General features: G+C 43.7%; 1 protein-coding gene across 2 annotated transcripts; it reads right to left on the reverse strand.

Annotated features, from left to right (window-relative positions):
• Positions 1-33,627: 33,627 nt before the first annotated feature.
• Positions 33,628-102,167, reverse strand: JAG2 (jagged canonical Notch ligand 2). Of its 2 annotated transcripts, XM_050974815.1 has the most exons (26): positions 101,823-102,167; positions 101,195-101,518; positions 76,226-76,280; positions 69,407-69,661; positions 68,389-68,449; positions 57,677-57,807; positions 57,171-57,290; positions 55,135-55,248; positions 54,183-54,296; positions 53,514-53,627; positions 52,940-52,986; positions 52,497-52,670; positions 49,998-50,148; positions 49,553-49,717; positions 48,868-48,981; positions 47,737-47,850; positions 47,246-47,359; positions 46,189-46,305; positions 45,503-45,530; positions 44,558-44,643; positions 42,270-42,383; positions 41,958-42,073; positions 40,504-40,749; positions 39,933-40,064; positions 38,753-38,909; positions 33,628-35,938 (listed from the first exon to the last, which is right to left on the reverse strand). In XM_050974815.1, exons 1-26 carry the CDS (start codon positions 102,165-102,167, stop codon positions 35,466-35,468), a joined length of 3,981 nt encoding a protein of 1,326 aa, XP_050830772.1. In that variant the 3' UTR covers positions 33,628-35,465. The 2 variants fall into 2 exon arrangements, with proteins under 2 accessions (XP_050830772.1, XP_050830773.1); XM_050974816.1 differs by lacking the exon at positions 53,514-53,627 and having other exon boundaries at positions 101,823-101,898.
• Positions 102,168-143,395: the final 41,228 nt, after the last annotated feature.

The raw sequence follows: 143,395 nt of genomic DNA on the forward strand, positions 1-143,395 counted from the left end.
GCATCCAGAAGGATCTGTCTCATGCTGAAATAGGTGCCCAAAATAATTACAGCCATCCTTTAGTCTGTGTTACATGGTTGTGGAGGGATCCCTGATGAGATAGCAGTGGTGTGAACATCTGAAATGCTGTGAGGTGGATCCTACTCTCCTGTCACAATCACAAACACTCTCATGTTCTCTGGTAATTAAAACTGCTTAAAAAGAACATAAGGAATTATGGAAAATCCCCAGCTGCATTAAGAAAAGTCATCAAAGGACCTTTTTTCTCATTGCTCTGATTGAAGAGTTCCTATTTCCTCCTAATTCCAAACATCCTCTTGAACCTCCCAGTTCCACTGGCAGCCCCAAGAAATTTATGGAGTGTCTGTGTCCGTTTTCTGGAGGTATGCACACAGATTGTTATCTTATCTGTAATGAAGTGTCCCTTTCTCTAGCAGAACTGCAGTTTTGAATGCCTGAAACAGCAGCTGTTGAGGTCTGTAGCCATGAATTCAGGGCAGGCTGATGAGCTGTACCTGTGCTTTGCACACCATGTCCACACCAGGACAAACACAAGCAAAAAGGGCATCAAAGAATCTCAGAATGCTTTGGGTTGAAAGGAACCCTAAAGTTCATCCAGCTCCAACCCCCTGCCATGGGCAGGGACACCTTCCACCAGACCTGAGTGCTCAAAACCCCATCCAGCCTGGCCTTGAGCACTTCCATGGAGGAGGCAGCCACAGCTGCTCTGGGCAGCCTGTGCCAGGGCCTCAGCACCCTCACAGGGAGGAATTTCTTTCCAATATCTAATCTGAACCTGCCCTCTGTCAGCTTAAGGCCATTTTCCCTCATCCCCTTTTCCTACCACTCCATATCCAAGTTTATCCTGAAAGCCTCCAGGTGGGGAGGAGACAAAACTTCACTTTGGTCGTGAATCCTGCATTTTCAGTCTTAGTGTCTATAAAACCTTGTAGAGTCTTTAACTTAGTGGGACTTTGGCACTGTTAAAAGTCAGCTACCTAGTGAACCTCCCTCCTGAATGAGACACTAAACACAGGGCCCTTTGAATGGAGCATTAGTGTTTATTTTAGGTCTTCAGGTTATGCTCTTGCTGCATGGCTGTCCAATGGACTGGAGACTGTGAGTCTGCAGATGCACATGTGCACAGACACACAACTGGACCCCAAACTACCAATTACAGCACTAAAAAAGAAAGTTCAATATCTGCTAAGAAATCCAGCTGAAGAAGAAAAAAAAATAAAAGAAAAGAAAAGGAAAAAAAATGAGAAAAGAAAAAAAAAGGAAATAAAAGTAAGTAGAGAAGTGGCCAGAGAACTGTCCAGAAGTAATAAGTGATGTTTTTAAGCTAAGTTTGAAGACTAGCTGCAACTTGCCACACAGGAAAAAACAGAAGACAAAAGCACCATTATGCTTTCTTAAAAATGTAAGAGTACAGCACACACATTCCCTGACAAGGTCATTAAACATGGGTTCAGAGACCCACAGCAGCATATGCTGGGTACAATGGGTATTTACTCTCTGACTGAGCGAGGTGCTGGTATGCATAGGGGTTACTGTCACCCGAAGAATATAGTTTCTGGCCCCATGTAGATCATAACTGCTGGGTTTGGTTAGTGCACAGAAATGCAGCTAAACCCTCCCCTTCAGATATCTAATTTGTTTGGAATGACAGGCATGTCCTGACTAAAAATTAATTCTGCCAGGTGATATAACTTGTTTGAATTCGCAGGAATTTGCCATTTGGAAAAAGGAAAAAGGAAAGACATTTAATTAGGGATGGAGCTAAAGCAGCTAATTTGATCTTTCTATGGAGAAAAAAAAAAACCCAACTAAATTACAGGTTAAATATGAAGACTGTGTGCTCTGGGTGAAGCATGCTCCCTGCTTGAAGGTATGCTTTGATGAGGCTTCTCTAGCTAAGAAACGCAGCACATGTTTCTGTGAAGCAATAACTTTATCTTGCTGTTTGTTGTCTTCCTGCCTCTGACTCTTAGCAGATGCCCAGCCATGCCAGGTGTTTATCCAGGGGGCTTCACTCTGGCACTGGGTTCTTTGTGGCATGTGGCACAGCACCCAAATGGAGGGGAAAGGCAAAGCTGGCTGCCGTGGCAGGAGGAGCCCAGAGCTGCCTCTCCAGAGCTTCCCACCCCATGCACTGCCTCAGCTCAGCCTGTCCCCTCGCCTTCCCAGGGGAAGGAGACTCCCTGCTCCCCTTTCTTTTCCCTGGAGCTGGGCAATCCCTTTTACCCAGAGTGTTTTATCACCCCAAAACCCTGTGGCACAGCTCCTGAGACAGAAATGGTGCAGTAGGGAGTTGGAGGCAGGTGGGCACAGTGCCGCCATGGTCAGGGCTGGCCCAAGCTTGGCCATGAGACCACTGCCCACAGCTTTGCTGCTCCCTGGAGAGCCCCAGAACAGCCTTGAAGGAGCATCTGTGTTTGCCACATCCTCAAGGATATCTCAGCCCCTGCCCAGGTGCAGAATGCACCATGCAGATTGGTTTGACCTCCTGCCCACAGAAACCCAGGCAAATTTCCTGTTGACTTCCAGCACCACAGATCATCCATAGCACCAAGGACATATCCCAGCAGCAGTGGGTTTTGGGCTTCTTCCTCCTCAGAGAGCCCTAGGACTCCATTGCTCCTGCTGCCTCCCCTGGGACAGCCAGTCCAGTAGCATGATTCAAGAGAGCTTCATCATCTACCACATCAGAGTGCTTCAAATGCAGAGGGATTCAGACTCACTTCCCCTGGCCATGACAAGATGGTCTAGACCACTAAAACCACATTTTCTGGAAGTAGATTCTCAGAGGGAGTCACTTCCTGACAGGGCTCTTTGTATTTTATCAGGAGGAGCGAAATCAGAAAAAAAAGCTAATTATTTACTGGAGGGAGATTTTTCGTTTAAATCTTTTTTCTTATTAGTGTCCTTCCAGTTTATTACTCATCTGTGGCTTTTTTACAAGTTGTCTTTCAGGTGAGGCGCAGTGAAGTGGTGTTACATTCCATACATGTAGGGGCTTAGCTGCAGTTTCATTGTGTATTCAACCCTGTAATTAAGACTCAGATGGAAGACTTTATGCCTCTAAAGCAAAGAAATTCTAGGTTTCTTGGCAAAACATTTGGCTGAGTACATAGAGAGCACCTTAAGTACTTAAATGGTCTCTACGTGAGGAAACCTGATGCCAGAAATGATGTACCTTAAAGGCAAGCTGTTGGGAAAAGGCAAACAAACCAGCGCTAAAACGCTTGATGTCTCTAGGTACACTCTTCCTGAGTATTATTTTTTTTCTTGGAAGATGCTCTGTGAGAGGAATTGTATTCTCAACAATGACTTGTTGCTGGCAGCGGGTTAATGTGATCTACATAAGGTGTGGGAGTCAGCAAAAAGCACCCGGCTGCTTCTCATTAAATTATGAGGGACTCGACCGTCGCCTTCAAGCAAATCAATACAGGGCTGCTCTGGAGTGCCAAGAGCAGGAACACTCCATGGGAGGCAGCCAGCATCTTCCTCAGGGCATGTCCATGCATGGCTGCAGTGCCTGGTCCCTTCAAGGGGAAGGAGGAGGGCCATGAGACTGCAGGATGAGCTGCATGGCAGGGTGGGTGCTTCAGACATTGTGGGGTGTTGGCACAGGAGGGTTTTACCCAGACAAAACCCCCACAGGGAAAAAGGGAAATGTGTCTCCTTCAGCCTAAAGTTCTGCACGGGACAGCCAAGGGCTGTGTTCCTGCCTGGGGATGGGCTTGGGCAGTCCCAGGGGGGAGGAGATGCTCTATATACAGTGGTGTTTTCCAACTGGGCGTGCACTCATCATCTTCCCCTGCGTCTCCACTCTGCGTGCCACCCTGCAGCCTTCCTGCATCCCCCAGGCCCTGCTGATGGACAAACCACTGCTGGAAGGAAGGCTTTGGAGATGGGGGTCATCAGAGCAGCCCTGTTCCCCACCTCTCCAATTAACCTGCTTTTTTATTTGTTGTCTCCTGCTGGAAGGCAGTGCCACTCAGTGCAGACTGAGAAGCTGGAATTGTTAGGTGGAAAGAAGGACACAGTCATTGGACTCAGGAGTATCACCCACCTTGTGCTCAGAATCCTAGGTAGAGCAACATGGGCTCACAGCCATAGAAGCCACCACTGGGGTAATAAAAGGCAGCAGGAATATTAATGCCAACAGTAATAGTCTGGCTCACACAGATCTTCCAGCAGTTGGTCTCAAAATACTACAAAAAGGGATCAATACCTTTTTTTAATAGATGGAGAAACAGTGGCACAGAGCAGTGACCTTGTCACTGTCATCCAGCTGGCTGCCACAGAGCCAGAAACAGAGTTAAATTCTTAGCCCACGCTTTCCTCAGCCTAAAACCAACTCAGTTTTGCCAATTTGACTTTTCAAAGTGCCATTCTGAAATTTGGCAGAGAAAGGTCCATGTATCCTCTACTCACCTCCCCTGTGTTTGGAGCCTATAAAACGCTAAATGAAACAGCAAAACCAGAGCAATAAAGATTTCTATCAATGGGGACCTCCCACTGCACAAGGAATGTATTTAGTTTGACCTTCAAAAGTAAGCATTTTGTCAAAAGTTTGCCTGAGTTTTTTAGGGTGCTTTCAAGGAGATGGTCTGCGTATCAGATGAGCCAGAATTTTTTGGGATGTGCAAATTACAACAACTTTTTTTTTTTTTTTTTTTTTTTTTTTTTGTTATTAGGCATCAGAGTAAATAAGTATAAGCCCTACATGGAGCATCTTGTTGGGGCATACAATGTATATGCTCCAGGGCGCAAATATTTTACACACCCTCCCCTTTGATTTTTTTTTTTAATGGAATATGCAAATCATGCATGTTTCAGCTGGGATTGTCTCTCTTTGATCTGACTGTTCTCCATCCTGGAAATTCTTGCAGCAAGGATAAACTGAACTGAGCTGTGCAGCTATAGGGAATTTCACTCTGTACTTTCTCCAAGCCTGTCGGGAGCAGCAAACTCACTGCAGAGACATTGGAGGGTGGCAAGAGGTTCAAAATAAAGCCTCTGTGAAGGAAAGGCCAGAGAGCACTGCTCCAGGCCATTGCAAAGGATGAGCCAAAGGGCTTGGATACCATCCATGTGAGGATTCACCAACAAATGGGGCAGTCACATGACAAAAAGCCATGATTTCCTTTGAATTGCAATACCTGTTGGCAGCATGAGGTGGTAGAGGCACTGATAGGAGGTCACGATGTGTGGAGAGCAGCATTTGACTCTCCTGCCCAAGCCAAGACCTACACCAGTCAAATCCCTGTCAGCACCTGCTCTTAGTGCTGTTATAAGTGTGTTATGTTAATGGCTCAGTTTGCTGCCTTTGCCCAGCACAATTGGCCCCACAGGGTCTTAAAAATAATTCAGGGTGTGAACTGTCCCATGACAGCACCTTCAGGTGTCCTTCTAAGCAGGGCAGGAGCTGCTCCATCCACAAGTGAGTCACAGGAAAATGGTTTTAGGAAGCACAGCAGGGGGAAAGGCTGGAGTGAGAGCCACCTGCACCCAGCCAGGAGGGCAGGCAGGGCTGCAGAGGAGAGGTCAGCTGGAGCAAGGAGCAGTGCCTTGGCTACGCTGCCAAAACAGCTCCCGCCAGGGCTTGAATTACCGCCTTTGTGCAAACACCGCTCGCCACCGCCACCAGCTCCCGTCTGATGGAGCAGATAGGGCTGAAAGGAAAACAGAACAGCAGAGAAAGCAGCATATGGTGATAGGGGTGGGTTTGCTGGGTGAAACCTGCTCCTGCTCCCGCTGCAGCCAGGCCAAGTTCTGCCTCTGACCACAGCGACAGCAAAAGTGGAGCTCAGGGGACAGGACTGGGCTGGACTGGACTGGACTGGACTGGACTGGAGGGGTGTTTTGGCACACAGGGAAAAGTGTGATGAAGGGACATATCCATGGCCAGGATGACCATCCAGCTGTATTCCAGGTTGTGCTGCAGTGAAACAAGAGGGAATTTAGAAGTTTTCAGAGATAACCATTTGAGTGGTCTGCAGAAAAAAACTACTTATACTGGGGAAATGAGGGAGGGAGGAAGGGAAGGAGGGAGGATGCCCTTCCTGAATTTGGAAAGCATTCATGTTTATTTCTGCTTGCCTGTGGGGGAGAGGGAAGCTCAATGAATCATCCCAGCCACATAAAGAGCACAACTAAGATTTTACCTGAGCAAGAAGAAAGCTTTTTCATGCCTCATAAAGGCTTATTGATTTGTTCTTTTCTATTTATGTGCCTCTGCAATTCCAGGAGCACAAGTGGAAAGAAAACATCCCTGAAAAATCTCACAACACTATTAGCAGAGGTCTGACCCTCAGCCCCTTGACAGAGATGTTGCCTCCAGCAATGGGTTTGGTCCATCCTCTGCTGACAAAAACAAACCAGCCCTGTCATGTGGAGTCCCTGGCGTGTGGAGCCCCTGGCCTGCAGCAGTGCCCTGTGCTCCCCACTGTCTCCCCCCTGCACATTTGCCTGTCAGGCAAGAGCAGGACACTGCCAGGGGTCAGCTGGGGGGTAGCCAAGAGTTTGGCCTGCAATGTCTTAGGGCTTATCAATGGGCTGTTGTTCAGCTTAGGATTCCTGAGCTCCTTAGTCACATCTTTGCAGGTAACTATAAATCACCTTCTGCAGAACCTGGGGTTTTGCAATACTTGGCCCTCTGCAATTTTTCCTCTTCTGCAAACAACGAGAGGGGCCATTTTTGCTCTGCTTCAGACAGGCCTTCCAGTTACAGGTTCTGGGTTCGCAAAAAATTAGTTGGGCTGATTCTGCTTTCTTGCTGAAGTTATTAAATTTTATTAAAAGCAACTAGAAATACATTCGGTTTCTCTATGCTCTTGTTTTTCCATATAAGGAATAGTTGCCAGGAAAATTGGCAAAAGCATCCATAACAACATCACTAAACAGGCTCAGAGAAAGACTGGGATGAGATTGCATACCTGCCCAAAAGTCCATGTCTGGTCCAGGCCTTTCCCCTCAGGTGGGCTCAGTGGTGGTTGCTGCTTGAAGCCTTCCTGAAGCCCCCAGTGCTGTGACACTGATCAGTGCTGCAGAAGCAGGTGACTTTTGGGGTCTCCCTTTCACCCCACATCAGATCCCATCCACCTCTATGGGTGATGGAGTCCCAGAGGACCAACCCTGCGTCCATACCCTTTGTCTGTACTTCACCCTGTACAGTTTCAGAGGGCAGCAGCTTGGCTGGGAGCAGGGCTGCACGGCTAAATGTGGGTCCCAGGCAGTTTCAGCAGATGGCTTAGGAGTGCTGTGGCCATGGTAGGGCTCTGCCAGGGACAGGGGCCCTGCCACCATTACTACAAGTGCTTTGGGACCAAGGGGATGTGCTGACCAACCATGGTGTCCAGCAGCCTTGGGTGACAGCAGTGCCACCCCATTTCTCTGGGGTTTGGCTCAGGGGCAGCTCGTCCAATGGCAAAGTATTCCCACTCCCTCAGCACTGAGCAAATTAGGACAGAAACAAGTGTATTGGGTAAAGTAAATTTAATATTTACTGCCTCATTTTTCACCCAAGCTCCTTCCCTGTCTACAAATTGGCTAAAACCATGGAAAAACCCCTTGCTACTGCAGCAAACCATCAGCATGGCTGTCATGTCTCTGTGCCTGCTCTGCCCTGCCCGTGGGAGCAGCTGGCGCATCGGCTGCTGAGGCTGCTCGGGGCTGGATTTATTTTTAAATTTATTTTTTATTACGGGGATAGTTTTGACTTTTCCACTTTTCAGGTTCACTCACCCTCTCGTCGGTGTCTCTCCCTCTCTGAGCTCACTTAATAATGCATGACAAGGGCTCGCTCTGCCGCAGCAGCAATAATGCAGCGCGTCCCCGCTCCGTGCGGGGTCGGGTTTCTGCCGCTCGGGAATTCGACAGATGGAAACGCTGGGATTCTTTCCATGGCCCTCCTGCCTCCCAGGCCCCCAGGATAGCAGAAGATTATCGAGGGCATATCCCAGCACAGTCACAGGCATGGGAGAGGGAGGACCTATGGCGAGGGTGGCGGGGAGGAAGAGGGGGGTATGAGTCATTATTTTAATAAAACTGGTGAAGCTGAGAACCTTTCCTATGCTTGGGAAGGCAGTGCACTCATAATCATATTGCTAATTAAATCAGTTTGGCTTCCTTAAACTGATTTTCTTTCACTCTCATGACTCAACTAATTTAAAAAGAGTTGAGTCATGAGAGTGAAGAAGGCCTCCTCACCTCCATCCCCAAAATGATGCTGGTGTTTCCTTTCCTTTGTTTTTCCTTCATCATATCAGAAGCAGTCCTCTCCTCCAGGGGAGTGTGAAGATGATGTCCAATGCCTCAGCCTGCAGGGATGAGGCCAGTATTAGAAGCTCTAGTGCTTCTGCAGAACACTGTGCTGCCACCCCTGAGTCACTGCTGCTTTTAGATATCCACTTCCAGAGATGCAGGGACTGGTCCATATGATCAGGTTCTTCCCGTGTCTGTGCAGGGGATGCTGCTTTCACATCAGCCCTTTTTGTGCCAGTTGCCCAAAGGTGCCAGCCTGATGCAGTAGAGGAGGAAAGGGAATTACAGAAGCTGCTCTGGTGGTAGAGCAATGTGTACCTTATTTCCCAGCCTGTAATCTGTGTTGACTGTGAGAGCTGGGATCTTCAGGTGATCAAAGACAGGACAAAAAAAGGTGGATTAGGAAAAGCAAAAATGAACATGAGATCACTGAAAAGAGGAGCAACTGGGAGGATGTCACAGCCAAAGCAAAAAAAGATCAAAAAGACGGCTCATTTGAACAGGCTTGTCATACAAAAACAAAGCACTAATGGTAATTTTCTGTGTATATGTCTTTGTTTCTTTACACTGAGAAATATAGGTGGGAGCAGCAGCAAGCACAGAGCAGGGATATTGGGATTTAAGGATAAAGTGTCGGCACATGCTTGAGTATGCACAGGTGAGGCATATCCTGAAACATGGGTTGAAACCACACTCATCCTTCAGCCCTGAGGCTGCCTCCCACCTCTCACATTCATTGACATTGGGGCATGATGGTTTCTGACTTCAGCCCCAAACCTTTCAATATGGGGAGAGACCTGGGCTTCTTTGTCCCCAGAAGTCATCTTTCCTTCCAAAAAACCAAAATCCCAGCTACCTTCTGGATTTCATCCCAGATTGAATAGCTGCTTGTTTCAGCAAGAGTCATCTGCACAGGAACAAAACTATTCATTTCAGAGTAGGAAACATTGCAAAAGCCAAAGCTGGTTAATACTTTATGGTTATGTCAGCTGGCTGAAGTAGTCTCACCAAAATAAAGTTGCTGTCAGAAATGATTGCTGGGATATAGAAACACCAGTGAGTCAGAGAGTGTAGAGTTTTGGGGACCATTCCACTGCTTCTGCAGCTGCTTTCAGTTGAGAAAGGGTTGACCAGGAACCCATTACTCAATGCCATGCAATGCCAGTGCCTACCTGGGATGCCCAGTTATGGCTGAGTGAGCACAAGGACAGCAGCTTGGTGCATTCCCTCAGCCTTCTGCAACTTCAGATCACATTTTACCACCTAATTCTGCCCCACACAGCAACAAAGCTGCTGAACACGGGACTTAGACACATCCACAGTGTGAATTCATTCGTTTTTGTCTTGGTTAGGACACACATGATGCTCTGGCAGCGTGGGAGCTGAGCAGGCAGGAGCAGGAGCAGTGATGCTGTGGACACTGGCATAGCCATGGTGCTCCACGGCCAGCAAAGCTGGGAGGGGAAGGAGGATATGTGCTGAACTTTTGCATTCTCAGGTCCCAGTCAGTGCTTGGGTGGGGGGGCAGGCAGGATGTGGTGTGGCACAGCAGAGCTGCTACAGTGCCTCTGGCTGGAGAGGGACAGCTGGCTGCTGGCAGGGACATCACCACAGCCACACTGACCCTCCCTTCAGCTCTGGGGACGAGAGGCAGGGTGTAACATGGAACATCAGGCAGTCATATAATTTGACTTTATCCCTTTATGAGGCCACTTTGTGGTCTCTGTCAATCCTGGATGACAAGATATGTAGATGGAAGCCAGCATTTGCTCCGTGTCTCAGTTTGCCTACTCCAGCCAGGCTTAAAGTGCCTTGAGAGCAGGGACAGAGACAGGTCCTGCACCAAAATATGTCACTGCTGGCTGACGCAATCCAGGCGAGAGACAAGGGGACTTAAGACAGCTCATGAAAAATATGCATGAGACTCTCCTTTAAACCTTGCCTTCAGGCTTTTGGACTTAAAAATAACACACACACCGTTGGCCATTTATGTTTAGCTCACTGGGGGCTTTCTTTCCTGCAGGAATGCAAGGATTAGATGGTCTGCTCCGCTTGGGCAGTGACTCCAGCAGCTCCCATGAAGTGATCATGTTCTTCTCTCCTAAAGCCCGGGCTGGATTGGCAGCAGTGGTGCAACAGCAGATGCATGAATGAGATTCCAGCGCTCCCGGCCCGGGCCCGGCGGGAAGGAGGGCACTGCTGGGCAGGACAGGCCCCGGGCCGGCCTGTTGCACGGCCTGCAGGCCAAGGGAAGCTCCCAGAGGAATGTGGGTGACATTCAGGTCTGTTTTGTAGGCAACAAGCCCTCCTGATGGCAATGCCCCCGTTTCTGAGGGTCAGAGCCAGCTGCCTGGCTGAAATCAGGACGGGTTGCCAGCAGGTTTCAGTGCACCAAAGCGGGAATGATGGCAGGAAGTGGCTGCGGAGTTTTGTTAATCAGGGAAGTGTTAGATAGGCAGGTTTGAGTAACAGCATGCAGCAAAATCATCAGAATGGAGAGTGCAACACTGGCTGGAATATTGGCTGTGGCTGGGGGGTGCTGGGGGCTCATAAACCTCAGTTTGCCCTCAGAGATGAGCTCTCTTCAATGTGTCAAACCAGTAAAACAAGCAACGGGCCCAGTGCTGGCTCTGCTCCAGCTTCCTTGATTAAGCACTTTTCTGGTCATGTAACAATTTGGGGGTTGTGGGGAAGATAGAAATAAAAGAGGAGTTTTACTAGGAGAGGCCTAGAATGAGCATCCACTCAACCTAAGAGCAGGTTTACATCTTAGAGCAGACCTGGAAAGAGATGAGTGATGGAGTATTGTACCAGAGCAAGCCTGACTTGCCTGGAGATTGTCTTGCAAGTAGAGGGAGGTAAATCTTGTTCAAAAGGAATTTCATTACCAGGGACAGCGAGGCTGGAGCAGGTGCAGGCTGCAATGCTGGGTGTTGATGTGCTGTCCGTGGGTGGTACCAGCCCTCTGTCCTCCCTCAGGAGCAGTCCAGCCATCCAACAGAGGGATGTGGCAGCAGGCCCTGCTGAGCTCTGGGCTGTGCCCTTCAGAAAATGATTCACAGAGGAGCTGGGGAAGTGGTTTAAGCCCAGATAACACAACACTTCCCCATTCCCACCACATCGGCTCAGGGAATCAGTGCTGCCTGTCAGAGGCTGCTGAGGTTGCCATGACTTTCTCCTGCAATTTCAGGCCTTCCTAGTGCCTCCTTTTTGGGTCAGCTCACATATTTTTGTGGTCTAGTCAAAACTCCTTCACACTAGTGCCTCTAAACACATTTCACCTCCAACAGAGGTAAGAGGTGCTGCTGTTCCTTTGGGTCACAGGCCTCCTAAGGCACTGCTTTTGGAGGCTCTGTCACAGTATCACTGCTACTCATGGGGAATAGCCTCCTCCAGCTCACTGGGCTGCTTTGAGATAAGCAGCCTTCCTCCAAACTGCTCCAGCCTCCCATGATCTTTATGGAGCAATTTATTATGTCAAGAGTAGGATGTAGCATGGGACACCAGGGCAGTGGTCCTTAAAATGTGCTTGTTGGAGAAGGAACACTTTGAGAAGGTGAACTTGAGGTGAGAGGAGCACATAGCTCAGATGTCAAATGCCATGCTGAAGAAGTGTTTGGTGATGAAATAAAGATTGGTAAACTCTGTTGTGGTGGCTGGTTTGAGAGATCAAGTATTGCCTTCAGGCTAACTGTAAAAATGTGGAGAATCTAAAGGCACATGGGGTGGCAAAAGAAAAAAGTGGTAGATGATCATTCATACCAATCTAATAATGCTGGAAATAATTTGAAACAAATTAGAGGTGGAAAATAAAGAGTCAAATTAAAAAATAAAAAGAAGATAGGAAAGAACAACCTGTAGGTATTACTAATATTTCTTGTCCTGTATGAGAGAAAAATTTTCCTTGTGGATAATTGAACTTTCCAGCCAAGTAAGAATGTGTAATTGTAATTCATGTGGAGAAGAAATTGTTGGTTGTCATCATTAGTGATAATATATTAGTACTGGATGTTCTGATGAGGGCCTTCTGTGGTCAAGTAAACATGCCTGCAAGGCTTAGCAATAGTCCCTTCCTTTGAGGGAGCACTTAATTACATCTAGAGAGACCTATTGCACCTTCAAACATGATAAATTACCATTGCTAAGCTTCTGACACTAGAGTTGCTTATCTGCTGAGCAGTGGTAGGGATCAGGAAACTCAGTAGGTGGTTCCTCAGTAAAATAGAAATCATTGCCACCATCTGAGTCTTTCTTTATTGTGTTTTACTTCCACACTCCTCCTCATCTCCTGGATCTGAGCTGTCCAAATGACACACACAATTTTCTTCTCTTCTGACCTCCCAGCCCCTTGCCAAGGTGCAATTCCCAAGAGACAAAACACCAGGAGAAGATCTACCACAATTGCTGACCCAGTTCTCAGGATGAAAGGAGGTACCTCACCCAGCAGGTGTTCACAGGACTAAGCAACCCATGGGGAGTCATGAAAAAGCCTGTGTTCAACCATTTCACCTCAGGACAGCTGCAGAGGTATTTACCAGAGAACTTTCACTGCTTCTGAATAGAAGAGATTGTCTCTGCCTCATGAGTCCCTTGCAGAAGTCAGCGTGAAGAACAGCAGAAACCCCTGGAGATCCCTCTGTATGCAAACTAGCTCTTAATGGGAAAAAAAACCAACTTTAGAGTATTTTTTCTGGTCAACTTTCTGACTTGCCAAGTGTTACCCAGTGGCCTCTATTAAAACATTCCTGGGGAGCCATTGGGGTGGCACTGTTCAGGCAGGCCAGGAAGAGTTCAGAGGAGGAAACCAGCTCTCCCATGCAAATGAGCCCTCTGAGATAGCTGGAAAGTTCCTTCTTGTGGGCTTTGCTAAATGCCATGGTCTAAGAGGCCCCTGTGTGCTCCTTTGTCCTGGCTGCTTGTGCTGGATGCACACCCTGGCATGATGTGGTGCTGTTTGTCCAGGCTGCAGCTTGGGCACCCAAAATAAATCAGCACAGACTCACTGGGCCTGTGAGAACAAGAGGTTCATAAACCACCTTCAGCAGTACACCAAGTCACATGGGCATGGGTCTTGTTTGGGCTGCTTCTGCCTTGGTTTCATAAAGTCATAAAATCATTAAATTTGGGAAAAACTTTTAAAATCATCAAGTTCAACCATTAATCCAGCACTGCTAAGGCCACCACTAAAATGTCCCCAGCTGCCACATCTACATATATTCTAAATTCCTTCTGGGATGGTGACTCCACCACTTCCCTGGGCATCCTGTTCCAATGCTTGAGCTCCCTTAAAGTGAAAAAATTTTCCCTAATATCCAATCTGAACCACCACTGTGTGATTTTGAGGCCATGTCCTCTCACCCTATCACTTGTTATAAGGGAGAGGAGACTCTCCCCCTATCTACAACCTTTCAGGTAGTTGTAAAGAGCAATAAACTCCCCCTTTACCCTTCTTTTCTTCAGGTGGAACAACCCCAGATTCCACAGCTGCTCCTCATCAGACTTATGCTCCAAGTTTCCCACTGCCTTAGACCCAATGGGTTCCCTGCCATATAGACATGATAAGGATCCCATGGTAAGTGTCTGTGTGATTACTTGGATATACAACAGTGGCACAAGAGGTCTGCTCCTAAAATAAGACCTGTTTCCTTCCAGTAACTGAACAGAAAAAAACAGAGAGGCACAGTCCTGAGCAGGTCTGGAGCTCTCTGCTTCAGTCTGCTGCTGGGACAGCACCTAAGCACACTATGAAGTACCAGAAACCCCCATGATCACTTAAAAGGAGAGTGATAATTTCCCTCAATGACTCAAGGGAAATCAGGCAGGTGAAACTCTCTGAGTGAGGTCCTAATTTATCAAAGTCTTTCCCCACAGGTTCTACCCTAAAATTCCAATATCAGCTTGATAATGATGTGTCTAATGTTGATCCCAGCTCAGTGCCCATGCAAATGGACAGTCCATCTCTGAGAACTCCCCAGCCTTGCTTGTCCTGACTCAGCAGGGACTGCAGTGACAGACCTTGATCCAGTTTGCCAGACAGGCTTTTTTCCCCTGGCAGCCAAGCCAACAAAGCCCTCAGCACACATGCAAAGCTGCAGAGAGCTTTTCTGGACTAGGTGGTCAGGCCAGAGTGGTTTGGAGCTATTTGGGGTGTTCTGGACCACCCCAATGGTACAGTCATGGCATCCCTGGAGGACCCGGGGAGAGCTGGTGGAGTGAAGAACATTTGCACTGCTGTGAGCCTCAGCTCCCCAGTAGCACCCAACTGCAAACTGCTGCTAGGCACAGAGAAACTGCTGCTGTGTAATCTTAGTTGCTTTTTGTCATACTTTCCACATTGGTTCACATCCTGTTCTCTTTTCACTGTAGCTCTCCTCTCCCTGTCTCTTCCAAGCCTGATGTCCTGCCAGGATATTTCCCCTGGAAATCTCCCTGCCTGAGTCCCTGAGCCTGCACCCTGCCCGGGATGAGGGTACACTATGAGGTTTATTTGCCACAGGGCATCAGGGCTTGCAGCTCTGGTTTGCTCCTGCTTGCCTGCACATTCCCTGATGGGATAACAGTATTGTCTCAAGGAGTGGCTGCTGTAGGTATGGGATCAGGAAACTTGTTTGGTCATGCTGTAATCAGAGCAGGAACTCTCTTATCTGCTCTTATCACGCAGCGCTGCCGTGCAGCTTCTCCAGCACAGCGGATCCTCAGGGACCCTGCCAGCGTGGGACCAGGGACTCCAGGCCAGCATCACTATCCAGAAATGGATCAGGCTCTCCTCCCTGTGCTGACATCCGTGTTCTGCTTCCCTGAGGATCCCATGAAAGCATGGAGAGAAGGCAGAAGGGCAAGGGAAATCGTTTGCATTCACTGCAGCTCCAAATCTGAGGCCAGCTGCTCCCTTCAAGCAGCACAGCATACAAAAACTGGACCTGGTCATGTTGCAAACCCCAGGGAAGGGGGTTTTGGCTACCCATGAGCCTGCCCAGGGAGCATCAAAACACCTTGGCATGAGGCACTTTAGAGAGCACTCATCAGCCAGGATCTGCCTGTGTTGCCTTATCCTACAGCCAGCCTTCCTGTGCTCATGTCATCTGCTGAGGAGTGAGCTTGGAGAAAGCTGAGCCAAAGTTTTGGACTGCTTGAGGGATCCAAGATAAGATATAAACTTCACCACAGTGTTTTCTACCCCTCCAAATCCTGCCTGGTGCTGCCTGCCCAATTTCTGATCAGGAGTGAAGGCAAGTGCCAGGTCTGCTCTGTACTCAGCCCTTGTCACAGGGGGTGGCCTGTTCCAGGCAGTGGCAACCAGGAGCAGCTAATTAACCCTGGCCATATTTGAAATAATTGCTATTTAAAACAGAGGCACACCAAGCTGGTTAATGCATACCCCACTTTTTCAGCTGTCTCCTGGTTCTCCTGGGCAGCCAGGGTTTGGTAGTGCTTCATCTGGACCTCTCCTTTTCCATCTGGCGGGGTTGTGAAGGTGGAAACTCCCACTCTGAGATATGCCCAGTGCTTCCCTGCTGTCATCTCCATGCAAGTGTGACATGATGAGGCAAGAAAATGAAACAGAAGTGGGAACTTCTGATGGCATTTGAGCAGAAAGAGAGGTTTGTCTTTAGAAGCTCTGGGTTCAGGCTTGTTTCTGCACTGCCTCTTCAGAGGAAATGTTTCCAGATTTTTCCAAGCCTCTGAGAAAAAAAGCTGTTGAGCTCAGCAAACGTATTTCAGTGTTTTGCCTCAGACCTTTCTCACTGGGATAATACTGTGATATTCAAAAATACAGGGACAAGCCAGCAGTTGCAAGCCTTGTACTGGGTCAAAGTATGGGTGAACTGACCCAGGACTGTTGCTGTCACAGCACCAATTTCATCTTCCTCCCTTTGGTACCCCTGAGGCTGCTGTGGCTGACACCACCTTTATGGACCTCCCCCAAATCCAAGAACAAACAGTTTTCCATCATGTGAGGACTGCTGTGATTTATTGCAGAATAATCTATTGAAAATGGGTGGAAGAACTGTCAGGATGGGGAGAGGGGGGTCACAGTGTCCTGGATACGGACTGAAAACAAATGAGGCAGGAGGTTTTAGTGCAGAGCTGGGACATTGGAACAGTACAGATGCAAGGAATAAGCCTTAGGTTCTGCAAAACAAACTGCTGGCTTCAGGTTTGGGCTGTAGGATTGAATCCAGTAAAGCAAGTAAAATGTTGCAGAGGAGCAGGCAAAGAGTGTCCTGGAAAGAGAAGCACCACTGCTTGTTTGCCCTCCTCTCAGTGTGCTGTAGTGTGCATCAACAGCTAAGCTACATCTCATGGGCTGGTCCTGACTCTGAGGCATTTCCAGCATCCACGGGTCCCTCTTGCCTATTATTTTACAATAAATCACAGCAGCTCTTTCCCTGGAAACCCTCTGTTTGTTCTTGGATTTAGGGGCAGAGGCACACTGGGGACTGGCTAGGCTGAGATTGAATGTGTTTGCACAGTGCCTCCCCTTGTGGGATTGCATCCCTGTCAGGCCAGTGATGGATGCACTGCTGAGCCAGTGTATCTGATAACCACAATCATTAACCAAGTTGTTGGAGGGTCAGGGGTTGGAGGGCCAAACACCATCCCTGCTCCAGCTTTTATAAGATTCCTTTGAGGCATTGTGTGTGAGCACAAGCCATGTGGGCAGGGAAAGCCACTGCCAAGCCCTGCCATGGTGGCTGAGCCACACGGGGACATGGTGAGCGAGGGACAAAGATGGGGAGAAAATTGCAGGGCTTGGGTTGCTCAGGCATTGGGTCTGCCCTGTCTTTGGGAATAAATGCAGGGTTTCCCCCTACTCACATCTTCGTTTGCCTTTCCTTTCTGCAGAAGGAGAAAGGGCACTGTGGTTGAACTGGCTTCCACTCGTCTTCTTCACTGCCCTCCCCCTCCTCCTTCTCTGGAAAAGGTCATTCATGGGCCTCTCTCCTCGTTTCATCAGGGCCTCCCTGCAATTTCTTTCTCTCACACACATGCCCAGGATCTTTTCTGGAGAATTGCCCTCCATTGACTTACATCTGATGCACAAACACGTGCAGAGCCCAGGGAGGCAGTTACTTTCCCAGGCAGATGTCTCCAAGTGTTAAAAAAATAATCAGCTGCAAGCTGGGATGCTCCCATTCATCCTGGAGGGCAAACTGCAGCGGAAAGAAAGGGATGTGACTGTCCCCTGGCTCTTTATGGAGGGTCTGTTTCTTAAGAGGCTATTGAACCAGATTCAATGCACCACTGAGGCATCTAAGAGGGGATTTAGGGACTTAAAATTTGCCTGTGGGCACCAATACATACTTAGTGAACAAATGGCTGGGATCCTGAAAAGGTTATCAGGCTGACAAAAGAGGGGGAAGAAGCAATCAACTCACATTGTGGCAGAAAAAAGAGAATGAGAATAGGACAATATGGCAGCAGGATACTCAGGTGGGCCCAAGACTGAGAGAAAAAACCCTGTGATGAAATTCCTGAGCAGAGACATGTGCTGCCCAGCAGCTTTGGGAAATACACTGGAAAAAGTGTAGAGGGAAAATGTGTGATATTAAGTACATCCACTTCAGTGACTAAAAATACTTTTGTTCATTCTTCAGTGTCACAAGAAGACATTTTTGTCATAGCTTATTTAGACAGCTGCCTGCAAATAATCAGGTTGAGCCCTAATCTGTCAGTAACAAAAAAAAAAAAAAAAAAAAAAAAAAAAAAAAAAAGCAAAGGAAAAGAAAAGAAAAGAAAATGCCATTCCTTAAATAAATTCAATCTTTCTGTGGGAACATGTAGCTTTCAACCAAAAGTGACTTTGCAGGAAGTTGCACTGGCATTTTCTTGCCAAGGTCAAGATATTATCTTGATTATCAAGAAGAGCCTTCTTTTTTTTGAAACAACTTTTCATTAATTTTTAATGCATATTCTATTACAAACAGCAGTGTACTTCAGAAAACACTAAGCCTGGAATAAGGAGCATTGATTGTATTGATGGAAAATGTTCTTCTGACATCTGAAGTCCCACTTGTACCTTTCCAAGGAGATTTCAAACTTTTTTTTTTTTTAACTCTGCTTTAGTTTGGAAACAATATTTTAAACTCAGATAGGTTTGAAAACCAAGTAAATTTGTGTCCCTCTACATCACCAGCAAAGGAAATTCTTGTCCTGTGTAATTTTACTCACTTCTCTCACAGACCTGTGAAATGTGTCATCACCAGCTCTGCTGCCAGGCAGAGGGACAAGGAGTGGCAGAGCTGGCAGAAGCCACTTATGGGCTGGGAGGAATGGGAAAGCCTGAGAGAAAAAAACCAGCACCACCCACCCCCTTCCTGGACATTCTTAAACTAAAAAGCCACAAGTATCCAAACTGAGGACACAGGGCTCTTGTCCCTGCTGCAAATCTGTGCATCCATGTGACTTATCATCAATATGATTGCAGAGAGAACTCCTTGGGGAACATGTGTGAGAAGAGTGGAAGGCAGCAGGGTGCAGAGCATCCCTTGCTGAGGGGGGTGCTGCAGGCAGCACCTTCTCCAAGTTCTCTCCAAACAGTGCCCCAAACAGGCAGTTTGTGGTCTGGGCTCTGGCTCAGGAGGGCTGTGTTACAGATCTGTGGCTGTATTAACCCTGCTGCTTGGTGACCTCTGACAGGAGACAACCTGGCTGCCATCCCTGGGGAGGTGCAGGCAGAAATGGAAGCAGGAGATGGCTGGAAAGTGAGCCAGGGGATATCAATTTTCATGGCACAACATAACAGGGAGAAAAAAACTCCTGAAAAGCAGAATATTCAGAAGTACTTTTCTTCAGCTGCTCCTGGAGTGGTTGCACTCCCAGAAATGTCAGACTGGCACTGGGAAGCCTGACTGCCAGCTGATCAGCACAGTCACAAATTGGAAGGAAGGAAACTGCAGAAAGGATAACAGCTGAAGGGCCAATGCAGGCACACAGAGGAGATCAGATTAGAGGGGATCCAAATTTCTGGGCCATGGAACACCTGCCAGACAGGTTCTCTCATTTGCACCTCCAGAATTTGAGGGCTTTCCATGAATACAACATCTGCAACCCACAATGTTTGTGGAAAGCAATGCCCATGCCCAGGGGTGGCCCACACCAGCAGCAAAGAGCTGGGGTGCTGGGCATGCTCTGAGGTCAAAGGCAGGTTGGACATCCCTCCCTCACAACTGTCTCCAGACCCAAACACCAGCCCAGGCCTAGGGAGCAAGCCTGGGAATGTTTCTGTGTCTGGGCAGATGCCAAGCAGGTGCTCTCAGAAGTTCTCATTAACTCTCCATCAAGAACTCAGCTTCTGGACAGAATGGGGAAGGCAGAAGAAAGGAGCTGCACTAAATGTTGGCCTTATGCACTGTTTTTAACACATGTTCCTCTCCTGTGCCTTTCTGTCCTGCACAGAGAGCCCTTTAGCCCTGACTCAACAGCTGGATGGTGTCCCAGTGCCACTGCAGATGTGCAGGCTCCAAATCCTCTGCGCTTGACTCCCCACTTGGGAAACCACTCTGAGGTCACTTGGGAAACTTGGCACCCAGAGCTTTCAAAACTGTGTCTGACTCAGAGGTGCAGGAGCTGCTGCCACAAGCTTGGTTTGTGAGAAGACTACACACAACATCTCTGACATGAGAGCTGATTAATGCCACCCAGGCCATAGCTGAAGTGCTTGCTGAATCACCTCTCTCCTTTACCCAAGATAGGTATTTTTTTATTATTTATTATTCATAAGGAAGACAATTTTGTCATATTTGTAAGCCATGGTCTGCTCTTTGGAATACAAACAACTTTGCAGGAGAAGGCTTCTTGGTCTCCTGTCCGGATTGAAAGCAATAAATATTAAATATTTCTTCTTCTGAAGACCAAAGGATTCACAGCAAGCTAAGTGTGAGTATTCCTGTGCAAAGGCTTTATATTTTAAAGGAGGAATGATTTGACAATCCAACAGACCCCATACAATGCCCCCTTTCAGTGACACTATTTGGTGGATGAAATGGTGAAATGTTCTTCACTGGAGTCAGCCAGCTGTGGGCAGAGGATTCTTAAATTGTAACCTGAGACCCAACACTGCACAGAAGGAAACAAAACACTTCCAACCCAGCTAATAATTCCCAGGTGAATATGAGCAAGGTCTCTCAGAATCCCTTGGAATTACTGACTATGGTCTTGGGTTTTTCGTGGCAAGTTGTGGGTGGAGAGATTTGTTGGGACATTTTCTTTTTTTGATTTTTTGTTTGTTCGTTTATTGTCAGAATTTCAGGCACATTCTGATGAGAAATGCAGTATGTGGCCTAAGTTTGAACTGAATAAAACTACACAAAGGACCTGCATTGACACAGGACTTTCGTAGAAGGAAGGACGATTCAGTGAGGATCAATAATTATGTCCCGGGAATAGAAATGGGAGATTAACTGAGCTGCTAATTGTTCTGTCCTAGTAGATACCAGTAGCTGGCCAGGGAGCACGGGGGCTTTTCTCCCTGTCCCTGGTGCACACCACCAGTGTTCCTGGTTCTTCTCCACCCCAGGCAAAGCCAAAGGCACAGTGAGGTGAGTGCAGTAGTTAGGTTTTGCTTGGGATGGAGGGGAGCTGAAAGGTGTCTGCCCACTCTGCACACCAAATTGAACACAGGATGCATAGGGGGTTCCTTTTGGTGTTGAGCTAAGAAGCACATGGAAAGGAGACGACTTTCTCCAGTGAGCAGCACTGGGTGTCAAGTCCTACATCCTGAGCTTTCTCACCCCAGTCTTCCCTCAGAGATTTAGGCCTTAAAAGCACTGATGTAACTGTGCACAAATAGTCAGAGTCTAGATGGAGAGACATTGTTGCTCCAGCATTCAGGTGCTGTTGGTGTTTTTATCCTTTTCCTTTTCAATGGCATTAGAAAAGCCCTTACACCAATGCTTAGAGCCTGCTCCTCCTTCAGTGTTGAGTCAATACCCCTCCTTCCAGCATGGACTCAAAACACCACAGACTGCTCCCCACAGCACTGTCATCAAACCTGTCCTGGCTGGTCAGGTATAATGTCTGAGATGCCAACACCTATATCCAGAGGAGTGCTGGGCCCTGAGTTGTTTCTCTGCCCCCATGTTGTATTTTCATCACATTTATCAAGTCATGCCATCTCCCAACAGCACATGGGTATTTTGTCAGTTTCCACATAGATAAAAAAAACTATCTTTTCTTTTCATCTTTTAAAACCCATTGTTTGTTCTTTATTAATTTCCTTTTGCTGATTTAATCTGCTGCAGAAATGAGCCATTGCATGGTGGCTCCTCTGAGCTCCTGGAGGGGCCCTGCACTTGGGCACCATCCCACAGAAACTATCAGCTTCTTGTCCAGGGTGGCCACCTCCCCTGGAGATGCTTGCCCAGCACCTGCTGCCCATAGGATCTCAGACACAGGAGGGTCTTACCCCAAAGTTTGGTGACAGGTCTGAGGAAAGGATGAAACATCCTGAGTTTTGGAAATAATCTGTGGGAGACCAGGTTTCTGATGCTGATTGGTAGGGATATATGCTGTCCATCATGGATGTAAGAGGCAGGGGAGAAATGAAGACCTTAGATGCTCAGAGCCTCCTTAATTTTAGCAAAGAGGATTCATATGCTTTGAAGAGGTGAATATATTCAGCTCTTCTGGGGTCTGCAACATTACCAAGGCAGAGAAGGAGAAGGATTTTTGAACCGGAAGGAAAGCACATGGGTGAACAACAGTGATGACCAGTCTGTGGGACAAAGAGAAAGAGGTGCTCCATCTCCCACTGGCTTCAGAGCAAATGAGCTTCAGTGAAGCAAGCTACTGGGTTTGAGTGACTGAGCTCAGAGATCTGTGTAAATCCAGATTTAGCAATCCCTTCTGGCCATAAACACTACGACCCTGCTGGTTCTCACAGTTTACCAGTGGGAAAGGGCCGAATTTGGTAAACTCAGACATACATGTCACATGCTATATTTATACAAACCAGTGCAGCTCTCTCCTTGTAGGGGAGCAGCCCTGTCCCCATGTGGCAGCAGTCACTCATCAAAGGCCAGCAGTGAGTCTGGGATGAAGGGACAATCCCTGGGAGCATGGCTGGAAACTGTCCATAGCTGTCTGGTTGTAGTGGTGTGCTGGCATCCCAGACTGGCCTCTCCACTCCCAAGGAAGCTCAGAGGCTGAGGGGGAGGGTTTTTTGTGCTCCCAGAAAGGCACTTGCAAGAGGTCCAATGTTGGCAGCATCCTGGAGCACCCAGCCAGGAGCCTAACACAGAGGGCAGTGCTGTTTCTGAAGACAGTAGATAAACAGCATTCACATGGCTGTGACCAGATCTGATGTTGCTCTGCTTCATCTCACATTCATATAAAAGCAGTTCTTAGAAAACCCAGAGAGACCTAAGTTTTACCAGCCCACTGATCCCTGAAATAACAAAAAAATCCAAAAATGAGGTAAAACCTGCAAGAAATATAAACCTTGTAACTCCCTAAACCCACTTTGATTCCAGACCATTGCTCTTGCAAGACAGAAGAGAATTTCCAGGCTTTGTCTGGAATTCAGGTTCACCTCCTGTGCAGGAGTCCTGGGCACCAGCCCTCTCTCTGTTCCCTGCAGGTAATACACGTGTGCAGCCAGAAATGCTGCTAACTCACCTAAGTTTCAGCACTAGTTTTTTGTGAGACTCATGGTATTAAGCAGGTCTCCTCTGAAAGGATCTTGAATGTGGAGGGTAATGCAGGAGCAGTATGAAACCCATCGGGGAGAGTAACCAGAGCAGCAGCATTGCTATGGCCATGGAGATAAGGGGCAGCTCTCACACCACAGCTGATGAGTGACATGATTTCTAGCCCTTTCAATGCCTTCAAGTGTTTTCCTCCTTGACTCAAACTAGAAGTACCACAACTCAAAAACAATGTCCCCCTGGAGGGGAAAAAAAAAAAAAGAAAAAGCGACAATTTTCCCCTCTATTTTTAAGTCTCACTTCACCACAATAGCTCCAGTATTTCACTCCTGACTCAAAGGCAAAGTCCGAGGGAGCAGGATATGCTGTAGGGTATCTCTCTTGCCACACTATTCGTGTTATTTTCAAGTTCCTCTCTGCAGGGTTGATCTTGGCAGCAGATCACAGCGCCAGCACAGCACAATGTAAACTGGAGCCATTGTTACTCCATCTCCTGCTCCTCATCGCTGCAACAACATTTCCCCACACGCCTCCCTGCAAATTGTGCATGTCCCATCCTGCTTCCCACCCCCCTCCAAAGTCCATTAGGCTGCTGCAGTTCAGCTATTCATCCAGGCCCCTCGGAGGCACTGAAGTAAAGTGGTTTCTCTTTGCCGGCTGACACGGTGCAGGGTTTTGAGAGTTGGTCTCAGTGACAGCAGTGAGGGGCTGTGCTGCTGGGCTGCCCAATGTTTCATGTCATGTGCACCAAGCAGGCAGAAGAGGGTGGTAGGAGAGAGGGCAGCTGTCAAAATGGCCTTAAATTGCTTCATTTTCTTCCTTCATGTGGCGAAGGCACAGTTGTAGGTCTGGTACAGGGCTGAGGAGGTGACCCCTCTGCACGGGATCAGTCTGTGGTGCTGTCTGAGGAGCATACAAGGGCTTGGATCCATACAGCCAGGTGGCTTTTCCTGATGGAGCCAGTGCTGAGGATGAGCTGCAATATCAGCAGAGAGCTCAGGGCCTCAATCTTCATCACTGGGGACTGCTAAAGGGCAGCTGTTACTGGGACTTTTCCTTACAACTTTGAGGCCCTGATGTACATAAATATGATGTAAATACGTGTGTGCATCTGTGCTCACTCTGCAAACAGCACAAAGCCAGAGGGCACTGCACAGAATCAGCATGTTGCTGAACCTCATCTGACCCATGTTGCTTCATGTGTGTGCTTGATACCCTGGCCCCAACAGCTGCAGCAGGAGGAGGCTCCACCAGCAAACCCAGCCCCATCCCCAGAGAGCTCCTGACAGCCACACTCTGCCCACACTCTGCCCATGCTGCTGGGGATGGCACCCAAGATGGGCTGGGAGCAGTGATAAAAGTGACATCCATGGGAGCTCACCGCCAGCTTCAGTGAAACAGGATCAAGGCTTCAGTCACTTGGCAACCTGCTTTATCAACCTGAACCTGTATCTCTCTCTGCTGCTGTTTTTCCAAGGGCTATTCATGGTTCAAAGCTGTAGACAATGCTGTTCCTTTCTTCACTCACTGCCACCTAGTTATCTCTGGCAGAGTGTGACTCTGGAGAGAAGCAATTTGAGAGAGGAAATACACTGGAGATGGAAATAGCATGGAAGATACAACAAGGACTTGACTTTCTTGTTTCTATCTTATTCAAGATTATGTTTCCTGACTGAATCCCTGAAGATTTGTTCTAAAAATTATGAAAGGAACAAAAGAAATTTTTTCATGCACATTGTAGAGAATCCAGAATGATTCTGCTGATTTCCAAAGCATAGAAGTGCGAAATTGGGGTTGACATTTGGCCCTTGGCTAAAGAATGAAATATAGGGAAGGCCCAGGGGCCTGGAGGAAACAAATGTGTGTACCAATCAGATATATACATGGGAACATTTTTTTTTGAGTCCATAGTCCTTTGGAAAATTCATCTTGGTCTCTTGCAAACATTCCATTTCATAAAAATTCAGTAGGTGGACCAAAAGTTATAGAAAGGGATAATTCTACAAATAGTACCATGACAGGACAGGGTTTTGTTGAAAGAGATGACTGATGCAACCCAAACCCATAGGTTTCAAACCTTGGGTATGCTCCTGTTCCTTGGAAAGCTGCTGGATCAGCTCATCTGCACAGTGAGGAAGTTTGTCTTCTCGTCCTGGGCTTACCCTGAGTTTCCTAACTTTACACCAGAATTTGGCTCAGGAGCTCTCACACACTTCATTCATGTAAAGGTGCAGTAAAACAAGTGCACACACCCAATGCAATTTTTTTAGCAAGGGTTTTGCAATCTGGACAAAACTTTCCTTGAAAGACTCAAGTTACTCTTCCATGGGTGAATCTGATCAGATTGATTTGATATTCTGAAAAAAGGTATACATAGACATCAGTTATGTGATAATTGACAAAATTAATGAAGAATGGACAGAATAAAAAAATTACAGGAAAGTTTTAAAAACAATAACCTTGAGGAAAAAATTTAAAATCCTATTTTTCCCTACTTAGCTGACCTGCAGAAATTAAGGCTAAAAGGTCACATACACCCCAATGGCATGGTGCAATGACTCTGCTTTCCTCAGGGAAACAGTTCCCTGAGGATGGAGGGATCTCAGGGAAGAATCCCATGGGCGGAGCTCCTGCCCTGCCCCATCTCCTGGGACACCTGCACTGGCCAGAACACTGGCGTACAAAGTGGCACCAGGACATGAACTTATCCCCTCCATACCACTGGGGCTGTGCATTGGAAAGCCTCACTGAGAGTAGCTCTGAAGAGATCCAGAGCTGCCAAAATGCCCAAACTGAAACTTTCTGTCTATTTTAATCTAATCCAGCATGATTGCAAAGCTTTTTCCTGCCTGATCCCAAATGGATTTTCAGGCAGAGAAATTTAAGAGAAGTAAACAACTAGAGTTAAATAAACACTTGCAGGCCTCTGGCTATCCTGGCAGGGAAAAAAAAAAAAAAAAAAAAAAAGAAACCTGACAGCAAATATTAGCAACAGATTTTTAACAGGTGGAGGAATTATCATATGTATCTAGGAAAGAAAACAAAACAGGCACTCCTAAATCACCAGTGCTGATTTAAACACGAGCTTTTAAATATAGTGTGTGAGCAGCAAACGAGTTCTAATTGAGGAGAGCTTGTAAACAAACAACAACTTTCATCTGCAGCATCACATACAGGCCCTGTGCTGGGGCTGGCCTGTGCTGCCACAGCCCAGGCCTGGCAGTGGAGAAGGGAATGAGCTCTGATCTCCTTAAGGAATGCCATGGCATTTGGAGCAATGAGGAACAGCAAACCTGGGCTCACACTTCTCAGGGTCTGGATGGACAAAAGGAGCAGTGCCAGCTCAGTGAACCAGGCATGCACCAGGATCCTGGCACTGCTCCTCATCCAGCTGCTGCAGGAACCCAGAACATTTGGGAGCAGTCAGCCTGCCATGAGGGTCACTTTTTAAAGCCACCTCTGAGAGACCTCATTTGTCTTGCAATAAGAGAAGTGAGAGCTCTTTCCAGCAGCTGTGTATCTGATCCATGCCACAGTCACTCATCATCTCTCTGCTCTGCTGCAAGGTCTATCCAGCACCATGAAGTGTCTGAGGAGCAATCTGGGAGCTGGACAAAGGAGGGGATGTGGCTGGGAGCAAGCGTGTGAGAGACAGCTGGGGCTGTGGTCAGAAAGGAAAGGTCTGCTGCAGCAAAGCATGCACAGTTAATGCTCAGCCTGTGATGCAAGAGCGGGGGAGATGCAGCATGTCAGGAAACATCCACACAGTGCAGATACAATCAGGCTGAAAACACACAGAGCATGCCAAGGAAGTAACCTTGAATGTCTGCTGGTATTTTTCTCTGGAAAGCAACAACAGGATATTACAAAGGGACAGAAGCATGGACATGGTTGCCAGTTCTTACCAAGATACATAAATTACCTGCCCTGGAAATGAGCATGAAAGGGAAAAGTGTTTATGCCCAGTCCCTGACCAGGGCTCCTTAAAAGGCCACTTGTAGCAGTGTCCCACTGAGCTGTCACAGCCAGCTGGAGGTTTTGACAGCAGGGTGGTCACACTCAGCATTAGAGCTCAGCCTTTCCACCGGGTGTGCAGGGAACAGGCCTTAGAAAGTGCTCCCACTGCAAGAGGGATGTCCTGCACCAGACACACTGTGTGTGTCAGGCATCTTCTGCTGGGAAGAAGCAGCTAGCCATATTCAGATTTTATTTCTATAACTTTTAATCTCTCTCTGCTCTGAAAAAACGATTAATCACTCAGATGAGCTGAACCAGAGACTGGCAAATCAAAGCCACCCTTGTTTTGAAAACACATTGCCCACAAACCCCAGATTAGCACCGTGCCCCACAAGAGGAGAAACACAAACCCCAGCAGAATATAGCACCCGCAGCTCCCAGCCCTTAGTACCCAAATTTAGGCATGCAGATAGAGCAGCTGAACCCCGAGCCTTGCTGGGACCCATATAGACCACCAGAGTCAATGGGAGCAGCAGGTGCTTGGGAACACTGTGAATCAAAGCACTCGTTTGGGGCACTAAATATAGAGCAAAATCCAAACAGCCAGGCTGGGAAATGTCTGCCATGTGCTCCCTGCACTGCCCTGTGCTGGGGGTCCCACACAGCCAAGCTGCTCCTCACGATGCCCCTAGAAGGTGCTGGATGTCTGCTCCCACCACCCCTGCCCATTAACAGTTTTTATCCAGGGTGACACGGTGCAAAGAGGGTTCTCCTCCTCACTTTTGCAGAGGATATTGCTGCACTTGAGATAACCTCACTGGTTTATCTGCACTGAAAGTGATGTCAGCAGACTGTCAGAACCTCCCTGGGGACTTGCCCTGTCCTGGGGCCTTGGGGCCATGCATGAGGGCTGTCTCTGTGCCACCATGCCAGGGAGCCTCACCAGGCTGAGGGAGGCATCCGGGCACGTCCCAGTGGCCCAGGGAGCCCAGGCAGCACCCTTGCACTTCTCAGTATGTCTTGAGAGAGCAGAGCTCTTCACTGTTGATTTTTTTCTCTTCTTTCTTTTTTTAGTTATCATTTAATTAAAAAAAAAAAAAAAAAAAAAGGGAACAGAAACAAAGAGGAGAGCCTGCTGATCCACACTCACCTTTAAACTTGCCCAAGCGTTCAACTCCAGCAGCTTTACCTCCCATTGAGAAGCTGCTGCCCTCACTGTTTCTGTTTTCTTTTGGGAGGTGGGGATGAGAAAATTCTGCAGCCATTGAGCCTGCAGTGCCCTGTGGAAGGACAGCCCTGCCTGGGGGAGTTTTAGCCCCACAGAAGGCAGAGCAGGTCAGGGATATCAGCTCAGCCAGAAAAGGGGCTGCTTGGCACATTCCCTGCCCAGGCTGACTGGGGGTTCAGCACTGAACAGCCCTTTCTCTCAGCCCTTTGCATCTCCTTGTGAGTAACACATGGAGGATCTTGGAGTGGAGCCCAGTCATGCAGACATACATCAGTGAGGGGACCACCAAAGAGGGAAGCACTTAGATAAGCCACACGGCAAAAGGAGAAACAGATACAAACTGTCCCATAATTTCTAACCCACAAAGAGGTCAGGCCCTGGGCCCACAGCTAAAAAAGGTATAAAAGAGGGACAATCCCCTTCTTCCCAACAGCTATCAGACACTATTTTGAAATGATGCTACACCTACATGTTTATTTGAAAAGAGATACACAAAACAATTTTTGAGCTGTTTTTTGCAGCACTTGCAGGTATCAGGACCTAGAAAAGCCCTGCCAAAGGATTTCTTCTGCTCCTAAAACAATGAGCTGTGTGAAGCAGTTGTCACACATGGGTAAGTTTTTCATGAGAGGCAGCCCAGTGATGAACCAGAGCTGATGCTCTCTGATAGATAATGGTGGGGAGAAGCCTCCTGAGCTGCTCTCCTCACAGCTTGAGCAGCCACATATCTGCCCAGGGCTGGGCACAGGTCAATGGCCACCAGCCACCCACCCCTTCCTCCTCCCTGCTGCCTCTCCAGCAGCAAACCACACATGGTGGTGGTGCAGCAGTAACATGGCCCTTTTGGCCTCACCTTGAAGGGGGCAGGGCTGGGGGTTCACCACTTTGGGGACAGGCTGTGCCAGCTGTGACTTGTGGCACAGCTCTTCAGCAGCACAGCAATTGAAAGAGGGATGAACCAGTGCAATGTGGTACCTACATAACCCTCACCTCTAGATCTTACTGATGTAGCATTCCCCAAAACACAGTCTTCTTCCACACTCTCTGGTGCCCACATCCTTTTCAGCCTCCTTGCTGCTGGGAAGGCTGCAGGGCTTGTTCCTGTACTGCCTGGTGTGCACAAATCCTTCTCATTGGCATATCCACCCACTCCAACCCTGTCCCAGATAAACAGGATTACAATTCCCAGGCCCACTGTGGACCCCCACACCCCAGTGCTGCTCCTTGCAGACAGACATGGTAGAGTGAGCTTCTGGAGGGATCCCAGCACTCACAACAGTGGGATTCAGACAGCTTTGCTCTAACAAGAACCAGGAGCATGCAGAGCCAAGACATGAAACAATCACCTCTTCTTCCTCATCAGTCTTGAGGCCAACAGGGGTCAAAAAGAAACCAGTGCTCCTGGGATGGTCAAGAAAGGATCTGAACAGAGTATAAAACAGTGCTGGCCTTTGTGGGGTGCCCACACATCAGATACTGGTCAGTTTGGTCAACCTGACTCCATAAGGGACAGAGAATAATTTGGAAGGGCACAAAGGTCATATAGGAAAACCAGCTGAAGACCTGGAACAGGCCAGCAAGTGGAAAGAGAAAAGACTGAGATTGAACTCCAAAACTTATGGAGAAAGTGGTGTCTGCACTGTAAACCCCAAATGTTGTGGAGGTGGAGAGGGAGCAACTGCTTGCTGGTTTTACATCACCTTATTAAGGAGCAGGTTCATGACAAACAGAATGAAATGCTTTTCCACCCAATTCATGGTGCAGTTGTGGGACTCATTGCCACATGATAAAAAAGCATAAAAAGGATGATATGATGCTACAGAGGAGATGTGCATATCAAATATCAGCCTAAACTGCTGACTGAAAGAGCTGAATGGGTGTGAGAAGGGCTCGTGCTGCAATTTGCTGCTGTCTTGCACTTTCTGTAAGCATCTTCCACCGGCCACTGCAGGACAGAGGATGCTACAGTAGATGGACCTTTGATCTGCGCCAGTACAGCTGTTGGCTGAGCACCTTCCACCCACAGGTGGGGCTTCATTAATGAGCAGGTGGGGTTATGCCCAGGGTTATGCCTGCAGGCAGATGGCCAAGCCTTCAAAGGGCCTTCTGTAGGCCGCTGCCACAGCACTTTCCAAACCTGCTCCACAGCTCCCTGCCCAACCTCCTTTCACAGCCTATCAGCACAGCAAATCTGCCACAGGGAGAAGTCCCCTCCAAACCAAGCCTCCTTCAGATGGGTGGGAGAAAAGATAGGACAGCAGCTGAGAAGGACCCACAGGTTAACAAGTCTCTCCCTACCCAACAGGGCTGAAGGATTTGCATTTTACTGGCTGGCTGGCTGGTTCTTCTTTTTGCCAGAATATGTGAAAGCAACAGCCTCTCTTGGGAACCCAAAGGTCAGGAAACATCATGCCTCCCTAATCATGGTCTTGTATCCTTACAGAATGTCACATTTACACTTACAAAGTGATCCTTCTGCCTTATCAACCACTGGAAACCAAGAAATCTTAGTTTGACTTCAGCAAAGCACATTCATTCCTTGTGTCTTAGTGGTTATAAAGAGTAATATGGATGGAGTACATTAATATGAGTGTACATTACATGGGTGTAATATGGAGTACATTAACATGACATCTCCTCAATATTGCATAAGTTTTCCATGGTTTTTCCCCATCTAGAAAAAAACCTGAAGCAGCTTTGTTGCCAGGGAAAAAAAAATTAAATAGAGCTTTTCTTCTGAGCTTCTAAAGACTGGCTCATTGGTCCCTCAAGGTAGATGATTTATGTACTCCTTTCATAAAGACAGTGCAAAGTATCCTTTGAGAAGGATTTCTACAAAATCCTGCTGGATGTCTGCAGAAAACCCCAGATTATTAACTTTGAAGAAAGACAGGTGGGTCTCTGTTCAGCTCATTTGTAATGTACACTGCCCTGTACATTGTCTCTGTACTGTTTCTTCTTGCTCTAGAAATAGTAAATACAATATAAAAAGGAGATTCGTATAAACCATCCAGATTTCCTAGATGGATGCAATCTAGCTTTTCCAAGGGAAAAGGTGATCCAATGAACCATGAAACTTAAGGATTCACATAAAAACCCCAAAGCTTCCAGCTTAGGAATGTTACCTATGACATTCATTTATAAACTGTTGATTGCAAGCACATGTTTACAAATCTAGTGGTTGAAGAAGAGACGTTTTTGCACTTAGACTAAGTCCCTGTCACACTGAAAAAATATACAGAGCATCATGTATACAGAACAAAAGCAAAAAGTTCCACATAATCATACAGAAATAAAGATGGACTTGGAAGGATTTAGTAATCTCTTAAGGGGACCTTTTGTTCCTTTACTGTTTTATAAGCCCATTCTTTACCTCACCACCTGTGATGAAATAAGAACACAGGGCTAATCAGGGACTGCTTTGCAGCACTGAACAGAGCAAGTCAGAGACTCACATAATTTTTTCACAGCAATAGCAATATTCTAAGCCTGATACAAGCACCAGCCTTGGTGTTGAGACTAGAGGAAGAGCAAAGACAACCTCCACTCCCCTCATTCACAGGAAACCTCCTAAAGGTCACTACTAGACTGCCCAGGACAGCTCACAAGCTATTTGAAATGTTCTTCAGGCTCATCCTTTCTCCAGTGCATCCAAAGCACGAGGACAGCCCAGCACTCAATAATAATGAGAGTTCAATTCTGTCACACATATCATCTCTCTAACACAAATTCCTCTGCAAATTTGTTACATGCTAACCCCATCCCTTTTGTCTAAGTTTCCTCATATCTAGAACTGCAACTGGTGTCTTCTGCAGCTTTAAAGGCAGTGACTGAAATGCCTTTCAACCCTTAGCTTATTCTTGAAAAGGTATGGGCAGAATGAGTTATTTTGCTGGATACATTAACTTGCCATCCAAGCACAGTCTGATGCGAAGAGTAATAATTACTTGGCCTGCTGGAGAACAAACCAGACAACAGCAAATGGCCAGAAAAAAAAAAAATAGAGCTCAGCAGGTGTTTCAGGTTAGCATCAGGTCTTGGAAACAGCATTAGGGAAGAAGAATTAACCCAGAATTACTCATGGCTTAGAAAAATCACAAGAGTCAATTTATTAGTGTGCCTCATTATGTAGTTCTTGTAACAAAGAGGATTCTGGCAGCACCATAATGCTTAGCACATGTGCATCAGCAAGAAGTTGAGATGCAAGAGCAACATCTGTAAAAATAAATCAAGATGAAACAAAACTACTGAATAAGGTGAGATGAGGCATGCGGAGACATACAAGTAATTTAAGAGCACATAGAAATAGGATCTGCATAAAATTGATCAAGGTTAATTTGTGGAAGTCAGAAAGTTTACTTTTTGTTTATCCTCCTAAACTTATTAATCTTGTTTCACATATCTCAATGTACATAACTCACTCATCACATGAAGGAGGCATCAAATCATTCTTGGTTTTGGCAGGGAAAGAGCACTACAAAATTGAACATTTGCCTGTGGTTTTTTGTGAATCCACAGAGAAACAACTCTGGACACAGGATCAGTCCCTTGGTTTAAACAGTGGGTGATGACCACTGGTGTGCCCCCTTGCTACTTCAGTACTGGGAAGAAGCAGAATTAGCACCTTGGGGAGCAGTCAGCCAGCTCATGACCAAATGACAGAACAGCAGTGACCTTATTCCAAACATATATAAACCTATTATTTCTTCTTTTGGGAAAGAAAAGAGAATTAGATTTTGAGGACTGACTCAGCTGAGAGTTGTTTCTGTCACGATGAAGACAAGCAAATACTCCAAGAAAAAGCAATAAAAAGTAGCTGTATGATGACTGGAGCAAAACCTCTGCTACAATCTATAATTCTGCCTCAGAAGCTGATAGCTGCTAGGAAAAATTAAACTTTTATATTCCATATTATCTTACAGGAATTCATCTTTTACTATATAAAATATTATATACAAAGGAACTGTTTAAGAAACAGGAGTAGACCTCAAGTGAGATTGGAGCATGACGTGTAAAAGCTCTGAACGGCTGTAGAAGAGTAGAGAAAAGTATTACTTCAGAGCAAGTAAAGAAAGGTATTACTTCAAAATCCAACTCAGTTGGGAAAGGACACCTCCTCAGGCCCCTGCACGCTCAGGCAGCCCTCTTCTCACCCCAGGAAGCCAAGCTCTGCTCAAACAAGGCTTCACTAAGCAGCCAGGAGGAGAACCACAGCAGAACAGGCACATGGAACACACAGAACAGCCCGAGCTGGATGGTGCCCACAGAGATCATCCACTCCAGCTGCTGGCAGCTAAACACAGCCCTGGTGCTCTGCAGAAAGAGCTGGAGGGGTGTCTAAGGCCCAGGGGACAGCACCTCCTGCACAGGCTGTCTGCAGCTCAGGAAGTGCTGGAACTCAGTGCTGCACGCTCGGGTTACGGGAAGTACTGGGAATTAAACCTGGACTTTTACTCCTCCTCTCTTTAGCCTGGTCACATCTGAGCTCCAAGAGCTTAGAAAGCAAACAACAATCTGAAGTATCTTACACACAATGAGGGAATCATTTTATTAGATTATGGAAGACAGCAGCATTACAGTACAAAAAGTTACAAGAGTAGCAGAAAAAAAGTGTTTTTGGTTTAAATACTCAGGATTATACTGGGGAACATGAGAAGGATAGTACCCTTTTCTAAACTAACTCCTAACCAGGTTATCAAAATAAGTTTTGAATATTTAGCACAAGTAAAAAAGTTACAACAAACATCATTATAAAATGCTTTAATAAATAGTTTCTTTCCTGAAAGGCTTTTTTTTTTTAAGAACATGTCAAAAAAATGTACTAAAACAGATGATCCTGCAAAGCAAATCCTGCATTCCTGTATAAAATAACTGGTTTTGAAACACTCGTGTTTACATTGTTTGTGGGCCAGAGTTTACACTCCCAGACATCCGTTCCTCTCAGTGGTAGGGTAACTAGGTGTATGTAGTGTTATGCTTCTTCAGTAATTAAAAATAAACTTATAGTCTGCCCAGTTAACAGCAATAATAAAAGCCTTAAAAAAACCCCAAAAAACAAACATAAGCCTTCCATAACATTTAACCATTTCTACTGAGGTACTCCCATCCTCTGAGCTTGCCAGCCTTTTTCCTTTAAGAGCGAAAGATGAATAAAGCACAACAGAAACAAGACTGAGGAAAATATTGTTCCCTTCATTAGGCCTGTATTTAAACGCAAAAAAAGTAATACCACATGTAATTAACATATTCACAAAAGAAAAAACAATGCCTCTATGTTGGTACTGTACAGTAGATGCACCCGTTAGTGTTCTTGAGATGGGCTGAATATGGGGATAAACAAACATTTCTGGATCTATTTACATGTAAGTGGTTATGCTCCTATGTAAATACAAATGACCAACAGATTCCTAACATTGATTGTATTAACATCATTTTCTAATCTGGACATAATACCAAAAAAAAGTCTTATAAACTGCCATAGAACCTCCTTTTCTGCAACATAAATTAAAAGGAATGACATGTAAAAAAAAAAAGACCAAAATATTTAACTTATTAAATCAAATATACAGAGTGATTCATTTAATATGTACATATTTACAAAAAAGCACTTTCACTATTAGAAAATAAACTGTGTCAGTTGGGGAACCTAGAGTTCTCACAATTTTACTATATTGATATGGCAGTCTTTGACAGTTGCTATAGAAAAAGTTTAATCTCAAGGCACTTGTCACATGCTTCAATACTGCAATTCTAAAGTAATTCAACAGAAATAAAAAGGCCACTTTTAAACCACAGTTGAAAGATCTCTATAATTTTTTTTTTTTGTTCCTATTAAAAAGTGTGTAAGGCAAATTTGGAAAAAATCTTACAGAAGCTACTAACGTAACAAGTGCAGTGAGCTGCCATTAATAGAGATTCAAAGTCAAGAAAGCAGTTTAAAGTTCATACAATTTCCTCAACCAGGAGGTTTTAAAGCCACCATTAAATTAGAGCAAGTAATAAAAAGAAATACATTCTGTAAACAGTGTACAGTCTTTTGTAATAAACTTTACACATATTGAAAATACAACCTCTCCTCTGCCACACAGCGAGTGTATTATAAGTAAACTTTACAAAAATAGCAACTATCAAAGATTACTCATTTTTTTTCATCTGACAGTCATTGAATAATTTATACAAGGCTAAAGAAACAAAATAAATTTTATTTATTATTTTTATTTATTTTTTTTACGCAAAATAAAGAAACTATGAACATTTGACTCCAGATATATTTAGTCCTTGATGCAAAGTGGAGATGTCAATTTTTCCCCTCCCCAGCAAGCGCAGGCGCAGTAGTCTGCCTACATCCCAAATACAGGTTAGTCTCTATTGCTTTCAAAGTTTGATGCATTCACATTTTTTACAGATCTGTTGTCCATTTTGCCTATTTGGTGGGATTTCTTTACTGGACTGCTCTCTGATGTGTCAGACACCTTTGTAGGTAAAGGCTTTGCGAGTTTGTGAGAGAGGAATTTGTCCATTTCCTCATCTCTTTCCTCCTCTTCATCCTCCTCTTCCTCATACTCTACATACTCCTCCACTGCATCACAAGTTCTCTTTTGAGGAGATATGAAGTTTTTGCATTCATAACGAATGTCTTTGTTACTGTAAGATCTGTCTATAGGATTTCTTATGGGATTTAAAGGTGCCCACTGGTTATTGGCACCCTCTTCTCTGGGAGGACGGCTTCTCTCTCTCTCTTTTCTCCTCTTCCGAGTCCACCACACGCAGATGATGATACAAGTCAGCCACACAATGCTAAATACCACACAAAGAATCGGAACCAAATAATCTGGAGGGCAAATGGAAAGAAATAAAGTCTCATGTTAACAGAACAAGATATATAGCACTGGACATTTGCAAGAGAAGGATCCATACTTGACAGGTGATCCCCCAAACCATTTTGAGGAGAAAGGAAGATGTTTTTACAGCACAATACCAACTGCCCAAATGCACCAGGTACGTTTGATCTGCTCTTTACTAGTTTAATTTTATGTGAGTAATGATGAGGGAGGAAAGCTTCATTTGAGATCTTCTGTCCCCTTCAACAGAAAAACTGGTTTTGTTAAGTAGCATCTCTCTAGCATCTATGCAAAGTTGACCAAGAAAACCTGAGTAATCATGCTAATTTCTTCTAAGGAAAACCCTATCCTAGCAGGAGGCAGACAATGGAGTACTGTGCACCTAGAAACACTGGCACTTGCACCTGCATTTATTATCAGAAAAAACAGTCCTTTACCATCAGTGTCAACAGACATTTATATGTCAATAACCCCCAAAAACATCCAGATTAGGGCTGTGTAACCAAATTGGTCATGAATTCTTCAGCAAGTTCCTGTTCTACCTCAGGATGAAATACCAGAATATTTGCCCTAGGGAGAAAAGTCTTCACTGCTCAATGAACAAACAATGGTTGTTGAGGCAATTGCTTTTCTCCACTCTCTCAATCCAAATCTCACTATAGTGTTCTCCCACATAGACACAGATTATTTCTCTAGGAAAATATTTCTGGAAATTTTATGTATATTTGGATTTCTTCTGCCCCCCTTCCTCAAGAGCTGTACAGCTAGGAGAGAATAACAGCTTTTTTCTATTCTTGATAAGCAAAAACTCACACATGGTAAGGGGCAACAACATTATGTGCTTTGTTTTTATAGAGAGCAACAGGATTGTTCAACAGCTCTGCAGACAAATGCTGCCAACCCACCACTCTAATGCCTGATCCAAACAAATTCCCTCAGCAGTTTTACGACATCTGCTTACAGAATAACCTGGAAATGACTACACAAAAACAACCAATGTTTCAACACCACAGTCCTTCCCTCCAATGTTCAAGTGCCTTCTGAGCACATTTTTAATGTGGAATGTGACACATTCTCAAACATTTCCTTTTGGTACAGGAAGGTGAGTACACTGCCAACATGGTTGGCCTCGAGGGATCTCAAAATTTTATTTTAACAGTTATGGGAAGGATTGCACTCACATGAGTAACTGCTATTCTCTCCTGATTTTTCATAAGCAACCTAACATTAAATCATGAATGGGAGAAATACTTCAAAGAAAAAGGAGCTCTTCTAACAGCTTCTCCAAGATTAGAATACAAAGCTTGCATTCTCACTGCTATCACATCTATTATTTCATCATATGACCATGGATCCAAGTTCACCTAGTAACAGGTTCTTTATACAGAATTTTTGGCATACAGATTCCAAATTCATCCTACTTTTTCTTAAAGCTAGAGAAAGTCAATGAAGCATCTAAATTATCAGCTCCACCTAGACACTTAAGCACCCCACAGAAATGAGATTTTCAACACATAGGGCTCTCAAGCACATTTTCTGATAGGTTTTCACCCATCTCAACCAATTAAGGGGCAGCAGTAAAACAAAATCCAAAACCAGGTTACAGTTTGCTTCATAACAACTCCACTTAAGAGCTAAGGGCCAGTGGTCAGTACTGAGCATCCATATTAAAACAGGGAGTCTGGAAACCATTTTGCAAGAGAACCCAAATTTATTCACTACTTTGGGAGACTCTTTAAATTTTATTGAGGTGGGAGGCAAAGCAATCTGCAGCCCTTTAGCCCTAGAATTCAATAAGCAATCAGAAAATCCAGAGGGCTGAGGCATGCCCAAATTCCAGCTCAAATCCTTATCTCCTACACAACTGCTGTTTAAGACAAGCACACTCCTTCAGGAGAGCTGAGGAAACAGTGCATTTGCCAAGACTTTAAACAGATGAAAGGCATTTCCTAGAAGGAAAATGCAAGGGAAGTGGAACCAGGCAATCTCCTAATTGTTTAGACTATGGATGGAAGATCTTCCAGAAGATTATGTTGGGGAGGTCTAGGAAAAAGTTGGGAGAGCCATTGTAAGATTTTCACTCTGGGGCTTGGTTGAACTTGAGCCTACCAGCGGTCTTCCACAAGCCCATCTCCTGCCTCCCCCAGGCAGGAACACAGGCATGCAAAACCTCCACTCACTCAGTTTGGCACAGCTCTTGGAGATAAAGGTCTCCAATCACACCATATCCTCTTAAAGAGGAATGAATGCTACATTTCAAGCCAGCTGTGCACTAGTGAGAAACACATGTTGAAAAAGAGAGCTAAGTTTTACATAATGGCCAAGTATTGGAAGAAACTAGACATCTTTAACTCTTGTTAAGGTAAATAAATAGCACGTGAGCACTTCAGAAGAGATTGGTATCACACCACACCTTCTCTCTCCCTGTATTTTCATTTCCTCACAGTCTCAGTGCAGCAGCATCAAGGGCTGAGGCTGGTTTAAGGTTAATGTAGGAGAACCGGACAGGCTTGGAACTGCACACAACAACTACTGATCTTATGAAAGATGTGCTTGGACTGGAAATCAGAGCCAAAACCATGGCAAGAGTGTCTGGGCATATCATCTTAGGGATGAGGTTAAGTTTAAACTAGCACACAAGCACAGAATCTTGATCTCAAAGCCGCTTTCTCTTCAGTTAGTAACAGCAACTAAAAACACAACCCAGTGGATCATTTTATCCAATGTGTACAGAAAGATAAGAGAAGTCTGACAGCAGGGGAACAAAAAACACACCCCAGAGGAGGTATGCACTGGAACCTTACCTGATGATGAATTCCCAACAACGATGGTCTCGACTTTGACTTCAGTTACTGCCAGCATGACCGTGCTGTTCTGTCGCTTGGTGATGGCATTGACTATTGTATTTGCAGCATTCTGAATGAGGCTGTTATCTTGTTCATCTCGGTGTGGGACAAAGGACTAAAGGGAGTGGAGGGGTAAAGCAAGAAGTTATTGCAGTCACCTAACCATGGAAGTGCACTTTTTAAATCCGGCAACATCTTAATTGAGTTCACTCAGTTGGATTTTCCTGACAGTAGCTACAAACAGTTCTCTAAAAGCTTACCACAGCAACAGCATGGCTGGCTCTACCCAAACTGCAGATGCAGTGTCAGACTTGGTGGGTAGCACACCTACTTGTTAATTTAACATACCTCAAAGCATAGGCAGTGACTTCCACTTAAACTGATGAGCTAAACTTAGTCATAGTTTGGAGCAGTTCAAGACATGTGGATTATCTAGATAGAAGCTTGGACTAATAACAGTCTGCTCTATTTATACCATACACTTTGCTCCCTGCATCGTGGCTCAGCATGTTCGTTACAAAACTAGCAGAGATATACAGTCCAGCTTCTGCCTGGATAAACATTTACCATGAAGATTAACTCTTTCTTGAAAACTAAGCTATATACATATAGTATACACAGGCATGGAGGGATTGAGCAGTAAATGCATCTAAAATAAGTCTTTAGTTCATTAAGGCAACAGTTACTTTCATCTACTTGACTTGCACCTTCTTCCTCTTCTCACTCAGTACCTTGTGTTTAAAGAACATCCCCGAAGCAGCCATACACTAAATGCACAGCAGAAACCTCTTCACAAGAACAGTCCAGTCAGCTGCAACCATATCTCCCTACTGAGAAGGTCAAGAGCCCAGGATTTCTGACAGAACAAGTAGGCACCTGTTCACTAATTTGGGCTGAACTGGTCTTTAGAGTAATTTATCATGAGCTTGTAGTAGCCATCTGTCATTAACAAAACCTGCAGTTTCAGCTCTCTGGCAGTGTAGGAAATTGTGAGATCACAAAATTGCTTTGCAGACAAGACTAGGCCACAGATTGGTCCACCTGCATTTAAGTGAAACAAGCTTGAACAACTTCTTCCCCAGCAAAAACTAGTAAGAAAACATATTTATATATATATACACACACATCTCATACTTACAATAGCAACTTCCACTGCATTCTCTGTGGAGTAAGATGGATCACACAATATTATCAGAGTTCTGTCCCTAGAAACAGTCCTAGTAGCTGGTAAATACCGGATTTCAGAACAGATATTTTCTGTTGTAGTGCCCTGTTAGAAGCAAGGGAGATTGTGTCATTTTAGTTCAAGTAAAAAATAGCATGTAAAAATAAGTATCTTCAGAGTTCTTGCAGTTGCTAAGAGCTGATGAAGGCAGAACAGAGGGGAGCAAGAAAGGGCAGAAAAGTGAAGCACAGGGTTTTGGAATGAAGGGCAAAAAACTGAGCTTGCATGATTATGTTAATACAGTCTGAGCCCATCTTGAAATGTAAATAGCTCTTCAAGACTCAAGAAGATAGAATATTCAGTACAAACCCAAATTATGCCACACCCTTTAGATAAAGCTCAATTAAAAGCAACAGGAGTTTAGCAATAAAATTTCCACGCTAATAATAGCAAGGAGTCATACTAGAAACCTTAATCTTGCATGCTGTAACATAGAATAGATCCCTAATATATTGCCACACCTCATTGAGAATTCCATTCTCACCTGGGGGACTTTGTCTCCATTAAAAATTAAAGTAATTCTAGCACAGTCATTGTCCAGGTACCCAGAATTAGGCAGACACTTGATATTGATAGGCAGAGGTTCAGAGGCACTGCATTCTCCCCAGTCTGTGCACGGTGGCTGAATGCATTTCATATATTTCTCCTGACATTCTTGACCCATGGGACACTGGTTGTTGGAATTATCCCAGTATTTGTGTAACAGACAAGGCTTTTTTCCACACCACACCTGGGAATTAAAAAGAATGAAGCACTGTTACAGGTAGTTGCTCTCATGCATCAAATCCAAATAAACAATTCACACAGAAAAATATCTGCCTTCAATACTGCTGTAGTTCTATTAGCAGATGGTTCTGCTCTTCCACAAAATGAGGACATTTAGTACAGACACAAGAGTAAAAATCTGTGCAAAGATAATCTGAGAAACCACTGACTGGGCATATCTCCTTAAAGTTTATAGATCTGTCCCGCTTTAACAAGTTATACAGAAATTTAAGTGTTTTTTTAATCTAATCCTCTAGGCTTCTACAATATAGAAAGAGTAGTATCTCCACAAAGAATAATTTCCTTGATATTCATAACTGAGACCCTGCCAGAGAATGCAGAGTTTGTTAAGAGCTGATGCACATTGGTGATAAGCACAACCACTCCAACCATGCTCCCAAAAGGTAACAGTTTGCTGGTACCCACAAATTACTGGGGTGCAGCAATTTCCAAACACAGCTCCATTCCAGGAACTGGACTTGGATGATCCTTGGGGATCCCTTCCAACTCAAGATATTCCACAATTCCACAAAGCCTTTAAGATCCTACATAGTACTGTACAGCTATTAGGAACTTAGGGATTTCTTAAAGCACAATTGTCAGCAAGAAAGTGCAAAGGTTCCATTACACATGGAAGAAACCTAATACCACACATGGATGAGTTGAGTTAAAGGCACATGTTCAATCTGCATTTAGGTCTTTCTTTTCCTCAGTCACAAACCCACCAGGATCTAGACCACAATAAATATACAAAGGTTGAAAGCTGTCAACTCAAAGCTGAAGAACAATACAAAAAGGCAGTTAATACCCAGCAAAAAAATTTCTTCCTTCATGTCCTCCACCTATGGAACTCACTCAATTTCACAGAATTAGGAGTTCTAAAACTATGTTTGCAAAGCTTCAGCAGTGTCATTTAGTTACCCTTTATTCCAACTCATGTTTTATTTTCTGCCACAAGTGGTCTAGAGAGCCTGTTCTAGCAGGTTGACAGCAGGACAGTAACTTATGCATTAGAGAAAATCCATAGCTACTTTTACAGGAAGCCACTTTAAAAAAACCCAAAAAGACAAAAAAACAAAGGAAATTTAGAGGAGACAAAGACTAACTTGTGTATGAAGAACAATGAGTTTGTTTCAGCCACAGGAATTTAAGAAAATAGGCAAAAATGCCTACCTTGGTGCAGTCAATACGTCCATCCAAACAGTGGCAGCTGTTGCACTCCTGTTCCCACCGGCTGCCATGAGGAAAGGTCATTCCTTTAAGCCAGCAAGGCTTTCCAATTCCAATCACTAAAGGAAACAAAAAACCAAAAAGCACATTCAGACACTTCACCTCTTCAAGTTATAGCATAAACACTATACAAATTTAAATTAAAAATATTAGCTACTGTTCCTTATATATCAGACTACTGTATATAAACTTTACAGTGGCTACATTGTGCCCTGTTGTGTTTTGGGTAAAGGTTGATAGCAGATATCAGAATACCTTCTTGGCATCTAGGACCAATTCTTCCAGGGGGACAAGTGCATCGGTATCCATTTATTTCATCTATACAGGTGGCACCATACCCACAAGGAGAAGACTGGCATTCATCAATATCTGGATAGAAAATAGGTAAAAACTCAGTGAGAAGTAAAAAGGACATGGTAATTAATAATTTACTGAGGTGTAATCTAACAGTACCTACTTTCTTTAAAAGCAAATGACTGTGTGGCTACAGAATTCATCTTGTAATTAAACAGTTCTGCCATTTCAGCAATACCCTGTAACAGATTTCTCATAATTGCAGCCTAATTGAAGTTCTGGTAATCAAAACAGCAGTCATATGCTGACTCATCTCACAGAGCAGAGGTGTTGGACAGCTGAAGGTGTTAATGCCTTGTCCACATTCAGCTACAGAACAAGTCCCACATCCTGTTCTGGCACTAATCTCAGACATTTAGGCTTCACACAAAAGCATGTGTTTTCATGAAGTTATCAGAGTGCAAGAGCTGAACAATGATCTTGCTCAACAATGCTCAAAGAAGTGACTTGCTGCAATAGAAGTGACCAAAAGGCAGAAGAGTAACAGTTGAGTTTGTAATGCATTTAACAAGCATTAATAATCTTGAAATCATGAGTAGATTAATTTAATACATAGATACTTAGCATAAAGCCTCTTTAAAAAAAACCCTTCAGAGATTCAGAGGCTTAGCCACAGAAACAAATGGAAAAAGGCAGGGAAGCATGGTCCATTCAGATGGACAGCAATGTGTCATTTGTTATCCTGGGGAAGTGACCAATACTGATTTATGCAACAGAAACCAGCTCATCAAGTTGTGAGCCACAGGCACCAACTGCTTCATTTTCAACCAGAAACATCTCTCTTCCAAACTATCTTTAGAAAGCTTTCTTCCATTGAGTATGAATGCCCTTTCCAACCCCAGAGAAAACTGTTTAAATATCAGTTCTTGACTGATACATGGTATCAGCTTATTTTAAAGTACAGAACTTTGAAAATGAACAAAAAAATGGCAGTAGTGAGACTGTTACACTTGTAGGCAATGCAAAACAATCCAACAGACATGGAAGGACTTTTGGTTCTATTTTAACTTCCTTCAAAAGTGCACTAAGATCTAAACTTCAACTCTTTCCTCTTGTCTTCATGCTATACAGGTTTAAGATTCTCCAGCCTCTGTATGCTGAAAAAGGTGATTTAACTCTGTTTCTGAATCAGCCAAAAAAGGCATTTTTTTCAGAGCTACTCCTTCCACCTATACCAGTCTAAACAAGTAAAAAAATATCTACAGCTCCATTACAAATGCACAGTATTTGTATTTGTGACATCTTAGCCCTAAGGGGAAGAGGAGCAGGCATGGAGAATTCAATATCCCTTTCTGGGTATCTAGATCTAGACACACAGTGATCTGCCATGCCTGGTTTTGCACTGAGACACCACTAAGCTGATGCTTCCACAACTGCTGCCCTCCCACCAGAGGTGCTGGCTTGTTTTCTCTGTGCCAAAATGAGGATGAAGTCTCAACTTGAAAGCACATCACCATACTGATGGAGTGGAAGGACCAAGCCCATTAGCCTTGAGGCTACAGAAGATTCAAAGTCTGATCTTCCAAAGCAGAAAGTAAAAATAAGGTATTTATCCATTCAAGTCAAAATGGTAAAATTCCTTTAAAAAGACAAAACCAAAACAATGCAAAAAACCAACCAAACAACAAAACCCCCCCCACCAGCTTGTTCCACAACACTTCAAAATACTTTTAGGGTCTGTTTTTCTCCTTCTTTTTGGCCTCTACCATTCAGAATAATTGCAGTGTAACAGGTTTGTTTCCTAGCTTTGAAAGACCTTTATCATACTTATGTTATTTGTGTGCCAGCATTACACTCAGTGTTTTTGTTTCCATTTGGAATGCCTCAGTGCATTCTGCTTTCTTACATTAAGTGGAACACATTCAGATATATGTCATCTTTACCAACAAGATATTTATCCACAGAGAAATATTTAAAACTTAAGCTTCTATGAAGCCAGCCCCCAAGAAACCTCAGAATTATCCAAGAAAATCCAGCAATCAAGTCTTTAAGCATGATTTAAGCCAACTCATTTCAGTGCCATTTAATGAAATGAGTAACAGACCATAACCTGCTATTATTTACAAGGTATCAATACCTGGCTAACAGGTGGCTTCTGCTTTATTGTTTGGAATTCAGTTGAGCTAATGTAAAAAGGGTCACCAGGTGTTCTTTCCAACCATCCAGGTCTTTACCATGCAGGTACTTACTGATTCTGCAGTCAGGACCAGCAAAGCCAGGGGCACATTCACATCGGAACCAGTTCACTCCATCAACACAGATCCCTCCGTTGTAACTGTGAATAAAAAAGGGGGCTTAACAAGCCATCTACATTGCTTCATTAAATTAAAGGTCAATTAAAGCTTTGTTAATTAAAGCTTCTGCTGCTCTTTAGGGGGACAATTTATTTCTATCAAGAGCAAAAGCATAATTCTAGATAAAGGTTGCTTAGCAAGTCAGCAGCTGAACAACAACATCCTACAGACCCATGAGGAAGCACATCCACAGAATTTAAGGAGGTAGAACAGCACTTTCAAGGGAATACAAAGAAAGCCCAAGGTTTTCTAAATTTGTTTTTTTTTTTAATACATGAAGCACAGATGATGGCATCAGAGCGGACAACTGAGAAAGATAAGGCAGATTGTTTCATCCACATCAGTTTTTTCCCTCTTCAACCATAAATATCAGCTTCTGTATTTAAAATATTCCCATTTTATCTCCCGAAAATTCAGTTTTGTTTTTAAACATGATTATACCATAGTTAGTCCAACAGGACATTTTTATATTATTTAAAATTATTTACTGTAAACTAACAGGTTTTGATTTCTCATTTTTCACTCTATCCAATTACAAATGCTTCAAATGTTATCATATGTGATTCACTTCACATCACTGTAATTTACTGGTCAGTTCCACCATGGAGACTACACTAAAATATTTTATTTGTTCATACATAAATCTACTCGATTGTTTTGTGGTCTTTGGTGCCGTCAAGAAATGTAGCACAACAAAAAAAAAATGGTTATAAGATACTTTACAGAGGCTGGCTTCAATTATTTTAGAATAAAATTAGTTCCAATCTGTAATGTAAATCCATATTACTGTGCTCACTTGTATTTTCACAGTAGGTACAGGACTGGAGTTTGTGTACTTACCATGGGTGAGGGTTGCAGTCATTGGTGTCTAGAAAAAAGAATATTGGCTAGTGTAAATAGTGGCACAATTTATTTTCTAAAATATAAACACTAGAGTTCAGAAGTCACTATATTTGATAAGTAAAGAAATATACAGTACTGAATGTTTTCTTCCACACTTGAAAAAAAAATTCAGTTACCATATATATCAACAGTAGGCAGCATAAAAACAGAACTTAAATTTAGAATTTCCCTCTCACTCCCAAAGATACACCTTGGGGGAAAAATAAAAATCAAGGTTGCAGGCTTTACTCCACCTAGCCAATTCAGTGTCTTGGTATGTCAAAGTAGTTAACTGCTATACTCAGAGAAAACAGCTTAGACACTACTGCTTGCCTTCCAGATACTCTTCATTATTAAAATTATTATTTCTGTGAGCATTTTTTCTGTTCTGCACACGTTTCCAAAATTGTATTTTTATAGAAAGCCGAGAGTCTTATCTTGGCAGAGACTGGATGCAAAAAGCAGCACGACAAACTCTTCATTCATTACTCGAGCATCATCTTCTTTACCTACCTCCCACTCTGAATGATTCAGATATTTTGGCACATGAACCCCATAAACTTGGTTTGTTTCAGTTAACAGCTCTCTGCCAGACACTCCCAATATCCCAGGGGGATGCAGGGGAAGAAAGAGAAAAGCCTTACTCTGTGTGCATGTGCGTCCTTCCCATCCTTCCTTGCAGATGCACGAGAAGGAATCCCCGCTGCCAACACACGTTCCACCATTCATGCAAGGGTTCAGAATACAGCTGCTGTTTTTAGCTTTGAAAACAGAAAAAGTGTCTGTTAGCCCAGAAAACAAAGAGTACCTATCATCTGGGTATGTCAGTGTCACAATCCTAAACAGCATTTAAGTCAACAGTTAAAACTTACAAAATATCAAAAAAACCTCCAGAAGTAATCACATGGCAGTCTGTCACCCATCTTCACCATGGTCACAATTCAATTGTTTAACTGAACCATGAAATTTTATTAAAAAGAATAACTCCTTTCTGCCCCATTTCTGTCAGCATTCTTCAAGTACTGCTAAATTATTACTTTGGCAGCGAGTTACCCAGGCCATGAGGCGTTCTTTGCAATAAATTACAAGTATTTAAAGCTCAGGTTTTGGTTAAAAGCTGCTTTTTATATCTAAAAACTAGAAAAACTCTACTAAATTATCTTCATTCAACTTCCTGATCGTAATGGAAGTTTCATTTTCAGAAAGATACACCACAGATACTACATTCAGTCTCCAAAGGGAAAAAAACCAAAATCAAGTAGTTCCCTACAGCAGGCATTAACTCTGCAAATCCCCCATAAAGAACCTCCTAATTTCATTTTTCCTAGCTATGCCTGCTCATGCACCTCATGGATCACAAGCCTTGTGACTCTGCAAGCCAAGCAGGAGACTTAAATTCCCAGGAAAATCTTTACACAGGGCCTCTAAAGACCAATAGAAAAGTCACTACACAAGTCCAGATTTTAGAAAACTGCTAAGGAGAGAAGCTATAGAAAAGGCAATATAAGCCAGAGGAGAACATCTTCCTAAAAATCAGTATCATGTCAGGTGAGTGGAAGAAATTATTTAAATTTTAGTCACCACCCAACTGGAACAGGTTTGAAGGGGCCAGCCAGAACAGTGTGCCTGTTTACTAAACAGTTGATTTAAACCTTTCTCTGCTTCTTCTAGCTTCATGTGTAGACAACTTTAAAAGCTTACCAGTGTTGCAAGTACTTCCTATCCACTCTGGAGGACATGAGCAGCGGAATGTATCTCCATCATCATAGCATGTCCCACCATTACTGCAAGTGTTTGCATCACACTGGTATTCACCTACACACCACAACAAAGCAGTTTTAATTTCCATTGGTCTTGCTGAATGTTAGAAAAAGGTACTTTTTAATCACAAAATTAAACAGACTTTGTATTTAAATGCACCAGCATCAGAAACATATTGTTCCACTTGCTGTATTACAATAAACAGCCCAAAGAATGGAATCTAAGGACATGTCTCACGAAACTGTTTCACTACATGAAGGAGTACATTTTTTAAATGTTCCATTTTTTGACTGGGAAACTGGAAGGGGTACAGAAAGTGCACCTATTTTTTTTTCACTGTGATTGTTTTATTTTAAATTTCAGGAACTCCAGTCCCACGAGAAGAAAATAAATCTTTGGGTACTCTAAAGATCAAAGCAAGGAACACTTACGTGAGTGACAAGTTTTGCCTTTCCAGTCATTCTTGCACTCACAATAGAAGTCATTTACCAAGTCAATGCATCGGCCACCGTTGTGACATGGGTTAGGAGAACAGTCATTGAAATCTAAAAAAAAGGTATTCAAGTTAGATGATCCAGCCCAGCCAAGGCCATGAGAAAAGAGAAAAAAATCTCTTTATAAAGAAAATACATTTTGTACTACCTAGGAAGATAGCAATCCTTGTTATTATGAGGTTATCTTTATACAAGCAAGGAAAATACCCTGATTTAATACAGAACAACATGAATTATGACTTTGACAGCTTAGAAGGAGCATTCAGTATGACTTCCCAGAAAAGCACCAAAGTAGCTTTGTTTTTACAAACAGCTATATTCTGAACTTCAGAAAGAGCTTTCTAGTAGGGACCACAATGCCCTGAAAAGGAGCCCCAGCAGAAGGCATCCTGGGAGATGAGAGAGACAGTTAAGGCTCCCTTGTTCTGTTCTGTTTTAAAATACAGATTTACAGCCATTAGAGGTGGCTTAACCACATACATAGGTATGTGCACACATTAAACATACTTACACAATTATGGATTTTAGAGAAAGCTCCTTTCACTTGAGACAAATGTTTTAATAGGGGGAACATAACTATTCCAGAACAAACTTCATCTAGACCACACAAAAGGCTCTTCTGATAGCAATAGCTGCCAAAAGCTGCTCACAATGTATTTCTCATCTTAATTGATGCATGTCCTGTAATAAGTCTCAGCAAGTCCTTGCCATCATGTTTTAGAACAGGCTTCATTCAGAGCAGAAAAAGAAACAACTGCAGTTTCCTCTGAGGTGTCTTAACCATGAACTGGCCTAGTTCACTTCCTGGCCAACACTCTTGCCTATCCCCAAGACAAAAAGTTTTCTCCTCCAGAAATAAATGCTGAAATATACCAAAGAATCAGATTCTGCTCCTATTAAAGGAGCTGAGGCTTTTAGAGCAGCTACCTGAAGTTATTTCTGAAAATACTTCTGTAAATAAGACTCAATTACAGGACAGAGAAACTACCCCATTATTAAGCATATATCAACCACCTCTGTTACAACAAGGCTGCATCATTTGGCCCTGCAACACTGAGCAGTACTCACTTGTGTCACACAGCTCTCCTTCCCAGCCACTTGAACAGAAACATCTAAATGAATCAACTTCATCAATACATGTCCCACCATTCTTGCAAGGTTTCCCAAGACAGTCATTGATATCTGCAACAAAAAGTCAACAATTATTGCTCAAGGCTGTTTTCACCTACTCAGAGGTATGATCTACATTTGTGCCTCTAGGAAAAGCAGCACAAAGTTATTACTGCACTTGTACATGCAAAAGAAAAGCTCAAACATCTGTTTTCAAGCCTGGAAGGGTTTTTGGCTGTATTGTCTCTCATGTAGCAAGTCAAGTCCAACCAGAGCATTACACTTACATGGCAAGAATATCCAGGGGTTTAAAAACACCCAGACCAGCAATACAAGTTCTAGCCCCCTCTTTTTGCTCTCATGTTGGAGAAATCTGTGGCTTGTAAGATTGCACATAAAGGTAGTGGCTACAGACACATTTACACTGAAGCTGGACTCAAACCAGTTTTCTATGGTGGAGGAAGTGTAAACCACTCCAAAGACTGCTACCAGTAGAAGCAATTTCAAGCAGTACATCTGAAACAGCAACTCACATGACTTTACTGAAATCTAAATGTTTTATTTAATGTTGTAAAGCTTCGTAACATTAACTTTCAAATAAATTTAGAGCAAAAAGAATAATCTTTTACAAGCTCCTACTTACTTTCATGACAGTATGTTCCAGTAAAACCTCTGTCACAGGCACAAGTGAAATTCCCTCCTGGCTGACTAATGCACCGTCCATGAGGCCCACAAACATTGGATGAAATGAAACGGATTCCTTCTTGGGTAGCATTAGTGAAGACTTCTATTGTACAGCTGTCTATTACTGAAAAAGAAGTGAGGTCTTTAGACTAATGATCTGTATCACCAATCAGATTTTAGTTTTAAAAGTGGCTTTACAAGAATTAAAACTAATCACAATTTTATGTTAGTTATAAGTTACCGTCTAGATCTTCATAAATGAGGAGCACTTCCTCTCACTGCCTCACTATTTTATGAAGTCCAAGTGAGTACAATAAAAACATTTCTGCATTATACTATTCCCCAAAATGTGTTTTTTTTTAATGTACCACCATCAAGACAGATTTATGGACAACAGCAGGTACCTTTACAAGAATTGTTCTTGCAGTGGTCCTTGAGATGAGAACAATTTTTTCCATCATAGTCATCAGGGCAGGCGCAGTAATAATCTCCTCCCAGATCATAACATTTAGCCCCATTCTGGCAAGGGTTAGGTTCACAGAAATCAATATCCATCTGTAAGAGAGACCACAGTTAGCAGCAGCTGCTTTATTTCCCAGGAGTAAGCAGCATTATCTGCTTTGCCAGAGACACAGATGAAGCTAATGTACAAGGAACCTCAAGTTTTAAGGTTTATGAATCATAAATATTGCATTCCACCCTGCTAGACAGAGAAACTTCAGCTTACTTTAGTCTATCCTAATACAAAGCATTTCTGACACTGCTAAAAAAAATACTCTTTTGGAGGAGGCTGAATAAGCACATTTGCAATAACTCAGTGAATAATTACTTAAGCCATTAGGAGACACCTTACTGCAACTTCTCTGGATCATTATAAGTCACTTCTCTGTCCTTCACACCCACATAACCAAGTGCCACAAGGCAAGTTAAATACCACTGCACTTGTCAGCTTTCTGTCTGCAAGGGACTTAAAATACACAGGACCTGAACAAAATCCCATCCCCTAGAGCAAATTCTCTTCCCATCTCAATTAACACATAGAATTTATTATAAAACCACACAGCTTGGAAGGGACCTCTAGAGGTCAGCTACTCCCCACCTCCTGCTAAAAGTAGGTCTAGTTAGACCCAGCTTTAAGGACATTTTTAAAAATACCATCACCACACCAATTTACACACAGTTACACAAGATGCACTTTGAACTCTGACCATCTGATCCAGAGAGCAGAATTTAAACCTCACCTTCATTATACAACGTTTAACATAGACATTGCTATGGCAAAACAATTCTGCTGCTTTCTGCTTTAGACTGACACACAAGATCACTGATTTGTGATGCCCTAAATTGGTCTCAAAATCCACAAAGCAGCCTCAAAAGGAATACTTTTACATCACAGTATCTTTCCTCCAAATTATTTTAAGGATTGCTTTCCTCCCCTCCAGTCAGTTTTTCCTTCTTCACATCTCTCTTGGGAGAAAGCTAATTTCATGTCTGTAAAGTTGAAAAGCTAAGTCCAGTAGAGGTTTTAATCCCTATTTTTAGCAGTTCAGTAGCTAAATAGGAGAAAAATGCTAAACTAGCCAAAGAAGAAGGAACACAAATGGTGGTAATTCAGAGGAGCACATACAATTCCAGTCACAACAGAATTTTTAGCAAACCATTTCGTGCTCTCACACAGAACATTTGAAGCAAGCTATAAAAAAATAGCCACGGTCTGAGAAAGATTCTCAGATCTCCTCTATCAGATGTCTCCATTTGTTTCCTTCCATTAGTGTAAATTTCCCCTTCCCAATGCAAGTTCAGTAGCTGGTACTTTAGCATCTGGAATCAATGGTAGATATTTCCTGCAGCACACAAGGCAAGCAGCCAACTCCCCCTATTATTCAAGCACATTTGCTAAAACTTTAATTACACAGTATTGTATGAATCAGCCTAGAGTAGAGCACTGAAGTTATGATCCTTATGCAGAAACAGTTCATGAGCTATTAGGTGCTGCACCAGTTTAATCAAACTGGTTGGTATCTGCAGTCCTTTTAAATTTTGAATAAAATGAGGGCACTACTTCTTTATTGATGCAAATAACATAGAATAAAATCAGTTCAGTGTTTAAGACAGATCACTCCAATATCCTCTACAAAAAAATCTGGAGCAAATCCAACAAAATTCTAACCTAGTGCCTCCACTTGATACTAAGCATAACATCCAGATGAATTTGACTATCAGCAAAAGCCAGAAAGTGAATACTTAATGCAAAACAATTTTACACTGAAAAGCCTAATGTCCTCCCTAGAAAAGAGGAATATCTTCTTTACCATGATATACTTCAGGAATTACCACTAAGACTTCAATATTTCAGATCTGAGTCCTTAAGCACTGGAACTCCATGTTCCTAAAATTATCTCAGACAAAGAGAGCCAAAACTTGTCTATCTGCCTGCCTTTAGTAATTATGTTAATCATCACCATTATATATAATACAAATAATTGATATATAATTACTCTACTCCTACCAACAGCAGTGGGATTAGTTGAAGGGTAATTCAATTATGTGCCTCAGCATTATTAGGATGAGAAGCTAAAGCACTCCAGTGTAACAAAAGGACAAAGGTCCTGAAAATTGCAAAAGAAAACATTTTCAAGCTTAAGGAATACTTGCAGCCTTAAACCCTTAGGAAAGCCAACATCTATATACAACAACCTGCAGTTTATCAGGCTGCAAATTCAAGTGTTCCAGCTACTATGACAGCACTGCACAACAAATTTGCTTATTCAGAGTATCAGGTAACAGCTACGACAGGCAGTGACGCTCCAGCCTTGGGTTACTCCCATTTAAACCCAGAGATAGATTTCTTTCAGGAATTCAGTCCATGACAAGCATTGCAGTAATGTCTGCACTGCCCTCACCTCACAGAAGACTCCTGAGAATCCCTGGGAACACAGGCAAGTGAATCCATTCACCAGGTCCTTGCAGCGGCCCCCGTTCTGGCAGGGATTGCTCTCACACTCGTTGGTTTCTATCTCACAGTTTTTTCCTGTGAAACCACGAGGGCACAAGCAGTGGTAACCGTTCACTTCATCCTTCACAGAGCAGGGAAAAGAAGCAAAAGTAGAAGGATTGGTTTATTGACAAAATTTGCACACAAAGATTCAAGTTACTTCTGTATTCTGGATTTGCGGATAGCAGTAGCACCACAGAATTTTATTCTGTGAAATGGGTGCAAGAGTCTGCAAGTACAGAGTTACATTCTTAACATTTGAACTCATTTAACCAAACTGTACTTGCAAACTATAAAACTCAGTCAGACAAAGATTAATATTCAATATGGAATGTAATGAACAAGAGTTACCTTACAAGTCCCTCCATGCTGGCACTGTCCATGACAGTCATTTATATCTATGGATAAAAATATGCAAAGCATTAGAATTTAGACTGCAAGACTAAGCTGAAAAGTAAAGGTTTAGCATAAAACTTGAGAGCAAGTGATTTTCAAAAAGGTTTTTTTCTAGATGTTTCAATGAAAAGGAAGGATTCTTGATGTCTTAAAAGATGCCTATTTTTAAAAAAAGAACCAATAGAAAAGGACATTCTATATTTCTAATACAGTGTACTAAAAATGAGATATCAATATCAGGTCATTTCATATCTAACATTTTAGCTTAAATGTATTTTAAATTGAATCCATATATATTGTTCAGAAACATGTAAGAGTCAAGAGATTTACTGAAGTGTATATCTAAGATCATTTTAATACCAATTACCTTTCAAAATAAATTTTCAAACAGTATTTTCAATTTACATTGTTAGAAGTTAGAAAAACACTGACAACAGGTATTTTTTCTTGTTAAAGTATGTATACTATCACTTATATTTTTTTTTAAAGAACATCCTACTGTCAACATACATACTAAAGAAATACTAACTGATATGACAATTTACTCCTGTCCATCCTGGAATGCAGTCACAGTAATATCCACCAATGAGATTTTTGCAAGAGTAAGCATTAACACAGGGTTTCCCCTCACACTCATTAGCATCTGTGAAATAAGAGAAAATAAAGAATAGAATAAAGTACAAACCCAGAAACAGATTACCACAGCACCAAGCAAAGTGTCCATGCAATCCCAGCATCAGAAGCTCATATTAAACATTGGTAGGGCACTAAAACCATTTACATACCACAGGATTTTAATGCACACTTGCCTATAGTAGCACATGCATGTTATCTTACTCTTCCCTTGGCCAAAACTCAAAAAGGCAATTTGTTAGTCAGGGAAAATCCCTCTCTGGCCTCCACAAGCTTAGTCACTGTTCTGCCACCATGGAAAAGGAGTTACCATCACCAGTGCTGCATTTTGCAACAGAAAAGTTATGGGGCATTCTAAAAGAACTATTTTAAGTAGGCTTCTCTAGGGGCTTAAAAAGTTACAGATCCCCTTGAAACTTCTGGCTTTGAGATCTGCTAAAGAGGAGCTAAGATACCAATAACACACACATTCCACATTTTCCTCAATAAAAACCATGCCAGAAACACAGTTATTCATTGTTTAGGAATAATCTCCAGTGGTCTCCAAAGCTTTAGAATTACTTACCAAGCTGGCAAGTTGCTCCAATCCACTGCTGTGGACAAATACACTCAAATGCATTGACACCATCAATGCAGGTCCCTCCCTGAGCACAGGGGTTCGAGGCACACTCATCAATATCTGCAAAGGCAAAGGGGGACTCCATCACACAGCCTAAAGCTTGGCTTAACAGGTTCTGCTTCAAAGCTAGTTTGAGATGAAGGGGGAGAATGTGCAAACAAGCCTAGGCACAGACAAACATTGCTAATCTAATTTTTTATTTAGGATTTCTCACATTTTTGTGACAGAGAAGATCAGCAAATAAGAATCAGATAACCTACCTATGATTTGCATGTTCACTGAAAGTCATGTCCCTAGATTGTGACACATATTTAGCCAGTTTTGGTTCTGTGGTTATGAATTTTCAGGGCTTTTTGGTTTGGTTTTGGTTTGTTTATTCTTTTTTTGAGGACAGCTGCTGTTTGAAAACAGGTAAGCCACCTGTGTTCCAAATCACAGGCAACATGCAAACCTAGTACAGTCCCATAAAACATTTCAACCATTTCTCTGTCCTCTGAACCAGACACTTAAGCATTTAAGTGTGCAAATCTACTTTTCTGCTATTAAAGAAGGGGAGAACCTTTGAACTTCACATTTATATTTCTCAAAAGAAACCATTCTGTATTTTGCTTCAGAGTGGCTGACTCAGGAATTGACAAACAAGTTTTGGCAACAGGGCATTTCTTTGGATATGGTCCAGCTATGCTTCTGATAACTTTTTGATAACAAATCACAACTGCATTGAGTCAATACTGTGGACTGCACAGAACCCCTCCTCTTTTCACTCTGCCAATGCTCAGCTGTTAAAAGACAGGGAAAGTGAAAGACTACCACCAAATTCCAAACCCACAGAGCATGTTATCACCAAGCATCAACCCTTCCAACCCAAGAGGTCAGCCACCAGCAAAACCATACCCACCAATAGCACATGTTGGTCCACTCCACCCCGACGGGCAGTGACACTTGAAGCCTGACGAAATTTCGTGACAAATTCCACCATTAGCACAGGGATTAGATACACAAGCATGCTCAGCTGGGGAGAAAGAAGGAAAGAAATTCTTGCTAAATACTCTTCCAGTACCAATTAAGGAGAACTTGCCGTTAAAAGTTGCATTGGGTAAAAGTAACCAAGAGAAATAACAGTGGAGAGATACCAGTACAGAAGTTCCTCTCCCACCTGCAGAGAGTTAAGATTCCCAGCAGGAAAATGAAGCAGGATTCCACTGAAGATGTATCATCCTTCCCACCTAATGACTAGAAAGCCTAAGCACAGACAGCTCACTCTATCTCAATTCCAGCAAAGTTCCCCACTAACACTCTGCTTCCAGCCATGCACTTCCACCTCCAGAGCACTTCTTTTAAATTCAGTGAGAAAAAACAGATATGCTGATGCAGAGGTCTGAGTTGTAGTAGTTTAAGGTCTGTTTAGCTTCATTCTAAGCACTGCTCCTTGCAAACAGCAGGGAATAGAAGTGCTCACAGCACTTCTATTCCCTGCTGTTTGCAAGTGATGCTCCTTGTCACTCCATGTAGGGCTGTAACAGTACAGAGGCTGAACAAAACCACCAGGCTGAGGAGAGACTAGCTTTTTGTAACTTCTTTTTGGTAACTTCCCTTCTCAGAAGCCAAGGAAGCTTTTTAGTACCAGTACCTAAAGCAGATCACACACCAACCTACTGTTAAAAATCACTGTAGATCTCAGCAACTATATGGCTCCCTTTTTCACTGCCTCCTCACTGAAAAGACAAGCTACTCCCCCACAGCTTTCTGGGCAAGCTATGGCAAGATTTCCTCCATTTTAGCCTAAACTTTACATCATGTTCTACCAGCTGAAGCAAAATTTAAGTTTTGATGGTATCTTTAACACCACATAGAGCTTTAGGAAGTTCAAAGATCTGCATCCTGATTAACTCCAAAAACCTTCTGCTGATAGTAGTTTAGTGAACTTAAGGCCAAGCAGTGAAGTGGAAAAAAAAGGTTCTTTCCACCTAAAATTTTAACTATTAAGGAACAGCAAAATTCATAGTGAGAAGCTGTGAATATCACATTTCAAAAAAGGATTAAACAATGCATCATGACAAAGAAAAAGAGCATCCAGCTATATGAAATAAAATATATAAAGCAAAATATGAAAGAACTAGAAACTGCACACTGTCCATTTACCTCCAAAGTGAGAATAACCAAGAAAAGTCTCCAGAGACCAAAACTGTCCCTAGAACATGAACATTTTGGCCTTTGTGTAACACATACACAGACAGAAAAAAGCAACATGCTATCTTTGTATGTGGTTGAGACAGGAAGCAGTTTTTCAAGACACAGATCTGTTAGACTGAAGGCAAAGCTATACTTCATCACAAATGGGGTTTAAATGCTCTCCTCCATTTTGCCAATAGGCACAAAGACGACACTTTTTGTTCAGACTGCTCAAAGTGACTCTGTAAGAGAGTTTGAGCACATTTCCATAATAGTTAACATTTCATTATTAATAAAATATAAGTCCCACATCAACAGATTAAGTTTCAGTTGATTAAAAAGGATAGTCAACACATTCAGCCAACTAAAAATGAGGCCAAAGCCCTACATCAGAGTAGAAACTCAAGTGTCCATCACTTCCACCTTTCTTAGTCCCCAGCTTGGAAAAGATGCATGCTTGCCAACAAGCCAGAAGACAAGAAAATGGGCAGCAGGGAGTAAAGCAACAGGGAAAGCCATATGTCTAACCTATTTCATAAGACTACAGCCCAACCGCATATTTGGATTAAGGAAGAGAAGTTAAAGGGAAAAAATAGTCTCAAGTCTTATCTAAAGGGAAACTGGTGCAGCATTTCTGTTGTCTTTGGTGATTTTTTGAACAGCCAGGCTCAGGCCCCAGAAAGGAGAGATGGAGCACATCCCCAGTGAAGTGCAGAAGTGCTAAGGCAGGTGCAGGTCTGCCAGAAGAGGTGTCCCAAGTACCGATTTCGCAGTTCTTGCCCGAGTAGCCGTCGGGGCAGGCGCAGCGATACTCGTCCGGCTCCGTGTTCATGCAGGTGCCGCCGTTCAGGCACGGGTGGTGATTCCCACAGTAATTCAGATCTGCACAGAGAACAGGCCCAGTCAGCAGGGAACACAGATCACACCATTTCAGTCCCTACTCAGACACACAGATGCCTTTCTGGCTCGAACATCCTTCACCCACATCATCCCCATATTCCAGCGGCTAGCCTGTGATCTGGTAACTATCCACAGAACAGGGAAGAATGAACAAGAGACAATTGCAGGAGTTAGAAGAGTCAGGACAATTCCAAGCCTTTTGTCTTGAACTTCCTATACTTCTGATGCCTAGACCTCATCTGCCACACAAGAATTAAGGCACAGAAACACTCGGGTAGTTGCACACTAGCAGAAAAGAAAAGGGGTTAATGAGTTATCAGTTAATCATGCAACTTAACTTATTTTTCCTGTACATTAATGTTAAGTACCTTTGTTACAGAGCAGGCCACCCCAGTTGGTTTCACAATTACACTGCCATGGTTCATTACAGCTCCCATGAGCACAGCCTGGGTAGCGGACACACTCATCACAGAACTGTCCTTGCCAACCATAATGACACCTAAGATGTAAGTTCACATGTTAAAAGTTAGCAACATGATGCTTCATGATCAGCATTACATCTATTTACAACACTACACTTACCGTTGTCAAGAACATGGCCAACTGTTCAATGTGCAACAGATAACAAAACTTTATCCTGTTTAGGAGGGACACAACTAGTCCTGTTGAACATCCTTTATGGGAACTCATCCTGCTCAAATGTGTTACACACAATGGCAACAAACACCACCAAGCACTACACGTTATGAGAACTGGACATGAATTAGTTGTTCTTTCACAAGAAGTCCCATCTTCACATAATCATCTCACACTAGGACAAAACTTGTGATTGATACAAGAAAGCTGAAACTGATTTTCAGGAGACTGCTGGCTTACTGCATTGGGCACCACAGTGTTTTTCTGTGAAGAGAGATTAAGATACTAGCCAATTTTCTCTAGAGTGCTACAGCCTTAAAAGACCACAGCAGCCAGAAAGGCAGCATTCTTGACAATTTTTTCAATGCCTGGTATCTCAAGAAAACCAGATTTTCACAGATTTATTCTATTATATATTTGGTGTTCTCTACTGGCACTTATGGAAAAAGTAGTCTTTGGAGAAAGGAGGAGTGAGAATAGAAACAAAATCCATTAATAATTCATTTGGTTTATAGTTAAATTTTGCCCCCAAGATTTCTTCTGAGACCAGTATCTTTACATTAATCTGTATCAGAACTCTGCTAAAATAAGCAACTGTTTATGCTACAGGGAAGCATTAAAACCTGAGCTAATAAGTGGGGGTGATTTTTTAAAACATATTTATATTTCACACATTTTACGTACCAAGAAATAGTAAGCTTGCTCTTTTGGGCCAACAAAATAAATATTCTGTCTGTTAAGAGCATATTTCTTGTAGAGAATTCAAAAAACATACTAGCAACAAAGATCACACTGAATGAGAGTTGGGCACATGCACAACAGTGCAGCCCTATTGCCTAGAGGAAAAAAAAGCATTAGAAACAAAACTACATTTTTTAGATTTGACACTACCATTCTATTATCCATGTGATTTAAATAGTATTAAAAAGCAGAAAGTAAGTCTTTGGGGGGGGCAGTGAGAGAGGACAAGGAAGTCTTGGTTCCTTGTGAATCAATCCCCTTCCACTGTTTCAGTAATCTGGATCAATCCCCAGAGGAGCAGAACAAGCTATGCTGGCAGCACAGTATTTAAATCCCTACTGTTTACATTGGCAGTAAGGAATCTAGATGTAGAATGTCTGCAAGACCATTCTTTTCATACAAGTTCTAGAACTACTTTGAGCTCCTGTCCCAGTACCTGCTTCTGCCCTGAAAAGCTCCAAGATCTCCAAGGGGAGCTTCAGCTGAGAACCCAGCTCAGAGGCCTCAACTGCTCCTCTGAGCAGGGCTGGCAGAAGCCTGGAGAACACTCATATTTTAGAAGCCTCTTTCTTTGGCTGCAGCAGCAGCAAGAGGAAACAAATACTGCTCTTGCTAAATTTGATCTCTTCCTTCCTCCTCAAGGACAGAAAAATCTTTTCAGAGGATGGTAATAATAAAAAAAGCATTGCAACTTACTTTACTGGCCCCAACCCAAATCTTCATCCATGCCAAACCTGGCACTACTGCCAGTGATTCACCACGACTATCCCAGACAGAGCCAACTCCCCACCCACATACAACAAGCATTTTCAAGAGCTGAAAGTCTGCATCACAAAGCAAATAATCACAGTAACTCAATTTATTCTCCATAGCCCATGGATAACAAGTTTCTTTGTTTGACACTGCAGCAGTGCTTAAGAGTGCAAAGAAAAATACAGCCACCTTCTAGAACTTGAAGGCATCTTAAGCACCTACTTGAGTTTGTAGGTATGCTTGGTGACATTAAAATTACTTCAGCAGAAAAAAAGTCACTGCTTTTTCATGATATTCAACACTGTCAAAGTTTACTGTTAAAGTTACCACCATGCCTGAGTGAATTTCTGGAGGCTAAAAGCAGTCCAAAAGAACACAGTGTTTACAAGTCAAAAGGTTACTATGTGGTAAGCTGATCAGCCTTCAGTTTACAAGGAAGAGTAAATTAGGATTTCCTCTTGAACAGGAAGTCTGGTCCCATCCTACATTAACAGGTGCTAGAGCAGTGTTAATTCCACTTCCTTCTGAAAAGATAATGCTGATATGGATCTCAACCCACCCTGAGAGCAAAATGGGATCAATAAAGGTAAACCAACACAGAAATGGGTATGTTCTATGTCATTTATGGGTATGGATATGTCATTTATGACAAAAATATCAAGAAAAAAATCAAACATGAAAATTATTAATGATTCACTATGAGAAACCCAAATGGTACAAACACAAATTCAACATCATTTGGAAAAAAAAAAAAACAACAAAAAATTCAAACCAGAATTCCTTTTCAAGTACCAACTACTTGTGCAAAAGCCAAAAGGAAACAGTCAGTGCAGCTAATACTGGGCTAAAGTTACTTCTTCCCTGCCCTCCCATCCCAGTCAAAAATCAACTAAATAGCAATTCTAAATTTTTCACATCTGACAAAATAAGAAAGCCAAATATAGAGAATCTATAAGGATTCTCATTGTTCAACAGACAAAGAAAATTCTTATTGGAATCAAGATTCTACTTCCTTTGTCCTTCCCCTCTGCTGACTTCATCAGCTCAAAGTTGTCTTCACAATCCAGCACATGCAAAACAAAATCAGACCTGGCTTAATCTTAGCCCTTGCTGGGTTATTAGCAGTACAAAGAAGCTACCATAAATAGATTGTTACAGTTTAGTAACTTCCTGATGGAAGGCTGAAGCACAGGCATCTGCTCCCAGACTAAAGCATCCCCCTGGGTCACAACTAACACAGAGCGTAATAGGGAGAGAAGAACAATTGTTGGTTATCTTGAAACCAACAACTTGGAGAACAGATCTGGTAATTCTACAGGCACTCTTCACAGCTTCCATTTTCCTTAGATGAGAGTCTGGTGGCAATAGAAAAGTGAGAATTCAAACAAAAGACTGGAGGTGGCAGGAGTTAACATTAGCAAAAATTCTAGACAACCCTTCAATCGTCAGATTGGAAAAACTGCAACTGTGCAGAAAAAATACTATTGTCATTGTCAAGCAGAAAAAGCCACAATAATTCAGCTCAGTGGGGCTTCAAACAGCTACATTTCAGGATAATGGACTTTCTACAGCAGATCTCAGTGCATTTAAAGAGGTAAATTTAACATCAGGGAATCATACAAAAGCACTTATCACTACACACAGTTCAAAGTCAGAACTTTGAACACACAGTTCAGTCACATGGGTACTCAGGCAGGGGAAAGTGGGGGGAGAAGCATGAAACAGAACATTTGGGGTTTTTCCTGGGGTCATTCCAACCCAAAACTTATCAAGTCTAATAGAGGATTTTTCTATAGAAATATACTTTCCTTATGTTCTTCTGAAAGAGATATAATTAAGGAAAAAGCTGACAGTGGCCTTTGCTTTCCTCTGAGGAAGTTTCTTATAATTATTTAGTAAGAGCTAGGTTGAAACTGAACATTTCCAAATTAGATGGAACTAACTAGATGGGTCTAACTAGACCTCCTTGGGCAAAGAGGCCCTGGAAATGTTGTCCAGACTACATAAATTTATGTCAAATCCTACAGTGGCAATTATAGAAGTGATGTGGAAAGGTAAAGAGATGTACTCAGATCCTGATGGTCTGTGAACCATGGCCCCTCAGCACCCTGAGTGATTACACCCTCCTTATCCAAAAGGAGGATGCCTCTGCCACCACAGCAGAAAGCCAGGGTGCCCTCAATGGTCATCTTAAACTCAGCTCTTTTGTACAATCTTCATACATGGTTTATTCTCCTGGTTATTTGAGAGTCCTGATCCTTCTGTGCACAAAGATCAACCGAGAAACTTTGTATAGCACAACTCCTCCAATGACTAATCTATGCTGGTTAACCTTAAAAAAAAAAGCTCTTTAATTCATGAGAAGGAGAGGATACCTAAGTTAATTCTGTTCCATACCTACTTATAGAGCTTTGTCAGCATCTCGTGCATAAATACACCTAAACCACCAAACTGAAGTCCATTCCTGAAGTCAATGCAAGAATATGGGGCCTAAAAATAAATTTCAAAAAATCTCAGGGAGGATGTAGGCAATGTGGTTCAAACCTTTAAATATCACAGGTTACACCTCAGTGATATATTGCTCATCATACAAAGAATGAAGATAATGTCATTGTGAGATATTCTTACACCTTTTTATAAGCAGACTTTTTGGAAGGAGCCTCTCCCAACCATGTTTCAAGTGGAAGCTGGGGCCAAAACACTCAATACAGGAAAACAGAGCAAAACAGTGACATTAAGAGCAGAAGCAAAATGCATCATTCAGGGGTGGGGGAGAAATAGCCCTCTTAAATAGAAAACCACTAAATTTTCTAGTGACGTGAACAGGATGGTGTTGCATAGGCCAGAACAATAGCTTTATATTAGTTATTTACTTAAAATAACCATAAGAAAGTCTGTTTAAACTTTTAGGAGATTACTTGCTGCACAGCAGGCAGCAATATTGCCCAGCTGTTAGATCCTATAATTCTGAGCACCTGGATTCAATGTTAATAAGCAGTACAGTAGTCATTCACTAAAACTTGCCACAGAAACACTTTGCCCACTTTCCTACCTTCAAAATAGGCAAGATAATTTTGTGAATAGCAGAGGAAAACATACTCAATTAATGAGCTCAAAGAATTCAATTACCTGAAAGCTTATTATCTTTTCCTCTCACTCCCAGCATTCTTATCACACCAAAAGATACAAACCTTTCCCTACAAACATTTTTCTCCTCTAATAAAGGAAGTTATTGAAAGCTTACAGTCTCACTCCAGTACTATGTAGAGTTTTGAGAACAAGTTAAAAGAGGGGATGGTTCACAAGTTTTTAGCCAAAACATTGCTCAGTTAACTTACATAAGTGGCTCTAAGGGTGTGCCTGTATTTGCGTTAGTTCACACCAGGAACGTGCTTTTTAGGTGAACTGCCTGATCATTGCTGTTGATAGTGTGTTAGTTCACAACACAGAGCTGTTTTGTAACAAAGGAATTGGATTCCTCTTAGGTTAAACTAAGGTAACATCAGACAATGAATGCCAGGAGCACACCCAATGTGTTCCAGCTGCAAACAGGCATTCAGGCCACAAGAACAGACTAGAGAGTTTAAAATTTAAAGTCCTGAAGTGTTTGGAGTGTGATATTGAGTTCTCTGCACTGCTTTGATCTACTGTTCTAGTTCAGCTGCACTCCCCACACTGCTGTAGACACAAGTTCAAGCACTACATGTTTTTACTTCCTGCACACCCACTCCATCTCCTGGATGCAGATCCACCTTTAGGATATGTTCTGAACCCTACCCACTCATGCAGAGCATGCCTCAGTTCCTTGACCAACAAAGAAGCAAAACATGAGATTCTTTGTCTAACTTAAGGTGTCTACTTGTAAAAGGCTTGCCAACATTCCCTAAGGGCTTACCACTAGGACATTAAAAAAAAATAATAAAAGCACACTGGTTGTAACAACAGGCAAGAGAACTCAGCATGAGGAAAGACACAGCAATAGCAAGAATTTTACAAGATCTTGGGGACCTGAAGCTGTGATAGGATACCTTACACTAAAGAGGAGACAGGAGATGTCCCAGTCATGGTACCAAGTGCATTCCTGCAGAGGCAAACAGCAGCCCCACACTTTTTAGGGATCATGGGCAGCCCAGCATTCCTGGAATTGAGCTGGTCAGATGCCAAAGCAGCTAAGCACACTGCTCCAACATAGTTTTTTTCTAGTTTACTGCTCAGAGCAGCCTATGAGATTTCTAATAATTCCATTCTGAAACACCTGTGGAAGATCCCCACCTCTTACTTTCTCCCAATTTTTAGAAGCTGGAATTTTATTTCCTTCTTTCTTTCAGTTCTATAGGACCTTTTGCTAGCCCTCTACAGTCTTCCAGTAACAATCTGTTTTGAAAAGACTCACCAGATCACTTTATACCCAAGAATGAATTTACAAGAATCCAGCTGTTGGTTTTTTTAAATAAAAAGTTTAGACAAGAGTTCTCCAGTTGATGTTAAACATGTTATCCACCCAGCCATCACAAACCACAAGCGAGACATCAGTGATGTTGGATAGCCTCTGAGAAGTCTAAGATTTAACAAAGACTCTCTAGAACACTTTTTACACCACCAATACTCCAGTTGTATGAGTTGTAGATCATTTTGCAGCTGCAGCTTTTCTGCATCTCTAAAGAAAGTACTGGATAACAGTTGAGCAGTGTCTGGCTAGTAAAGTGACAGACTGAAGGGAACAAAACCACTTTGGAGATGCCCACATCCCTTGCATGCACTGCAGGACTACTGAAGGGGAATACAAGGACAACAAAAGGCATGGCACTGGACAGAAAACTGGAGAAAACCTTTTCAGTGGGGCAAAGATAAGGTACAAGTTTAAATAAAACCAAACAAACATAAAAGCACCAAAACTGTAAAACCAAAACTGTCATATATAGTTCTAGAACAAGTCAGTTCCAAGCACATAAACCTTATTTTAGAAGTTTTTCAAAATAGTACACTTGCTTTATCCATCTTGCACAGAATTCACATTAGAGTACTATTACTGATCCCATTTCAAATTCATTTCAGTTAGTCTGCACACTCTAAACAAAATTTCCTATCAGTTGTGGAAAGTAAGACTGTCATTTCCCAGGACAAAACCTAGCTCTTACCATGGCTGCAGAACAGAAGCTGAGCAGTGTTAGGGATTCAACTCCTCTTATTTTGTTTTTAGATGTTTAGAGAAACCAACATCCAAAGGCAATAAGTAGAAAGACTTCTGAAAATACCACATCCTGGCAGGGTTATGACAATGTAAGCCAGGCATGAGTCCCATCTGGACCTTAACCAAAGCCATACCACTCTGGATAACAAGGAAGTGAAAGATTGAGCTGTTAAGACTAGTGACAGTTTATGAGTGGTACCACACATACCCAGGTCAGCAGTTTTAATCAAGGAAAGAGACTGTCACTGGGGCTTTCTTTACATTCAACTCTGCTAATTTCAAGAGGTCATTGAACCCAAGCCAGATATGAGCCATTAGGTCAAACTTCATTCTCCTCTAGACATTTTAATGGGATTTAACAAAGTACTTTAAATGATGCAAAAACATATAAAGAGTACAAGCATCAAGGCTCTGCAATGTTGTGTCTTTGATAATCCCTCCTACTTCTTTGGCCTGGTGAAGTCAATTAAAAAAAAAGACCATTTATCCTGCCACTACAGACCAAAGTTTGTCTTGATGCACTGTGGGTAAAGACTGGTTTGTTTTCTCTTTAGGATGGTGGCATTTTTCCATCCTAGCAAGACTCAGCTAAGTTGCTTTTGCTTTCCTCAAGGTATTTTTTCATCTCTATTCAGGAAATTTAAATTTTTGCTGAATTGCCTCCACAAAAGCACATTACCTAGACCCAGCAACACCACAAAGTCATTTCCTACATCAGGTCATTTTGAGATATCTAGTCATCCCTATTTATTTTCCATTTTGATGGAAACTCAGCAGAATAAATAGAAAACATCTCATCACTGTAACTTTCTCAAAGCATTTGGGTGCATGAACTTGACCAACAGATGATGCACACCCAGAAGCAGTGACATAGCCTCTATGAGCAGTCTGAGGTCATTTAGCTACCTCTGATTTTAGTGTAACTTTTAATCCAAGAACAGCTGTAAATTACATTGGAACATAGAAGATGGAGGATAGATCTTTTCTTGAGACCATGGTGGAAGCCTTGGAACCTCTAAGTTACCTCCACGTTCATGCAAGTTGAAGATGGAAGCCATTTTCCAGCTTTTCTATTTACTAACAGCAAGTTTTGGCAATTAAGTAGCTTTTGGCACCAGCTGGTTCCCAACTACCTCACACCCATATTTTTTCTCACATTTTCATCTTCTTTCTGAATTAAAAAAGGACATTGTTTTCACCTGTTAAATTACAGTGGCAGCTGTCCAGAAACCAGAATGAAGGAATCTAGATTAAAATTCAATAGCACCAAACATAGCAGTTTCTTTTAAATAACAGCTTCCTTTGTACTGCTGAAGATAAAGGTCATGTCTGTAAGCCTTGTTTATTTTTAGGCCACCATCATTTTTCTACAGAAAGTATTATCCATTTTGGTTAAAAGCAACATTTCTAATATATTCTAATAACTATGACAGAGTAGAATTGAAAGACAATTTAAGCTTGAGTGTGAACACACTCAAGCTACCAAATCATCATTGAAGAGCTAGCTAAGAACTTTCTGCAATATTACAAGGAGTGGCCACACAGAGAAAAGCCACTGCTCTCCTTCAGTTTGCTCATCACAGCTCTGACTTGAGCAGACAGGCATCAAGAAATAAGGTAAACTGCACACAATAATCCATTGTTCCTTCCCTCAGTACTTTCTTTCAGGTGTGAGAATCACCCATCACAATAGTGAGATACCTGGACAAAGTTCCTCAGTAGATTCAGGGTATTTTTGTGGGCTCAGTTTAGCTGGGTGGGTTGCAAGGGAACACCTGGATTTAAAACCCCAAATGCTTCTTCCCATCAGCTCCAGGCTGCAAGGAAAGGCTTTGCCATGTGAGATCACCTATTGACAGCCCCCTTGAAAAGGTAACAGCACCCAGCCTCTAAGCCTGAAAGGTTTTATATTCCCTTCTTGAAACCTCCCTCCTCCTCCTCTCCAGCTTCTGTCTTCTCACATACAGCTGGTACCACATAGAAATGGAAGTTAAAAAGGAAATTACACCAAACCCCATCCAAAAAAAAAAAAAAAACCCAACCAAATACTGCTTTGTATTTGTTTAAATCTGTTTCTTTTACACATTTAGTCAAAGACTTGCATCCAAAAAGCAAATATTCACAGGCTCCTAGGACGTTACTTTGACACCTGCAGGACACCAGAACCCCTTACATGAATCAAAATTCATTAAAATAGTCTCTCAAGGGGAACAAATGCATTCTTGGAAGGCTCAAGGGAAGGAGTGTTTCTTCTTCAGACAGAAATGATACTGGCCCAGCTCTCAACAACAACCTCTACTTGTAAAAAAAAAAATGTCCAACAGTAGTAGTAGCACCCTTGAATACTTGAAATTAAAAGGAAGATACTTAGTGATATGGAAAAATCACAAATAACTTTATATATAAATATTCTTACACAAAACAGAAGCCATCATTTAAACATCTTCATTGAAAAAAATTTTTATATAGCTTGAGAAGCGAAACCACAAACTGAAGTGCTGCACTTCAAATTTACAGTTCTCAGTCAGACCAGAGGGCTACAACACAACAAACCTTCAAGAAGTCAGCAGCATGTGATGAAGTTTCAGGGCAGTAAGAAACCACTCTGTGCTGCAATGATTTCAGGTTTGCTTTGTTATCTGGCATTCCCCAGTGTTAAAGCCATGAGGCTCTGCAGCAGGATGGGACTTTTCTGCATGTCACTTACCACAGTTCATGAACTGGCATCTCAACCCCAGCTCAACTCTAAGCCCAGCTAAGCTGGACTACTCTGCATCCCATTTCTGTCACTTCTGTGGAGGCTGCAGTAGTCAGAAGGATGAAGCCAAATTGCCTTAAACTGTCACAGCTTGTCAAAAGTGGTATTTGTCAGCTCTCAGGGGTTCTGGCAGCCACAGCTCAGTTTCACATCATTCCAATCAAGCAGGTTCAACACAACTCAGTAAGGAAGCACCATGTGAATCCACCCTTACAATGGTGCATACCACTCTGACCACAAATAAACTCAACAACTTACACAGGATCCCAAACTTACAAGTGGACCTGTCCCATTTCTTCAACAGCCAGTGTAAAAATAACACCCACTTCCCCTTGACCTACTACATTGAATGCCTGAACCTTTACAGGAAATCAATCAACTGCCCTTGCTATCACAGTCTACTTCAGCTGCATCACAAAGCTAAGGGAACATTTCACTCTGCTCTCTCACATTCAGAGACCAAAAAAATTTACCTGGGGTAAAAAGTTTAGGCTGGGGTTGCTACTCTATTGCAAATGTTACCAAAACCCTTTTTTTCTTGGAACAGCAAAATTTACTATATTTTGGTCATCAAAATGTATATTGAGTGCTCTAGGACTGAGAGCATTTACTCATCTAACAGTCCAAAGAGCAAGCTTTCCCTTTCCATTTGAGAGAAACAAATATATAGGGATTAAAGCTTCTAAATATTTTGAAAATAACAAAAATATGGATTTTCTCATTCAATAAAGGTACAGTTCTGAACTACATGAAGCAAATCTGTTTAGTCCTACATAGGCAAAAAATAGTAAAACATCATTAAACAGTTCAGAATATATGCAGTTCTTAGACACATGACATCTACCTCAAATCCATTTCCATCCATGTTCTGGTACAGCATTTTTCCATTTTAAAGGAGACTTATTGAAAAGTAGCAATATACATTGAGGATACTTGAGAGATCGGTGCATCCCCCCACCCAAAAAGAAAAAAGAAAAAGATACTCAAGCATGCAGACTTACTTGCATTCCCCAGGTACACTGCAGCCCCCATGGAGCAAATTACATCCTTGTTTGCACACAGCTGTAGACACAAAAAGATTTGGGCATCAGTCTGGGCAGCCAGGTATCCATTAGTGCAGCAGCAATCTGGAGCTCTTCAGGCAGGGCTCCTGTCATTTAGCCTGTCTGTTATGTGTGCAAAGCAGACTGCCTTCTGCCATGTTCCAATAGTTCTTCCTTCCAGACAGTTATTTCACAGAACACAGCACCATTACAGCCAAAAAGCTTTGCAGCAGGAGTGTTAGCACTCAAACTTTTATGAAATGCAGTTGTTTTTAAAACCTGGTATAAGACTGGTATTATGCTGGAAATCCCAAACTTTAAGTGATACATGACCTTGAGTAAGCTGTAAAAACAGTCCTGCCCATCAATAACAAGCTTTTTACTGAAAAGGAACAGAAAATAAAACCAAAGAGCCCTCAGCAGAAAGAAGACAATGTCAAATAATTTTAGGACTAATTACTGAAGGCAAAATGCAGAGAGATTTGATTGAGTGGTACATTAAAAGGCACAACTACACTTGAATTTCTGTTCCCATTAAGAGCTATCAAAAAACTTTCAGCCTTGTACACTTTTCACTTAAAATTGTTTCATTTGCAGAAACAGTGTTATGGGCGCATTTTTACAGCATTGAAGTCTACTGTGTAAGTGATGATATCACCTCAATAAAATCTTAAATTAACAGATGTAATGCATCTTTTTGCTTTGAAAGAACACATTGAATAAAGTCAATTAGTAAAAGGATGTTTCCCTGAATACTAGATTTGTTCAGGTATGTTCACAGCACACACCAGAAGCAACACTGTATCCTGTGCTCCACTTTTCACCAAGGATGTTTAATTTAAAGATTTGTATTGAAAGGACAAAGCATGTAAATCCTAAAATTAAAATGCTACAGCAGCGACACCACAGAAGTACCTACTGCAGTTTACACCTATTCTACATACACCAGGGCTAATCCAAGACAAAGGAAACATACCTTGTTTGCATTCTTCTCCCATCCAACCTTCCATGCAGGCTTTGTTTCCATTTTGATCACAAGTGTAGTGACCAACAAAGTCATCTCGAGGGCCACAGAACTTGTTGCATAGAGCACTGTAGTAATTTTCATCACATTTCACCCTTATTTGCACTTCAAAGTGGGCAACAGGACCATTAATCTGTAGGGTCTTCCATCGATCTTCTGGATTGATCATGCCAGCATGTGCCACTCGCTCTATTAACAAGTTTTCACCTTTTTGGAAAGAAGGGTAAATTCAACAGGAGGTTAAGTCTGATAGCACACAAGGACATGGAATCCAATCAGAAGTACTCAACTGGTTAAGGGAAAACCAAGTAAAGAAAATGTTAAGATGATAAAGATCTACTGTATAACTGAATTTTCCTTTGCCTTGCAAAGTTCATTACAGGAAGGCCAATTTAAAAAAGCGTCCCAAAGGAAATATTAAAAAACCCTGGAACATAATCCATAGGAAATAGCTTATTTTTCAAGGCAGCCAAACACACCACACCCACATGCTGACAACTAGCAGCTTTATCTTGATCTGAGGCTCTTCTTGCCGTCTTTTTGTTCTTATAAAATTGCAAGATCTGCATAATTTCATAGCTGAGATAAAGTTCTCTGCTGCGAGTTTAATTTAAAAAATAAAGCAAAACACAATATATTCAATATGCTGCAAAATTACTGAGCAATTGTGAATGCTCCTGTAGGCTTGCATTATATACATAAACTAGCTTGTTTCCATTTTATTATTCATTCTAAAATAAAGGCAAAATATTTACAACCATTCCATACAACACTAGACAGCTAGTGTTTGAAATTTTGAGAAGTAAACAAGTGTACCCAGATTGTTAAGGGCCATTCTCAGCTCTGTATCCTCCTTATCCTCACCCCCAGGGAAACTCCTGATAACTGTGATCCCTGTTGTAGCACACTCTGTAAGCATCCTGCCTTTTCCCCATGGAAAGCAGCAGCTCTGCTACTGCCAGACTCCACTCACTGAGGCCAAACCTGCACAAAGAATTACACATCCCAGGGGAAAAGAGGATTCTAGGCTGTAACACTACAGAAACTGCCAACACAAAGTATTTTCATTCACATAAATATGGGTTTTGTATCTTTATCTATGTAATTCTTTGCATAGAAGCTTCAGTACCAGGAGGTGAGACAATTAGAGCCAGTACAATGAAATAACAAAATTTCTTCAGCAAATATTGAGAATAAGCAAAGCTCAGTAGGGGGAGGGAAAGGGCACACAATGAGCAGCTCCAGTGGCAGTTTTCTAATGAGTTCACCATTCAAATCTGGTACCACCCTGCTGTACAGCTTTTCTAGGTGACTGCAAGTCACATCTGGAACTACAAACACTATTAAAGGATGAGAAAAAGGTACAGAAGCTTCACTTGAACATATTAATTTCATACACATTTATGAAATTGCTACAATATTGCCAGCTCAGAGCTTCAGCACCCATTTTCTTTAAATAAAGATTCTGTAAAGTACATGTTAAAAGAAATGAATAATCAATAACTTGCACACTGCAAGAGCCTGAGATGATAGGGAGACAAAGCCTGAAGTTCAAATTATTAATAATATAGAACATGCCAAGGTGGTAGCAAGCAATACTAAGCTACCACTCTCAGCAAACCCATTTTACCTACCCAGCTGATTTTTAGAACTCATTAACCTCTTATGTTTAGAAAACAAAACCCAAGGAGTGCCTGTTTCTCAACCAGAACATTGACAGTTTAGAGGAATTCTGTGCATTTCTTAGTAAAGTGTTTTCAGCTGCTCCAATATTAAGAGAAAAGAATAGTTACAGAATTATCAGGCTCTTCAAAGTATCTCCCTCTCTTGGCATCTTTTTCCAAGCTTGCTTCTATAAAAATGTCTCCTCTTGAAATGAAAAAATACTGAACTTAAAAAGAATCCCTTTTAACTAAGCATTGAAAGGTATCCAGTTTTTAAGATCTCACAGTATTTATTATTAAAAGTGGTATTGCCATGTATGAGCTGTAAGTCATGCTTGCTTGGACTAGACTGCATGAAACATTTTATGGCTGGCCAAGACACACTGAAGCCTATCCCTCTTCTTTAACTCATTCCTGTGCATAAGCTGCTCTGTCATCCAGCAGCATATGCAAGAGAGAAAAGGCTGCCTGCATTTTATTTTTGACCAACAGAATATTTATCACACCAGTCACCACTGAAAGTTTAATAATTAGATAGAATCACAGAATTTTTTAGGTTGGAAAAGACCTTTAAGGTCATCAAAGCCCAATCATTAACCCAGCACTGCCAAGGCTGCCACTAAACCAAGTCCCCAAGTGCCACACCTAAACATCTTTCAAATACCCCCAAGGATGGTGACATGACCACTTCCCTGGCAGATAGCAGCATCCTTTAATAATCTTATTTTCCTCCACTGAATATTGAAAAACTCTAAAGGAAAACATGCTGAATCACTGGATAGTCAAGGAAAATTGAATAGCAAATATACATTACAGAGCTGCTTTCCTGCTATAAAAGCAACATAGGCTCCTTATAAACAGCTGCAGCAGCCACTGCTGTGAAAGTGTTTCCTCAAAGTGCATCAGATGGACTGAAGAACAGGTCCTGAGATTAAAGGAGTAGCTCATATAATAAAATTCTTATCAGGCATCTTCAGGCTAATGGAGATTCATCAGACCCAGTTAACTGGAACAAGCTACTGCAAATATACCTATGCAGAACAGACCTCTTGATATCAGGGGTCAAGAACAGGGGAAATAACCCAAGAGTGCTCTTTTTATCTTTTTGAGCACTCAAACTTTATCTTCACAAGCTCCTCTGAAAAGGAATGTATTCAGAGTCTTAAGGGTTTATTCTCAAGCTTGTATCAGTATAAGTAGGGTTTAATAGGCTAAATAAGCAAGCCAAATCGTTTACCCTGAGCCACAAAAGGCATGAGGGAAGCAGCTCCAAGTAATTTCATTTCTAATACTAAGAATTTAGTACCAGAGTAAGTATGAGAGTTCTGTTTCACTTCAAATTTAGCACTGATCCTAGACAGAAGGTGCATCTTCCAGAGAGATCTGTAAACACAGGGAGGAACGTGTTTGTCAAGGTTTCTCCTTCCTCCCCCACAATACCAAAGTGTGTCTGAAGAGATTCAGCCTCTCACCCTGTTTTGATGAGACAAGTTTGCTCCCTGCATCTGACTTTGCACCAGGGGTTCAGACTTATTACTTTTAGCCTTCAGTAAAGGCATAACTGGATTTCTCCTGTTACTGGTCAAAAAAGCATCAGTCATTACTCACGCTTACATACACACAAACAGCCCTCAAGCAATTTCCCTGATTAACAGGTTTTCTACAAGCCTCTCTAGAAAAGCAGATAGTGGTACAGATGTTTGCATAAAAGGAGATGATGCCTAAAAGGTAGTTCTTTAATTAATGTTCCCAGAGTATCTAATTTTTGGAAGAGAAAGCCTTATCTGAAGAGTATTTAACTGTGGAATATACAAATAAGAACACTGCCCATCAGCACCCCAATCCTTTGCAGAGGTCAGACATTCCCAACAGGGCTGTACAAAAGGTGATGCTGGCAGTTGTTTGTAAGGGACCACAGTGACATCACATGAACTTCACACCCAAAGGAGCAGGAGGTGCCCACCTCAGGAAGCACATTCTCTTCAGCAATATCTCTTGAGCACTATGGACAGATGAGCCTCCTACAGATCAACGGGAAGGACCAAAGCAACCACTGCATGCCTGCAGCAGACAGAGTCAAATGGAAAGTTACTTCACAAGTGAAGATGCCAGCTTGCTCTGTCAAGACAGGGCTGGGTCAGGCATTGCCAAGAGCTCTGGTGAAGTCTGCCAAGTCAAGTGACTTACCTGGAAAGTGGAACTGCTGTGACAGATGACAGTGAGCAGGCCCTCTGCAGTGACTTTGTATCTAAGCCAGTTTCCTCTCCCCGTCTTCCACCCTCCCAAAGCAAACAAGTGGTAACACTACACTGCCACAAGCTTACCCCCGAGCCAACCCTGCTGCACATAGGAGGAGAAAAACACACCAGTTCAGGAGTTGGGGGTGAAAGACCCTCTAGAAATTTGTACAGGGGAAACATTTGCTGTGGCAGACTTGCTCTTGAGATGGTACTTCACAGGTCAGCTCTGAGTCCCCCTGCCTTCACTGAGTGCAAGAAGAATGCATGATGCTTGGACACAGGGAGGGAACAATGACAAATGCTCTAGAACCTTCAAGTTGTTCACTGGAAGCCTCTCTTTCTAGGTTTTAGGGGAGGTTTTGTTTGCTTGTTGTCTTGTTTGGGTTTTGTTGTTTATTTTTGTTGCTGTTGTTTTGGTTTTTTAATACCTACTTTAGAGTCCAAGCTGAAACACAGACCCCACTTTTAACTTTCAGCCTTACTCATCCCCATTAAAGGAAAGCAAAACTTGACTCTAGAACTAATTAATCAGCTTATAAACAGACTCTGGCAATTACTCTGATTAATCTACCTTACAGTAGCAACAGAAGATACATGTAACCTGATCCCCAGATCAGCACAGCACTCAGGATTGACAGGGAGTTAAGCTTTCCACAGACATACATTTCACCCCTCCAGGACCAGATACGACCTCTTCTCTGGAGGAGCTGCTGTATTCCCTTTTCTCTTCTCTAACATGTGAATTTTTACTGATCTGTGCCTGTTTGGCAGTTGAGTGGTGCTTACAAAAATACATCTTTGAATTGAAGCATCTTTGCGTCTCGACAGATTCTCAAGGCAAAACCTACTGGAGGACTCACTGCCAAGATCCCTCAAAAAGAAAACCTTCAGCATTAAGGAATTCTTCCTAGGAATCTTATATACAAATCTAAATTGAAGCACAGCAAAGCAACACATCTCTATCACAGAATCAGAAAACTACAGAAACATCAAACCAAGACAAGCACTTAGCTAGTCTTCTGCCAAATTACAGGCCAAGAAAGCCTTCCTAAATTCACCTGACAAGCCTCCAAGCTTTCAGCTGCAATACAACGTTGCAGTACCTCTCTCTGGCAGCCTAAATTAAAGGGAAGTTCACTTTCCATCAGCAGTTTCTCATAGAGCTAAACTGTAATCTGACACTTAGATACTCTCCCAGAGTTCATAGAAACTGTTAATTTAAGGAGATGGCACACTGGGCCTCCAGAAAACACTCTATATCCTGTTGGCCTCAAGTTCAGGGGAAAAAAAAAAAAAAGAATGCAAGTAAAGAGATTTGTTAGAGCTTGTTAAACTAAAAAGCATAACAAAGGCCTAACACAAGCCTGAGATGACTGTCTTCTTATCAAGTGTATTCAAAAGAAATCTGGGGTTTAAAGCTTCAGATTTGCAAGAGGATTCAGCAAATTCTAAGAAATAAACAGAAAGTTACAATACCATTATTTATTACGAAGTTAATTAAAAAATGAAATCCAGCACTCGAATGCATACAGATGATTTACAGGATAGGCTGTCTCTTCATGTTCAATCCTTTCTACAACATCTCATGAGTTGATTTGCCCTCTGTAACTAGGGCATGAATATTCTCATATTTGCTGTACTAGCTGTACCTAGATAAATTATTCCCAAGCTGGAAACCATTTAAATTAACATCACATAGTATATTTTAAAAAAGCATTCAAGAGGATTCCTCCAACCTATTACTGTGTAGGATATCTAAACTTATTCAAGATTTGGGCTTACTCTGCTCAGCACATGAGGTCTCATTTTGAATACCACACCCAGCTTTAGGAAGTGCCATTCCAGAAGGCTGTGGACAAACTCAACTGAAGGGGTTGCAGCAACATTAATCAGAGATGTAAAGAAAGCACAGCCAATAGGAAAAGGCTAAAGGAGCTGTTAAACAATACAAGCTTAAATCTAACAGAAGAAGGGTCCAGGTAGCAGTTAAACTAAAAATTCATCATTACTGATACAGAATCTGATGATGATTTGGGACATATATAACCTCTCCACTATCTTAATGTTCAAACACTTACCGTCCCCTACATTGATCCCAACTGAAATGAAACAATCCATCAATAACCAAAATGCAAGCCTGAGATTCATTTTTATCTAGTAGCCAGAAGCATTGGTTATTTTAGGACATATTTGTAAACCATTTATAAAGAGTGGGCTCAAGCTGGAGTCCTGCTTTAGCAGCATTATGGCAATCAGCACCTTGATATGATTTTGAAGTATTTATAAAATAATCTTGCTTTCACTTCAGATCAATAACCCTACCTTGACAATGAGTATTAACATTTACAGACTGAAAATGCAAGGTAAGCTCCAGTACTTGAGGAGAAACAGAGAAGGGATCATACCATTTTTTAGAACAACTTCAACAAAAACATGAAGTACGCTTTCATTATGGGGAGCAAGAATGTTTAATTGCTCACATGATCATGGAAATTATTGCATAGTGTGATCACAAGCAGACTGAGGAGAATTTAAAGAGCAACTCTACAGATTATGTTCCTTTCTCTAAAAAAATAAAGGGTCTAGCATGATCTGTAAACATTTTTACAGCTAATTATCAAGAGTCACTGTAATTACACCCTTTCATTACAACTGTCCATTCTTCCTATAAAGCAATAATTTTTCACAGTTCCTAACCCAATACTCACTGTTTGGATTTGTACATGCCCTTTACTCAGACAACAGCTTTGCCCAGAGCTGATCTGGAAGGATGGCTGATTGCAGCAGGATACAACTTTCCCCCCTCCCCAGTCTGCACACATACAGCACAGAATAAGTACAAACTCCAGCTTTATATAAATACTTACCAGCTTTTGTATCATTATCCCAATCCCATGCTTCTAATATTAACGTAAACGACCTCTGAAAAAAAAACAAGACACCAATTAGACAGTAATAAAAAACTTACAACCAGACAAACTGATTTGAAATAAGCAGATATTACTGCTACATGAAAGCCAACTGAAAGCAGTAGCAAATTTCACTTATCTGATGTCATGTGAAAGCCCTTGAAAGTGTCTTCTCAAAAGCATGAAATATAACAGCATTAAAAACTGTGGGACAAGCCATGCTACCAGCAAAACAAAAACATTCCATGCACACACACATATTGAGGACTGAATTATTATTACTCTCCTCCCACTGCATCTAATTCTCAGCTTTGCTTAGCCACAGAAATCTTTTTCAGAAGCAGCCCTAAAAGGTTTAAATGAAATGAGGTTCTGAACCTTGGGAAACAGCTGGGATACTTAAGACATAAACAACTGAACCACCTCCCCTAAAATGGCACGAGAGCCATCCTTTAGAAAGCACATGAAAGATAAGTCTCTGTCAGATCTGTTTTACAGAAAAACATATCTAAAGAAGAAATACACAATTCACCCTGCATCTATCAAAAATTTAGACTTCTTTCTCATGAAAGAGTAGCATAAAAACCAGAACTACAAAAGACATAGCAGAAACAATTATTACAACAAGCACACCTGGCACTGTACTTTTCCCTGAGGAAAGAAAAAACCCATGATTTCAGACAGATCCTAAATGATTTAGAAAAAACCAAGAAGCCTGTACTTCACTAAACCAAGGCTTCAGGCATTTTCCTTGGTTTATGATCAAAAAAGTAGGACAGATGTTAATATTCAAATACTAAACTTATTTAGAAAAAAGTTATGCATACAGGTAATTTTTAACTGCTTTGAGTTGAACAAGAGTAGCTGTCAAACCATTCAGCTTTGATAGTTTCCAAGTGCTACAAGTAAAATTGAGAGCCTCACATACGTTCAAAATCAAGGAAAAACCATCAAGAAAAGAAAGGAATTATTGCACCACTACCCTAAAGTCCTCCTATACACATCTTGATGCAGAGCCAAGCCCTGATGTGTGCACAGTTCACAGCCTAATCATCTATAAATCCACGTAAGTATGGGGATATTCAGTGAAGAAACTGCACGGACCCTCTTTGGAAGAGGATTATGTAAGAATTCAGCCATCTTTCACAGGGTCATTAGGACTATTTTACTGCTACATCAAGAGATGTTTGTTTTTATTTTGAGATAGCTCCAAACGTGCCTTACAGACCCCTCAACTCCACACCAAGGAGAGTTGATCGTAACTCTGAAACCTCCCCATTTTAGAACAACAGCAACAACAGGATCAGTGCAGCACCCCAAGCAGAAAGGCTCTGTTTGAGGTCTTCTATGACTACAGCAGAATCATTCTACTCAGAAATGCACTCAAGTGCTTATTTTCCTACTGCTCAGTTACATTAACATACAAACCACAACTCCGCCTTTGAAAAGAAGTCTTTCAACTGTGTTTTCAGCTTCAGACATATAGAAGGGAAGATGACTTTACATTACTGAAACAGAAATGGATTTAGTGGTGACTACTTAGATTAGACTAAAGAAAGGAAGGAGAAAGGGAGCTCAGCAGTGACCATACTGGACAGAGACATACTTGAGAGTTTGTACTGCCCTTGGAAATGAACAACTGAGAGAAATCAGTTGAGAAAGGAAAGGGGCATGACAGCACAGCTCAACTCCATCCAACTTTTAAAGACAAACATTAGTGGAGCATTTTAGTACCTTCACCCTCCAACTCCCTGCACTCCCCAGCCTCAGCACTTAGGGAAGCAGATAAGATTCTACTGCACTCTGAAAACACCACCTGCAACCCCCTCTTCCTAACTGCTACCTGAAAAAAACACCCACACATTGAATAGCTGAAAAAATAAGTTCTATATAATACTGCCCTAACATCATCTTCTGGCAATGGCATGTCTGCTTATTTTGTATCAAAATTATTAACTAATCCAGAATTCTGCAAATCAATGCAAAGTCCAAAGTTATCCACATCGTCCACTTTTAACTACTCACCTTCTAACATATCCCTTAGTTTTCCTGTGTTCCACTGATTTGTATTAGAAATATAGACCAGTGCTCAAGTGCTTCCAGATGTTTATGTCAGGGATGGTCTTTCCTACTGGAAACTGGCAGTTGCATCTGACTGCCCACAAAAAGCAACAAAAAGTTTAAGATTGACTTGGTGTCTTAGGAAACAGACCAGTCATCTATGCTTTCCCATCATAACATTTGAAAGCAGATTTGTATCTGTGCTCAGGATACTAAGGAATTTTGATGGGTAAAGAGCACTGTTCCAGCATGATCGTGCTGGACAGTGTGAATGAGGATAAATAAGCATTTTAAGATGCTTAAAACAAGAAATTCCACAGCTCTGGTGGCAAACCATGTGGTACAAGTTGGCATAGTCTCTGGAGCAGAAAATACTGCTTTATGATCTTATAAAAACTTAACAGCACATTTTGAGCAGCTATGGCTCTGGTGCAGAACTGCTCCTCCAAAATGTGGAGGAGCCCACACAGCTCATGCTGCCTCCTCATGGCTTTGCAAGCCCCAGGTCCCACAGGCCTGGTCTCCAGAATTTGCTTTGACCATTCTCCTTCTGGTCAAGAACCACAGCCCACCTGTAAGGAGTTTAAAGAACCTACACAGCAAAGACAAGACAGAGCTTTTTAAATCCTTTCACTTCCCTGTGTCTACTTTCACGGGTGACCAGGCTGGCACTTGGCTGTTCACACATGAGCAAGCATTTAAAGTGTAACCTTTCAGGAAGGCTTGCAGTCACACTTGCAGGAGATTAGAGATGTTAATCAAATGACATTACACAGTATTGATAGACAAATGTGTATTTACTGTCAGTTTCAGCTGGGACAGTTCTCAGTTGTACAACTTCTGCTCTCTGCTGAGTTATACAGTCACCCTTTAAAAGCCCCAAACAGACTCAGCAAGAATGCAATTTTAAAACTGATTTATATGGCTATTTTACCTCTAGAGAAGACAGTTAAGGTTTACCAACCCAGCCTGTCATCCTTCCTCATCTCCAGCTGGCCAATAACTTGAAAGAGGAATTCCTCCCTATGGTAATGCAATGGATCATCACATTACAACTACTGCACCTCAAAAGAGAAAACTGGTCCTTAACCCACTTATTCAAAAAACCCAGTCTTGCCACTACCACATGCACCAAGTCTTGCACTAGATCTGCTTACATGTCTTGGAATTTTGCACTTCACTGTAAAGCAACAGCTGAAAACTTACAAAAAAGCATCTGTGTTACTAAATATGTTCATAAAATGCAGCACTGAAAGCTCCCCAGTAATGGCTCAATTATCAGAAACACATTTTACTACCAAAATTATTTATTAGTGGAAATTTTAACATCCATACACTCACCCTGAGTGTAACCTTACCAAATAACCGGAGTAAGAACTGAGGTTTAATAACACTAATGGATATAAATTTTAAAGGATATTTTCAGCTTCACGCTGGCCATACTCATTTTATAAAAACTCTACCATCAGTTGACATTAGTCATATCTGGACTCTTCTACAGAAAGTCGTAACACAAACTAACCAACACATCCACTGACACCAGCTGCACTATAGCAGAGACATTGACACCTGACATCCTTCTTAAATTATGCTTACAGAAATCAGCAACTGAACTTGCGTTAATTTAGCTTTTCTTCAGAACCTAAGGAGTACCTATACAGCAAATATTTAAGCCCTCACATCATCCAGCAGTGTCTCAGCTTTTTGATGAACCTTTAATATGAAGACTCACTTGAAAGTTATTTAAGAACATGTTCTCCACAGAGATTGTTGATGTAAGTGTGCTCAAGTTCATGCATAAATCTAACAAAAACCTCTACACAAGTTTCCTAAAAATGTGACAAAATCATGAGCCTGGCACATAATACACACACACCACCACACCTTCTACAGCAAGAGTTGTGTGCAAGTTGCTTTAACTTGCACACAACTCTTGCTGTAGGCTAAGAGAACAGCAGGACATGCATGTTCCAGTCTGCTCTGATCTAGACAAAAAGCTTCATGAAGTATTATCTGTTGTTCATTTCAACCAGTACTAGCAAAACATTTGGAAAATATTGTTAAAGTGAGCATGGCACAGATTTGAGGGGGAGGGGATGAGGGTATGGAACATAGAGCCCTGGAGTTCTACCAACTCCGGTCATTAGGTTTACTTTTTGAAAGAATTAAACACACAACATCATTATTTGTGCTCATCACATCAAAACTCAGATGTTAAGGCTACGAGTCAGAAGAGCATTGGTGCACTTCTGCAGAAGAGCACAGCTTATGCAAGAGCCACTTCGTAGGAGTTAACTAAACAGATATGCCAAGTAGCTTGGAAAGATACAAATTAAGTCTGTTGATCCTGGTGATGCTGCCTCAGTTGTGTTTTTTTTTTCCTCAGGATTGGTGTTGACACAAGCAGCTTCAAAGCATTATTCCTCTGTTTACACTAAACAAAACACTCCCCATACTATCCCAGAGACCTCCTGTCTGGGGAGGGGGGAAACAAGACCTGTAATATTGGTTTGGCATTGTCTTTTCATGAACTGTTACTATCACCTTGGTATCTGCAAATCAACATTCAAAAGGTAGGGTTTTTTTTCTGGCAAACCAGTCATGTCAGAATTTTCATCACAAGAGAGATGATCAATCAGATGACAGCATTTTCAGTCAGATACAGAACTTAGAGTCTCCAACCCACAGTCTGAAAAACGCCAAAGGTGAAGCGTGAGCTGAAATCAATACTTGAAGTTTTCCACGTCAATAACATTCTACTATGACTTTTATGCTAGCAAGCAAAAAGTTATTAATTTCACAGGAATAAAAGGACTGATTGGATTGCCTACACAGAAAAAATGTTTTAAGAATCAGCTATGAAGCTGAAAAAAGTGTTGCTCCTAAACAAATCCCCAGCCCATTCTATTTTCCCTGTTCTACAGTCACATGGTAAATGCAGGGACTCATCTCCAGTAAACGCTGTTTCTTTTCAAACCTCAATCAAGCACAGGAAACATTTGTACTCAAACATTTCAACTGCCCAAACACTGGATAGCATATCACTGGTCTTACTGTAGGTTAATTTTTGTAATTTCTGGAACAAACCACCATCAATATTTCTTGCAGCCAAGTCCACTAAGTCTTGATCAGTACAGTCAATTCTCACACTTGCTTTCATAAGAAACTTTGAGCCAAGTGAGACAAGCACAGGTCTAGGAGCTTGCCCCCCTCTATTTTTGTTTCAGCACCTCTCCCCCTCCCCCAGGCAGCCTGCTTGCCATGGAAAAAGCTGACTTCAAGGCAAGCATATTCCATTTCCTTCCCCAGGAACTCTGCAGCAAGTTCATACAACTTCCTCATGAATAACCCAGAGGTAGAAAGTGAATAAGGAAAAAAAAAATGAAGAAAGATTCTGAGAAGATCTAGGACTCCTAGTCAATACAAGTTTAAAGGCAGACAAAGTTTGTAGGTTTATCTTTTACAAACAGACATTATAAAGTCATAAAAGGGACCTTTTCTGAAGGAGTAAATCATCCCCATTTGGGGGGAACATGGGGATTGGGGGCAGGCACAGGGTAGAGGGCTTTTTCTGAAACTTGAAGGATATTTTAGCCACTTGCATGAAAGAAGCTTGTCTGCTGAATTCAGAGACCATCAACCATGCAAAATCAGAAAGATGACCATCCTCTGCATCTTCATTTTTCATTTAAGGAGTGAGCCTAGTGAGTCCTAAACAAAAGCTTTTCCTTTGGAAACCAAACAACCCCATTTTATTAGGAGTGGAAAGCCAGGTTAGAGTCCTGCAAACACCAGCAGCAGAAAGCAGTTGAGCAAGTTCAAATTTTCTATTTGAGAGCAATTACTGCAGTTATACTCCTCTTGGCCCAGTCACAAAAGCAAGATGATGTTTACAAACTCTGGAGCCCTACTGTTGTGTCAGGGGAACTCTTTGTGAATTAGCCCCACCTGACAATCTTTAGGAAGTCTGCAAAACCAGGGAGGGTGAGAGGGGCTATTTTTTGCCATGGTTAACAAACAGGCTGATATCCCCTCCTACATGAGTCTGAACACTCACTCCACTCCTCCACCAAACTAAGCAAAGCCTAAGCTGGAGGTGTGTGCATGTGGGGGTGGCAGAGGGAAATATAGACTATTAAGATCATTTCATTGCAAAAGGAGCACAAATAAAAACAACAGGTGAATAAGAGTCAGTCCTGGAGTTAATATATCAAATTTAACACCCAGGTAGAGACTCACTTCATGTAAAGAAAATTACCCAGCAACTAGGTGGAGGAATCCTATCAACAACCAGCTGCATGCATCTGAAAGATAAAACAACTTGAAGGAGGAATTCAAAGGGGTATTACAACACCTGTTTGGCAGTGCCTAGTGTTTTACAAAACAGGAGCAGTGTGCTTCTATCCAGGGTGATCAAACCACCAGGATCCTGACATAGCTTACCAGAGGACATATTTGTAGTAAGATCTTCAGAAGTCTGAAGATACACTGATCCTCCTGCAGTGGCAGAATGCAGCAGGAGTTTCCCAGTGTGAAGCAGTCTTTATATATCATGGAACAGCAAACATTTGGCTGTGGAGCTCAAAATCATCTCAAGTCATACTAGCTTTGGCTAATGCTTGTAGGAAACAGAACCATTTTCACAAAAGCCCAAAATGCCATGACAGACTGGAGCTCCTCAAGGCAGCACATTAATAATCACTCAGACCACATAAAAGCAAAGTGAGAGCCCTCAGGAGATCCATCTACATATGGGAAGCTAAACCATGGGAATAAAGACTGCACAACTTTCTTGTAACTTAGAACCCTAGACAAACTCAAAGCACATCACAGCCAAGTCAACCTTGTGACAAATGGCAAGTCAGAGATGGCACATTTGGTTCAGCACTGGCTTCTGATAGCACCTGTCAGACAGCTGCTGCAGCCAGGGCCACAGCATCCCTGAGGAAAAAGGAAACAGGAACCCCAGGAACAGTTTTCACAGCACCAGAAACAAATAATCAGCTTCTCATTTAAAAAACCTGCAGGAGATGCGACCAGGCAGCAGTCACGTGAGGATTTCATCCGAAGAAGAGCTCATCTGCTGACTTCTCTCAGCTCCTGGAAGAGCCCCTCCCTATTTTAAAGCAGTGCCTTTCACCATTGCACACATAGCAGTAATGCTAGTCCAAGGGAACAGCAGTAATGCTTGCCTCTGCTTTTTATAGCTGTCTGCTGTTCATCCCCACCCTATCCAACCCCCTTCCCTTGATTCCAGCATGTACACATCTCTGCTGTGTTCAGGGAGATTAAGTTCCAACTATGAAGTCCAAGCTGCCAACTATGGCCACTTAAATTTCAGCAAACACCATAGGATTGACTTAAAAATCATCTGTTTTCCAAATACTTTCAGAACAGCAACAACAACAAAAAAAAAAAAAAAAAAAACCAAAAATCAGTGAAAATTCAGCCACTCAGAACTCCCATGATAACTTCCCTTTCTTGAGATTTTCCAGCAAGAAACAAGAATATAAATGTTTAATATCAATCCAGGCTATAAGCTGTCAGTTTTCTTGAAACATTTATATTTTACTGCAAACGTTTTCTGCCTACGCCATTTCTAGGCACCTGCTCTGTGACACAAATCTCAACAAAAGTATTGGCTTATAAAACTAATCAATACATTAAGGAGGAAAGACTATTTTTTTCCCCAACTGAATAAGCAAGTTTAATGCTTATAAAAAAAGTTAATTTCATCTTAGATGAATGACCAGTAACTTTATTCTAGTTACTAGAACAATGACATTCTAGGTGGTCTTCAAAAAACTTATTCTTATCTCTTTCCATGGTATTCTTCAGAATTCTTTGTTGAATTCTGTTGTAGTAGGAGTACAGCATTGCAAATCTCATTTTAACTTCCAGCTTTGTTGAATGTAAACTAATTTTCATAGAGCCCATCACAACCCAGGGTTAATGACACCTGTGACCTTGCTCTTCTATGTAAATGTGTACTGATAAGCAAGGTTTCACTAAATAGATCTTTTGATAACCATAACCAGCTACTCCTTCAATCCACCAAAGCCATGCAGCTTCTCCCAGCTAAGCAAGTTCCCTTCACAAACTCAACACAAGTTCTTTGATCACAGTAAGAGATCTGCCTCCCACTCTTTCCATGTCTTGACTACTTAATATTTAGAAGTCTGTTAAAAAGAGCACCCTCGATAGGAAAAGAAGTTAGAGAAAAACAAAAATCTTCCAGGAGAGGGACTGTAGAAATCAAAGGTCCAGAGACATGCATGAAGAAGTAACAAAGAATCAAGTTATTTCCATGAGAGAAATGAAAGAATTGGCCAAAACCCCTCAGCCTGGAAAAGACACAACAGGAGTATGTGACCAAAGCCTAAATGCTTCAGCAGGCCCTGGGGAGGGGTCAGGAGTAGATCATCTATTTCCATGGTCTTGGCAAGAGCTAAAAGATAAGAAAGGAAGCTAACAGGAGTCATGGCCAGAAGCAATGAAGTCAGAGAAGATGGCATTTTAGGCAAAACTTGGCAAAATGTTACACAGGTGACCCAAGGGAAAAGTGGTTTTAAGATTTTTTGTGGGTCCAAGGGCAAACTGGCACAAATACTTCAGAGAGACCAACCACAAATACTTCTGGAAGCTCTCATGTTAAAAACAAAGCTAGGGACAATAACAAGCAATTTTCTATATTCTTGCCCTTAACCTCTTATGAACATTTGTTTACATTCCCTAAACTCCAGTTCCAGCACAGACATGGTTCAGAAGCAAATATTTCACTTTTTTGGATGGCTGACATTAAAATAAGACAGTGCTAAAATTAATAAAACAATTACACTGTGGAACCTTGCACAACTGACTGAGCCATTACCATCCATCCCAGGATAATAAAAATTGTGACCAAGCAGTGTTTGAGGGAGAAAAGGAAGCCAGGAGAAGCAAAACACAATTCTAAATCAAATTTATAATTTTATCTTGGAACTTCTATTTGAAAACCATGACAGGAGAAGACATAATTGAAAAATCTAATCAAGATTCTCCTTTCTGCAACACTGAAATGTCACATAAAATACAACAAATGCAGAAATCACCAACCCATGCATGCTATTCAGTCAGGGACCTGTTGCAGTGAATGCAACAAATGCTATTCAGATAAAAAAGACAAGCTGAGATAAATCTACTAACTGGGAGATCTCATAATTTAGAATAAAGGTTTAGAGGACTGTAGGCTTCTGAAACTTCCCCTGAGGAAAAGGTAATCCAGACAGCTTTTTAATAGTGATTAAGTCAGGTGACACAAAGCAGAACATACTGTCATTCAAGGCAAGACAAAAGAAATGCTCAAATACAGCAAGAACTTACTTCACTAAAAGAAGATTGACAAGTGTCAAGTGAAAATAAAGCTTAATGATTTCATTGCAATTTTTCACACAAAAATTCATCAGCGCATTTGTGACAAGAATCCTGGTTTAACTATAAGAAAAAAACACTAGTTGTTTTGGAGAAGACTGGTAAACCAAGGTTTACAGAGAAAAATAGCTGAAATAATTTCACAATTCCTCTCCAAACTTTAGCTATTCTATTTACACTAGCCAAAACCAACCCCTACTGGCTTCCATGTGGCACAGATGAAAGCTAGTGCTATTCCTAATTAACCTTCCTCCACTAAGAAAGTGATTCTGCACCATCTACGTGTGTCACTGAGCCAAGTGTTACACCAGCCACACGTTATTCCATACCAGCTGAAGAGCAAGCAAGAAATACATCCCCCATTGAAAGCTGGGCCTCTCAGCCACTCAGGAACCAGCCTTAGGAATAAAACAGCATCTTTATTTTCCAGGGATAATTAGAGGACAAATAGAAAAGCAAAGGCAAAGATTAGTTTAGCATGACTGGCACAGAAGCTGTGAAGGCAAGAGCATCTGTGACAGTCTGGAAATAACAGCTAAAAATTGTTAGGACTTAAAAGATGAAAGGGAATAAAAAGTAAAAAACACTGACAGACTTGCTACAGAACTTCCCTTACTTGACTGAACCACCTCAAATGCAACACTACTCTCTATAAAACACAACTTAAAATCACACATGGAATCCTTGTCATTACATTACACAAGCTCCCGTAAACTACTGAAGGAACCAGTCTTTTCAAAGCAAACCAGATTAATTAGCTAGATTTCCAAAAGAAGCTTCTAGGTACTCTGTATGGACCTCTGTAGTACTCCCGATAAATGGAAACAGTAGAGACATCCTTTCAGCCATTTGGGTGGGCCTCAATATTTGTGTGCCTGACAGTTGCAGCAGGCTCAACCCAGGCCTCAGACAACACAGATTTGGAATTTGAGCAGAGATCAGAATCCTTAGTGACCTAAGGAAACGTATTTTAGACCAAAATAAACAGGAGCAGAGAAGCAGGTATTAAGACATCACAGGTCTCCTGGAGTCATACTTATATACAGGTAAACCAATTGCTGGTAATGTTTTTCATTTGAACTTTTTCACACTCCCAAGTAAGGAAAAAAATGCCGTTAAAGTTTTTGTCAGTAAGCTCATAAGACCTACTGCAGGTCTCCAAGTCCTGAGAAATGACTAGCAGAAACTCAATAGCCTTTGAAAGCTCTGTGAAACTGCTTTTCTCCCTGGTAAAGGAAGCCTAACTCATCAATTCTATTCCAATCTCCAACAAAAAACATAGCAAAAGCATCTTGGAGCTGATCCTCAGATCTGCTGGTCAGAAGCCTAGCATCCCATAAAAAACTTTAGACATGTGGAAAACAGCCTCAAAAAAGGAGAGCTTGTCCCAGCAGCCTCAACACAGCAATGCTCTGTTTATACATGGCCACTGTGAAAGAAAAATCAACACCATAGAGAAGAATGACATGTACACAAGGTAAAATCCACCTGAAAACAGTCTTAAACCACCCTGCTCATCCCTTTGCTTTGTTTCAAGTAGTTGATAAGAGCTAATGATGAGCACAGAATACAAAAGCTATATAAGAATCATTAGTCATTCCTCCTATAGGCACAGCTCCCCTCTGCTAATTTACCCAAGTTATCTATATACACTAAGCCTTTGTGTAGTCTGATTAAAAATTAACAAATATTTGGGTATCCTTTGATATGGGTGTTACTGTGCCTGTCCCAGTGAGGTTTCTAAAAAGTATACTGGAATATAAAACAGCATTAGCAAGATATTCTTCTGTACCTTAGAAGAAATTAAGTAGTAGAGAAGCCAGCCAATTACCAACACTATTTTAAGTATAACAGCTATCAACCAGAGCAATAGGACTTGGTATGGAACACTACAACCATATAAAAGGAAGAGACAACAGCCTAGTAGCCTGTCAAATATCACAGTTTGTATTTTGCCTCTCAACCAGGAGAACCTAGTTAACACCTCCCAGTTGCATTTTTTTTTTGAGCGTTCTAAAGTAAAAGCAGCATGAAGGACAATGAAATTAACCCCATGTGCATCAATCCTGAAAACACATTTGAACCTTAAATAACAGCCTTCCATCCTTTTCAGGGAGAACACAAGGTATTGATTTTTGAGATTAGAAATGAAATTAAATCAGAAATTACATACAAGATCAGAGTAGCAATTCCAGTAGATGTTTCTTTGCTAGTATCCAGTTTTAGCAGACAAAAAAAGAAAATAAAAATCAGAATCCACTGGTTTAGATAGAGGATCATAGGATTAATTATCAACACACATTTTGTCCAATCATTATGTTACAGAAAGTAATCCAGCTACATCTTAAGATACTTTTGTGACTTCACAGCTCATAAGCTCCAGTCCTTTCCACCACAGCTGGAGCTGGCACTGGGAGTTGCCAGAAATCCACCCAGTTAATCCAATAGAAAAGAACAAAAGAAAGTATTGATGAAATTAGGGAACAGAGAAAAAAGACTTTTAGATAACGAGACGTGTACAAGTACCAAGCAGACACTTGGGACCATCTGAACATCACCCTATTAGATTTAAGAGGAAGCTTTCAGCCTTGCTACCACCTTTGAACTGTTTCAGACAAACTTGATATTAACCAAGTATCCAGGTCTTATTCTTTTCCTAAAGTTTTGGAAGAAGTCCAAGATAAATTAAGCCCATTATACACACACTTTCTTGTTGCATTAATGAAAGCATAGCTAGATTGTCTCTTTTGAAGTGTATGTAACAACCATGAAGACCCATTAACGGTTAGTGCAAGACTTGTTTTATGCTAATATTTAGAATTCAAAGATGAACTAGTAATTAATACTGCTCTTCCCCTCCCCTCTGCACTCCATGTGGCATGGATATTAGTGTCCTCTGGGCACTTGAAGCCATGCATCATTATAATTTCAACTTGAAGTCAAGAGGGAATTAAACTAACTATGTAATAACATACTTTAATTATTGTTCTAAACAAGAACACCTGCATGCACTCTTTTGTATTGGAAATATGCATACTAAGAAGGTAAGCAAATATATAAAAAAACCAGATATGCCCCCAAGTTCTATGTATGCAAAGACCCCTGGAAGACAGAGTAATGTTTTAATCTTAACTCTTTTAAATAATGTTAGCTGCTGATAGCACTGCAATCTTTCCCTTCATTTTTAAAAAAGCAAATGTCCACAAAACCAATTCCAGCTAATGAGCTCTAGATGCCTTGCCTTTGGAAGAGGAGAGGCCCACACTTAAGCACTGCTCCCAAGGGAGCAGAGATTATAGCACTGTTTTTCTAAGTCCTCCTCAATTCCCTCATCAGTCCTACCCAACTGAGTCACCTCTAGATCTCCTCAGGCAGCAGCAGCCACAGCTGGAAGGGGACACCAAACACACTCCACTGGCCACAATGATGGCAGCAGGTGATGGCTCAAACCCCCAGGCAACTCTAAACAAAATCCATTCTTTTCCTCCCTTGGCTTTGGTTCTGAGCACAGGTATCACCACAGGCCTTCTCAACAATAAGAAAGACAAATATTGTGTTTGTTTGTCTCTGTTTTATTGCTACATTGAGTCACACATCTGCTTCAGTCAAATTGAACTTCACATTTCCACAAGAAACTTATCAAACAGAGTGTAGACAGGCTCATGGCTAGTAACAGAAGTGTCATTAATGCAAAAAAAAAAAAAAGGGACAACACACCTAAGCTGTCCTTGATTTCAGCCCCCAGCAAAACACTAGCATGTGTAGAAGTTGAAAACTGAGCTGAAGAGGCTGGCAGGGAAGCAATCAGAAATAAAACATCTTATTTTAGTTCTCTAAACTTACAGGAATAAGTTGAGCAGAAAAATAAGAGTCACCACTCTAAGAGTGGGTGCAAGTTCTTTCATGTAGATCAGCACACAAGGAACTTGAATAAAGGATTAAACAGGGATTATGCACACAGTTAAATATACATGGCAGAGCTGGAGTTTAGCTGTGAAAAAACTAAGTTTATAAACACATTCCTGAAACAAATGCTTCAATCATATCCCAGCAGCAGGACTGAACCTTATGAGCAGTGTTTTGTGGCTACAGTAAATCTTTATCACATTTGCAGCACCAACCACTACACTGGACTCAATTACTATTAAAAATTAATTGCTTACAGCAGCAAAGAAACACAGCATAAAATAGCATATGTAGCCCACCATGCCAAGCTATTTCAATATACAACAACCAAGACATGATTAATCTCACTGTAACAAAGCATCATCACAACTTCAATATCCAGTCATCTCTTCTGGATTCATGTAAACTGGAGGGGATCTGATATAGCTTTATGTTATTACAAATCAGAGAAAAACTACAAACGGGAACACCTTTGGAAGGAAAGCTTCATAACAATGGTAGAAAAATACATGAAGCAGCCTTTGAAAGTAAGCACAGGCCCTGAAAATTTAAGCATGTAAATTCAGAACACTTCTCTACTTTTTCTCCTTCTCCTCCCAATAACATGGATCTAGAAGCTATGAAAGGGAGATTATGTCAGCAAGTCTTCAAATTTATTTCATTTTTATTTTACTGCTGACCCCCAGTTACTCCTCTGGTGGGTAACAATGTTATAGCTTTCCTCATAAGCATGAGTATCGATAGAGAACACAACAAAGCCATGGAAAGCAGGCCAACATTAAAAAAAGCCAGAGTAATTTTGTAAGTCCAAAGCTGGAGCCATAAATCAAAAATATGTCCCAGTGACTACTTTACAGTTACATCACTTCACTTGCCACTGACTCCCTGCTGTTCCAACTTTCTCCAGATTTCCTGGCTGAAGATTCACAGAATACCAAATCTTTAAAATCCATCCTAATGGCTTAGGGACAAACAAATTATCACTGGTAGCAAGCTGCCACAAGCCAAGACTATCTTTCCTGTCAGCCAAAGCTTATTTTGTTTACCTTACATTTGCAGTGATCTGGGAGTAGATATGAGCAGCTTGAGAAGCTCTGGTGATACACAACAGTTTGTACTTCTGCCTGAACCTTGTGACAATTAACATTCTGACAGCACTCAGGTCAAGTCCAGGACACACAGTGTTAGATAAAGGGAATCTGAATTCTGGAAATTCACCTCTGAAGAATTGCCACCAGCTGGGTTTGGGCAACCACTTTACCTTCACCTCTTCCAGAACAAGAGATGTGTGGTTTATAGCTTGGTAGTCTCTCCACTACTCTGAAGTTATCACAGCTCAACAGCAAACATCAGAAGGCACTGCAGGAGCACTAAATATCTGTCAGCCAACACCTTACACATCTGTGCAAGTCCAAACACTTCATTTTCCCTACTTCCTTCCCTTCCTCACTTTCTGATAGGAGAAAGCACCAATATGTGTGGATGAATCATGGAAAAATACTGTTCAACAAAGGTACCCAACAGCCAAATACAACACTAAAATATTCTGGGCCTATATATAAACATATGATTTAAACAACAGTTTATAACCAACACAGGGGTGCTATCAGGTCATTGTGGTGTGCAAAAGCAGTCACTACTGAGGGGCAGCAGATGGATATACCTGCCCTTAACAGTCTAAGTAAGCATGGTCTGACTTTTAGACTTTGCTGATTACATGTACCCAGTTACAGTAGAAATTCCATGCTGTGATACAAAGAAAATCATGTTATTGTACCATAAGAGAGTCAGAGCTATCAAAATCACCACTATTAAAAAAAAAAGAAAACGAGGAACAGTAACTAAAACTATTAAGCAGTAGCACAGGTTACCAGACAAGTGCTGTTAAAATTGTCCTCAGCCACTAGAAAGAACACTAAATAGTACCAAAAATTGCACCCTAAAAAGCTTCTACTTCAGTAGATTAACTGAAGATCAATAATTAAGCTATTTAAATATTTCTCAACTTACTGCTTAAAGCATATGTCAATCAAGTCTTCCAAGTATGAACAAGTTCCCTAATTAGATCTTAAGTTCTCCAGCTGGAATCCAGGACCTATTACATTAAAAGTGTAGATTCTCTCTTTGCAAAGTAGACTGTTGAACTTTGCAATGCTATAAACAGCATCATACATATTCAGGAAAAAGAAAAAGAAGCAAAAAGGAAAGAACCCTATTTGATGCTTTATTTAACTGTTAGCTCATACAATAATTCTCTCCAAGTTCCATGAAGGGGTAAGGATATTTTTCTACCTACCATAGGATACTGCATCAGTTTCAAGATTCACTAAGAGTCTGAAAATGTAAAATTTATCCAGTTTGAATGTTATGCTTAAAGTTATTTAAGATGGTATGTTCACAGTACTAGAAACTACTGGAGAGACTAGAGACACAGTGGACTATGTGGAACTAGAAGAAGCACTGTAACAATAAATGTTATAATAATCAAATTGTAACATACTAAAAGCCCAACAGAAAACATCCTGCTAGGAGCAAGATATATATAATCAGGACTTTCAAGCCCAAAGCAGGATATAAACAGATTGCAGTTTGTGTACTAATACTCCAGCCTTATCTCAGATTTAAAAATTTAAACCCAACCAAAAAAAAAAAAAACCAACTTCAGAGAATGAGCACCTGTGCATCTGTCCTAGGGGCATATAATTGGTTGCTCAAGGACTATAAGGCTGTTTCTTAGCAACCTCTGCAAGCTCTAATCAAGCAAGACTAAGATTGTCATTTAGCCTTGAAATGCCTTGCCCCTTCCATCTAATGTAGCTTTCTACTGAGGAGCAAACAGTCATTGCAACCACAGATAAAATCCAGGCTTACTACATGATTCAGAGTTCTTGTTATCAGAAGATCCTTATGTTAAATATGCTTTTTCACACTTTACATTTAGCATCTGAAAGAGTAATAATAAAATAAATATTTAATTTTTCTCCTTTATATACAAATTAAAGGCTAGTTACAACCATGAAGAAAACCCTTGGGAATGGTTTAACAAAAGAGCATAATGTATAGCTCAACTCTTAAACAACATTTTATAACTGTAAATCATTCAAATATAAGAGGAATAATGGTTAATAGCAAAAGCAGTGGTAGTGACATTTCAGGTAAATAGCAAGCATTTCTCTCAGATCTCAACAGTATTTAAGTCTTTGGTGATGCTGAAATGTGTCTACTATGCTGCACACCCTGGACTTCTAAAATTAACTATCTTCAAGCAGAGTCTGGCCATCAGACCAGAAAAAAAATTTAAAAAAGCAAAAGCATTGGAGTAATCAAAAAATAAACTCATCTGTTCAGTCCTAGTCTAGCATCACTGCTTGTCTGCAGTATCAATGGGCACATGACAGACTGCTGAAGAGAGCACTCAATCATTTATACAGAGTATTTTTTCCTGTACAGTAAGCAAAGGCACCAAAAGAGTGGTTACATCAGGGATGGCCACCCTTCCCTGACTCGAGGTGATCTACACCAGAGCCATCACAGCATTCTCCTCAGCTCTGTCCCTCCCAACAGATCTCAGGTGCACAGAGGGGAAGGAGCAGCTCCAAGGGTGCCCCGCCACCCCACGGGAGGCAGGAGGTCGGTGGTGTCTAACATGAACAGGCAGAGGCACTCTCACCTACCCACACTGGTTCATTCCCCAGCCCTGGGAGCAGGGCCAGGGTGGGGTGGTCAGGCTACACCTCCACCTCCTGCTCCTGTGAACAGCTCCAAAGCACTGAATGGACACAGCACACGACTGCCAGCAGTCAGCTCTGACCGGAGATTGACCCGTTTTAGACACCCACTGACCAAAGCCAGAGCAGATTTCTAGCAAAAAGCCCATCAGAGGTTTAGCACAGCGCAGGAGAGGGAAGGGATGGTGGAATTACTGCCAAGGAACTGCAGCAGCTCTCCATCAGGTAAGCAAATGGATAAGCATCAAGGAGTGAGAAGCAATGCCAGTATACCCTTACTCCTCACTCCTTGAAGCAGCCTCTCTCCTTCCCAACTGATGCTCTCAAGCTCCTTCCAGATCAGAGAATTACTGCAGCTAGAACTGCAGAGGAACAAGGGAAAGCAAATGGGTGTGCTGGCAGAAAAGGCAGGGTAGGGTCACTTTCTGATGATGTTTCCTCTTCAGGTTGAGCAGCTCTGAAACAGAGCAGGCAACACAAGCAGGACCCACACAGAGTTGACAAAACACTGGGCCTGTTTTCAGAAGAGCAGGGAGGGAAGCTTTCTGGCACACAGTAACCTAAAGCTCCTGCAGATGACTAAGTATACAATGTGATCATAGCTGCTTTAGTAACTTAGGGTAGTTTTAAAGTACACTCATAGCATGTACTTCAGAGCCAACACAAAGCAACACCTAGAGGAAAAACAAGTGAAGGAGCCAGACTACACAAAAAAAGATGAATTCCACTCATCTCACCTACATGAAGTGACTCAAAGACATTACTCAACAGAGCTGGCCCACAGGGGACAAAAGTAATTTTCAAAGTTAAAAACCAAAATCATTATTTACCTTACACATCTGTCTCTAATCTCCTTTCCTACAAGAAAAGCTCTGTGACAAAATTACTTATTAACAAATATACTAAAAGTTCACAAGACCATTTCAGGCGTTTTCTAAATCCAGAAAATGTAGTTGTTCCACATTATTAATTGTTTGACAAAAGCTTAATTTTTTTCAGCTTTTGTACTGAAAAACAGTGAAACTATAATAGTTCCTAAAGCAAGCTGCATTTGCACAAGAAATACAAGCAGTAGCCTCAAACACAGAAGGCAGCTTCTGCCACACAAAAGCCCCTCAACATCTACACTCACACTTGAGCCTTCCAGATCACTCAAGCCACCTAAAATACAGTGGGAACACAGTCTAATTAGGCCAAATATCACAAGTCTGATGTAACACAAACCAATTACAATTTCACCCCAACTACACTCAAGATAAACCTGACTGTTTAAAGATTAAAGCTACAAGTGGTCATGTCTCCAGCAAATCTTTCCTACGCAGATTTTTTTTAACTGAGAAAACAGCATTTGGTATGTCTTTAAACAGCCCAGACACAAAGCCTCTACTGCACTGCAGCGAATCAAACATGCTCTGCTACTTCCTCACATCCTCTTGTGTAAGAGTAATCCTGACTACTTTAATACCTATTCCATTTTCAGTCAAAGATTTAATGCCCACACCAGCTGTGTGGCTAGGAGTGTAGCATTTCACAGATAGGCTGGCTGGAGCACCTTCTGGAATAAAGATTAGAAAGCTGACAAGAGGTGCACACTGTCAGTGGCCGGGAGGTGAGGGACTTTGTCTGCAAGTTTTGACTTCAGCCTCAGTGTTTCCAATAAATAAGCACATGTTTATTTAAGGAAACTTTCAAGGAGTATAAATAGAAGTGTTCTTTACTATCTGACCATCTCTGTGACATTCAAAAAACCCCCGAACTTCAAGGTATAAAGTTTAAATAGTTAGCAAAACACTGTCCTTTGAGGCATATTTATTTCAAAGACATAAGAAATTCTAGATTTAGTGACATGAATGCATGAAAGATTAGGAGTGCAAAGAGCACTTCTGCTTAAAATTAGGAGACAGATTTCCTATAGTTACATGAAACTTAAGTCTTTAGACTTTCTATTCTGGGCAAGCTGCAAATAGTTGCTGGCACACACAGCATGCCAATAATAAATCCCTTTTTCAAAGAGTGGTTCTGAAGTGGTCACCATTAAGGCCTTGGTTCTTTTTTAGAGGTGACACCTGCAGCTGCTATTGAAATCAACTGGAGTTGTCACTTCCCAGCATTGCTGAAGTCACTCTCTAAAAGATCATCCCATTATCTTCTTTTAAGAAAGAGCAAAACAAAACCTGAAAACTACCTTTTGCATTTGTGTCACTTGAGACCAAAGGGATATAATTTTTATAATAAACCATTTCCTCAACCTTTTGTTTCTGATCAAAAAGGCTTCACGGCAAATGCAGTACTGAGCAGGTGAAAGCATATAAATTCCATTATCTACCTCCCCAAAAGCAGGGAAACATGGATCCATATTTTCTGATTCACAGTGTATTTGTTCATGATTTGCAACAAGCAGGGGGAGGCTTTATGAGCACAAGGACTTCAGGTGTTTTGGCAAAATATGAAATATTTTAGCATGGCAGTTCCACAGGAGTCCCAGAGTCTGCTGACAAGCCCGCCAGACAGAGCCATGCACCAAGTTTGGGGAGGGAAAGTTAAAGCAGAGCCTTCCACCTGGGGAAGAAAAGGCTACTGGTAAATAAGACATTAAACATTTATGTAGATCATCAATAAACAGCTATCAAGTAGATTATTTTTTCCATCCTGATTTCCTGAGTTAACAAGGTGTGATGCATATACATCAGAGCCCATCACAATCAGGTGATTCTTACATTTGGCATAAGGTTTTGCTCTCACTTCTTATTCCCTGCCCTCAGGTCTTGCTTGGAACTGTGCTTTTGCAAGCAGTTTCCTTAAGAAGGAGTTTCAATGGAGCAAAGAACAACTAATTACAGGTAAAGCCTGCTGTGTGTCTCTCCTGATTGCAATCTTTTTCATAAGAAAAAATATACCTACTGTTCCTCTGGTACAGCCATGCACAAGTTTTTCCAGTGCTAAATGGCCTAACTTTAACCTGCCTAATTTAAGCATATCTGTCCCGATGGGCTGTCACCCAAGATGACAGGATGCATGTTTACTCTATCAGGGAGCAGAGAGTAATCTAATCCAGGATATTTTCATTACAAAGCCTCAAGATCCTGATCAGAGAGCACTGATGGCTGTGTTGAGACAGGAGGTAGACCAACTGTGGGTCTACCAGCCAAACAAAAATAGACAATAGCATTTCCTACAGCCAGGCTATCTAGTTCCCTAGAGGCACCAAGGAGCACAGATAATGAACTTGAAGGCTAGATGTCTTCCAGGGCCCTAACCACCTTCATCTCTCAAATTAAAAGCACTGGGAGAGCTTGATGCAGAGTCCGACAGTTAACCAGACAACATGAGAAAGTGCCAGGCAGAATGCTGTACCCATTAAGCAATAAAAGCTCCAAGGTCAAGTATTCCTGCTCAGGTTTTGGCAAGGAAGGGGCAGGTTGCTTTCTAAGAAATTTAACATTTACCGCCAAGCTACCCTCTCAACAGCTTTACATATTTGATGGTTCACACTCCTGTGTATGTTTTAGATCAAGACTGAATCCCTCCAGGATTTGCATGAGACCCGCACATGGACTGCACACAGATGAAACTCACAGCCTGGACATTAAAATTATTTTTTATATACCTGAGAGTTAATATTACTTCAGAAAGTTAGAGAGTGGTGCTACAGTCACACCCTAAATAGGAAAAAACACTAAGATAGTGCCTAAAAAAATAAAAAATCAATTCGTTGCCTCATCCTAGCAGGGAAAGCACCCTTTATCCAAGCAATTTGCAAGGGCCACCTGAACCTCTACCACATCTCCTTCAGATTGGTTACAGAGTCCCAGCAAAACACCAAGGAAAAGGAGATGTGAAAATGCTTGTTTCTGCTTATCTCCAAAACCCTGAACACTGAAGTTCACCTGGGGAGTTCAGAGTATACAGTACCCATGGGTGTGCTATCAGTCACAGCAGGATCTCAAAAACAGAGGGGCTGAGAGGAGCCAATGATGCATACTGTAATACATGATTTCAGCATCCTCAACTAGTCAGGACAATTCCTCTATATGACTAATTAACTGAAGTCATGGATGCCATACCAACATTTACGGTACAGGAAAAACTCTGAATTCCCTGAGGGAAAGAACAGGGTGGAGGGAGAAACCACACACAACTCCATTTCATGGCATCTTGCAAAGGAGCATAAGAAATGGTTCCACATAACCCATCCCACAGAACAACCAACTTTAAAACACCATCTTCAGATGCAACCTTCAATTAACCCCAAATCTAAAATTCTGCCAATGGCTACTAATAAATATTAATGTGCCAGGTATTTGTGAAGCTTCAGTGTCTGAACAAACAGCTCTGTGCTAGGGAAAAAAAAATGCTCAAGAGTAACAAGCCTAAACTGTAACTGATCAGAACCAACTTCAAAGCTACTTGAATTCTTCTGTCTTCTTTGTTTTAAAGTTGCACATAAATTTTAATTGCATCATTTGTTTGTTAACAATCTCAAACAAGCATTAAGCTTCAAGTTTTACAGCAGGAGGCAAAGAAAAAAATGTGAGGTAGGTGGGTGAAGAAGACAGCTGTATTGTTCTAGCTGTTCCTCAGCCTCTCCCACTGCCAGATTTCTGTGGATGATGTATCCCAAGGTAGCAATTTTAAGAACTTTCTGGCAGTATCCCAAGCTCCCTCTTGCAAATCAGAGATCAGACTAACGATATTAAAAAAAAAAAGACAGGAAATAGGAATAAGCTGGATAACTGACACTGTTTCAAACACTGGAAGTCGCTGAACTCTGGCACTGCAGCTTTACAGAAGAGACAGTTGTCCAAACTGAAAAATTTTACCTCATAAAATTTAAAAGGAAAAAAAAAATCAGTAAAACAAAACAAATCACTTTTCAAGAAATTACTTGCTTTACAGCTACTGCTAGCTTAGGACACTCTAGTATCACACAAACTTTAAGAAACTCCCTCCCACCCTGAGCAATTTATACATTACTGCATTAGTGCCTAAGCAAGGGAGTTACCACTCAGGTGAGGTTCACCAAAAACTCTGCATGTACTCATGTTGGTTTTCCTTAACGTGAAGCTTAAAAATTCAAGCTAGAACTACACTAAAATAAATCCTCTTCTCACTGCCAACACCAAAGCAAATTTGTTTCATAAGTGAAGGACACAATTTCCAATACTTTTTACTCTTGCTCCTTCCCATCTTATTAAAGAAACAGTAACTTCATTACTGTTGTACAGGAAAAATAAAAGTCATAGGAAAATACTATGTCCATATTGCTGTTTCTCACTGCAAACTTGACTAGAAAAAGAATATTATTTGAGAGTAATTTAGAAATTACCCCAGGGAGTTGAAACCTAACCCAGGAACTCAATCTACTTCAAAAACCCCTCATGATAAACTAGCAGTACAATTAAGCCTCTCCTTGCAAAGCCTACACAGCTTATGCACAGCTCTGGCAAAGATGCCAGGTTCCCCATCAACAGACTGAACACAGAGTTCAAGATCTAACTACAGCATACAGGAGAGACTTCTTTTCATAGGTGTATCCACAGACTGTTGTAAGTAAAACTGCTTCACGGCTTATTTTTAGAACCCAGGGTGGGCTGGGAGAGTATTCAGTAAACCGTCCAAAAATCAGCTAACCACCCACTAGACTGCAGTGGCACTGTTTAAATAAATTACAGCCCACTCTGCAACAGCTGCAGGGAAAAAATGGTGGAAAAAAGAAATACCCTGAGTATTTTAATTCCCTCAAAATGCTGGAGCCAACTGTACAAGAAACAGCAGCAGACAGGGCAGTGTGGGCTGGGGACACTGTGTTAATTCACCTGCAAGAGGCAGGTCAAACAGGCCTTACTTAGGACTGGGTGAGCACAGAACAATATCCGGCAGCTGCAAGGTAAGAATGCGCTTATTCCAACAGAGAAAAATTCAAAGAAGGCTGGGCTTAGGGACCTGCAGTGCAAGGATTATCAAACTCTCCTTGTGTTTCAAGTAGCAATACTAGAAACTGGCAAAATAAAAGCGTGAGTTAAATTACCTTTACTTCCTCATGCAGATAACATACAAAGCTTGAGGTGCTAACGTTACTGAAATCTCCTACTGAAGAGTTTACAATTTCATCAAGTCTTGTATTAAACAGCCAATAAAGAGGAGAAAGAATCTTAATTTTCTCTTTGATCTTATAACTTAAGAACACAGTTCTAAATACCCTGGGTTTATGGTATCGACTATACCCATTAACAGGAACATTTCCAAGTTCAAGAGGGCACAGGACCAACAAAGACCATCAAAACACCCCAGCCTAGCAAGTAGAACTTAAGTGCCTCTGCATGGAAAAATTTCTCAGTTGTGCCTTTTTTTATTTTTAATCATTTAACTGCAGGAAACTCAGTCAGTCCTAAATTTGCGGGGCCCGAGCATCAGAGGTTGGAGGGTCCCTGGTAGCACAGAAAGTGAAATGATTTATGTAGACTGTCTTCCTTCAGCTTGAAACACAAAGAAGCATTTTTGTCCCGAACCATTCCTAGCAGGCATTCTCCAAGTAACTGAGATCCTGCCAGCTACAGTCTGAGAGGTCAGCAAGGACCATTTCATCTGTTAGTCACCAGGGGCAAACGCAATCCGCAGGTACCCAGGCTTCTGATACGCATCTCCCCACCGAGCGGGGCACTGCACCATCCCCATTCCTCAGCACCTCGCAACTTGCCAGCTTCCACCCCGTGGCCCACTTGGAAGGGCTGAGGGCAACAGCTGTGAAACTCCCTGCAGGATCCTACCTGCCTGCAGCCGGGCAGGGAGCCCAGCCTTCCCTCCCTCCCTCCGGCCGCTCCCCAGCGCCGGGCACTGGCCGCACCCGGCAGCCCCAAGTGCAGAAGGACGCATCCAGGCTCCAAGGACAACACTAGCACTGCCTGCAGCTCCTGCTGATGCCCCATCCCTGGGAGAGTTCAAAGGCAGGCTGGACGGGGGCTTTGAACAACCCGGGCTAGCAGAAGCTGTCCCTGCGCACGGCAGCGGGGCTGGAACCAGATGGTCCCTGAAGTCCCTTCCGACCCGCACCGTTCGGTCCCTAAGGTCCTTTCCAACCCGCACCGTTCTGCGTGGGCGCACAAGGCGGCGGGGCCTGAGGGGACAGCGCACTGCGGGGGCGAAACGCTGAAAGCCCCGAGCCGCGGGGCGGAAGGCAGGGGGGAGCGGGGGCAGCCGCGGGGTCCCGCACAGGCGGGCACACCGACCCCCGGCAGGCCAGCCGGCGGTGCCCGGGGTCGAGGCGGTCTCGGAGCGGGCGCTGCGGGCGGTGCCGGGGCCGCGGGCCCGGCCCGGGTGCGAGGGCTCCGCCCCGCGCAGGTGCCGGGACCCCCCGGCGCGCGCCCCGCCCCGCCCCCGCCGCGGCACGCGCCCCGACCCGCGCGCTGCGCCCGCCGCCAGCGCCCCCTGCCGGGGCAGCCCCGCGCCGAGCCCAGCCAGCCGCGGCCGCGCCGTCGGGCTCCGCTGCGCGGGCGGGGACGGGAGGCTTCTCCCCGTTATTGTGATTTTCCTGATTTCAGCCTCTCCGGGCCCGGCCACCACCGGACGCGGCTCCTTCCGCAGCCAGCCCGGAGCTCCCGCAGCACCCACCACCCGCGGTAGCCCCCGCCGTGCAGCCGCCCCCGCTCCCCGCGCCGCCGGCCGTGCCCCGCAGCCCCGGGAAGCGGCGGCCGCGCCCAAGGCAGCGCCCCGGCAGCTGGCCCCGCTCAATAACGGGGGAGCGGGAGCGGCACTGACGGGAGCGGACGCGGGGGGAACGCCACACAAAAAAAGGCTGATAACGAGAGCACGATTAAGAACCTACCGGCCACGCAAACTGGAAGGGAATAACAATCCTGCCCGTCTCGGGAGTTCTGCCTTGGTGGGAGTATTTGTTGCTGTTCAAATAGAAAATATTTCCACCGAGAACGGGGGTAGATCCGAATCCGTAGTTGCAGGGTCCGACCGGGGTGATCTTGGCCTGATATTCCTTGAGGCAGACTTTCACGTAAGTGTCGCACTCGTCCCGGGAGCAGTCCAGGTTCTCGGGGCTTTTCATGCCATCGCAGCATTCCCCATTGAACAACTCGCCGTTTACATTCCGCACCGAGTTAAGCTGCAGCTCGAAATAGCCCGTGGACCGGGACACCTAAAAATAAAAACCGAAGGGGAGACAGCCTCGTTACTACCGCGGCCGGAGGCAGCACCAGCAACGCGGTGCTGCGGGTCCCCGGCTCCCCACGACAACTTTCGCCGGCTGCAGATTTAACCCCGCCGCGGCAATATACATATGTGTACGTATATATACGTATGCGTACAGAGCACTACAGACATAAATACAAATAAGAAACAAGCAAGGTGCAAAGGAAGCAGGGAGAAGGCAGCCGCGGCGCCCCGTGGCCGGAGCGCGGCGCCCCGTGGCCGGAGCGCAGCCCCCCGCGCCCCGTCCCTACCTGCACGCAGGAGGCGAGGAGCAGCGCCAGGCCGAGCGCGGCGGCGCGGGGGACCCGGCTCGGCCAGCCGGCGCCCCGCATGCCTCCTGCTCCCACTGCTGCTCCGCGCCGCCGCCTCAGAGGAGCCCGCCGAGCCCACCGGCCACGGACCGGCGGCCGCTCGCGGCATGGGCGGTGGGGGAGCCGCCCGCAGCGCGCCGGGGGGCGCAGGGCATGGGCTGCCGGCGGGGCCGCCCGGAGCGCTCCGCCGCCGCTCCCCTCCCGCGGGCTCCGCTCGCCCTCTGTGCGCCTCGGCTCCGCGGACACCCAACAAGTAGGTGCCGGAGTGACAGCTTCATTACCCATTCGCCGCCGCGGCCGCCGCCTTCATATTAATGAGGGGGACGGCCCGGCCCCGCGGCCGGCGGGTGGGGCCAGCGCCGCTCCCGCCGCGGCTCTTAAAGGGCGGCGGGCGGCTCTCGCTCCGCCCTGCACTGACCGCAGCGGGGTCCGCCAGGTGGTGGAGGGGGATGAGAGGTGCGGGACACCCGCAGGCGCGGAGGAGCGCGGGTGGGTGGTGCACACCCAGCTCACGGTGTTGGAGGAATAGCCACGGGATGCGTAGAGGAAGCGCAGGGTGGGTGCACCTCTGCTTAATGGGGAGTGGGCGATGTGTGCGCCCACGCTCGTGTGGAACTGTCTAGGGAGTGTGCAGACAGGCATGGAAAGGCACACACAGCCGGGGAATGGTTGGGGTGGAAGTACCCCAATAATTCAGGAATTGGCATTCCTGTGCAGGAGTGCTTGGGGGAATTGCCTACAGCTGTGGAGGAGTGCTCAGGGTGGGATCACCGACATGTCTAAAGGAGTGCTCAAGCAGAGATCACCTACAGCTGTGGAGGAGTACTCAGGGGGGATCACCTACAGCTGTGGAGGAGTACTCAGGGGGGATCACCTACAGCTGTGGAGGAGTACTCAGGGGGGATCACCTACAGCTGTGGAGGAGTACTCAGCGGGGATCCCCTACAGCTGTGGGGGAACAGTGTGCACTCAGTCACGGACGACGGCAATGGTTGGCTGTCCCTCCAGTCATGTAGGTGAACGGTATGTGCAGATGAAGCCATGGAGGAGAACAGAGCATGGGATCATCCATGCTAGTCAAAGAACGTGCGCGTTGTGTGTAGCCACAGCTGTGGAGGAGTGTATGGGGTGGACACACCCACCCGTGGTTCTGGAGGAGTACTGGGGCTGGCGACACCCACGGCCCCAGAGGAGTGTGTGGGGTGCACGCACCCACAGCTGTGTAGAACCACATATGGCTGTGGCATGGTGCATGGGGTGTGCGCACCCACCCTCATGGAGAGGCACAAAGGGTGTGTGAACCCTCAGCCTCGCAGGAGCTCACACGGGAGGGCTTGTAGAGTGACATGTGCGGCACACAGAACAGATGGCCAAGTGGTGGATCATGTCCTCCTCCAGTGGTGGCTCGAGCAAATATGAGGGTAACTCGGCGGAGATTTCTCCTTTAGTTTAAGCACCCTGTGATTTTGATCCCCGCTGACAACTATGAAAGCTATACATACAACAACTGCATGCTTTGGATACAGTATCAAAGCCCAGATCTGCATTTAGGACCTAAGTTTTCCTACTGTTTCTCTCCCTCCCCCCTCTCCCCATTTAACTCTTTCGTACTGATCATCCACTGGAGTGGACAATTGGAGAACAAACAGCTCAGAAATCAAAGGGCTGTCAAGTTCCCCGTGCAGAAAGGCTTTCAGAGAGCCTCCCCCTGCCTTTTCAGCGCCCCGCTGCCCCCGTCCCTCCAGCAGCCAGCCGGCACGCTGCTCCTCTGCTATTCATGGCCAGCGTGCAGCTGCAGCTACTCTCCTAGGCTGACACAGCAGCAGCTGCTATGTGTGTGCCAGCTGGCTAGCCGCTCTCCAAAATCCTCTTGTCCGCCCCGCTCCCCTTGCTTTCCTGCTTCCCCACCTACAGACCTGCTTCTTCTTCCCCACCACGTCTCCCACTTGCCACAGTCTGCTCCAGTTTCCTATCTTCCCCTTCACTGTCCTGAGCCTACCCCTCTGCTGTCCTGGTTCACCTTACTTGCTCTCTAGGAAGCATCCCTTACTTTCCCTCTCATCCCTCTGGAGCTCAAACAGGAGCTCTCTGAAGTGGAGAGGTGAATATTGCTTTTAATTATTTTATGTGTCCTCTCTTTGAAACTATGCCTCCCAAGATAACTGCATTCAAGCATTTTTTTGGTTAAGATAACCTCTGGGATAACCACCTTTAGAAGGCCCAGGGGGAAAGTGGGGAGAGCTGAGGGAGGGTTGTTATGCTGGGTTGAAGTCTCCTATTAAAGTTGCTGCATTTTGTTAATCAGAAACTCCACTGAGCCCATGTTCTTTGCCCAGCTGAGCTGCTTGCTGGCTTCCAAATGGACAGGCAAATGCTTTTTAGTTTTTTAATTGCTCTTTCTGGTGGCTGAAAAGAAGGAGTTTCTTAGATGAGTTTACTGCCTAAAGATTATTTTGTGGTGGATGGCAGCCAAAATATTTTGCAAGACAGGTATTTTGTTTGCATATATCATGATAAACAAACATAAAACCTCACAATCTACCTTCAGCACTATGTGGTCAATATGACTGTGGAGGAAGACATATATTTTTATCACCAAGTTAAGCAAATGTAATACAGAAGAAAGATGATCCAGTAGTTAAGCATATGCTCAGTCTCTACAGAGCCAAGCTCGGTTACCTGCTGTATCACAGAATTTCTTTGTTACCTTGAACACAATGTGTGCTCTTTTTTTTCACTTTGTTTTTGCCTTTGTAAATATTCTACAGTACTCAGAAACTCTGGTGCCATTTTAAAATGCCTTTTCTTACTGTACCCTGACTTCACAGGAGCAGAGAGGGAAGGTGCAGCTATTTCCGGCCATTCTCTATGCTTGGGGAAATTTTCATTTTATTCTTCTTAGTGCTGCAGTCCATTTGCAGCCTGAGCTCCTTAGTTCTCTTGCTGTGGTTATTATTTTTTGAGTGCTGTGGAATTTCACTCTATTCTCCTTCAGGTATGGAGAGCTGTTTCATTACAGTTACACACAGACAGTGATGGTTTTTAGGTAATGCTGCAAGAATATTTCTTAGCAAATGAACTTCGAACTTTTAAAAAAGCCTAGTGGCCAGATCTGGAGGTGAATGCTGAGTACAGTTAGGAGGGGACATCCCTTGCAGCTTGGACAATGTGGATCAGGTGACCCGTGTGTGACCAGCCCTGGAGGAGGGCAGTCCAGCCTCTGGAACTGCCCCTCCCTTCCCACCTGGGCTGCATCCTTCCAGCTTTTGGAGAGAGATGAAGTTAGGTGCCTTGGTCACGTCCAGCAGGCCACCAAACTCCTGCATCCAGGAGTGCAGTGGCAGGATTTGCCTCTTTTCCTCCAGCATTTCCTGGGCTCTGAGCCCCTGCTGCAGGACAGCTCCCAGGACCGGGCTTTCCCTGCTGTGAGCGAGCCCGCCGGAGACGGCTGCCTCCATAACTCATTCCCAATCAGCTGCACGCTCCCGGGCCTGCTCGAGGCCCTGGCTGCCAAGTGTAAGCAAGTGTCTCCTCTTACACACACACCTGCAGCCCAGGCTGCTGTCACCCAACACGCCGTCTCCCTCGGCTGTCCTGCATCTGCCTGCACCCTGCGCCAGCAGCCATCCTTTTTCCAGTGGCTGAGGCCAAGGCCTTTCCTTCCCCTCTGCAGGGTCATTGTCCCCTCACCTTCCCCAGAGAAGGGTCCCTGTGCTTTGTGCTGGGTCATGGGGCTGTCCATGCAGTCCCATTTGTGCAGACACTTGCCTAGTGCTCAGGGGGAGTTGATATAAATTTCCCTATGCTGAGCATGAGCTTTGAGGTGCTGTTCTTTTGCTCCCTCCTCACCAAAACAAGGGCTGCAAAGATCCAAATTAAAAAAAACATAAATATCTTCCCTTGCTGCTCCTTCTCTTTTCTCTGGTAACTCCTGATGATGGTAGCAAGTGGGAACCAGGGGCTGTGCATGACAGAGGGGTGAAAGTAAGGCTGAGAAAACTCATGGTTGACTTTAACAGAAATTTGAGCATGCAGCCAGCACTTACTCATCCTGCACAGGGGACAGGACTGGAGAACATTGGTCCCTCTGGCAGGGGAGGGGTGCACTCACCACCAGCCCCAGACAGGGTGGAGTCCCAGCGTCCCACACCTCTTCCTTCCCAGCCCTCTGGGCCAGGATTTTAGCTTTTGTGCTCTAGATGTGCACTTGTGCTAAGGTTATGCCAGCATGCAAATCCTTTGGAAGTATGCTCATTAAATAATTTGCATAAAATATCCCTGGAGGATCCCAGCAGCTAGGAAGTGGTGGGGTTTATCCATGTGCCTTAGAGGTAGAGGAATGGCATTTATCTGTATGCATATGGACATACATCTCACTTACCCAGGGCAGAATGTCTCCACTTGGGAAAGTTAAAGGCAAGAAGATCACTTTGGATGCTATCCATTTGAAAATTGGCAGGTTAGGGGTTAACCCTTCCTTTGTGGCCAGAAAGGCTACAGCTGCCTGTCCTTGAGAGCAAGGCATTGTAGGACAGAACCAGCTGTGAAGAATTAATTTCTCTCCTTCCTTTTCCATGTGAAGCCTTGTGTGTCAGGGTTAAGGATATGGATGGAGAATACTGCTAAGGGTAACTAGCAGAGAAGAATTTTCTTTTTCTCTTCTTTGTGTAACTTGATTGGAGCAAGGTATTTTGAGTTTTGCTCTGGGCTTGGCAGACAAAGGCATGTCTTGTCCCTTGACTTTGAAGACTCCTGTTGGGTTTGTATGTCTTATGTAATGTCATTAATAAGGGTGTACATGCATGTTCTTGCTCTTCATGGAAGCAAACCAGATCTAAACTGCAAAGATGTTGATTTAAAATATTATCCAGTATAAGCCCTGGGAGTGGTTTCTCTTAGTTAGGACTGAACTGCCTGTACAGCCCAAGATAAAACCAGGGGGAGAAGGCATAAGGTAGTGCTTATATTTGTCTTCCTTCATGACTACTACTAGGAAAGTAAAGTAATTCCTGATGGAAGTTGTGCCAGGAAAGGAGCTGAGATCTTGGCAGCACCCTTTTCTATTTCAGTGGTTGCCCAGCTCTGATCTGGCACTGGTCTCTGTGGGTTTTAGAGCAGAAAATAGGTGGTTTCCTATCGTTTCAACTTTGCAGCCTGGTGTGCTTTCTGCTTTTGGGGCCTGGTCTTCTGCCAGCAGAAGCATATGCTGAGTCTGGCCCAAGAAGACAGTTGGACACAGTTTGTGTAGCTCTGGAGGCCAGCAACATTGGTAAAGTGAAGGAGAACCATTGAGCACAGCCTTTGAAAGTTACTCCCAACTCATCACCACCTGTGTCCGAGCCCTGCTTAAAACAGGAACACCTGGGGTGAGGCTGGAGGTGTTAACTAGTCAGTTGGGAAAAAAACATTTAGAAAACCGTCTCAGCTCACTTCTGAGAAATAATCCATTGTCTTAAAAGTGAAGTTCTTCCTCTCCTAGTGGTTTATCTTTAGTTTTCAGAAAACAGCTCATCTGAGAAGCCTTTTCCAAACTGGCTGACCCATGCTGTGTGCTGTGTCTGCTACCCACACCCAGCCTTTGCTCCTCAGGTTCACTGCAGCCATCCTCAAAGAAACACCTGTCCATGGCTTTCCTGGTGCATGAATCACAGAGAGCAAGGTCAGAAGGGATATCCAGAGATTGTCTAGTTTATCCCATTCCACAAGGAAGGAAAAACAGTGTCTCCTTCTTGCATAACAGATCATGAAAAGACATCCTCAGATAGAAATTTCTTAGCTGTAATAGCCTGTTCTAATGGTTAACCATCAGATAATGCTGCTGCATTACTACTTTTTGATCCTACTTCTTGACCTTTTTGCAAGGGATGTGGAGCTTAGCAGAGTTCTTCCTCTCTGCTGCTACCCTTAAGTTACTTGAATACTAGTGTTGTGCCTTTCTCTGATGTCTCTTTTCTAGAATTGAAAAAAAATTTTTCTTTTGGTCTTACATGATGACTCTTCATCATTTGTGGTCCTATTGTGTAATTGTGGTCCATTTGTGTAGTGTCTCTGCCCTGGTTCCTCAATTAACTTAAAATACAGTGCCCCAGACAGGACACAGAGCTCCAGTGAGATCTTTGCAGCACTGGATGAGATGAGATGAGAGGAACACATCCCAGACCAGGCAGAAATCACTCCTGTCTCTACATGCCACATGATGCTTGCTTAAGTAATTCTTTCCTTCTCTTTTTTTTTTTTTTTTTTTGCAACAGCACAGTGTTGTTGATTTCAGTTTGCTTTGCCATACATTGAGCATCTTTTTAGTCTTGGAGCTTTAGGGAAAATATCTAGGTGATCTAATGAATTTGTGTAAGCCATTACTCAATTCCTTGTTATTTTCCAGATGTCTAAACAACATTTCTTTATTCCAATTTTCTCTGGAAATTCCCATGGTGTTGGCTTGGGCCATATTCTTAAGCTCCTCCCTTTTCCAAAAGGAGTTATGTCTCACTTCTGCAGTATTCTGACACCTTGTTGGTTCTCTGTGGGATCCCAGAGAGCTGTTAACAACCGTGAGATTGCTTTAACAAGCAGTCTAAGCACATTAGATGTAATCAAGGCAAGTATTCTTTGCTTATTCTTTCCTTCTTCTAGACTGAGATGTTCTCCTGTCATCCATGGCACCATCTGTGCAAACTGTTTGGATACAAGTAGTTTTTTTACTGAAAGCTGTGGTGAAGAAGGCAGGTGCTTTTCTTCCCTGTTGGATAACTCTCGTGATAGAAGGCCTTTATGTACCTGATAATGTATTTTATGTTTTCTTGATGTGCTCTTGAACCTGTTGGTTGTATTTCTTTTTTCATCTTGATTTTTCTTGTTTAGTCCCTACGTTTTCAGCCTATACATTTGCATTCCCATGCCAGTGAATGTCTTTTCCATTTTCTGAATAAAGCATTTCTTTCTTTACAGGTCAATGAAGTGGTCATGTTTAAAGAAAATAGTTTTGTTTCTTACAAAAGCTGTTTTCCCTGCTCTGCTGAGATTGTTTGAATTGATGCCCTTACCATTGTTTCTTTAAGGTTCTGCAAACTTTCCTGAATTCTCTTTTCTCTGAGACTTATTATCAGTGCTTTGAGGTTTTTGAAATATGGTTTCTGGAAGTCCATTGTATTTATTTTGCTGTTTTCCTTTTTTCCTTTCCTATGGCTTGTGAACTATGTTGTTTCATGGTCATTTTCACTTAAGCTGCATTCCTCTTACATGATATAAGTGGTTCCTCTCTTCAGTCAAACTTTGTTCTCATTTTGATTATGTATCAAGATTTTAATCTCTTTTTATTTATTCCTTATGCTGTTTGTATGACTCCATCAGGTGATCCCTTATGCTCCTCAGCAGCCCTCCAATGATATTCTAATGAGTAATGGTATTTCCCCTCATTTATAATGGCTTTGCCCAAGTACTTGATGCTTGTATTTACCTGCTCACTTCTGAAATCAGTCCTTGTGGATCCTTGTTTCATTAATCCAGCAGGTCAGGGCACAGAGATGCTCTTCCTGTCTTGCATTCCATGCTAGCTCTGATCACCAGCTCTTTTTCTTGGAACATCCATCCAGGTTCAAGCAAGCCAAAACCACCTGCACAGCCATGCATTCGTTTCCAGGAATAGAGTTATAAGTAGCTGATGCCACTCGTGACCAAAATAGCTAGTGCTTTATTCATGGAAGGAATTTTCCCTTCCTCCTTTAATCCATGAATTAGCCTGACCAGTGCTAAGAAAACCACTCTGGATAGGCTGAGTCTAGACAACTGCCAACACATCAGATCTCTGATTCCCATGGAAAAATCATAGGAAATTACCCAAGATGCAGCTAGCAGTTTATCTAATTAAAACATAATCTAGATTTAGACTAAGTCACTGGCATCTTTGACCTCTTGTGGTACCAGGGAGGTCTAATGTCCCTCTCCTATGTCTGGACCACTTGTCAGAGCAGAAGCTCTCACTGACCAGAAGGTGCTCTTTCCCTGCTACGAGGTAGAATTCAGGAAAATGCTATAAAATGTTTGTGTCTGTGGAAGGGACATATTCAGTGAGTAGGGAGGAAAGCAGACATGTGTCTATGCAATAAATTGCTATGGTGTAATGTACTGTAGTATATTTATATAGATACAATGGCAATTTTCTCTTCATGGAAAGGTAGTCCTTTCTCCACATTAGCCATATGGCTGGGTTTGGCCAGCTCACACCTTGTTAAACCTAAATGTGAGGAAGATGAGTATGGTAGATGAGGGAATAAAAAAGATGAGTTATTTAAAATTATGGTTCCATCTTCTTTGAGAGCATCCTACTCACTGTCAGCAGAGCAGGGTTCATATGCATTCCTCACTGATATTAGGCTCTTTCCCAGCAGCTGATAATGTTCATTATTTCTGATGACCTGGAAAACCTACCCTGAAGGAGAAGGAATTGCTTTTTGTTAGCATCCTCTGTCATGTAGAGACAGCTGTAAGACAATTTGTGGTAAAGCAGTCAGACCTAAGGAAATGCAGATCTGTTCCTGGCACTGCTGAACAGGACTTGGGGATGTCCCAGTGTGAACATCCTGCCAGTTCAACCTCACAGCAGAGAGGCACAAAAGAAGCTCTTCCAGTGCAAAGATCTGCACTGTGTTAGTGCACTTACACAGTGACGCTGATTTAAATAAGGGAAACAAAAAAAAAAAAAAAAAAAAGGACAATTACTTTCTTATCAACAATGCTTTTATCATTATTTCAAGTTATTAATGAATTTATTTGAATTGCTCTTCAATGTGCAATTTAATCTCACATGTTCATGTTCATTCAATCCTCTGTTTCTCTCACTGACACCTCCACTCATTTATGTTTTGCAAAATAAACTTAATAAAACTTTTCTTTTTTAGTTTTCTTTTTCTTTTCTTTTAAAATTCTATTTAGAACTTTACAAAAGTTCTTCTTTTTAGGTCTTCTCTGTGGCTGAGATTGTCAGAGAAGTGATTTTCCTTATCATAGCTCTTAAACTAAAATACTTGTGACCCTGTCTGCATTAACACTGGGATCTCAGTTAGTCTCTGTTCCCTTCAGCCAGTCCCTTCCAGCACTTTCCATAAGAAGGTGATGTGCAGGAGCAGACCTCAAGCTTGCAGAAGACAGCTCAATTCATCCACTGGGATGGATCAGATTGCCATTCACAATTCATTTATTTATGCCCCAATCAACCATTCAAATAAAATTTTTTATCACTCCTAGTTAAAAGCACACATAAATGGAGCTTCCTCTTCTGAACAGGAAACTTTGCTCCAAAACAGAATTCCTTCTTCCTGAAGCCAGGCAAAATAACCAAGAGGGGTGAGAGATGATTCATCTAGCAGCACTCTCCATCAAAAACTGTAGCTTAAACAAGATTACTAAGAAGAAGAGTGCTATTAAAGGAGGAAACTGCTTCAGTAATTTTGTTAAGGAACACGAGATTATTTAAAAGCCTTTTAAAAAGTGCGTTTGTTCCGGGAGAGGAGGGGGAGGGAGGATTTTAGAGGAAGGGAGAAAGATTATTAGTCTTTCTTGCCTATAAAATTCATGGTGCTGCCCTTGCCCTAGCCAGGGATTTCAGGAGCCATTGTAAGTAATTGCTCCAGCCCTAATGAACAGGAGACAACCTGCACCTTAGCTTTGCAGAGGCTGAAAGCATAGAAAGAAAGATGGTGAGCTGTAGAGGATTTGGTGCACTGTACTGCACATAATTACAGGTTAAGATTTTGTTTCCAGCAGTATTTGCCTCTGGTGGTGACAATCCCTGGAATACTCACACAGTAGCAGACTCATGTTGTTCAGAGATGCTTTATAAAACTCTCAGAGGCATTAACAAGTGAGCCTCAAACCTGTGCCTCGCTTCCCTCACCCATAACCAGATTTGCACCTGCTCAGCACACAAGCAGTGATGAAGCAGGTAGTGAAACAGGCTGCCACCACTTCCAGCAGCCTCTGCTGTGTTGTTCCCAGCAAGCTGCACAGCACACACATGGCAGTGCAGTGACACCATACCAGGGGCTGCAGGGGCAGTACCCCAGAGCTGTGGGAGCAGACATTGGGGTGATTCTGTGGGGATGATGTGGTGCTGGCTGCACACCTTAGCCAGGGACTGCTGCTGGATTTGGTCTGTCTGTGGTGCACAGGGTCTGCTACCAAGCAAAGCCAGCACAGCTGTCCCTGGGATTGAGGGTCAAACCTTAGCCTGGGAACTTGGAGATCCTGTTCTGCTTCTGAAAGTGCCTTCTTTGCATACCAAATGGGCATATTGTAAGTATTACTGAGAGAGCTAGGAAGAGCATTTGTGCATAGGCAGATCACTGGCCAGGGGTTACATATCATCTCTCTAAAATGGGAGTCTGCATAGAGAAAGATGAGGGACTGAAAGGATGCATTAAACCAGGTACTGCAGCCATACGAAAAGCATTTTGTGTACAGTGTCAACTTGCAGCTAGAGCTGTGCATTTTTATCAGGTTTTCAAGGTCAGACAGGAACTTGGTGGTCAGGATCTGGTCTGACCTCAACTGGTTTTCAGGCTTTCATTCTGCTTGCTTTTATTAAAAGAGAGGCTCTGCAGCAGGGCTCCCCAGGATTGGATCAGGATAAGCTGCTCACGGGGCAGAATGTAGCCCAGGGGATGCCAAAAATATTGAGCAAACACTGCTGAGCAGCAGAAAGCTCCAGGAGCCAGCATGGATTGTGTCTATGCATTTCTCCCTGGCAAGGGAAGAGTGCTGTGGAACAGAGCTGATACCTGTTTGTTCACTGTAAATTATGGCATGTTTTAAATGCAGAGCTCCAATGAGTGGAATGGCATAAAACTTTGGACTTTGGCTTTGTGATGTGTCAGGATGGGGGGCTTGGAGGAACTGTGGCAATTCTGGACTTCAAAAGAGAAATGTTACACAAAGGAACTTGGAATTTGAGAGAGGTCTCAGTAATGAACAATTTTGAATAAAAAGATTGAATTTATGCTGGAAAAAAAAAGTTCAGGATGTGGCTTGTTTTCTGTGGTTAATCCCTTCTAAATATTTAAGGAAGAAAAACAAGAGGGAATGGAAATAATGCTTTGTTTAAAAATAGGATCAGAGGTTCTCCTAAACACATGAAGGAATGCTTCAACATATTGTACCCTGGGATCCCTCCCCTCAAACAGGCTCACCCTACTCAATGCATCCTGGAAGAGTCAAAAATGAGCTTGCATTTTTTAAATTTTCATCTAGGATTTGTTAGCCTTTGAATTTGGGTTCAGCCCTCAAAGCATGTGTCTAAAGCATATGTCACCCACAAGCCATGTTGCTGTCCTTATGTAAAGAAATGAGGAGTCAGACCTGCTGTCACTGAAATGTGCAAAATTACCTGAGGCTGTCAAGAGACCCTCCAGCTGTGGCACCAGACCCTCTGTACACCTGGCACAGCCTCCCCTCACTGCCCTGCCCTGTGAAACCTCCCTCTGCAGGCCAGCAATGTGCCCAAGGCCTCTGAAACCCTGGATCCATCCAGCATGGACCAAAACACAGAGCTGGCTGCACGCCTGAATGCAGGGGGTTGTGGGTGTATTGTGTCTTTGCATACATTTCCAGGGAAAGCATATTACACCTAGCTTCGGATGCCAAACTTCTCCAATTATGAGAGAGCAGTAATTCACCAAGGAGTAAGTAAGTATTCCTTCAATTTCCTTTCCTTGGAAATGTTACTGAGAATCTGTTCTGAATGGAGGCAGATGAAAAATGCTACATGTTAATGCATATTCTGGGTTAGCTGTCTTTGTTAAATTAGAATGAATGCTGCTCATTTCCCATCTGGTCCTCTTTGACATTACTTCCAGAATATATTCACAGCTCTTATTTGTACAGTACAAATGGCTGGCTGTAGTACCAACTTTACCTTTTATAGGCTGCTAAAATGTTGGTGCCAGATCGCAAAATAACGTTCTACTTCTAGGAAGCATCTGTGGGCATTGCTTGCTCCAACAGCTTTCTTTTTTTCTTCCTCTTATTTTCTTTAAGTGTAACCATGTATGTGAAGTGAGTTTGTTGTCAAACCAAGTGAAAGTTGACGGCTTGACAGCCCCAGAGCCTGCAATCATCCTGGAGCAGCGAGGATGCAGCAGGCAGATCAAGCAAAGTGCTATCAGCCCTCTCATCTCTTCAGCACAGCCTTCCCTGAGGGCTGAAAGCACAGATATTTCCCCATCTGCAGCTGCTGGTTGGTGCCTTTGCTGACTGCTGTGGCCAGGGATTTTGTGCTCTGGATCCCTGCATGCTCCAGGTTGCCCTGAAAAATACCAACGCAACAGCAACTGAGCAGCTCTGAGCCAGCGCTGAATCCGGTGCTGCTGACCTGAGCTGGTTTTCTGATTATTCCTAAATCTTCCCATCCATGAGTGTTTGTTTCTGGCAGTTTCCTTAGCAGCCTCCCTGTTCCAGCAGCCTCCACCCCTGCCCTTCTGAGCATTTCAGACCTACCTTGGTAAACAGAGTGTTGTGATCCGAAACGCCCACGTTTTTCTGCCTGGAGTGACCAAGGGCTGCAGCGTCGCGCTGGGAATTCTCACCATAGCAACTACCAGCATTGACAGAATTTGGTACTCATTAAATAGGCTGTTTGTTTACCTCTCGGGCAGCGAGAGTCGACTACAACCAGAGCTGAAACACTGCCAGCTCAACAATGCTGGGCTGCCATCGTAACTTCACTTGTGGCACACATAATTACTGTGTTCTCTAAGTGAAACAGATACAGGAAGCCTGTGTGGGATGGGAGTGTTGAAGATGCAGGGTGACATGGTATTATTATCAGAAGATCAGCAAGCGTGCTTGTCAGACACTGCTACGTGCTCTCGATGGATCCAGCAGAAAGTGAGTCCTGAGTCACATCCCCTTGACAGATGAGCTAATTGATCATTCACAGGGGTCAGTACATGGACTTACCAAGCAGCAAATGCATGGGGGGAATAAATTATTGGTACCCCAGCAGAAAATCCTGAAGCTTGCAGATAGAGGGTCAGTGCTCAGCCTCTCAGGGATCAAATATGTGGATGTAGATTTTAAGATGGTTGTCAATACCCAAAATGTAGAACCACCTAACAGTGCAAAAGTGACTTACAGAAAATATAACCCATTGTCTGTGCAGCCATTTCAGTTCCAGCAGTGTGGCATCTGCCAGCCTCTGGGCAGCCCTGTGCTTCCAGTGGGGCATCCCCTGCTGCAGAGCTGTTGTCAGCTCAGGATACTGGTGATAAAAATAAGAGGAAGCACCACAGCTGAACCTCTTCTCCCACCACAGAGCTGTCTGGTCACCATGGCAGTGTCTCTGTTGAGGTGACGGCTTTCAGCACCTTCACAGGGGTGCTGCTGGGCACCCACCACTGCTCAGGCAAGAGCAGGCTGATGCTCAGCCTTAGCACAAGGTCTCCAAGCTGTGGTGTCCCGTGGGTCACCATACCTGGTGCTGCACCTTGTCACAAAACCTTCAGGCAGCCCTGTAAAATCAACTAATGAATTCTCAGTGCAGCCAAATCCACAGAGGAGCACATGCAGGCATGGCCAGAGCATGGACTGGGAGCATTGCACACTGAGCATCCAGCATCCCATGGCACACAGCTGAAGTTTCTGTCCAGCACATGAATGCATTGGCCACTCTTCTACACCCCCTGCATGCCTCCAGTCTGCATAGAATTGCTGCTTGCCCCTGCCTGCTGCCAGAGCACCACTGAGGTTTGGGATGTTGCTGGCAGTGAGGACCCCAGTCCAGGCAGCAGCTGCAGTGCATGGCTGTAAGATGCTGCAAGAGGAAGGAGAAGTCCTGGAGCACACTCCTCATTTGGCATTCCCTTTAAAAGGGCCCAGGACTGCTGCTTGGGTCCCTGCCCCAGGTGGGCAGGGGGCAGGAGGTGGACTGAAATCACTTTCTGCAGTCACCTAATTAGAGCACTTCAGAAGAGGGACAGGTCCAAACACCATCCCCTCTGCCCCTTGGGGAGCACAATAGGTGTCCGGTCACAGCTGGCATGCTCAGGACTTCATGCAGGCAGGGGCTTGTAGGAAGGGAGGACAAAGAGGAGAAATACCTCTGAGACAAAGGTGAGCCTGGGAGCCAGCCCCCATAGCTCTGCTGACTGCAAAAGGCTGAGGATTCTGCATGCTGTTATTAACACTTTTCCTCAGGTCATACCTTGAACTAACCTTTCTCCCTTCCTTAGGCAGTAATTTTTGCCTTTTTTCCCCCTAACCTTATCACCTTGTAAACAGTCCTCACTACTGTGCAGGTGCTAACCCCTCTTTTCACTTACCTTGAGTAATTAACAAAATTCAGCTCCATAAGTTGTGCTCAGATATACCTAGACTGCTCCTTCTTTTCCAAACCCAAAGAAGGGATTTTAGAGCTCTAAGCTTGCCTGTTTTCTCTATGTGAATTTGTCTGATGAAGACCACTATACTTCCACACAATCCTGGCCTTGCTTAATGGCAGGGAGAAGAAAGCCCTGTGCTCTTGTCCCTGTTCCCCAAAATCTTTCCACATCTGTTCAATTTTAAATACAGAGGGCTTTCCTTAGGGGTGTCTTGACCATGGGGCTGGAGAGTTGTTTCCTCTCCCCATCTCCTGGCACAGTTATTTTTGTTTTGGCATCAGTGGGAGAAGGGATAGGGAACACCACTTCATCCCAGCCTGGTGTGGATGGCCTCCTGGGGACTCTCTGTGAGTTTGGCTCCTCACCTGAGAGTGCCACGGTGGCAGCCAGGGAGTCTGATCCCCACAGCTGGCTCCTCCCTGTCCAAAGTAGCAAGGAGTGGTCCTAGAAGGTAGTGGGGGATAAATTACACTTCAGCAATGGCTTCAGCTACCAGGCCATTGGGAAGGCTTGTGCAGGCTGAGCCACCACAACTTTGCTGCCACCACCCAGGGGACAGCTCTGAGCCCTGCTGATCTCACCCAGACCCAGACTTTGATGTAGAGAGTACCACTGTGATTGACTTGGGCATCACAGCCCCTCACATCTTCAGTATTCCCTGCTTCTGAATGCTCAACTTTAGCTGGCATAAATCTCATTTTCTAAGGTGCCAGACTCTCCTCACTCCCTCTGCAATGAAACCACAGCAGAAGCATCAAACTAAAGCCTCTAGTTTGGAGGGAGAATGGGGATAGCAGCAGCAGCATGCCCGGAGGGGAGGGTAGAGGTTATGGCTCTGCTTTCAAAGGACAAGGATGGAGTGCAGTGAAGGCATGAGGATTAAGCAAATGCTAATGGTGAGCAGGTGAATGGGTGATCAGATCAGAGAGAGGGCTGCAGGCCCTTGCATGTGGGGACAGGCAGAATTGTGGGGCAGCTGCTGCCTCTCACAGCAGTGCTGCTGTGCCTGGTCTCCAGGCTGCTCATGGCAGGTTGCTCTGTGCTGCTCTTGTTCCAGCCCTACCACTTACTATGAGCAGGCACGTTGCACATTTCAAAGTATTTTTCTACTGACTGTGATTTAAGCAAGAGTATGACAAAATGTGGTCATGAATATTTCAGGGTGATCATAGGAAGACCTTCAACAGCTAAAATTTCTTCAGTGTCAGACATTTGGTGGGGCTTGAAGATACAGAGGTGTTGAAAGGTGGTTCCCTGCCATTCAGATCTGCAAGGAGAGGGGTGATGGCATGTGTCAGGCTCTGATGAAATGGTAATTTCCCAGTTTCCCAGGAGACCTTTCAGTCATCCTTGTGTGGAGCTTCCTCAATACAGGGGAAAATTGCAGTCCCTCCGAAATTCATCCCATGGGCAAAGGAGACTTGAAAGTTATATCTTTGCTCAACAAATAAGCAATATGCAAAATTATTAAATTAAACTGAAAAAAAAAAATATGTGTCATGGTTTAATGCAGAGCAATTAGATTTTGTACAATACTTAGCTGAGTGGGGAGATATTTTTCCACTGGAGTATTTCTTTCTGCTTTCCAATGTCTATGATTTCTCATGAGCAGCAAATCTTTAATGGCACTTCCAAACATTGAGGGGAGCAATTGAGGACATTGAGGAATTGAACACTGGAAGGAAACCAGAAGACTTTTTTTCTCAGTCCATAGGGGTGTCTAAATCTGAGTCTTTGCTGAGCTCAAACCATCCCCTAACACCAGCAGTTGTTTCTGGTTATTGTCTTAGAATAACACCAATGGCTTTCCTGGGGCCCTGTTCACAGCAGAGACTGCACTGGATTTCTCCAGGGGGAGGGAATGACCCAACTTGGTGCACATTAACTCTGCTAGACCCTTCGTCCCTGGCCCCTGTGCTGGGCTGCCAGACATCAGGAGCTGAGCTTCTCCCCTCCTGTGCCTCTGTGGGACTGTGGGCACATCCAGCTGCCCACTTGGAATATGTTCCTTCCCACTGTGAAGCTGCATGTCTGTGTTTTGGGGCTAAATTGAAGCTGGGCTTCACAGGCAGCTAAGCCCAAACCAGACCCAAACCCCCAAATTTATCTGGGTTCAAATACCTGGGAGTCGATTGCTGTGAATGAGACAATAAGTTGCTTTGTTTCCCATCCCTGACTCATCCTCTTTTACTGCCTCACGTTTTCAGCAATGAATGAGTCCAACTGCCAATTTGGAGAATTATTTTTGTGGCAGAGCATGCCTGATGGAAGAGACAACCATTGCTATCCATTTCCATTAGCAGCCTGTCAATAGAAATTAAATTACATGAATAAGGCACTATCAGTGCCAACATCACTGCAGGAAAACATTAATTAATCCTCATTTACATTAGTCAGTGCTACCATCAAATAGACTCTTCTGTTGCTACCAAAGACATTTCCACAAATGATTGTTACTGTCTGATAAACAGATTCACAGAACCTCACTGACTCACTTGTTGGGCACTCGCCATCACATTCGGGGTCTGAAGGAAGCAAATGCTTTGTGGGATCCTATTCAAAGCCCAGGTTTGACATAAGGCCTTCCAGTCATATTCAAACCAACACAGACACCAAAGAGGCTGGGCTTTGGGCTGTAAAGAAAATAAATCCCCAACTAACTTATAATACTCATGGCAAATTTATTTTTGTGAGGAGTTCAAGATGTGCCCGTCACCAGTGTAAATAAACATCCCTGAGGGTCTGATGATCTTTCAGAGGGGGCTGCACAACAGAGGGAAGATGGAGGGGAATGATCCTTGCCTTCTGGCTCATGGGGAAGAAGAGCTAAACTCCTTTCTGAAAGAACATTTAAGTCAGACATGCCCTATTTAAACCACAGGATGTCTTTACTTTTGACTTTTTGGGCCCTGCTGAAATTCAGATTTTCAAACAGGCTCTGCCTTCACTGCAGGCTGAAGGAACAGTCATCTTAACTCCAGTGCCTTCTGAGGGGCTCCAAGGCTGGCTCTGCAGCCAATCCCCACCTGCCAGCCTTCTGTCCCAGCAAAAGAGAGCAAGGAACAGTGCTGCTGCACCAGCAGAGAGAGCTGTTTTTTGCACACATCTTTTGGGACATAATGAAAACATGGTACATGGTGACATTCACAGCAGGGGCTGGAGAAGTGACGAGAGTGTGACCAAAAAGAGTCATCATTACCCCAAAGACTTCTCCCTAAAGCTCTCCCACTCCATTCATCCATTGAGCTGGCACACCTGACTTCCCCACCAAACAACACTGACATGGGTCTGTGGCATAAGCAATGCAAACCCTTGGCTTCCCTCTGGGAACCTCCTGGGAAGGCAGGGTCTGCAAGCTTGGATGGTTCAGAAAGCATTTTGGTGAGGTACTGTGCCTGATTTGGGATTGTTCCCAGATCTGAATACTGGACACAGCAATAGTTACACTATTTTCCAAGTCCTCCCATGACTGTGGAGGAAGCACTGTGACCTGATGGAGCAGATTCCTGCTCCAAAAGCGGTGCATGTGTTGGCTCAGGCTGAGCCACATACAAAATAGAGCTGGTCACTACAGGTGCCTCTGTCTGTGGTGGAAACCAGAAATTATGACAGCAGTCCTGATGGCAAAAAACAGAGGGATGAAGAAGGATGAGTGAGTAAGAAGCAAAGAAAATACCAGAACATCACAAAATAATGGTAATACCTTTCTAAGTTGCACTGCAGGGCTTGCTTTGCTGGCTACTGAGGTGACTGTGTTTCAGCATCACAAATATGTTATTCTGCTTTGCTGCAGGAGACAAAATGGCCTAATAGGAGGTGGGAATGGGTGGAAATGAAAATTATATTAAGCAGCAGCTTTTGCCAAGAGATAAGAAATGCCATTAGCATCTCTTCTCTGTGGCAGACTGCTGGGTCATGGGTGCTGCTCGTCCTCCCTGAGCATTCAGGAGAGCATTTCCCCCAGCCTCCAGCACTGCCAGGGATCTGTTTGGAAGCACAGACCTGCAAATTCACATCTCCACTGGAGAACTGTGCACTAGTGCTCAGGGTCTTTCTTTTAACCCATGGGCAAAAGTAGCACTAGTACAGGCCTATATGCTGAAAAGCATATTTTGAGCTAATAATTGTGAATAGAGAAATAACAGAAAAATCAGCCTGAAATCTCTGGGTTATGGTAGGTTTTGAAATCCTTGTCAGTGCTTTAGCTATATAGTATCTTGCATGAACTGCTGGTTACTGTAATAAGTCTTTAAATCTACTTTAAGTGCCCTTCCACTTCTTTTCTTCCTTTTGTAAGGCTTGTGTTCAGCATTCAAATGATTATATAGGGACGTATTAAGCAATAAACAGTAGAGTCCAGATAAAAAAGCTTATCTGGGATAAAGCTAAGGCAGTATCCACCCAGCCAGTGCATGCATAGGGAAAAGCAAGAGCAGAAATGTAGGATGCACCTCAGGAACACAGCACACAAAAGCAAAATATATCCCATAACCCTCCTGAGATTTAAAGTGAGGAAGTGGAGATGTAAACAGCATCCACGTCTTGGTGCTGTTCTAGCATGAGCAGTCCTGGGAGGACAGGGATGGGCAGCAGCTCCCACCCTGGGTAGGAGATGCTGAAATGGGGCTTTGAAGCTCTGCAGATCCATGGGGGGGGGGGGGGGGGGGCTGCCTCCTGCAGAGCCCAGCCTGGCCCTGCTGGATGTGGGTGTGCAGGCATCGACCTCCTGCTCCATCTTGCTCTCCATCCCTCCATCTATGAGGAGGGAGTGTTTTGATGCATGTTCCCCTGACCCTGATGCCTGAAAATGTCTCTGTGGGAGATAATGGTGAGCAGCCCTTGAAGAAAGCTGAGTTAAATCTGACTCACAGAGATTGCTTGAAACGTGCTCCCCAGTCACCTGCTGCCTTGTACCGAGTGCCAGATTAATATAATGAACCCCTGATCCTTCACTTAATAGCTACACTGTGGCTCAAAAGCTGGGGACTCCTACACCATGTAAATTTGCCTGGATTTGATACGCCTACTTGTGACCTCCAGCCCTTTTAAAATGGTTTTGTTCCTTGGAATAAAATGGTTTTATTCTTTTTTTTATTTCAGTGAGATAAATGGAACAGGAGTCGGGTCCCTAATGTTATGTTAAACTGCATTGAATTAGCTGAGGCAGAAAAAGCTCAACTCAGGTAAAATGTCAGGTATTTAGGATTTTTAAATGCTTATCTTCAACTTTCCTTGCTTGAGCTGCTTTCTTTCTTTCTTTGTTTTTTCACAGTAAATAAATTTTTTCTCACTTTTCCAGATAACTAACCTTTCTGCTTCAAAGCCAAGGGTGAGGATATGACAGCTGATACTCCAGGGGGACACGTAAAATTAGAATCACAGAATAACAAACACTTTGGGTTGGAAGGGACCTTAAAGTTCATCCCATTCCACTCCCCCTGCCATGGGTAGGGACATCTGATTAGGAGTAATCACATAAAAATAATGTGGCACCAGGAAAGACTGAAAGTGCCAGAATCAAGGAAGAAATTACAGATCATCTTACCTTGAAGTGCTTAAAGAGGAGGGAGTTAAAGAAGTCAACTGCAGTATGTCCTGAGACATCAAAGCCAATAATCACCTTCAAATTACTCATCACTTTAGAAAACACACTTTTAATTGTAAACAATCTCCTTAATTAAACTCAAAGACTTGTTTTCATCAAGTCCCTGTTCCATCTGGCCAAGGCTGTATTCAGCAGCTGGGATGTCTCCCACATGGCCAGTGCTCCTATGGCATGGTGAACAACTGGGTGTCCATTACCATGCCCTCCCTGGTTTCTCCCAAAGCCTGGGGATGGGCAGCCAAACAGGGGCTTGGCAAGGGGCAAACCCTGCTCTGTGGCAGTGACAGAGGTGACTTCCTTCTGTTTGGCTCCTGGACACAAGGTGAATCAAGCAGTGAGAGGAGGTGGAGCACTCTTCATGTGCTGTGTGCCACTTCCCTCCAGCTCTCAGTCTTTGCACTCCAGGAGGGGCTGGGGGCTCACTGGGAGCACAGGGCTCTGGGGGGCTCTTTTAGTGACTGCTGAAGAAAGCAGATGGTAGGTTAGATGAGGGAAAACAGATGGTCTGAGGAGTGTGTTCCTACACCAGGCTGGAGAAATCATCTCTTCCCTGCACCTCCCTCATGCAAGCTGCACAAAGTATGTGGCAAACTATTCACATGCACTTTTTGGTTGTATTCCTCTTTTTTTTTTTCTGTGCACAATATGAGACACTCATTTATTTTACTGTGATGCATTGCCACCACACTTTATAGCACCTCCTCATGTGCCTTCCACATGAAGGTGGTGAAGCCAAGGTGAAGTCCCTGGACAGGAATGATCATTTGCTTTTTGCTCTCTTGTCTCTCCTGTCCCTTCATGAGTCTGATGAACAGGCATGCACAGGTGCACCTCAGATAGGAAGGGAGGGGAGAGATGGGAGATATACACTAATTTGGATGTGCTTCAGCAGGGATGTAAGGGCACAAGCTCTGCATTAATACTTCAGATATTCTGATGCCTGAATGCTCAGAGGCAGTGCAAAGTCTTTATGTTCAAACCACAAAGTCTGCTTGTGCCATGAAACATGGAACATTCAGAAAAATCTCAGGCTGAGCACTCTTAGTAACTGGAAAGTACCAATTTTGACTTTAATGTCCTAGTTTCTCATTTTTTCAGCTTTCTAAAAGAGGTAATGTCACCAGGTCTCTCAGGGAGTCGTGCAGGTGGGCTCCTCAATGCTGGCAATCTGCTCAGCTACTGCAAAGTCTAAATGAGTCATGAAAACTGAGATGTTGATGTAGTTGAAGAAATCCTTAATGATGCTGATTTACCTGTGCAGTACTTGGTTTTCCAGTCCTGTTTATAATTTCAAAGATATAAACTGTTCCTTACCAGTCCATGAGAAGTAAGAGGGAAAGAAAAAGACCATCCTCAGATTGCAGTTCATTGGTTTGATCCTGGGATGGCTGTTCATTGACTCAGTTAAAATAACTTGAAAGATTTTCAATCTCTAATGTCAGTTACATCTCAAATGAGACACAGCAGAACGGTGGGCTGAAAGCTTCTGTAGAAAGGAGATGGAGAATGTCCAGGATGGTGAGATATCGAGTCCATTTGGCTACTCAGACTTCTTATTTGTGTTGCTGCAACACTTGGAGGCCCAGCTGGATCCAGCACCTCAGTTTGGAGAGTTCTTGTTGGTTCTCCTCCTCTGTGGTACATTTGCTTTGAGATAACAGGTAATTGCATGGGAAATAGAAGTTGGGCAAGAGACCAGGACATGCTTTGGTTCTCAAAGGCTACTCAGAAAAGGTGAGGCATTTCTATGGACAAGTACATGCCAGACATCCCATCAGGAACCTGTTCAATAAGTCAACAGTGATGACCCCCCTAAAAATTGCCATTTGCCTTAGATAAGACATATCTCTCTGATAACCTCAGTATTTGCCTTATTCAAGATAATTCCCATAACAAATAAAATGAACTTGGTGCTATTTGTTTAAGCAAAATTATTTATGAAGGGAATGGCTGGTGCTGTAACCTGCAGGTGTTCTCGGGTACGTGATGGTCATGGCCAGCCTGGGATGGTGAGCACAGCACCTCAGGGCTCTTCCCATCCCCTGTCCCTGGGAAGCTCACCCAAATGTCTGCCACAGTCCAGCTGACCATGGTGAGACTGAGCAAAGCTGCTGATTCAATTTCAGTCAGTGGTTTTAGGGTCCTTTCTCAGTTTTCAGCCAAGGCCCTTCCTGGTTTCCAGGTGCTTTGGTGGCTGTGGCCAGGAGAAGGCAGCAGGCTGGGAAGGGCAGCGGGTGAGGATGTGGCTGGGTCCATTGTCTGAGGGACATGGAGGTGGACTAGATCTCACATGGATGGGAAGGACAGCATTGTGTACCCAGCCAGGGATGATGTGTTCTTCTTACCTGGTAAAGCAAAATGCTGAATGTAAGAGATAATTCTATGCAAACCAAAAAAATTGAGAAAATGCTACAGAAGGGAAATGGAAGAAAAAATTCTTCTGAAAGCAAGGCAAGCTTTCACCACCAAGAAAATTTTTTGCAAAAGAAACAGCAGATTTTAACTTTTTTACAGTAGTTTCTATAAATAAATAAATAAATAAATATATATATGCATGGATGTGTGTATGTGTGTCAATGTCAAATCCCCCAATCCAAGCCTGGTATGCTGACCACTCAATTGAACCTGTGAGGAACATTATACAGACCTACAGACCCAGGAATGACAAGGATTTTACAATGGGCATATACACACACAGGACCCTGAAGCCTAATAAGGAAACTCTTTACCATTTGTTTAAAGACTACATAATTTATGTTTTTCATCATCTCACAGGGGAGAAAAGGTTGTTTACTTTGATTTGTTGATGCAGCAATTTTAAACATACAGTATGGTATGTGGAGTCTATCTGGAACACAACACATCCTATTGATCATGCTGTAACCAACCCAAAAGCCATGGCAGGTAAAGAAGGAAATTGTGTAAAGCATAGACAGCGCACCATTCTCACTCATATTATACACCAGAACTCTTTATGTGATGTTTGTGATCAAAAGCACCTTGCATGACAGAAAAATTAAAAAGTAAGGTTTAAAATGACAGATCTGAGTTGTGCCTTGAGGACAGAAGGAGGGAGAGGTACCCACAGTCACCCCATGCTGCACAGCTCCCAGAAGCTGTCGGTTGAGGTTTGAGTTCTCAGGGGCAGGTAGCTGTGGAACCAGAGGAGCAGTGAGGCAATTTCATGGAAAATCCACAGTGATAAATTGTTTGCTCTTTATATAAGCAGGTTCATAAACCAATCTGATCCCTGAAGCTTGATAGAGACCAGATACCAGAAGGCACATTTTCAGCTGCAGAGCTGGCAGAAACCATACCTAGGATCCTGACCCAGGTGTAGCACTACACGGTGTTTGGACAGGTTGGATTCCTTGCCATGTCCTCACTAGGTTACCCAGTGCTGTGCTGTACTGTGAGGCTCCCAGAGCTAAAACAAGCTTTGATTTTGTCATCACAGGCAGAGTGCTCTGTCTTGGGTCTGTCTGATGGTACTGCCAAGCAAAGCATCATCAGGTGTGGGGCTGAGCATGGCCCATCACTGACACCAGCAGCACGGAGCTGGGCAAGCTGGACAAGCCTCTGGGATGGAGCTCTCCCTGCAGCTGCCCTGGCCACAAGGTCCCCCTTGGTGGCAGAGTGAGTGCAGCAGTGATGCTGATCCCAGTTTGGCCACGGGGACCATGCTGGAGCCCAGGTGGCCTCATGATTTCCTTCTGTGCAGGTCTCATCAGCCCATCCTCCCCTCAGTCCCCACAGCTGGGAGCTGACAGCCCCTCCTTTCGCTGTCGTATCCTCACATCTCCTCTTGTTTTCATTCCCAGTACACAAGTGCACTGACGGTCCTAAGTGGGGAGAGCAGACCTTCAATTCTTCAAACTTTTTACAAGAAAAGACTGCACTTTGCCTAATATGGGCTGCTCCCTGGGCTCTTTGCTTACATCTATAATTTTAAACAGAAGGAGTGGGTTTTGCTGGTGGCTTTTATCCCCTCCTTGTTCCCATTTGTTTTAATGTAAGGAAAATGTAGCCACATAGTCTTACTACTTTGTGCAAAGGGTTTGCATTCAGACAAGGGAAGAGAAGTAAAAATTTAAGTTTGATAGCACATCTTCATAGACCTGATAATCAAATGTTTGGTGTACACTGAAAAAGCCAGATTCTGCCTTCAGTCCCTGAGCCAGATTGAAGTAGCTGGACTAACCAAACTAGAGATCTAATTCAAACCTTGAGGTTTGTTTACACCAACTTCTTTTTTTTTCATTCTGAATGCTCTTAACATAAATTGTTTTTTTTTTTTGGTAATACTTGTCTTTTATGTTTACATCCTAATGCAGCTGGGAATTTATTGACAGTATCTCTTATCAGAACTTCTTGCATTGTGCCAAACATCTTCTGAATAATTTTCTAGAGACAGAAAAAAAAATTCATCATGCAGGGACTCACCCTGTAGTCTAACTTTTTATTAGAGTTCATGAAATAAAGATATCAAGCCTCAAAGTCGTTAATGGCTAGAGCAGACTAAGAAAATCCTCTCCTTATCTCTTCCTGCCCTTTTCCCACTGAGATATTTTTTGACAAAATGAAGTTTTAGCTGCAGTGAAGCATTTTGGCTTTCCTCAGGAAAACCTAGTTTCTCTTGTAGAATATAGAAGCACTTTTTAATAGTAAAATTTCCAGTTTCTTATAGCAAAAATGTCTCAGCAGAAATGTTTGGACTAAATTAACTAATAGCAGTGTGCCTCTGTTCCTATCTATTACTAGAATATATTCCAGACAGAACTTGAAATGAAGTAGACAGCTATTAATACAACTCCTTTCAGCTTCTGTATTCTTATGTTCACATGATTCCCTCTGAATTTTCTTTGTTCATGCAGTAATCCTTCCTTCACTGTTCAGTACATGCACTTGGTTTATCTTTAACTTCATTTTGCACTGAAGTTGCCAAACATGAATAGTATGAACATCAAATGCTTTCCAGCATCTCATCCCTCTGCTCCCTGGGTTTGTCAGGTACCCAGGCTGTCATTATAAATACAAATATGACCTGCTGTTATGACAAACAGCAGCAGCTAAAGGATAATCAGGGGAGGGGAGGCCACCTCTGTGTTGTCTCTTTTGGAGCCTTTGGAGGCTCAAGGTGATGCCCACATGGATAAGCATGATAACCCAGGTATCAACTTGGTACAGGATGGTTGACAACCTGCCTCTCTGGGCTCATTAGTTCTGGCCATGCTGAGTTTCAGTCAAAAAATCCTTTCTCACTCCTCCCTCCTAGCAACTTGCGCCATCCTCTTGGCCATGCTTCTGGAAGGGTACTGGGGTCTGGTGAGGACAATGTCAGAGATCAGAGTTGGTTGTGGGGAAAATGTGGGGGTTTTTTCTCCTTCCCTGTGTTATTTTCCAGCTGGATCAGTTTCCTAGGCTGGCTCACAGACACGCTGTAGGGGCAGGTATGTGTCAGGAGGGATTTTCCCCGGTGCTGGCACAGGATGAGGTGTGGAGAGATGCAGGAATGTCAAGAACCAGCCACGCTGTTGAACAAGACCCCTCATCCCCACATCTTGGCCCAGGTAGCTGGAGCAGCCTCTGGTGAAATGGAACCCAAATGCCTCCAACAAGCTCTTGATTAAGCCATTATGTTTGTGACTAATTTCTTAAATATCTGCTTTCCTTCTTATGTTCTCTCAAGAGCCTCCCACCGTGCAGTTGACTCACACGTGAGCAGGTGCTGCTGGCAGAGGCAGCAGGTGCTGGTCCCTCCACCCCTGCCCCTATACCCAGCCCCAGCACTGCTCCTCTGGTATCTCCCATCCCCAGCACTGGGGAGGGATTCTGCCCAGGCCTGTCCTGCTGCTGGTGGGGTCAGGGAAATGACACCATGATGTAGCTCACAACATCCAAAGACCCATCTAGGTGGGAGAAAAAAATCAATTTTCTTGTTTGCTTTCCCTCTCAATGGGAAAGAATAGGGTTTGCAGTGCACAAGGTAGATTGTGGCATAAGAAATCAAAGAAACTGTCTCATAATTTTTTTCCATCCAGAAACTGTCTCATCATTTCTGTGATGCATCCACATTTCAGAAATCACCATTTTCAGAGCACAGATCGGGCAATGGCATCGTGGCTGGGTGGTCAGATCAGGCCTGTGAACAAGCTGGTCAGCTGCACAGTGGGAATGAGAACTGTGTTTAACTGCAGCTGTTACACCACTGACAAATGAACCTGCTCTCCTCCTGAGTCAGTCCTTCTTAAAATGACAGGAGGGGCCAACTCACACAATGCTGTAATGAAAAAATCACTGGAGCACTTGTTCAAAAATTGCAGCTCAAGCATTGCCGGAGAGTAAAGTAATCCAGCAGCCTCAGCCCTGTGGGTAGAGCTCACCATACCTCTAGTCAAGGCATGGACACCAGAACTGGACCTCACTTTGCATTTATGGGAAGGTCAAGCAGGAAGGAAGCCAAGGTAAAGAGTTGCATTTCCTTGAGTCAGGCATGGGTGAGAGGATTTTCACTGCTTGGTTGCTACTGAAGGTCTCCTCTGTCTTCTGGCAAAACCCTACCATGATTCAAGGCATGATTTGGGGAGCTGTGGGGTGCTGGAGGAGGGAAGGCACCTTTTTCCATTGAGGTTCCCTTGGTGGCCCATAGGTAACATCCAGGTGGAGCAGCTCCATCCATCCAGAGGAGGCAAAGAAGGATTGTGCAAGTAGGGAATGCTGCTGAAACAGCTTCAGAATCACTCTGTATGGATGTGGGTTTGGCCCACGGGGACCAAAATAGCATAATCCATTTATATGGGGAGCTACAGATCCCCTTTTGCTCCTGCAAGCCATTTGCCAGCCATGCTCTGCTCTCTGCACTGCTAAAGGCCCTGCAGGGTGTCAGGGAGGGCCAAGACAACCAGCCAGACAGGCAGCAGCAAGAAATGTCACCACACAGCTCTGCAGTGAGGAGGGAAAAAGCAGCAGACACCTGTCTTCAAAAACCTCAAAACATTATTAAGCTCTGGTGGCAAGAAAAATATCACAGGGGAAGATGTTCCTGTGCAGAGCTGGGGCAGGACTGATGTCTGCGCTGAGACTGTGCTGAGCCAGCCGGTGGATCTATACAATTGCCAGACCCCTTCCCTCCTCGTCCTTAGCTTGGGAGAGCAGATGCAGCACCACTGAGCTCATTCCTGCTTTTTCTTCCATATTAGGTAGACCCCTAAGTGTCGTGCCCTTCGCAGAGCTCACATCATCTCCAGACAGCAGCAGATGGCACTCGACGGCTTGTGTGGTGTCCGCAACTCCTTACGCCTGTCTCACCCTTCTGCAGCTCCAATTCCCTCCCGCAGCATCGTGCCCCATCACACCATCTCTTGGTGCTGCTACCACTGGAGCATGCCCTTTTCCTGTTTAAAGATATCCAGGAGCCACCAGTGTCTGTGAGCTCCCTGTCAGTGGGTTCCACTTGCATTGCACTTCTGGTGTTGCACTGTCCCAAAGAGGTGGCAAAGATGTCTCTGCCTCTGCCAGTGGCCTCCTGAGGCTTGTACAAAACCTTGTCTCAAATGTTGGGCCCTTGTATCAAACCTGGGGCCCTTATCTCAGACTTGGGCCTTGTATCACACTTGGGGCCTTCTATCAAGCTTGGGGCCCTTCTATCAAACTTTGAGCCTTCTATCAAATTTGGGGCCTTCTATCAAATTTGGGGCCTTGTCTCAAACTTGGGGCCTTGTCTCAAACTTGGGGTCCTTGCATCAAACGTCCGGCCTTTTATCAAAGGCCGAAGAGCACCCTCACAAGCATGGACCAAGGGAAACAATCCTGTCTCGTGGCAGGGGATGTCAAGGAGCAAAGCATCCCTGGGTCACATTATACAGTTTTATATTTGACAAGGTTTCATGGGGGTTTCATCCTGCTTTGAAATGAAAGCCCTGGGTGCCCAATCTGGAGTGGCAGGTCTGCATTTGGTGGGTGTCAGGGCTGTGGGTGCTCCAGGCCATTGTGAGGGGCTGAGCAGGGGTGGGACTAAGGGTCCCACCTTTGGGCTGGCCCCCCCATGATGTCCCCTGTACCAGGCTGGAGGCTGAGCTGGACGAGAGCCAGAGCACAAACTTGGGCATTGAGAGAATGCTTCCCCTCTTGCACCCAGTGCCCTGTCCCTCGCAGGAGCTTCTTGGGCACAGCTCAGGATGGCTGCTGCTGTGGCTGTGGCTGTGGCAGGGTTTTGGAGCCTGCCAGCTGCCTGGCTCCCTCTTCCTCCTGCCCCCACTTCTCTGAGGATCCTATCACCACTTCCCCTCCTCCTGTATCCCTCAAGGCCTCATCCTCATGCTCATCTCTCATCCTTTGTGTCCCTTGTCCTGTAGGCCATGGCAGCCATAATCTTCCTGGTCTTGCTTGTGCACAGCCCTATCCAGCACATGCAGGTTGGGGAAGGGCTGGAGAAGGAGACATGTCTGTGCATGGAAGTGTGTGCCAAGTGCCAGGAGTGGCAGAGGATTCAGCTGCTGTGGGACCTGGAGCAGAGAGGCAGCTCCTGGGGAGTCATGCTCTAGGCTGCCTTGCACCACTGGCCGCTCTGGGCTGCTGCTGAAGTCCTCGTCCTGCTCTTGGTTCTGTGCTTTCTCCTCCAAAAAAGGAGGCATGAGCCAGAGAGCAGTGGCCAGAAATACTCCAGCAGCAATGTGGATGAGACCACAAAAGATGAAGGAAACAATGCTGTGGCAAAGAAAGTCTGGAGATGAGTCCCAACACACAGAGCTGAGCTTGTGGGAGCTCACACCTGATGAGTGACAGTATATATTAGGAGTAGTTCATGTTTAAGTAGTCAATATGTAGATGGTGCACTTTTTCCCCACCAATTGATAAGCAGTTACTATGCAGTTAGTGGAGATATGCTCAGTAGGGAGAGTTAGTGTATTTATCCCTGCTTTCCCGTTTTCTCAATAAAAAATAGTGTTCCAGAATCTGGACAGTGCAAGTTCTTATTGTAGTCCACCAGCCCTATTGTGCTGAATCAGTTCTAATCAGAAATTCAGCCTATTTGCACTCTGCCCATCTTATCTCACATGATGAGCTGCAACTCATTAGGGTTTAGTTTCTGCTGAATTTCTCTACCTTTATTGCATCAGTCATACTATTGCCAGGGGTCTGGTGCCAAAGTGGGCATGCTGGATACAGAGATTGGGCTGCTGTATCAGCAGTGAGATTTGCTGCTGCACCTTTCCTCCAGATGCAGAAGCAGACTATTGATTCAGAGTTGATTTAGCTGAGAAGCCTGTGGAAGGTAACTTCAGCGTGGACACTGTGCAAGGAGAAATAGCTTGAAATTTTTTCAGATATGTTATGCTTACGCTTCTCATCACAGAGAAGCCAAGGGGGGAAGGTGTGCACTTAGCTGATGAAAATAAACAGCATTCTCAGCTGCATTCCTGGATTTAATGTTTGCAGATCTGATATTCACTTGTGTTGCTCCAGCAAGTGTGAGTATGCTCAAATACTAAATATTTACATAGTGTGCATCACGTGTAGATGGGGAGGAGGGAAGGTATCATCCCTCCCTCTTACAGGGGAGTGACTTTTCCATGCTTGATCTGGACCCTGAAAGGATCTGAAATCCATCAGAGCTCTTGGGGCACAGGGTTGCTCTCTTTCCCTGGGACTTTGGGAGCCATGCTTTTGGGAAATGGTGTCCCTTGCCAGGGGTAAAGGAACAACAGGGAATTTGGCACAGACAACTGGATAAAGCTTTGAGTACCCCATCAAAATTCAGGTCCTTGTGTGCACTGTGATAGCATCAGTGAGACCAGGCGGCTGTACCTCATGCACAGCTTAATTTCACCCAGGAAACCATGCCAGGGACTTTAAAGAAGCAGCTGCCCCCTAATTCCAAAAATCACCCAGACTTCTGAGAAAACTCATCTCTTCCAGCCTGTGCAGCAAACAAATTGTTGCTCTTTCTGTTGACAAGCCATAAATTATCCCATTATAAAAGGGAACAGCAGCCAGAGGAGCTGTGCTCAAACCAGCTAGCAGGCATTTTATTTTAGCAGGGAAAGGCAAAACCCTTGTGTTTAAAGGAGATGCCTCCCAGTTTACCCAAGGTGCCAGGCAGCCTGCTGGCTTCTATAGGTTCCTACTGTAAAGGTCACATAGATGGCTTGGGAATAATGCATTCCCCTTGCTCATGTCAGGCGGATGGAGCTGAAAGTCTCTCAGGACTGGTTGTCTCCTGCATGTTTATTTTATTCAGTGGTATCATGTCAGTGTGTCTGCCTAAATATAGCTTCTGTGAAGAGCATTTCTAAGTTTCCTGTTACAGTTTCACTCGCAGTTACCTTACAGTAAATGGAGGAAAATCAATGTAATCTCAATTACACACCGCCTCTAAATGTGCCTTGCTGGAAATTCTGCCCGGATTGATTCTCCTCTCATGGCAACTGCCTGTCCTCTCTTCCTTTCTCCCTCTCTATCTCTCCTTTTGTTGTAATAAACCACAATTTTATAATTTAAACCCCCCTCACTGTCCTTTCTCTGATGTGCCCTGCAGATAAGGCTTTCACAGGAACCGACAGTGCAGAAACCATGGAGTCCCTGGCCAGAGTTGCAACTGTGCAGTTGGGATTAATTGACTCTGTGGCATTAGGACATGACAATTTCAGCAGCTTCAACAAAGTAAACTGAGCAGAAGGGTCAAATTCAAGGTAATCTCTGAACAGCAAATATAAGTGTCAAAAGAAGATCCCTTCTTTTGTCTTTTGCAGACAAGACAATCCTACAAGTAGCAAGAAAACTATTGACTTAAACATTTATTCCCTGAGCTGTGTTTAAATACAGCTCATTCACCAGTCCCCACTGCCTTCTAGTAACACATATCCACAGATACACAGAAAAACTACTATTATCAAATCCCTGCAGTGTCAGTGGCAGCCGGTCACCAGTAAACAATCACAGCTATAAAATGATCCAACAGATGTTATGCTAGAGATGAGTAGTCCAAAATAGAAAGTCTAAAAATACATCCCCAGGGCCAAATCACACCCTCTTTTTATGGTGCACTCTGCCATTTTTGGCTCACAATTGGCAATTTGATTCCAAATGGAGGTAGTCCCACAGCCACAAGCACACTCTGAGATGGGACTGGATGGGGGGGATGTTGTTACGTGGGGCCCTGACTGCAGTGACCACCCACAGATTAGTCATGATCCTAAACAAGCATATTGGAGATATTATTATTATTATTATTATTATTATTATTATTATTATCATCATCATCATCATCATCATCATCATCATCATCATCATCATTATTATTATTCCCTCAAACATCCTTGTAATCCAACACCAGGGGCTTTGCTGATGCAAACAGGCTCTCAGGAATTATGCACGCTGATATGTATTTTCACAAACTCAGACCTGAGGTAGGATCTAACACCCAGCATGGTTTTATTGTTATGTACAAAAATCAAAGCATCAAAGCTTCAGCTGCTGCAGGAAGTGGAGTGGAGTTATGGCAGAGAGAGATCAAGTCACAACAGGGGATGACACCACTGTGCTGCTCAACCCAAGATGGGGCTGGGGCTGGGTGTCCTGCACTCCCATCATGGGTCCCCAGTTCCTCAGTCCAGCAGGGATGTTTCATCAGATTTTGGTTTTATCTTGCTTTCGTATCCTGAGCCTGAGCCAAAAGGAGAGCACAGATCCCTCAGGGGCTGAGCAGCTGCTTTGCATTACAATGTCTATTAAAGCCTGGAGATAAATGCGGGTTATTCTGTGCTCTTTTGAAAGGAGAGACCCAGAAGATGTGTTGGCAACATCCTCTCTGCAGAGAAGGGTGTTGCAGCCAAAGGGACACCAAAGAGGGACCTCATAGACCTGTCACCATTAGGTCTTAGAGAGTTTGTTCCTACAAGCAAGGAGCAGGTGACACCAGTCATTTTGGCCTATCTGGGTCCTATCTCAGGCTCTGATCCTATCAGACCTTGTGAGCCAAACAAGACAAGGCCGCAGCAGCAGCTGGCTGGGAAATTTCCAGGAAAAGAAACAAGCAAGCAGTCTTTTCAAACCTGACCCTCTTCTCAGTTCAGGGCCCCTGCAAGGAGACTGGGACATGAGGCAGGATGAGGCATTAAAGTCTCAAAGAACACACTCCCAGCCCAGCTTTTTGCCATGGCCTGGACAGGAGGCTGCATTTCCCAGAGTTTCTTTGCCTCTTTAAACTTTGTGTGTTTAGCTTGGGTCACCATCGAATGGAGGTGGATGGCCACAACAAAAGCCCTGAGCAGAAATAGAACTTGCCCAGCCAGAAAGGGAGTATGGGATTAGAGGAAGGTTGAAAAGTAGAAATGCTCCTGGAAGAGTGTAATATGTTCCACTCTCACCCCTGAAGGCAAGCCACTGGCTGCTTATATAAGAAACAGACAAGGCTGGAGAAGCCCTGGCAGCTTCCATCAGTGCCAGGATGGGGCAAGAGGGATGATCCAGAGGACACAGAGAGTTAGCACAGGGGGTATCCCAATGCCCAGGGATGGCAATGGCTGGAGTCCACTCTGCTTGGCAGGACTGGTGTTCAGTGAGCCTGAACCACCAGCCACATTTCTCATCCCAGTGTGACACAGCCCTCAGCCATACATCCAGCTGCCCTGTGCCAGCCAGAGGTTTAGTGGCTTCCTGCAGGCATTGCCCCAGAAAGTGCTGATTTCTCATTTCACAGCTTGAATAGAAAATTTCATGTGATCTCAGCATCCCCCCTTCCCCATTGCCCTTCCCTGGTGATGAAAAGGCTTGTGCCAGCTCAGATTCAGTGCTGAGCCATGGAACACCACCTTTCTGTGGCACTTACAGAAGCTTCCAAAGATATGGAGGTGGCTTTGTAATGAAAACCAAATGAGATGTCTCCTAAAACATGTTTTCTGGTAGGCTCCTGGCTCAGTTCCAGGACAGGCAATGGTCCTTTGGTTCTGCCTGGCACAAGCTTTACATGAGCTCTCCCTGCCCAAAGGACAGTGGATAGTAGGCTTTGGCTGCCTGCATCCCTCATCCAGCTGGAGCACATAGCCTTAGCCAGGATGTTCATATTTATTGGTGAAAGAAAATAATAAAAGCAGAGCAAGTGTTAAGGGATGCCCAGCCTGTGTTTATTTTCTCCTGACGTGCTCACACATCTCCAGTTTTTCACAGATTAATTCTTACTCCCTGTGTTGTGGCTTTTTTCAATTTTACAGAGACTTGAAGCTGAACTCATTTACACTAGAAAGAATGTTTCTTGCTTCAGCTTCCCGACATGGGTTAAAATCAATAACATTAAAGTTTATTTTAAACACTTTAGTTTAGCAAAGCAATTTTTTCAGCATTCCAGCCTGCTGTCAGTTTTTTCACTGCTATTTGCAATGCATTAGGTGTACTAAAGGAGTGTTTCACAATCCCATCTGCTTTCAAAAACCTTTCTAACAAACCCTTTCTAGCAATGAGGATATAATTCATGTGATGACCTTGGTCAAAAACAAACACAGGCCCCAAGGTGCAGCACGTGCAAGGGGGTTGATACACACACAGGTTTCATTATTAAAGAGGTTTTATGTAACACTGTCTTGCCAAAGCTGGCTGGCTTTGTGTACACCCAGCAGCATCACTGCTGCTGGGCAGGGAGTTATTCCTTTGGCTCATTTGGAATATACATTTTATGGTTTTAAATAGACCCCATAGACTGGGAGATGCCCATGAGCTGATGTTTGCAAAGACATGATGCCATTACCTCGTCAGCAGAATAAACCTGTGTGCCATATTGTTCAACAGCAGAACTTAAAAGGGATGATCAGACATTTTTATGAGTGAGAAGGGGTTGGAGGAGGCAAGGTGGGTGAATAAATTTGCCACAGATGACACAGCTCTGCAGGCAGGTCCCCTAAGGAGAGGGCAGTTGCAGACCTGACTGCCACAGACCAGGCTTTAAACAGCTGATCCTGGAGCAGCTGCAGACTCAGCTGCTGTCAGGGAGCATTGAGCCATACACGGACCAGGCTTTGACATTTCTCCCCACTTCTGAAAACCAGGTCACCTCTCAGGTGCTGGCAGTGGCATTAAAAGTCTAATTTTAGGCTCCTGGCTGCAGCAAGCATCCCTGTAAATGCTCAGTTTCTCGGCCAAGCTTCTGTAGGCTGGAGTGGAAATTTGCATCAAGAAGGCTTTACTGTCTGCAGTAAAGTCTTTTTTTTCTTATTTCCATTCTGCAGGCTGAATGGAAATAAGAAAAAAAAATACTCAGGAAGATCATCTGGACAGAGTTATCTCTAAGAAGGCAACACAAGCAATAGGGGACCAGAAGGTAGCTGTGAGCAGCTTCAGATGCTGTTGGCTCTGCTGTCCCATCTCACATCTGCTGCACACGGGAAGGGAGATGGGGACTGCAAAAATCCTGGCATTTTGTGGGAAGGAGGTGGGAGCAGGAAGGGATGGTGGAGGCTTTGAGGAAGGAGGGGACTGGATACTTGCTACCCTGTCCCCGTGGTCCCACACACATAATTGATACTCTGGGATGACCCCTGGGTTATCTGAGGATGCAGATTAGCTAAGGACTTGTTTGAAAGGACAGCTATTTTACAGTGGTGTGAGTTATCTGAGATTCAGGCTATATGCATGAAAACACAATACTTGGAGCTCCTCAATTCAAAGCATTGTGATGTGATAGTGAGATACATATTACAGGGCCTTAAATCATGTCTACAGCCCTGATTACAAATTCATACTGTCCTGTCTCAGCATGCACCAGGAGCAGAGTCAGACCTGGAAAAGATTATTTGGGGATGGACTCTTCAAGTGCTCCAAATTCCTGCTCAGTCTCTGGGACAGGATCCTGATTCAGTGCTACCTTTGTTTCCCCAGCCTTTCATCTTGGAGAAAGCCTGTGCCACTTGCAGAGAAGGTCCTGCAGATATTTGGGGCACAGCAGTTATATCCAGCCACTGCCACTCTCCTAACACAGGAGTACAGACACAGGCCAGCTGGCAGAGTGTCAAATCCTGGCCCTACAAAAACTTGTGGATTTTCTGGCATAGGCCAGGGTTTCACCAGGCACATTCCTGCTCAACTTCATACCTTTTATCCTTGTTCATTAGAACTTAAAATCCAACTGAACAGACCACCCAGGCACTGGTCAGAGAAATGCATTTTCCAGTGTCTGGAGGAACAAGGAGGTTTGCCATGTCTCTTGTGCCCATTTACCAGGCAGAGTCTGCTGTATTGCCAACTACAGCACTAACTGCCCTCCAGCTGCTTATTCCACATTTTACAGGATCTGGACCACTCCTGCATTTGCTCTCAGGGTCTTATGCCTTTCCAAGGATTCTGGAGGATGAACTGCAATTGGGCTACCTGGTATAAATGGGTGGGCTGATTTTCAAGGGATTTTTAAAAAAAATATTATCTTTATATTTAAATGGCAGTATCAAACTTTCGCCATAAGTTCCGGTCCAATGTCTCATATCCAGGGATGAAACCTCTGCGGCAACCACTCTGACAGAGGATCCACAGACAGCAGGTAAGGATGGTGCTACAGGCACATGGAGAGGAGTTAAACATCCATCCTGACCCCTCCTCTGTGGAAGCCAGTACAGACCCTACACAGGGATTGCTTTTGGCAACTGTTTTCAAGGCCATATTTCTAAAGGAGAGAAAAGCACTCAAATCTGTGACTTAAGGGCAAAAACTCTTCACTTCATCAAGCCTCTCTGTGAGGCCCAGTGTTGGTAATGATACTCTTTCTAAATGAGCCTTACTTAAAGAAGCCCCAGTTGTGCTGAAGATAACTTCAGATAGGGGAGCTAATTACTTTGCAATCTCCATCTGAGAATATGAAATGCTGGAAAAAGCTTCTTGGTTTACCCAACTCTGCAATTCTACAGTGGAAATAATGGCCATGCACTGCTGGGGTAGCCTCAAGCCAGGGCTGCTGATAAACAGCAGCAGTAGGCATGCAGACAACATCTTGAGCAGCCTCAGGGCAGGACTGCACTGGTAGCAGCCACTGACAGATGCTGGAGACCTTCTCCTGACCAGAAAAAGTCCTGTAGGGAGCTCAGAGACAGCTCTGGAGGGAGGGAAGAGTGGTTTCTCTTCACATTTCTATCCCTATGTCCTTTTTCTGGTAGGCTCTGTGGTCAGAAGGCCTGGAAATACAGCAAGGGCTCATTTTACTCAATAGCAGATCTGGATTTTGGTGTTGACAGTTCTTAGTAAGCTGTTGCAGCCGGAGCTGTGCCAAAACAATCAAGGCAAAGAAAAGCCATTCTATCTTTCTGTGTAGGGTAAGTCAACAGAGATCCTTCTCTGGAAACAACAGAGCTGTATTTATTTGCATCCAACCTGGTTTGGCCCTGATTTGGCAAATAAAACCATGTAATTTCCATCAGTGAGCAGCTGAAAATTCCCCTCTGCTTTCAGAGACCTTTTGAAGTGGGGATGCCTCATATTTCTTAGAAAATTGATGAAACCTGAAAGATTAAATCCCACTTCTCTATCATTACAGCGTGGGACACCTGGACTTCTTTAGAAGGTGGCACAGAAAGGTTATATATAGTCTGAGGTGATCAGAAACACCACCGTGGTTGGTAAGGTCACACACTTGCTGCAGCAAAGGTGTGGGGACAAGTCTGCACCTGACTGAGGATCCTCAGGTTAATGCCAAAGAACCTGTGGCTCTGTCTGTGCTGGGCTGGGGGGATTCACCAGCCCCATGGCTGCACCAGCCTGGGCACCTCCATCTTGTAGGAGCCACCCTGGCATATTCTTCACTGTGAGAGTGGTGAGGCATTGGCACAGGCTGCCAAGAAATCCGTGGATGGCACATTCCTGTAAGTGTTGAAGGCCAGGTTGGACAGGGCTGGGAGCAACCTGATCTAGTGGAAGGTGTCCCTGTCCATGGCAGGGGGGTTGGAACTGGGTGATCACGATGGCCCTTCCAACACAAACCATTCTAGGATTCTATGATGATATGAGGGTGGAGGAAAGGTTTTTGTGAAGGATACTTCTGGAGTTATGATCCTTTCTGGGGCCTACGGGGGGGGGGGCTGCTCTGTTTGTTCTGCGGCACAAGTTCATCTCCTGGGCACTGCAGAGTGAGGATGACTGAGCTGGGTGCCTCTGAGAACTTTCCTCCCACCCCTTCTTGAGCAGACCTGACCCCTTGGAATCTTCTGTAATGGTTTTCATCAGTGCTGAAAAGAAGCTTTTCAATGAATTAAGTTCAAAAACATCCCCTTTGACAGGTACCAACACACAACTCACTGGGGAAAACACCTTCCTGAGAAAGAGCCTTCATTTATCTGTGAAGCAGAAAAGCTCCCACTGATGGCTGTGAGCAAAATTAAGAGCTTTTGGCTCATGCATCTATAATTAGACTGAGCAGAAGGCAAAATATTCCATTATGACAACTTCAGAGTTGAAAGAAATAGGTCTGAGCAGATGTTGATTTGCAGGATAAACAAATTAATTCAATTCAATTTAGCCCCCTCTATAGTTACAGTCCTTTGTTCCTCGATTTAAAGTGTCAAATACAGGGCTCATGCTGTACACATGACAAAAAACACATGCCAGGACAGGCACATAAATCTGAAAATAGAAAATATATCCAGTATCCTTGAGGTCTGCTGTATTTCCATATCATCCCTTAACCTTCAGGACCTTGGCTGTTACCCAGGGCTGGTGTTCCACAAACACACACTTGATTTACAAAGCCTTCACAGCTTGCCAGTGGAAGGATTGACTTTGATGCAGGGACCTCTAAGATTACAGTGCTGCTAGGTTGGTCATTAGGTTGGAGATTGAACCTCCCAGACTCCAAATTTTCTGGTGAAAACAATGTCCTTTGTAAAAGGCTGTTTGGTGGCTTGATGATGGGAGGGAGTCAAATGGACACAGGCATGGGGTTAGCACTGAGTTCCTCCCTGCACATCCATCAGTTCTCACCTGGGAGGGTACAATCCTTTGGAATGGGACCTTCCTTGAAGCTCTGGAAAAGCCCAAGCTCAGAAAGGGTGTCAGTGCAAATTGCTTGAGGATAAGCTTGGCTGGAGACAAACAAACAAGCAAACAAACAAACAAACAAATGAGGGATCCCTCCTGGAGTCAAATGCTCTTTCTGAAAAGCTGAGCTGGGGTTTAAAGGGCTTTACTTCCTTCAGAGGTCTTGGAGAGGTCTGGGGCTTCTCTGACTTCCAAGTTTAGACTGAGACATAATTCAGCCCTTTTAATAACTGAAAGGCATTGAGTCTTAGTCCAAAGGAGCAGATAAGCAGCTTTCTGAGTACTCAAACTCAGGTTGGTTTTATAGCATTAGTGCAGTACTCTGTCTATGCTTCATAATGTGCTTTGTATCAGTGGAATATCAGTGTACACAAGGCTTAGAACAACAGTCTAATGTTTTTATTGTGTGGCATTCACTCGTCTGAAATTTTAGAATAATTTATTTGATATAAAGCACCCATCATCTCCATACAAATGGTTGGTGGGAGGGCTGAGCACTGCATAATGACCTGAAATACTGCTGAGCTGCTCTGTATTGGATGCTGCTGCATGGGATCTGACATCTCCAGGTGGCACAAAGAGGCAGGCACTGTTCCTTGTACCTCAGAATGACCCAGCTGGCCCAAAACTGGTTAAAGGGAAAGAAAGAGTTCATAACCTGCACAGATGGCTCCTGTTAACTCCCCTGTGTCACTCCTATGGCTCAGTCTGGAGTTTCATGGCAGTGTGTGCTGTTTTCTGGCAAAACAAGGGTGGCTCTGAAATGTTCCAAGCTGCCTTTGATTGCTGTCCTGCAGACAAGATTTTTGTTTTTATTTTGAACTACAATAGGATGGATATTTGCAGCTGGAGCATGGCTGTAGCAGTAGGGCATGTCAAAAGTCATCAGACTACTGCCCCAACAGCCTTGTGGGCTTTTCCCAAGCACTGATGGCTTCCTCATGCCATGGAAGTCTTGGCTGGAGATGGGTCCCAAGTGCCCTGAAACATTTATAGTGGTCCTGCCTAGCTCCAGACTCCCCTGCTCCCAGGGGCTCAGCAGTTTCTGATTTCTTGAAGAGATAACCAAATTCTTATTACACATAAAATATCTAAATATAGTACCTGAGGAAAAAAGTTCCTCTTTTTTGTATCAAGTGTAAATGCTCTGTGTAAATTCTGCAGTGTTCTATGCCTGTCCTGGATGTGCTTTATGAAGCCAGTGAGGCAAAACCAACCCTGGGAGCACCAGCCCTGCAATGCCAAACCACCACTCTCAGCTCCAACCCTCTCCTATCTTGTCCAGAAACAGGACCTTACAGAACAACGTGTTTTGTAAGCAAACAACTTCACAAAAATGAGTAATTTTGTTAAGTGTTAGCCCAGTTGCATTTCATGTTTCCATCTCCCCTCTCTGCTTGCCAGGCAGCCCGGGGTGGGTGCTCAGGTACAGGTGACAGAAGAAACACTGGGAGAAATTCATCACCCTGTGAGTGGCAGAGCTCACGGTCCAGCTCTGTGGGATGCTTGTGTTGCAACTCCATGGGCTTGTCCTCTCCAGTGGCATTGTTAAACTCATCCTGGAGCAAGTATCCCATCCAAGAGGTGGAGGAGCTGTGGTGAGCAGGAGCCAGAGCCCCTGCACTCACAGGCAGGTTGCATAAGCCTTGTTTCTCTGGAAAAGCAGCTAAAAATAACCAGGGGGGATGTGCCACGGGCTGCAGGCTCCTGCTGCCAGGTTTGTTTTACATTGCAGCAGCTCTGGGACTCAGTCCCAGGCCACGCACCGTGCCTGGAGCCAGGGTTTGGGAAGGGAGGGCTGGGGCTGGGCTGCCATGAGCCAGCACCCCACAGTTGGGCTGGGGCCATGGGAGGTGCCCTGTGCTCTGCCTTCAGAGCCACATTCCTCACTGGGAGCCTGCCCAGCTCCTGGGGGGCCCCCAGTCCCTGACCCACACTAAGAGCTGCTTGGGAAGATCGTTAACGAGCAGGATGGAGGTGGTCTCAGTTTCTTTATCCCTTGTAAGAGGGTTTGCAATATAAGGTGATACCTTTCTCCAGAGCAGCCTGGTCAAGTGGAAATCAACACTAGCTAAGTAAATGCTGATCATCCTGCTTAGAGACTTGAATTAAAAAGCTTTGCCAATCAGCCTTGATTGATAGAAAAAGGACAGGGCATTAGGATCAGTCACAAGGCTTTAGAAGGCAAGACATTCACTTCAATCTTTTTATTTCCCCATTCATTAACCAGGAACAGACCTATATCATTAACAGCAGAATATTTGCACATTGTTTTTGCCAGTGAGAAAAAACAAATGGACATGTTAGAGTACACCTAGGAGCTAAATCCTGTGCTAGAGAGAGCTGTTGCTCTGCTGTGATCAATAAACCTGTTAGCCTTTGCTCAGTGCCTTGGCTCCCAGAGAGCCCCTGCAATCAGATCTGATTATGGTGATGTATTGGTGTGATTTTGACTGTGCTCATCTGAGAGGCTGGGATCAGGTTGTGTGGAAGAGCAATAAACCAAATAAAAAATAGTAGTAAAAAAAATTACCCTGAACAAAGACATTACCGGTAAAACAAAGCCATTTGGAAAAATGAAGCTAGCAGCATGACTGGGAAGATGTAGCAGGCGAGAACATTGGGTAGAAAGCTGGTGCCTGGCTTGGCCATTTGGGCTCTGGGCAGCCCAAAATGATGCTGCTGCTGCTGCAGGTGGGACAGTCTCCACCCATACAAAATCAGCTGGTCAGGGATGTAAAGGGTTGTGGCTGCTTTGGAGGTCAGCCTCAGGCTGTGCAATTTTCAGACACACCCTGCACCAGCCTAACCCAGTTCCCTTTTTCCCTGGCAGCGTGTTGCAAACCCTTCTCCCCGCTCTTTACAGATACTGCATAAAATCAGACAAAAGGGTGCTCACTCCAGCAAATGGGGTTTTCTGGAGCACTTCCATGACTAAGCATAAACCTTGAATGTGATATTGGCTGCTTTGCCCTGATGCTACCCCAGCCATGATAGGAAGAGACAGAACAGATCCTGATGCCAGTCCCAAAGACCAAGGAGATTTGCTGTGGATGTGGAAGGTCCCAGCTCTGTGGCTGCATTCAGGCCCCGCAGGCTTGGGGCTCCCCGTGCTGCTGACACCCTGCTAAGCTGCCACAGTAGGAACAACGGGGCTGCAAACCCACCCTGGGGCTCCCACATGATTGATAGCAGGAGAGCAGTGGGGCTGGCAAGTGGATGAGCAGCTGATGGATTGCTGTAACTCAAGCCTTTGCATCCCTGCTGCAGCTCCGGGGTCAGCAGCACTCGGGCTGTGGCACAAACCCAGCCAGGCCAGTGAGCTGCCACTGAGAGCCTGCTCAGACTGGGAATCTGTGGAGCAGCAAAACCCAGGTTCTGCCTCTGGAGAGACCCATGGGGGGTGCTGAAGTCCCCCCAAAGTCCCTTCCTTTCATAGTGGCTAGAGAAGGGGTGCTGCAGAAAGTGTGGCATGAACTTGTGATAACTCTGGTTTTGTTTTCCTGATTTTATGGCAAAATGAGGACCTC

This window comes from Serinus canaria, chromosome 5 (genome assembly GCF_022539315.1).
Source record: "Serinus canaria isolate serCan28SL12 chromosome 5, serCan2020, whole genome shotgun sequence".
Classification (NCBI taxonomy): Eukaryota; Metazoa; Chordata; class Aves; order Passeriformes; family Fringillidae; genus Serinus; species Serinus canaria.

Excerpts from the sequence above, each read along its gene's own strand:
- JAG2 (XM_050974815.1), bottom strand. The coding sequence starts at position 102,167 with ATGGGTAATGAAGCTGTCACTCCGGCACCTACTTGTTGGGTGTCCGCG. Across the intron at positions 76,281-101,194 it reads CCTTCCAGTTTGCGTGGCCG|AGGTCGTTTACGTTAATATT; the intron begins GTAGGTTCTTAA and ends TTTTTTTTTCAG. Across the intron at positions 55,249-57,170 it reads GGGCAAGAACTGCGAAATCG|CTGAGCATGCTTGTGTATCT; the intron begins GTACTTGGGACA and ends CTTTCTCCCCAG.